General features: G+C 37.4%; 2 protein-coding genes and 3 pseudogenes across 2 annotated transcripts; 3 read left to right on the top strand and 2 right to left on the bottom strand.

The window, feature by feature from the left end:
- Positions 25,469–86,932, bottom strand: Vmn2r-ps126 (vomeronasal 2, receptor, pseudogene 126; annotated as a pseudogene).
- On the top strand, positions 44,295–45,163 carry Vmn1r-ps139 (vomeronasal 1 receptor, pseudogene 139; annotated as a pseudogene).
- On the top strand, positions 52,654–53,670 carry Fpr-rs7 (formyl peptide receptor, related sequence 7). The gene has a single exon (XM_030250194.1). The coding sequence runs from the start codon at positions 52,654–52,656 to the stop codon at positions 53,668–53,670; it is 1,017 nt and encodes a 338-aa protein (XP_030106054.1).
- Gm3547 lies at positions 108,529–117,852 on the bottom strand (annotated as a pseudogene).
- Positions 117,853–118,674: 822 nt separating this feature from the next.
- Vmn2r104 (vomeronasal 2, receptor 104) lies at positions 118,675–137,455 on the top strand. Its single transcript, NM_001104566.1, has 6 exons — positions 118,675–118,901; positions 123,910–124,204; positions 124,536–125,327; positions 126,035–126,250; positions 128,530–128,653; positions 136,527–137,455. The coding sequence occupies exons 1-6, from the start codon at positions 118,675–118,677 to the stop codon at positions 137,453–137,455; spliced, it is 2,583 nt and encodes an 860-aa protein (NP_001098036.1).
- The last annotated feature ends 6,724 nt before the right edge of the window (positions 137,456–144,179 follow it).

Here is a 144,179-nt window from a genome sequence, read left to right as displayed (position 1 = left end):
CTCTGATATATTTAAATACTTTATTGATCCTGTAGGAATGCAAAGGTGTATGTGTTATCATAAACTATCATAAGCTTAAAAAATAAATATTGATCAGAGTACATAAATATCAATTTCTTGTTTCCTACAAAGTGTGAGGCTTCTTTTTTTCTATTTTTTATTAGATATTTTCTTCAATTACATGTCAAATGCTATCCAGAAAGTCCCCTATACCCTCCCCCCATGCCCTGCTTCCCTAACCACCCAATCCCACTTCTTGGCCCTGGCATTCCCATGTACTGCGACATATAAAGTTTGCAAGACCAAGGGGCCTCTCTTCCCAATAATGGCCAATTAAGCCATCGTCTGCTATATATGCAGCTAGAGACACGAGCTCTGGGGGTACTGGTTAGTTCATATTTTTGTTCATCCTATAGGGTTGCAGACCCCTTCAGCTCCTTGGTTACTTTCTCTTCCTCCTCCATTGGGGGCCCTGTGTTCCATCCTACAGATGACTGTGAGCATCCATTTCTGTATTTGCCAGGCACTGGCATAGACTCACATGAGACAGCTATATCAGGGTCCTTTCAGCAAAATCTTGTGCAATAGTGTCTGTGTTTAGAAGTTTGAGGCTTTAGTTCAAGCAATATTTTGCTATAAAATTAGTTCCCAGGACCTATGACTATGATATATATATATTTATATATATGTATGTATTTGGATAGGAGAAAAGACATACATACCTACAAATATGAATAGATACATATATTGATACAGACACACAATGATACTCATGTACAAAGAAAGCAAGAAAAGAGACAGATATACAGAGTAAGAGAAACAGAGTCAATGGATAGAATAGGATCACTTAAATTTATTATTATTATTAATTCCAATTCAAACAATCCTTTCTCCCTACCATTCTCCTCTAAATGGGTGGGGCCCCTCCTGGGTATTTACCCACCCTGGAATATAAAGTCTCTGTGAAGCTAGTTGCATCCTCTCCCTCTGAAACTATACAAGACATTCCAGCTAGTAGAACTTATTACAATGACAGTTAATAGCTTTTGGGATAGCACCCACTTTAGTTGTTCAGGACACACTGGAAGCCTAAGATATACATCTTTGGTTGGTGATTCAGTTTCTGATATCTACAAGGGTCTAGGCTTATTGACTCTGTTTATCTTCCTTTTCATTTCCTTTCCCATTAGATGTTTCAATCCTTCTTCCTTTTCTTCCATAGTTCCATCTATGGCTTGGCTGTGGGTTTCTGCATGTGGCTAAGTCAGCTGCTGATTTGAGCCCCAGAGAGGACAGCTTGCTAGTCTGAAATAATAATTGAATCTAATTAGTTGTGTGATAGATTGGTATGTGCCCATGCAATGGGTCTCAAGTTGGGCTGGTTATTGTTTGGCCATTCTTCTTAGATCTGTTCCATTCACTGTCCTTGCATTTCTTGTAGACAGGAAATATTTTGAGTTGAAAATTATGTGAGTGTGTGGGTATCCCTATCATGCAATTGGGTTTCCTGTCAGGCTTTAGGAAATGGTACTTTCAGGACTCAATGCTGTGAATCACATTTAAGAACACCCCCATTGGTTCTAGGTTTCCTCTTGTATCCCAGGATTCTGTCTCTTCCTGAAGAGTCACTGTACATCTTCATCCTCATCAGTTGTAGATTCCCATTCATATTGTCAACTTCTTTTGAAAACAATACAACAGAAACAACAACAACAGATAGAAAAAAAATCTTGAAAACCAAAATAGCTTTGTGAGGAATGAACATTCCTTATGTGAATAAAGACTACAAAGTAAGTGATAAAAAGTACAGGATACTGGTATAGAAAAGAGACCCATTGGCCAACAAATTTGTATCAATGGCCCAGAAATAAAAAAAAAAACACACCTGTGGACACTTGATTTTGATACAAAACAAAACAAAACATACACAGGCAACAAAGAGTATCATCAACAAATGGTACTGGTCTCACTGGATGTCTACATGTAGAAGATTGAAATAGGTTCTTATTTATCACCCTCCACCATTAAAAACCAATGGCTCAGCCTCTAAGATAACAAATTGAAAAGCCTCTGTAAGGCAAAGGACACTGTGTAAATGGCAAAACATAAGATTACAGATTGTGAAAGGACACTCACCAACCCTACACCTGACAGAAAGCTAATATCCAAAAATTATAAAGATCTTAAAAAATTAAACACCAACAACCCAAATTAAAAATAGTAACACAGAAAGCTAAACAGAATTCTCCACAGAGGAATCTCATGGGCCAAGAAGCACTTAAAGAAATATTCTAAGTCCTTAGACATAAGAGAAAGGCAAATCAAAATAAAATATTAAAACAAGAAAATAGAAGCCACTAAATCCAAGTCAACAGACCCAACTTCTGAAATGCTCAGTCTGTCAACAGTGTTCCATGAGTAACCAAGCCAAATTGAAAGTACATATATATTCTAAATATTCAAAAGAAAAATTAAGTAACAGACTTAAATGTCAGGTCTATATGTGGTTTAATAAACAATAATCTTTACCACTGATTATTTTCTTTCAAATTTTAGCAGAATGTGTTTCTTCAAGGGAGATCAAATATCCTAACATGGCTTTTTATTGCTTTCTGAGCATTACTCAGTTGTCTGTAGTTCTTTACGCATAGTGTCATGTTGTTCACATTGAAAGTAGCATATGTATGTGTGTGTGTGTTAGTGTGTGTGTGTGTGTGTGTGTGTGTGTGTGTATGTGTGTGTGTGTGTGTGTGTGTGTGTGTGTGTTAGTGTGTGTGTGTGTGTGTGTGTGTGTGTGTGTGTGTGTGTGTGTGTGTGTGTGTGTGTTGCAGTTCTGGTTCAGGTCATACTTTAACAGTCATGTTGATGATATTTTATATATTTTTAAAGGTAGTTGCTTACTGTCCAGAGATACAAACTCTTACCAAATGTCCTGGTTTCCTGTCTCTTAAAAGCTTATGTCCCCCTCTTGTGTGTGTGTGTATATATGTGTGTGTGTGTGTGTGTGTGTTTATTATATTTTCTTAGATATTTTCTTTATTTACATTTCAAATTTTATCCCTTTTCCTAGTTTTCCTCCAAAAATCCCCATTCCACCTCCCCTCCTCCTGCTCACCAACCCACCCACTCCCACTTCCTGGTCTTGGCATTGCCCTAAATTGGAGTTTTTAGCCTTCATAGGATCATGGGCCTCTTCTCTTATTGATGTCTGAAAAGATCATCTTCTGCTATGTGTGCAGCTGGAGCCATGTGTAATCCTTTTGTTGGTGGTTTATTCCCTGGGAGCTCTGTGGGCTGCTTCAAATTGTTGTTCCTCCTGTGGGGCTGCAAATCCCTTCAGCTCTTTGGGTCCAATTAACCTTGAGCCTTTGTTTGTTAGCGTGTTACAAGTATATTTGTTTTGATTGATCTTCACAATTCTACGTTTTGATTGGTTGTGGTTTTCTTTAATGATCTGGACCTGTTGCAGAGAGACATTCTTTCAATGAGTAAAGGAAACAAGATTTATGTGTGAATATGAAGTTCACTCTTTAGAATGTTCCCTAAGAGTCCCATTCTCCATCCACTCTTTGGCTCTAGGTGACTCTATCTGTGTGAGTCATCTGCTGGGGGTAAACCTTCTGGGGACAACAAAGAGGGAATATGAGGGGGAAAGAGGAGTTCAGTGTCAGGTATGGGAAAGGACAAGTGAGATGGCTAGATGGCCATGAAAATGAACGGAAATATTTAACTGATGGGGTTGAGAAGGTGGCAGGGGCATCTCAAGGAAGCAACAAAAACCTATGATAAGGAAAGCACCCAAGAATAAATGGAACTAATCTTACATGTGACTCACTCTATTAGGAATATGGAACCTGAAGAGACTACCTGCTGTTCCCAGGCAGGAACCCAAGTACTTACAACTCAAACTATATCCATTCTAAAAGAAATGCAGGCATGAAGGTTGGAGTGAATGACCAACCAATAACCAGCCCATGGGTAAGCACCAAGCCCTGACAGTACAAATTATAATTCTGTTATACTTGCAGACAGGAGTATGTTGTGCTCTGAGAAGTTCCATCCAGCAGCTGATTCATTATTTTTTTTAAAAAAATGGATTGTATCAGTAACACATGTGTGCTAACTTTATCTTGGTCATAAGTATATAAGTATAGTCATCATTTATAAACCATGGCTGAACACAGTTATCATTTACAATCATTTCTGGAGTCTTAAGTATAGTCATCATTGATAAGTCATGATAGAACAGAATTATCTTTTACAATTATTTCCTCTCGACAAACACATATTTCAATATTTAAGAATATGGAGTCATATTTTGAAAAAGCATGACAGCCCATTCCTGACAGTGTCAAAATTCTTGTACAGAGTGAAGAAAGGTTGACCAGAAATGGACATAACTTAGAATCCATTCCATGTACAGACAATGAACCCTGACACTATTACTGATACAACTTTGTGCTTGAAGAGAGGAATACACACTGCTTGGTCTGAGGCTGCAGATACATGTGTAGCAGAGGACTGCCTTATCTGGTCTCCGTTAGAAAGAAGGGCCCTAAATTTGCAGAGACTTTATGCCCCAGGAAATGGGGATGACTAGGGAAGGGGGGGTGCACTATCTCAGAGGTAAAGAAGAGGGAGAATGGGGTGAAGAACCCTGGGAAGGGAGAACAACACGGGGGGCATCTTTTGGGATTAATAAATAATTTTTAAAAGACTCTAGAGACATGTTTTCCCATTAAATGAAAACCCATTATCAGACTGGCTGTTTTTGAGGTTTCAAGGACAGTAGACCTATTTAAACTCTCTAAGCTAGGATGGGAAGCTTCCATTTTCAAACTGGTATATAATCAATGTTTAATGGCCAGAGTACCAACTGTCATTTTAGCCCAAGAAAAACCTTCAGGCCAATGCTGCTTTCATTATTTTTCAATTTTTGGAGTAATACAATCTATATTTTTAAAATATCTTTCTAAAACTTCTTGTGTATAATATTGGTCTTACATTGTTCCTTGTTCATTAGATATCACTGGGGCCTTTTTTAAGTTAACTTCTCCAAGAAAAAGAGGTCCTTATATATTGGTGTTTTTTATTTATTTTTTAATCATTCTCCCAGACAACTCCTTTTCTGTCAGTGTAAGCCCTATAGAAGGAAATATTAATGTCAGCTATTTTAACTTTGTTGGTATTTCTGACTGAAGAGGCATACCGTAGGTCAAACTCACAATCACATATGCCATGTAATTGCCTGAGTGCATTATAAGAAGAGGCTTTTAATTTGAGCTTGGTCCACCTTCTCTAGCCTTCTAAATATTGTTGAGATTTCAAAGTTTACTTTGTTCTGAATATTTTCTTCCATTGTTAGTCCAAAAGCAGATCTTACAAACATATCTTGAAACCATTTTATCATAGGAAGATCTAGGACATATTTATGAATGTCATAACATCCACAATGCAAGGTAATCTTCAAGGTGGTCCAGATAAGAATATCTTCCTAACAGCAGATTAGGTAGTATACTTAGGAAAGTCCTGGGGAAGCTTAGGAAAGTGCTCATTTAAAGTGAATTAACTGTTCTTATGAAATTTCCCATCAGAGCCGGGCAGTAATGGCACATGCCTTTACTCCCAGTACTAAGGAGTCAGAGGTAGGAAGATTTCTGAGTTCAAGGCCAACCTGGTCTACAAAGTGAGTTCCAGGACAGCTAGAGCTATACAAAGAAACCCTGTCTTGAAAAAAAAAATGAGAGAAATTTCCCATCAACATAATATACACAAGTTTTATAAATAATAAAAGCAAGTTCTCTGACCCCGGGTCTCAGGTGTGATAGCCATTTTCTATCCAGGGTCTCTTTGAGGCTGGTCTAAGCAGGAGACGCACAGGCCTCAGAAGCAAAAGAGATTCTTGGACAGGGTCCCTTTGGGCCTTCATCCTCATCCAAGAGGCAGAGCTGATCTTCAGACATCTGTGCACCTCACCTGACAGAGGAGAGCTTGCCTCCAGGGAATGCTCTGACCCCTGGGACTCAGGAGAGAGCTGGTCTCCCAGGAGTGCTGACAGAGAAGATCAGACTCACAGGAGGAAAAAGTTCGAGCCAGAGAAACCTAGAATTTATAACACCAGAGATTACCACATGGCGAAAGGCAAATGTAAGAATATTACTAACAGAAAACAAGACCACCCAGCATCATCAGAACCCAGTCCTCCCACCACAGCAAGTCCTGGATACCAAAACACAAGGGAAAAGCAAGACTTGGATTTAAAATCATATCTCATGATGCTGGTAGACGATTTTAAGAAGGCCAATAATAACTCCCTTAAAGAAATACAGGACAACACAGCTAAAAGTTAGAACTCCTTAAAAAGGAAACACAAAAGTCCCTTAAAGAATTACAGGAAAACACAACCAAACAGGTGAAATAATTGAACAAAACAATCCAAGATCTAAAAATGGAAGTAGAAACTATGAAAAAAAAAACCAAAGGGAGACAACTATGTAGATAGAAATTCTAGGAAAGAAATCAGGAATCATAAATGTGAGCATCACAAACAGAAAACAAGAGATGGAAGAGAGTCTCAGGTGCAGAAGATTCCATAGAAAATATGGACACAATAAAAAAGAAAATGCAAAATCCAAAAGGATCCTAACTCAAAACATCCAGGAAATCCAGGACACAATGAGAAGATCAAACATAAGGATAATAGGTGTAGATGAGAATGAAGATTTTCACCTTAAAAGGCCAGTAAATATCTTCAAAAAAATCATAGAAGAAAACTTTCCTAACCTAAAGAAAGAGATGCCCATGAACATACAAAAAGCTTACAGAACTTCAAAATAGACTGGACCAGAAAAGAAATTCTTCCCAACACATAATAATCAGAACAACAAATGCACTAAATAAGATAGAATATTAAAAGCAGTAAGGGGGAAAAGGTTACGTAACATATAAAGGCAGGCCTATTACAATTACTCCAGACTTCTCACCAGAGACTATAAAAGCCAGAAGATCCTGGACAGATGTTATACAGACCCTAAGAGAACAAAAATGCCAGCCCAGCCTACCACAGCAGCAAAACTCTCAATTACCATAGATGGAGAAACCAAAGTATTCCATGACAAAACCAAATTCACAGAATATCTTTCCATAAATCCAGCCTGTCAAACGATAATAAAGGGAAAACTTGAACACATGGAGGGAAATTATGCCCTAGAAAATGTAAGAAAGTAATCCTTCAACAAACCTAAAAGAAGATAGCTGCAAGAACAGAATCCCAATTCTAACAACAAAAATAATAGGAAGCAACAATTACATTTTCTTAATATCTTTTCATATCAATGAACTCAATTCCCCAGTAAAAAGAGATAGACTAACAGCCTGGTTACATAAATAGGACCCAACGTTTTGCTGCATATAGGAAACCTACCTCAGTGAGAAAGACAGACACTACCTCAGAGTAAAAGGCTGGAAAACAATTTTCTAAGCAAATGGTCCAAAGAAAAAAGCTGGAGTGGCCATTCTAATATCAAATAAAATCGACTTTTAAACCAAAGATATAAAAAAAGACAAGGAGGGGTACTTCATATTCATCAAAGTTAAAATCTACCAAGATAAACTCACAATTCTGAGCATCTATGCTCCAAATGCAAAAACATCCACATTCATTAAAAACACTTTATAAATCTCAAAGCACACATTGCACCACACAAAATAATAGTGGGAGACTTCAACACCCCACTCTCATCAATGGATAGATCCTGAAAACAGAAACTAAACAGGGACAGAGTAAAAGTAACAGATGTTATGAAACAAATGGATTTAACAGATATCTATAGAACAATTTACCCTAAAATAACAAGATATAGCTTCTTCTCAGCACTTCAGGGTACCATCTCAATGGGTCACAAAACAGGTCTCATCAGATAAAAAATATTGAAATAATCCCACGCATCTTATCAGATCACTACGGACTAAGGCTGGTTTTCAATAACAACATAAATAATATAAAGCCCACATAAACATCCAAGCTGAACAATACTCTACTCAATAATAACTTGGTAAATGAAGAAATTAAGAAAGAAATAAGCCAGGTGTGGTGGCACACGCCTTTAACCCCAGCACTTGGGAGGCAGAGGCAGGCAGATTTCTGAGTTGGAGGCCACCCTGGTCTACAAAGTGAGTTCCAGGACAGCCAGGACTATACAGAGAAACCTTGTCTCGAAAAACCAAAAAAAAAAAAAAAAAAAAAATCAACAAAACAAACAAACAAAAACAAAAAACAAAAAAAAAACAAAGAAAGAAAGAAAGAAAGAAAGAAAGAAAGAAAGAAAGAAAGAAAGAAAAGACTTTTTAGAGTATAATGAAAATAAAGCCACAACATACCCAAAATTATGGGACAAAATGAAATCAGTCCTAAGAGGAAAACTCATAGCTCTGAATGCCTGCAAGAAGAAACTTGAGAGAGCATACAGGAGCAGTTTGACAGCACACCTGAAAGCTGTAGGACAAAAAGAAGCAAATTCACCCAAGAGGAGTAGATTGCAGGAAATAATCAAACTTAGGGCTGAAATTAAGCAAGTGGAAACAAAAAGAACTATTAACAGAAACAAACAAACCAGGAGACTGTTATTTGAGCAAATCAACAAGAGAGATAAACCCTGAGCCCGACTAACTAGAGGGCACAAGGACAGTATCCTAATTAACAAAAAAACAGAAATGAAAAGGGAGACATAACAACAGAATCTGAGGTAATCAAAAACAATATCAGATCCTATTACCAAAGCTGATACCCAACAAAACTGGAAAACCTGGATGAAATAGACAATTTTTCTAAACAGATACCAGGTACCAAAGTTAAATCAGGATCAGATTAAAGATCTAAACAGTCCCATATCCTCTAAAGAAATAGAAGCTCTTATTAATAGTCTCCCAACCAAATAAATCCCAATATCAGAAGGGTAAGTGCAGAGTTCTATCAGACCTTCAAAGATTACCTAATTTCAAATCTCTTCAAACTATTCCACAAAATAGAAACAGAAGGAAATTTACCAAATTCATTCTATATGAATCCACAATTACTCTGATGCCTAAACTACATAAACACCCAACAAAGAAAGAACACTTCAGATCAATTTCCCTTATGAATAATATCAATGTAAAAATACTCAATAAAATTCTTACAAACTGAATCCAAGAACACATAAAAATGATCATCCATCATGAACAAATAGGCTTCATCCAAGGGATGCAAGAATGGTCTACTATATGGAAATCCATCAATATAATCCACTATATAAACAAACTCAAAGACAAAAACTGCATGATTATCAAGTTAGATGCTGAGAAAGCATTTGATAAATCCATAACGCATTCATCACAAAAGTCTTGGGAACATCAGGAATTCAAGTCCCATACATAAACATAATAAAAACAATATACAACAAACCAGTAGCCAACATCAAAATAAATGGAGAGAAACTCAAAGTAATCCCACTAAAATCAGGGACTAGACAAGGCTGCCCACTTTCTCCCTACTTATTCCATATAGTACTTGAAGTCCTAGCCAGAGCAATTAGACAACAAAAGAAGATAAAGGGGATAAAAATTGGAAAGGAAGAAGTCAAAATATTACTATTTGCAGATGATATGATAGTACATATAAATGACCCTAAAAATTCCACCAGAGAATGCCTGAGCCTTATAAATAATTACAGTGAAGTACCTGGATATAAAATTAACTGAAACAAATCAGTGGCCTTTCTTTATACAAAGAATAAACAGGGTGAGAAAGAAATTAGGGAAACAACACCATTCACAATAGTAACAAATAATATAAAATACCTTGGTGTGACTCTAACTAAGGAAGTGAAAGATCTATATGATTAAGAACTTCAAGTCTCTGAAGAAAGAAATTGAAGATCTCAGAAGTTGAAAATGTCTACCATGCTCATGGATTGACAGGATCAATATAGTAAAAATGGCTATCTTGCTGAAAGCAATCAACAGATTCAGTAAAATCCTCATCAAAATTCCAACTCAGTTCTTCACTCAGTTAGAAAGGACATTTTGCATATTCTTCTGGAATAACAAAAAACACAGGATAGCACAAACTATTCTATTCTATTCTATAACCTCTGGCAGAATAACCATGCTTGACCTCAAGCTGTACTACAGAGCAATTATGATAAAAAGTACATGGTACTAGTACAGCGACTGACACACAGATCAATGGAACAGACCTGAACAGCCAGAATTGAACCCACACACTTATGGTCACTTGAATTTTGACAAAGAGCTAAAACCATCCAATTGGAAAAAGACAGCATTTGCAACAAATAGTGCTGGATCACCTGGAAGGTATCATGTAAAAGAATACGAATTGATCCATTCTTATCTCCTTGTACAAAATTCAGATCTAAGTGGGTCAACGAGCTCCACATAAAAACAGAGACATTGAAACTTATAGAGGAGAAAGTGGGGAAGAGCCTCAAAGAAAGGCATACAGGGGAAATATTCCTGAAGAGAGTAGCAATGGCTTGTGCTGTAAGATCAAGAATTGACCTCTGGGGCCTCATAAACTTGTAAAGCTTCTGCAAGGTATAAGATACTGTCAATAAGACAAAAAGGCCACCAAAAAATTGGGACAAAATCTTTACCAATCCAAAATCCCATAGGGGACTAATATTCAATATATGTAAATAACTCAAGAAATTGGATTCCAGAAAACCTAATAATCCTACTAAAAAATAGGGAACAGAGTAAACAAAAAATTCTCAACTGAGGAATACCAAATGACTGAGAAGCACCTGAAAAATTGTTCAACATCCTTAATCATCAGTGGAATTCAAATTAAAACAACCCTGAAATTCCACCTCACACCAGTCAGAATGACTAAGAACAAAAATTCAGGTGACAGCAGATGCTGTCAAGGTTGTTCAGAAAGAGGAACACTTCTCCATTGCTGGTGGGATTGTAAGGTCATACAACCACTCTGGAAATCAGGTTGGTGGTTCCTTAGAAAATTGGACATAGTACTACCAGCAATCCAACAATACCACTTCTGGGCATATACCCAGAAGATTTTCTAACTTGTAATAAGGACACATGCTCTACTATATTCATAGCAGCCTTATTTATAATAGCTAGAATCTGGAAAAAATCCAGATGTCCTTCTACAGAGGAATGGATACAGGAAATGTGGTACATTTACAAAATGGACTACTACACAGCTATGAAAAACAATGAATTTATGAAATTCTTAAGGAAATGAATGTATCTGGAGGATATCATCCTGTGTGAGGTAACCCAGTCACAAAAGAACACACATGATATGCACTCACTGATAAGTGAATATTAGCCCAGAAATGTAGAATACCTAAGATACAATTTGCAAAACACATGAAACTCAAGAAGAAAGAAGACCAAAGTGTGGATACTTCATTCCTTCTTAGAAGGGGTAACAAAATACCCATGGAAGGAGTTGCTGAGACAAAGTTTGGAGCAGAGCCTGAATGAAGTACCATCCTGAGACTGCCCTACCCGGGAATCCATCCCATAAACAGCCACCAAACCGAGACCCTATTGCTTATACCAACAAGATTTTGCTGACAGGACCCTGATATATCTGTCTTCTGTGAGGCTATGGCAGTTCCTGGCAAATACAGAAGTGGGTACACACAGTCATCTATTTGATCGAACACAGGGTCCCCAATGAAAGAGCTAATGAAAATACTCATTGAACTAAAGGGGTCTGCAACCCATATAGGAGGAACAACAATATGAACTAACCGGTACCCCCAGATCTCATGTCTCTAGCTGCAAATATAGCAGAGGTTGGCCTAGTTTGCCATAAGTGGGAGGAGAGGCCTTTGGTCTTTTGAAGATTCTAGGCCCCAATTAGGGGAATGCCAAGGCCAGTAAGTGGGGAGTGGTGGGTTTGGGAGCAGGGTCAGTGGGAAGGGTATAGGGGATTTTCATAGAGGAAACTAGGAAAGGAGAAAACATTTGCAATGTAAATGAAGAAAACATCTAATAAATAATAAAAGCCTCCTTTAAGCCTGCAACAAGTGGAGATTCAGAACAAAATTGAAAAGCATTTGATCATGATCTTAACATGTAGGTCTGTTTTATTAGAACTTTATGAAATATCCTGTCCCGAGGGATTTAGCTATTCATGGGTGCGAGGGGGTCCACAAACCTGGAAGGAGATGGAAGGAAGAAAAAGAGGAATAGGAGACCAGGAAGGATACATATCATGGTCACGTTTATTATGCTGAGGTGCCTTCTTTTTAAAGCATACATTGCGGGAAATATGGGAGGAGTCAAGGGAGAATTATACAAAGAACAAAGAAGTAGGCATCTGTTGACATGGGGGCCGAAGTCAGGCACCAGGGAGCGGGCACTCTGGATCTTATCTCTGGAACATCAATCCTTCTTGACATCCTTGGGTGTCAGGCTGGGCTCAGGCGTAACTCATGTCCTTGGATGGCATGGGAAGTCAGGAAGAGATAGGGAATAGGGGACTATAATTCAGCTTTTATAGCCTCAGGTGCCAGGAAGGGAATAGGGAGGAAAGGGGTGATAACCAGCTCTTAGTACAAGGCCATTTGGCCTGTTAGGGAGATTGTGAAGGGCTCACTTTCTCATGGGATGGTCTCTGAATCTCCCCCTTCTGAATTAAATTTAATAAGGCCACACTTAACTGAGGTGATCAAATAATCTTCTCATCTTTGGGTGAGCGGGCATTACCATGGCTGGGGGGACATTGACCCGATTCCTTCCGTGGGTGCTGTCACAGACCCACACTTGTGGCTCTTGGTATCTTTTGGGGAGGGGAGGCAGAGCCTTAGAAAAATTCTTTACTTGTAATTGAAACTAGATACCAACCTCCATCTAAACTGGGTTTGTCTCTCAGGGAACTCAGAAATGGTCTATTTGGACCTTCCCCTGAAATATTTAGTTTGCACCCATGTTGGACTCATAGCAGATTCGTATTTATCACAAACCAGCATGCACAGTTCTGAGTTCTGTGAAGCTCCCGTAGGAGAATTGTCAACCTCAGACTCAGTAAGGCCTCTACAAGAATTATTCCAAATGTAACACCACAATTTGTGGCTCCCAAGCTATAGTAGGAGCTGGAGGTCACCCTTCTTTGCCCCTATTGTCTCCAAAGCCTGAGGAACCAAGAGGACTCTGCATTAGCAGCAAGGGTGGAAAATTGGAGACATGTCGTTGTTTCTGCCTCGGTGGGAGGAGGATCTTCTTCGTCTGAGTCTTGGATATCCAGCTGATGGTAGTGAACTGCAACTGGCTTACTTAAAGCAGCTTCAGTCTGCGACTTAACAAAACTGGTTAATTTTCTAAAGGCCCAGGGGCCAAAAGACAAAAGCAGCAAAATACCCAAGAAAGGTCCCAAAAGTGTGGGAAGCAAGGTGGTGACCCAAGGAGAAGTAGAAAACCATTTTTTATACAAATATTTTTGTTTTTCTCTGTTGTGTTTTCTCTCTTCTAAAGTAGTTCTAACTTTGTCTATGCTATCTTGAACTAAGCCAGTCTTATCAGAGTAAAAACAACACTCTTCTAGTATCTGAAATTTCTGTATTTGTAGCCTTCATATTTGTTATATCCTGTCTTATTGTTGAGACCACTACTTCTAAGACATTAACCTTTGCCTCCAATTTTTATCTACAATAACTTGCTAATATTCTTATGCATATCATTAACAAAATGAGCAGTATGCAGCTGTTGATCTAAAGCTGTGGTAGATACTGAACTTAAAATTGCAATTAAAGCTGTAAATCCTAAAATTGCTCATTGGACCTTTTTCAAGTTTGCATTCCCAGATTTTTAAACCAAGGATCATTTCCTAATTCTAACAGGCAGCAAAACATATGCAAGTCTCTTTAACAAAAACATAACAGCAGATTCCTTATCTAAATTAGGATCTACACGGTTAGTTAATTGACAACAATTACAATGAATATGAAAAGACTTGTCAAGATTGGTGATCTTAACTCTTAAAATTATCTAACAATATAGCCTATATGTAAGGTACAAAAGCTTTTACAGCTATAGGGGAGTTGGCCTGAATGGCCCAAAACAGTGTCTCTGGTGAAATCTTGTTAAATACACTGTAGCAGTCTCTCTGCCTCACGAGTCCTCATTTATAGTTGTCATCAAATTGACACCAGGTTGGCTCTTTTTGCTGTAGCCCATGGCGAAGATAGGAAGTTTCTTCATCTTGTTTGCAAGTGGCTGCTCTCCCTGATTCCTCTTCCTCTGTGCAATCAACACAGCTTTCTTGTCATCACTGCCAGGGCACGCATGAACTCACAGGTCAGTCTGTCACAGAAATCATTCTGGAAGCTAGCATGCTTCTGCAGCATTCTGTGGATAAAACAGAAACACCGCCCCCTTTTCCCCATAATAATCTTCTGTTTAGGCTTATGCCATGCATCAATAAGTGGATCCTTTTCATCTCACCTAGACATGATTATGTCTAGTTTTAAGATACTATGAGGAATTTATTAAGTTCTTAGACATCTAAATTTTAAAGCTCTTAACAATAAAAGTATGATTTAAATAATGTACAAGGGGTATAATTCCCCCCCCTTTTTGTTTTTAAGAAGATAGAGTTTAAAATTTTTATAATGCCTTGTCTTTGAGAATTATAAAATTGTTGACAAAACCACTTAAATATTGAACTGTTATAGTCGGTTTTAATATAACATGGACAGTGACTAATTACACTTTCAATTGTTTCTCTTGAAGAGAGATTGTAACTAGAATGTTTGAAAAGTTATTATAGTCACATGTGTATAATTTATTTATTTACTTATTTATTAATCAGAAATAAGAGAAAGTCCTTAAGCTGTCTCTATGAATGACTATCTTCTAGGGAAAAACAGCTTGATCAGTAAGTCTAAAGCCCAAATAATTATAAGGATCCTGAGCTTGTATCTTTTTAGGAGCTATCTATAATCTTTATCAGTTAAAGCTTTATGTAAACCTCTATAACACAAAAGCAAATCCTGGAGGTCTTTTTCAGGCAATCCAGGGCAATTTTTTAACTGCCCAAAAACAATCTTCTTAAAAGAACAGTATTTTTTCTTATAAGTTGCTTACGCAATTGCAAGCTCTGAAATATAATATTGACTATTAATATACAACTTAAAGTTTGATTGTTCAACATTTTAAAACACCATCTACAGAAGAACACAATTAAATTATCTGTGCTGAAGCAGGAGGAAACTCAAAAGAATAAGCATGTGATTCAATTCACATATACTTTTCTCTCATATAAAGGCTATTTTTTAAACACAGTAAATGGGATGCATGTATGCATGAATTTATAGAAGATATAGGAGGATGAATAAAAACAATTTTTAACTTTCTATGGGATAATGGTTATCAATTTTACTTTATATGATGGTATGCAATAGATCAAACATCAATATTCTGCAATAACCAAATTAATTTGGTTATTTGGTTGTTTGGAAGAAGGAAAAGACATTTATACACATAAGCAAACTCTGTACACTATAACTTTATATAACTAGGCAAGTCAAATGTCAATGTCTTGATAAATTTCACAGCTTGATTGACCTTTTATAAACTTTGAATTTAAATTTTATTTAGAACAACATCTGGCTAGGTCTCTATCAAGGCTCTAAGAAGTGCCACACAAGCCGCGCTGAGGCTGCTTCCCTCCGAGTTCAGCCTCAAACCAAATGCAAACTTTTCTCAATCTGAACACTCTGCCAGAATCCTAGACCAAAGATTATCTCTATTTTGAAGTATCCTTAAAGACCTGTTTTCTTGTGTTTGTTCATGTTGTTTAGAATGACTCTAACCCTAAGTTCCCAATTTTAAGCTAACTTTCTGTTACAAGCAAAAGGCTGCCTGCCCCTTTAAGAGCTCCTTTGCAATCAGTTTTCAGCAGGGCGTTTTCAGCTGTACTTGACTCCCAACCACAGTGCAGCTAACTTATCAGTTTGTGCTGTGCAAATTGAGACTGCTTTTAAACAAGTTAAACTAAATCAAAGGATGGACAGCCAGCAGATAAAGTTTTAACCATTTCTATTTTTCTTTTTTTTTTCTTCTCATATACTATTTTATTAAAATATTTTAAAGAAATTGCTGTTGACATGCCAAAAACCTGTATTTTCTAATGGACATGGGTAAGATTATTGATTCTCACACTTTTACAAAAATGGATAACATTTATTGTACATTTCTTTTGTGACATATATAGTTCTTAATATGCTACTGCCAATATTGCCTTCTGAGGCATGATCTATTCTTTTTTTTTAAAATTTTTATTAGGTATTTAGCTCATTTACATTTCCAATGCTATACCAAAAGTCCCCCATACCCACCCACCCCCACTCCACTACCCACCCACTCCCCCTTTTTGGCCCTGGCGTTCCCCTGTACTGGGGCATATAAAATTTGCGTGTCCAATGGGCCTCTCTTTCCAGTGATGGCCGACTAGGCCATCTTTTGATACATATGCAGCTAGAATCAAGAGCTCCGGGGTACTGGTTAGTTCATAATGTTGTTCCACCTATAGGGTTGCAGATCCCTTTAGCTCCTTGGCTATTTTCTCTAGATTCTCCATTGGGAGCCCTGTGATCCATCCATTAGATGACTGTGAGCATCCACTTCTGTGTTTGCTAGGCCCCGGCATAGTCTCACAAGAGACAGCTACATCTGGGTCCTTTCGATAAAATCTTGCTAGTGTATGCAATGGTGTCAGCATTTGGATGCTGATTACGGGATGGATCCATGGATATGGCAGTCTCTACATGGTCCATTCTTTCATCTCAGCTCCAAACTTTGTCTCTGTAACTCCTTCCAAGGGTGTTTTGTTCCCACTTCTAAGGAGGGGCATAGTGTCCACACTTTAGTCTGCATTTTTCTTGAGTTTCATGTGTTTAGGAAATTGCATCTTATATCTTGGGTATACTAGGTTTTGGGCTAATATCCACTTATCAGTGAGAACATATTGTGTGAGTTCCTTTGTGAATGTGTTACCTCACTCAGGATGATGCCCTCCAGGTCCATCCATTTGGCTAGGAATTTCATAAATTCATTCTTTTTAATAGTTGAGTAGTACTCCATTGTGTAGATATACCACATTTTCTGTATCCATTCCTCTGTTGAGGGGCATCTGGGTTCTTTCCAGCTTCTGGCTATTATAAATAAGGCTGCTATGAACATAGTGGAGCATGTGTCCTTCTTACCAGTTGGGGCATCTTCTGGCTATATGCCCAGGAGAGGTATTGCTGGATCCTCCAGTAGTACTATGTCCAATTTTCTGAGGAACTGCCAGACTGATTTCCAGAGTGGTTGTACAAGCCTGCAATCCCACGAACAATGGAGGAGTGTTCCTCTTTTTCCACATCCACGCCACCATCTGCTGTCACCTGAATTTTTGATCTTAGCCATTCTGACTGGTGTGAGGTGGAATCTCAGGGTTGTTTTGATTTGCATTTCCCTGATGATTAAGGATGTTGAACATTTTTTCAGGTGCTTCTCTGCCATTCGGTATTCCTCAGGTGAGAATTCTTTGTTCAGTTCTGAGCCCCATTTTTTAATGGGGTTATTTGATTTTCTGAAGTCCACCTTCTTGAGTTCTTTATATATGTTGGATATTAGTCCCCTATCTGATTTAGGATAGGTAAAGATCCTTTCCCAATCTGTTGGTGGTCTTTTTGTCTTATTGACGGTGTCTTTTGCCTTGCAGAAACTTTGGAGTTTCATTAGGTCCCATTTGTCAATTCTCGATCTTACAGCACAAGCCATTGCTGTTCTTTTCAGGAATTTTTCCCCTGTGCCCATATCTTCAAGGCTTTTCCCCACTTTCTCCTCTATAAGTTTCAGTGTCTCTGGTTTTAAGTGAAGTTCCTTGATCCACTTAGATTTGACCTTAGTACAAGGAGATAAGTAGGGATCGATTCGCATTCTTCTACATGATAACAACCAGTTGTGCCAGCACCAATTGTTGAAGATGCTGTCTTTCTTCCACTGGATGGTTTTAACTCCCTTGTCGAAGATCAAGTGACCATAGGTGTGTGGGTTTATTTCTGGGTCTTCAATTCTATTCCATTGGTCTACTTGTCTGTCAGTATAGCAGTACCATGCAGTTTTTATCACAATTGCTCTGTAGTAAAGCTTTAGGTCAGGCATGGTGATTTCACCAGAGGTTCTTTTATCCTTGGGAAGAGTTTTTGCTATCCTAGGTTTTTTGTTATTCCAGATGAATTTGCAAATTGCTCCTTCTAATTCGTTGAAGAATTGAGTTGGAATTTTGATGGGGATTGCATTGAATCTGTAAATTGCTTTTGGCAAGATAGCCATTTTTACAATGTTGATCCTGCCAATCCATGAGCATGGGAGATCCTTCCATCTTCTGAAATCCTCTTTAATTTCTTTCTTCAGAGACTTGAAGTTTTTAATCATACAGATCTTTCACTTCCTTAGTTAAAGTCACACCAAGATATTTTATATTATTTGTGACTATTGAGAAGGGTGTTGTTTCCCTAATTTCTTTCTCAGCCTGTTTATTCTTTGTATAGAGAAAGGCCATTGACTTGTTTGAGTTTATTTTATATCCAGCTACTTCACCGAAGCTGTTTATCAGGTTTAGGAGTTCTCTGGTGGAATTTTTGGGGTCACTTATATATACTATCATATCATCTGCAAAAAGTGATATTTTGACTTCCACTTTTCCAATTTGTATCCACTTGATCTCCTTTTGTTGTCGAATTGCTCTGGCTAATACTTCAAGTACTATGTTGAAAAGGTCGGGAGAAAGTGGGCAGCTTTGTCTAGTCCCTGATTTTAGTGGGATTGCTTCCAGCTTCTCTCCATTTACTTTGATGTTGGCTACTGGTTTGCTGTAGATTGCTTTTATCATGTTTAGGTATGGGCCTTGAATTCCTGATCTTTCCAGAGCTTTTATCATGAATGGGTGTTGGATCTTGTCAAATGCTTTTTCTGCATCTAAGGAGATGATCATGTGGTTTTTGTCTTTGAGTTTGTTTATATAATGGATTACATTGATAGATTTTCGTATATTAAACCATCCCTGCATCCCTGGAATAAAACCTACTTGGTCAGGATGGATGATTGCTTTAATGTGTTCTTGGATGCGGTTAGCGAGAATTTTATTGAGGATTTTTGCATCGATATTCATAAGAGAAATTGGTCTGAAGTTCTCTATCTTTGTTGGATCTTTCTGTGGTTTAGGTATCAGAGTAATAGTGACTTCATAAAATGAGTTGGGTAGAGTACCTTCTACTTCTATCTTGTGAAAAAGTTTGTGCAGAACTGGAATTAGATCTTCTTTGAAGGTCTGATAGAACTCTGCACTAAACCCATCTGGTCCTGGGCTTTTTTTGGCTGGGAGACTATTTATAACTGCTTCTATTTCTTTAGGGGATATGGGACTGTTTAGAAGGTCAACTTGATCCTGATTCAACTTTGGTACCTGGTATCTGTCCAGAAATTTGTCCATTTCGTCCAGGTTTTCCAGTTTTGTTGAGTATAGCCTTTTGTAGAAGGATCTGATGGTGTTTTGGATTTCCTCAGGATCTGTTGTTATGTCTCCCTTTTCATTTCTGATTTTGTTAATTAGGATGTTTTCCATGTGCCCTCTAGTGAGTCTAGCTAAGGGTTTTTCTATCTTGTTGATTTTCTCAAAGAACCAACTCCTCATTTGGTTAATTCTTTGAATAGTTCTTCTTGTTTCCACTTGGTTGATCCCTGAGTTTGATTATTTCCTGCCTTCTACTCCTCTTGGGTGAATTTGCTTCCTTTTTTTCTAGAGCTTTTAGATGTGTTGTCAAGCTGATAGTATGTGCTCTCTCCTGTTTCTTCTTGGAGGCACTCAGAACTATGAGTTTCCCTCTTAGAAATGCTTTCATTGTGTCCCAAAGGTTTGGGTACGTTGTGGCTTCATTTTCATTAAACTCTAAAAAGTCTTTAATTTCTTTCTTTATTCCTTTCTTGACCAAGGTATCATTGAGAAGAGTGTTGTTCAGTTTCCACGTGAGTGTTGGCTTTCTATTATTTTTTTTGTTATTGAAGATCAGCCTTAGTGCATGGTGATCTGACAGGATACATGGGACAATTTCAATATTTTTGAATCTGTTGAGGCCTGTTTTGTGACCTATTATGTGGTCAATTTTGGAGAAGGTACCATGAGGTGCTGAGAAGAAGGTATATCCTTTTGTTTTAGGATAAAATGTTCTGTAGATATCTGTCAGATCCATTTGTTTTATCACTTCTGTTAGTTTCAGTGTGTCCTGTTTAGTTTCTGTTTCCATGATCTGTCCATTGGTGAAAGTGGTGTGTTGAAGTCTCCCACTATTATTGTGTGAGGTGCAATGTGTGCTTTGAGCTTTACTAAAGTTTCTTTAATGAATGTGGCTGCCCTTGTATTTGGAGCATAGATATTCAGTATTGAGAGTTCCTCTTGGAGGATTTTACCTTTGATGAGAACGAAGTGCCCCTCCTTGTCTTTTTTGATGACTTTGGGTTGGAAATCAATCTTATCAGATATTAGGATGGCTACTCCAGCTTGTTTCTTCATACCATTTTCTTGGAAAATTGTTTTCCAGCCCTTCATTCTGAGGTAGTGTCTATCTTTTTCTCTGAGATGAGTTTCCTGTAAGCAGCAAAATGTTGGGTCTTGTTTGTGTAGCCAGTATGTTAGTCTATGTCTTTTTATTGGGGAGTTGAGACCATTGATGTTAAGAGATATTAAGGAAAAGTAATTATTGCTTCCTGTTATTTTTGTTGTTAAAGTTGGCATTCTGTTCTTGTGGCTGTCTTCTTTTAGGTTTGTTGAGGGATTACCTTCCTGTTTTTTCTAGGGTGTTGTTCCCGTTCTTGTATTGGTTTTTTTCTGTTATTATCCTTTGAAGGGCTGGATTCTTGGAGAGATAATGTGTGAATTTGGTTTTGTCGTGGAATACTTTGGTTTCTCCATCTATGGTAATTGAGAGTTTGGCTGGGTATAGTAGTCTGGGCTAGAATTTGTGTTCTCTTAGTGTCTGTATAACATCTGTCCAGGCTCTTCTGGCTTTCATAGTCTCTGGTGAAAAATCTGGTGTAATTCTGATAGGCTTGCCTTTATATGTTACTTGACCTTTTCCCCTTACTGCTTTTAGTATTCTATCTTTATTTAGTGCATTTGTTGTTCTGATTATTATGTGTCGGGAGGAATTTCTTTTCTGGTCCAGTCTATTTGGAGTTCTGTAGGCTTCTTGTATGTTCATAGGCATCTCTTTCTTTAGATTTGGGAAGTTTTCTTCAATAATTTTGTTGAAGATGTTTGCTGGTCCTTTGAGTTGAAAATCTTCATTCTCATCCACTCCTATTATCCGTAGGTTTGGTCTTCTCATTGTGTCCTGGATTTCCTGGATATTTTGAGTTAGGATCTTTTTGCATTTTCCATTTTCTTTGATTGTTGTGCCGATGTTCTCTATGGAATCTTCTGCACCTGAGATTCTCTCTTCCATCTCTTGTATTCTGTTGCTGATGCTCAAATCTATGGTTCCAGATTTCTTTCCTAGGGTTTCTATCTCCAGTGTTGCCTCACTTTGAGTTTTCTTTATTGTATCTAATTCCCTTTTTAGGTCTAGTATGGTTTTGTTCATTTCCATCACCTGTTTGTATGTTTTTTCCTCTTTTTCTGTAAGGACTTCTACCTGTTTGATTGTGTTTTCCTGTTTTTCTTTAAGGACTTGTAACTCTTTAGCAGTGTTCTCCTGTATTTCTTTAAGTGATTTATTAAAGTCCTTCTTGATGTCCTCTACCATCATCATGAGATATGCTTTTAAATCTAGGTCTAGGTTTTCGGGTGTGTTGGGGTGTCCTGGACTGGACGAAGTGGGAGTGCTGGGTTCTGATGATGGTGAGTGGTCTTGGTTCCTGTTAGAAAGATTCCTACTTTTACCTTTTGCCATCTGGTAATCTCTGGAGTTAGTAGTTATAGTTGACTCTGTTTAGAGATTGTTCTTGTGGTGATTCTGTTACCGTCTATCAGCAGACCTGGGAGACAGATTCTCTCCTCTGAGTTTCAGTGCTCAGGGCACTCTCTGCTGGCAAGCTCTCTTACAGGGAAGGTGTGCAGATATCTTGTTTTTGGACCTCCTCCTGGCCGAAAAAGAAGGCCCAAAACAGGGCCTTTCTCAGAAGCTGTGTTGCTTTGGCAGTTCCCAGAAGCTGTCAGCTTCTGTGGTGCAGACTCTCACCTGTGCAGACTAAATTCCTAAGTTCCAGGGAGTCCCGGAACCAAGATGGCGACCGCTGCTCCTGAGGCTGAGGCCGCCTCCCAGGCCAGGCGGACACCTGTCCTCTGGTAAGGACGGTGGCCAGCTGTCTGCAGCCTGCAAAGGGTACTGCCTCAGCGGCTCTGTGCTTCCGCCTGTCCCAGAAGCTGTCCAGTTCTCTGGCGCACCCTCTCACCTGTTCAGACTAATTTCCTAAGTTCTGCTGAGTCCCGGAACCAAGATGGCAACCGCTGCTGCTGAGGCTGAGGCTGCCTCCCAAGCCAGGCGGACACCTGTCCTCTGGTCCGGACGGTGGCCGGCTGTCTGCGGCCCACCAAGGGTGCCGCCTCCTATATTTTTCAACATGAAACACAGAACAACAATCATTCAAATAACAAAACAATAACAAACATGAATTGATAGATATATGGACAATTTGGTGCACCAAAAACAGACAATAGACAGACAGAGAATAGAACTTGATGTCTCAAAGGGACACAGATATCCTAACCAGAGCTAAGAATATTTCCATAGGAGCCAGAGGGGAAGCAGGACGTCTCCCGTTTTCCTTCTGTTCCCAGGAGAGCTCTGAAATAGCTTATTTTCATTTTTTCTCTTTTTTTGCTAAAAGGTCCCAAACAGGGGATAACTGCTTTTTTAAAACTTATTTTCTCCCTCTCATGTTCAGAGTCTACTTCCTTATCTCCTTCTTCTGGGAATACTTCCAGAGAAGGGAGAGGAGGCACAGTGGCTGCTTCTGATAAATACTGCTCAATAAGAAAAGACAGTTGCGGGGAACGCATCAGGACCCTCACTAGCTAGTTTATCATTTGAATCTCTACCTACCTTTCACCATTTTTTTTTTACAATGTATCTCTGCTTCATCTATAATAAACCATGGACATCCCTGGTCTATGAAAATAAAAAGTCTATCTAATCTTTGTTTTTAACTCGTACTCTTCTTTCCCTGAGAGCTATCTTTACACCTTTGATGAAGGCTGCCTCTTTAGATAGCTTATTTCCCATAACCTGAAGTGGCAATGACTCAACTCACCAAGGACTTCTTGCTCTTCCGTGAGCAGCAGAAGGTGTCCTTTACTACTACTAAATTCTTGGGGTCGAGATGAACTTCTCTGGAACCTTCACCGATTAGGAATTACGATCCGGACCTCGCCCTCATGTTGGGTTCCACTTATCCCGACACGCAGGATTCAGTTATTCATCGGTGCGAGGGGGACCACAAACCTGGAAGTAGATGGAAGGAAGAAAAAGAGGAATAGGAGACCAGGAAGGATACCTATCACGGTCTCGTTTATTATGCTGAGGTGCCTTCTTTTTAAAGCATACATAGCGGAAAATATGGGAGGGGTCGAGGGAGAATTATACAAAGAACAAAGAAGTGGGCATCTGCTGGCATGGGGGCTGAAGTCAGGTGCCAGGCAGCAGGCACTCTGGATCTTATCTCTGGAACATTGATCCTCCTTTACAGCCTTGGGTGTCAGGCTGGGCTCAGGCGTAACTCATGTCCTTGGATGGCATTGGAACTCAGGAAGAGACAGGGAAGAGGGGCCTATAATTCAGCTTTTACAGCCTCAGGTGCCACGAAGGGAATAGGGAGGAAAGGGGTGATAACCAGCTCTTAGTACAAGGCCATTTGGCCTGTTAGGGAGATTGCGAAGGGCTCACTTTCTCACGGGATGGTCTCTGACAGTGAAACAGCTGTTCTGTCTTTTTTTGACTTTCATTGTTCCCATTAAATATGGGTTCACCAATGCTATTTTAGTAATATGGGGGTATATGTTTCCTTCTAAGGTTCACAGTGTTTTTGCCATGGGGTAGACGCTAATAGATTTCCAATAAAGACCTAGTTCTTCTCTAGTTGAGCTTGTCATCAGCCAACAGCAAACAAGAAAATCTTGCAAGGGTATAGCCATTCATATATATATATATATATATATATATATATATATATATATATATATATATATATATATATTGATAAGAAAACAGATAGACCATGACTAAGAGAAAAGTCATATGATATTTTTCTAACAATTTTATATGTTTTCTTTCTTTATTTTAAGTATAATGTTTATTATTTTTACCAAATAATAATGAATCATGATGGAATGGGTAGTAATAAAATAGAAGGATATAAATGATTTTTTTTATTTTGGTTGGTATTTTATACAAGTTTGCAGAAATTTAAGGGAGAGCAATTTAAGCGAATATAAGTCAAATGAACAATTTTCATTAACGAACAATACAAAAATTCAACATCAACAAGTTGAGACATCAGTAATTCTCAGATGAGTTGATGCACCAGAAAGGTAAATAATATATAATAGATACATAAATATCTAAATTTAAATGAATGTGACAGTAGTCAGCTAACATTCCAACAGCTGGATATGTCATAAATTTTGTCAAACTATGAACATGGGCTCAAAGTGGATTGTTATGGTTGACTCACATTTCACTTTGGGTAATAAAATGCATTTTTAAATGAACCTTCATACTAAATTACTATGCAAAACATAGTGCCATGAACTAGAATGCTATTACATTATGAAAGATTTCATTTAAATTATTACAAGTGGTGGTTTTCAGTATAAGCACATAAATTTAAACAGAACATTATAAATTAATTAAATATCTTGAAATCTTTACATCTACCATGTTGTTTATTTTCAAATGTGGCATACTGAAATTTCAATATATAATAAATTTGCACACTACTTATAGGGTAATTAAATTTTTAGTATTATTAATTAGTGGACATTAAAAATTAAGTTCAAATGGTCTTTTCAATCTAAATGTCTTTGCTCTTTCAGGAAAAATGAAGAATACACATGCATTGTTCAATAAAAGAAAACAATAAATTTAAAGGAAGAGTTTATATTAAGAAAGGATAGAAACATTTTACATAATCCAGGAACAGAGTCATCATTTCTTAGACTCTGAGAAGTTGAGTCACCAGAGCAAATGTGATTTTCAGACATGGAAAATAAATGGCTTTCCTACAATAACACTATAATATAGTTGGATAAAGAATAGATCCTAATATAATTACATTCATATTGTAATTGTTTAACATATTTTAGAATGATAAATGAATGGTCCCTTTTATGAAGTTGTTAACATTAAAGCTAAATATACTTTTCAACTGTATTTTAGGATAATTCTTCCTTCTAGAATGTGTTTTCTTTCTGAATTGATGAAATGAATTCTTGTCTGATCACAAGATAATGTAATACTTGGGATCAAATATGAAGACATGGAGTGCTGTGCTGGAATCCAAGAGAGAGAATTCTTCCATAGCTGCCATAACCTTCCCTTTAGTGCTGTGGTAGGAAGGAAGATGAGCCAGAAAGAGAAGACACCAGCATACTGAATGGCAGAAATTTGGATTCTTTGAATGTAACAGACACATTTTCTAGACAAGAAGGCCATGGTATAACTCCCAAGGCCAAGAAACAGAGGTATCCCAAAACAGATTGGAAGGCAACAGCTAAGCACATATACTAGGTTTTGATCCAACCCTTCTTTAATTGCTCCTAATACACTACTTCCTTTTAATCAGTTTTTAGTCACAACCATCCATGGACTGGTAGACTTGGGTTCTATAAAAGAGCAAGCTGAGCAAGCCAGGGGAGCCAACCCAGTAAGTAACATTCCTTCATGGTCTCTGCATCACCTCCTGAATCCTGACCTGCTTCAGTTCCAGGCCTGACTTCCTTTATTGATCAAGAACAATGTGAATGTGTAAGCTGAAGAAACCGTTTCCTCCCCAACTTGCTTCTTGATCATGATGTTTTATACATGAATAGAAACCCTGACTAAGACAGTCTTCATATGGGTCTCAAAGAACTGAACCAGGAACAATGAAAATGGCTGTTGCCTGTCTGTAGGATATGTTCTTCTATCTGGGCTGCCTTTTTTATCTCAGTTGGAGATGATGCCTCTAGCCATACAGAGACTTGATATGCCTGGGTGAGGAAATACCAAACGTTTTCTCCATACTCTCAGTCGAGAAGGAGTCAGGGCATAAAAGGAAGGATTGTGGGCATGGGTGAGAAGGAAGGTGGAAATGATCTGAATTTAAAGTGAGTATATATATAATATATAAAACCCATTGCACAAAAACTATTGATATATGTGATCTGTTTCTTTTTATGTATCTTCATTCTATTTTCTCAGCCAGGTAATTAAAAACAATATACATGAATGAGATATTTAATATAAATGAAGCATATGATAAAGAATACAATATAGCAATTATTAATATGTTCATGGATCAAAATAAGGATAAAATTAATTCTCCTTAGGAAAATTAAAGAAACAAAGATCAATTAATGTAACAATGAAAACAATTTGTGATAAATAGATAGGAATAAATTTACTAAAGCAAACACAAATAAGTAAAATTAAACATCTAAAATTTTAAGATATCAAAATATCTTGGATGCTTATTTATGAGGTCCTGTAGCCTCCCATAAGCTTGAAGCAGGCCAAGCCAGAACCTGACCTTGCTGCCACTAAGGAGATTATCTAGGGTGGAGCCTTCCTCCCTAGATCTTTCTATTGTTCTGCCACTGCCTCTGCTCCTCTTCAAGATACTGCTACTTGCTGAGAGGCCCCAGAGCTATCCTGGAGATTATGCCCTATTCTGCACATCATCACCTGCAGCTGGTTCCAGGCTCCAAGGACGAATTGGTGGGAATGGACTCCCCCCCCTCTTTTATAAAGTGTGTCTGCCATTAAAAATTTGAACATTGATCAGAACCCTGTCTTGGTTCCATCTTTCTCTCGTCGCCTAGTTTCCCTCTCTTCCACATTGCAAGATGCCTTCCAGGCTCGAACCCGGACCTGTGAGTCGCTGGAGGGCCCCAACAAGGTCACATTTGTCAATTCTCGATCTTACAGCACAAGCCATTGCTATTCTATTCAGGAATGTTCCCCCTGTGCCCATATCTTTGAGGCTTTTCCCCACTTTCTCCTCTATAAGTTTCAGTGTCTCTGGTTTTATGTGGAGTTCCTTGATCCACTTAGACTTACTTAGTAAATGGAGATAAGAATGGATTAATTTACATTCTTCTACATGATGACCTCCAGTTGTGCCAGCACCATTTGTTGAAAATGCTGTCTTTTTTCCACTGGATGGTTTTAGCTCCCTTGTCAAAGATCAAGTGACCATACGTGTGTGGGTTCATTTCTGGGTCTTCAATTCTATTCCATTGGTCTACCTGTCTGTCTCTATACCAGTACCATGCAGTTTTTATCACAATTTCTCTGTAGTACAGCTTTAGGTCAGGCATGGTTATTGCACCAGATATTCTTTTATCCTTGAGAAGAGTTTTTTCTATCTTAGGTTTTTTGTTATTCCAGTTGAATTTGCAAATTGCCCTTTCTAATTCATTGAAGAATTGAGTTGGAATTTTGATGGGAATTGCATTGAATCTGAGAAGCACATGAAAAAAAATGCTCAACATCCTTAATCATCAGGGAAATGTGAATCAAAACAACTCTAAGATTCCACCTCACACCAGTCAGAATGGCTACGATCAAAAATTCACGTGACAGCAGATGCTGGCAAGGATGTTCAGACAGAGGAACACTCCTCCATTGTTGGTGGGATTGCAATCTTGTACAGCCACTCTGAAAGTCAGTCTGGAAGATCCTCAGAAAATTGGTCATAGTACTATTGGAAGATCCAGCAATACTTCTCCTGGGCATATATCCAGAAGATGTTCCAACTGGTAATAAAAACACATGCTCCACTTTGTTCATAGCAGCCTTACGTATTATAGCCAGAAGCTGCAAAGAACCCAGATGTCCCTCAACAGAGGAACGGATACAGAAAATGTGGTACATTTACACAATGGACTACTACATAGCTATTAAAAACAATTCATTTAAGAAATTCTTAAGCACATGGATGTATCTGGAGAATATCATCCTGTGTGAGGTAACTCAATCACAAAAGAACACACATGGTATGCACTCACTGATCAATGAATATTAGTCCAGAAACTTAGAATACCCATTGCAAAACACATGAAACTCAAGAAGAACAAAGACTAAAGTGTGCATACTTTGCCCCTTCTTAGAACTGGGAACAAAACACCCATGGAAGGAGGTACAGAGAAAAGTTTGGAGCTGAGAAGAAAGTTTGGACCATCTAGAGACTGCCACACCTGGGGATCCATCCCATAATCAGCCACCAAATGCAGACACTATTGCATACACCACCAAGATTTTGCTGAAAGGACCCTGATATAGCTGTCTCCGGTAAGGCTAGGACAGTACCTGGCAAATACAGAAGTGGATGCTCACAGTCAGCTATTGATGGAACACAGGGCCCCCAATGGAGGAGTTAGAGAAAGTACCCAAGGAGCTGAAGGGGTCTGCAACCCTATAGGTGGAACAACAATATGAACTAACCAGAACCCCCAGAGCTCATGTCTCTAGCTGCATATGTAGCAGAAGATGGCCTATTCAGCTATCATTGGAAAGAGAGGCCCCTTCATCTTGCAAATTTTATATGCCCCAGTTCAGGGGAACACAAAGGCCATTTGGGAGTGGGTGGGTAGGGGAGTGGGGTGGGGCAGAGGGTATAGGGGACTTTCGGGATAGATTTTAAAATGTAAATGAAGAAAATACCTAATAAAAATTACAAAAAGAAAAAAATAAAAAGTAAATAATAAATAAATAAATAAATAAATAAATAAATAAATAAATAAATCTGAATTGTTTTTATGACCTGAAAAAAAAATCTAGGCTGTATCAAAACAAAAGACTATGAGACATGCAAGAAAGTATCTTAGGTAATAAAAACAATGTAGTGGAAATTCATACATCAGCCGAAGAATATGTTAACCTGCTCCACCAAAAAGTAACCAAATTTTCACAAAATCTGTGACAAAAGAAATAACCTATTCTATAAGTGCTAGATGTAGAAGAAAGAGAAGAATCACAGGTCATTGCCATTACCATAAAGAATATAAAAATAAAAACATAATAAATGTTCGCCATCATAGAGACATTAGTGGTTCTCAAGGTAAAATACCAATAGACAGGACCAGATAAGACAATCCAAATAATACATATTAATCAAAATACACACAGAACAACAAAAATAAGAACAGAGAAATAAACACACAGAAAAACAGGAAAAAAAAAAGAGGCTACTAATCCCTGTAAAGAAAAATTACTGAGAAATTTATAATGATCAGACCAAAATAATACCTTATTTGTCATTGGATATTTTAAAATATCCTTTATCTGATGGTTTACAAACTCCGAGAGATTTCAGATGCTGACTCAGATTAAAATACTCAACAGAACTATCAATAACAATAGATATAGAAGATATTCCAGGTAAAATATAATTTAATCTATACCCATTCAACAGTACTGCTCTACAAAAGCTACTATAAGGAAATCATCATTCTGAAGAGATTAATCATGGACAGAAATACACAAGAAATATATATTACCAGAAGAGTAAATAAAAACAAAAAAGGAAATTTGAAACCGTAACAACAAATAATAGTAATTAAATAATAAACTCTTCTCAATGATAATTGTCAAAATCGTTTTTTATAAAAACTCAGTAAGTACATAGACTAAATATCTTATTAGAAATGAGATCCATTTTTCTACTACATCCAAGTATCACATATCACCGACAGGAATAAGTACAACTTAAGTATAAATGTTATTCCAAACAAATGAGTCAAGAATAAAGAAATTGTGCTCCTTATAATATCTGATAAAACAGACATCTAACTCAGTTGAAATGAAATGAAATAGGATATTACATATTCATCCAAGGAGAAATCTCCCAAGAGGACATTATAATTCTTAATATTTATGTACGACACAACTAGGGCATCTAGTTTCATAAAAACATTACCACAGGTAAAATCACATGATGACATTCACAAAGCAATAGTGGGGTGATTTCAACTTCCCACTTACTCCAATGTACAGGTCATTTAGAAAAAAATTGAGAAAAACACTGAAGTTAAACAATTTCACAAGGGCTGGAGTGATTAAGAACACTGACTGCTCCCCCAAAGATCCTTAGTTCAAATCTCAGCAACCACATGATGAACTCACAACCATCAATAATAAGATGCTGCGCCCTCTTGTGGAGTGTCTGAAGACAGCCACAGTGTACTTACATATAATAAATAAATAAATCTTTAAAAAATAATATCACAAATCAAATGCACATAGGAAATAACTACAGAACATTTTTTCTCAAAAAAACCCAATATATTTCTTCGTATAAACTGAGGGAAGTTTATCCAAAATTGGATAAATATTTAGACACAAATAAATCTCAACTATATAAGAGGTTTAATATATGTCCTGCATCCAACTTGACCACCATGAATTAAAGCTGGATATTAACAAGGCAAAAAAACAAATGAAGATATTAATATTAATACAAGCTAAATAAGTCATTACTTTCATAAAACATTTATCAAGACAGATACCAAGAACGAAATTGAAAAGTGTTTAGAATTAGCTAAAAAGGCGAATATAATACTCAAGCCTCTGAGGAAACAGGAAGGCAATTCCAATAAGAAATTTCTTCATTGCACTGAGTACCCAAATGAAGAATGTCAAAGATGTCATATTCATAGCTTACAGAAAGAACTGCAAACTTTAGACCAATGTGAATAAATAACACCTAAAATGAAAAGATGGAAAAATGATCAAATTAACAGCTAAAGTAAATGAAGTAAAAACAAAAAAGAAAGCATTAAAGGAATGAAGAACTGGATATTTGAAAAAAAAAAAACAATATTTTCCCATCCAATGAAAGTCACCATAAAGTTAAATCACTCCAGAATTTCACTATAACTTCAAACATTAAATAATGCTCATATTTACAATATTATTCTGAAAGATGAAAAGTAATAAAAATTCCTCATTCTTTTCACAAGGCCACACTTATATTTGCTGATAATTAAAGCAAAACATCCACTAAAAAACCAACAACCTACTGAAGTATAGACAAAGATAAAAAAAATTTCAAAAGATACTTGCAAACTACATTGAAATGCATATTAAAATATGTAATTTCATCAAGTTCCTTGTATACCAGATATTAAGACATAATAAAATACTTTAAATGACAGACACAGTCCATCATTTAGAGCATACTTTAAAAAGAAAAAAACCATGGTATTCCTATTTTATCCAAACTCTTTTAATAAAGTTCAACATTCCCTCATGATAAATGATCCTAATGAGACTAGAAATACAGGGAGATACCTCAATGCAAGAAAGGTAATCTGGAATAGTCATAAGTAATCATATAGCCATCATGAACCTAAATTGAAAAGAAGTCAAAACATTGTAGTGAAAAATGAGAAAACGATAGGGATACCTATTCTCCATATCTACTTAATATAGTACTCAACCCCTGCAACAATTAGAGGACTGTAGACAAAAAGTATATGTGAATTGGAAAGAGAGACAGTTAAGTAATTTTTACTTTCAGATGATATTATTTTTTAAATTAGTTTATTTTTTTACACTTCATATTTTATACACTCCCCCTGATCAACTCTCTGACTTTTTCACATCCCATGCCTCCTCCCCACCCACCTGTCTCCATGTGGATGTTCCCACTCCCCACCCCACCTGATCTCTAAAATCCCTGGGACCTCCAGTCTCTAGATGGTTAGGTGCATCATCTTTGAATGAACACATTCGTAGAAGTCCTCTACTTTATGTGTGTTGGGGGACTCATATCAGTTCGTGTATGCTGCCTGTTTGCTGGTGCAGTGTTTGAGAGTTCTCGGTGGTCCAGATTAAATGTGACTGCTGGTCCTTCTACAGAATCGCCCTTCTCAGCCTCTTTCTACCTTCCGTAATTCAATAACAGGGGTCAGCTGCTTCTGTCCATTAGTTGGGTGCAAATATTTGCACCTGACCCTTTCAGCTGCTTGTTGGGTCTTCCGGGGTGCAGTCATAATAGTTCCCTTTTTGTGAGTGCTCCATAGCCTCAGTAATAGTGTCTGGCTTTTGGACATCCCCTTGAGCTGGATCCCACTTTGGGCCAGTCGATGAACCTTCTTTTGCTCAGGCTCCTCTCCATTTCCATCCTTGTACTTCTTTCAGACAGGAAAAATTATGGGTCAGAGATGTGACTGAGGGATAGCAACTCTCAGTTGATATCCTGTCTTTCTGCTGGAGGTATTCTCTATAAGTTCCCTCTCCCTACTGTCAGGCATTTCATCTAAACGTATGAAACCTACATCAGACAAATTCTAGTGCTGATGAAAACTTTTGGGAGCCAGATTTAAAAAAAAAAGCAATAATGCTTAAAAGTTAGTAATTTTTCATAAAAAATGACAAAGTAACTAAAATAAAAATTAAGAAAACTCTATTATTCAGAGTAGCCCCAAAATGTATCTTGGGGTAACTCTTTCTGTGAAAATTAGAAATAAAAATAAAATAGAATGACTGGTGAAACAGAATGAAATCTCTAACATGCTTAGTCCTTAGGAAACTGCAAAACAAAGCAACTTTGTAGCTCACTCTCTACCCAGTAAGAGTGGCTTTGAACAGGAGAATGTACATAGACAAGGACACAAAAAAAGTGAATATTTACCCATATCTGTTGAGAGTTTAAACCATTGTGCACTTTCATAGCCAGTACTGATATCAACTATTTCTTAAATTTCAGTAGATCAGTTTGGAATTGTTGGATCTTGTCTTTTTGTTTACCCAATTTGTTAATGTGGAAGCAATATTTGTCTGCAAGGAACAGACAATCTGTTCCTTTAAGAAACAGGTTTCTCTGTTGTTAGTAAACATAATCATCACTGATGTTTTAATACTGCTATGGTCAGTGAGTCTATTTGACCTTGTAAGGCAAGGGTGGTCAGAGCCACCATTTAGAGATCCTGGATGAACTGAGAGGAACTTCACAGAAAAGAGTTAGAGAAGTAGTCACTCATGTTTAAATGGTAATGCCAGCACTTATGACCCAAGACTGCTAGAAAAATGATGACCAGAATTGTTCATGTATCATACCATATCATTCTAAATCTGGTGATGGTAATAAGCACAGCTTTGGTTTTTTGGTTTTTTTGGGTTTTTTTGTTTGTTTTTATTTTTTGTTTTGTTTGTTTGTTTTGTTTTGTTTTGTTTTTGTTTTTTGTTTTGTTTTTTGCAGGTATCACCCCTAAGTTGGAAAATTATACACCAGGACACAAATCCCAGGCATCCTTAGGATAGACAACTGTTTATTTATGTGTAGCAGATTATTGAAGCATTGTGAATATTTGGAGAGAGAGAGAGTTGGCATGGTAGTATTAAGGATTTAGGAAATATTTCAGTCTGTGGAATCTAGTGTGAACACAAAGCATGCTCCTAGGTAATTAAAGCAGACTATGATAATAAAGAGATAGATGTGGGAGCGATAAGGGGTGCTAATAATATTTTGCTTAGAGAAATTGAGTGCTGAGGTAATAGAGTCTAATAAGACAATGGATGAGACCACAACTGGGGTTATGAGTTTGACTCAGGAAAGACACAGAAGGAATATTCACCAAAGCAGTCAGATAAAGCCTTATTCACTGTGAGGTTAAGGACTTAGCCTCACAAATCCAGAGGAGAAACTTCTGGCCTAATACCAGGAATTTCCAGAACACAGGAGGCAAGGACAAAATCTGAGCAGGGTCTCATTCACAGGGAAGCTTTAGGGAATAAAGTTTAAAACAAACAAACAAACAAACAAACATAGGGATCTAGAGGATCTGTGGAATTTACAGGAAGATCTAAAGTGAGTGTATTATAAGAGGGAAGGAATGGTATAATAGCCAAGTTGGGCCTAGGGAAATTTCAGTGATTTAGCTCCTAGGGTAGTGGGATCAGTTCAGATATAGTTTCAGTCTTAGTCTTAAAGATGATGGCTGTGGTTACATTTTACTCCAAACATAGCAGAGGGGTTCTAGACAATCATGATCCACTTATGCTGACTCACTGAAGCTTAGGGAAAATTATCTAATTGTCTTGAATGATGGTCTGGTGAGTCATCAATGAACAAGGCAATGAGTCTGTTGCATATGAACTAGAGGTTATAGATATGTTCCAAATGAAGTTCAGACTAACAGAAGAGAGCACACAGATCTCACATAAGAGATTTATTAGAAGGTAAATTTCCAGGAGAGTGGCTGCTTCTGCTCAGGCAAGAATCATCAGTGAATGAAGCAGAAGACAAAACTTAGTTTGGATTTCTTGGAGAGCAGATATTTGCAGGTACAGAATTGGGGGAAATTCAAATAGTGAGCTTGCATTTTCCTATTCAGGGATTTTTCTGCTTTTGTGCTCAGGAACTCCTGGGTTTTCTTGACTCTTTTATCCTTAATATCTAGAAAACTTGATTGGTAACTACACTGAAATTTTTACACAACATTTTATTTTTTATAATTATTTCTTGAAATTTTCAATATTACATACATGAAGGTTTAAACATAATGCAGACTTAAATATTAAAAGATCAAATAAAGTTTGCTTGTTATTAACTCCTGTTAACTCTTTATTATCTCACTTATTAACTCGTTTTTTATTTGAGGGGTAGTCCATTGTAACGGACTCTGGGACATTTTTAATCAATGCTAATTAACTCGGCTCTTAATAATCCCAGGGCCTGGTTACTTGTCCTGGAAATGATGAGATGGTGTTATAAGAATAGTTTAATCAATGAAGGGAAATTGCATTAACAGAGTTAATTTGGTAAATAACTTATATGAAATGGAAATAGTGTTAAGTCTATCTAAAACCATGATTATTGAGGCTGAGGCAGGAGGATTAGAGTTACCTTAGGCTGAGTTACACAGCCAAGCATTACCCTCAAAATAAAACAAAACATAAATTGAACAAACCTACCAAACAGAACAAGCACTCTGATGTAGCATTAAGAGCACATTTTTATATGAGTGGGGAAGGTGGTTGAAAAAATAATTCCTCATTTAAACATGGACACTTGTCAAATCTTTTATAGAGGGCTTTAAACTCACCACTGGGGCAGGTGAGGGAGGTGGATCACTCTGAATTTATGTCCTGTCAGGTATATTTAGTGACATCAAAGTCAGACAAAGTTAAAAGAAAACAAAAACACAAACAAAAATCACTTAAAATAGTAAAAACAAAGAAAATAGAATAAAGAGTACGTTTTATGGAAAAGAAAGAGGAAGAGGGGTAGGAAGAGAAATATGAAAATTATGGTCCAAGTTGGTAAAGAATAAGGAGGTCTTATTCAAAATGGCCAATCTTACTCTTCCATTCTTTACTTTTCTATCTAGCCTTTCCCCAATCTCACCCTTGTGTGTGTGTGTGTGTGTGTGTGTGTGTGTGTGTGTGTGTGTGTGTGTGTGTGTTGTGTATGTGTGTGTAGACCTGTATGTGAATGTACTAAGTGCATTCCACCATTTATCTGGCAATCAAAAAACTCTTTAGATGTGGGTCTTTTATATGCAACCTTGTTTATGTCCTGCCGTGTACTGCAAGCTAACTGACAGTCAAACTTTCAAGGATTCTTTCTTTAGTCATAGCTTCCAATTTCATCTTCAGAACATTGAAAGGTATAGCCATTTGCCATAGTGTCAGGCTTTTAAATGGGGTTTTACTGTTTAAACCCAGGTCCTCATGCTTGCAATGCAAATGCATTTATCCACTGAGTAATTTGGACAACAATGCATTCCAAATTATCATGGTCTTGAATTTATAATTACTCATATAAGAGCCTCAATATGAAGACTGAAATGGATGCAAATGTTGAATATGAGGACCCCTGTTCTGTTGCCCCTGTGACCTTAGTTCTATGATATAACAAAAATAAAAAAATCGAGTAGTTCACTAGTATAGGCTTTCCCAAGGTTTCTAAAAATGTGAGGTGAGCATATGTTTAAGAGTTGCTATCAGTAGTCTCCTTATCCTCATTTTGAAACATTAGCACCAGTTCTGTAATGAATATGACACATATACTGCTGTGATGCTAAGGAAATAAGACCAATGGTATATCTGACCCACTTACTAACTCTTTCTTTTATTTCAGAGGTAGCTCATTGCAACAGACTCAGGGAACTTTACATCAATGCTAATTAACTCAGATTTTCATAATTCCCAAGACTTGTAACTTGTCCTGGCACTGAATTAACAGTTTGTTCATGGCTGAATAATTGTCCCTTTGCACAGGTTGTCAGTGTTCAGCAGGTGACAAGGTGATTGCAGCTCAGGTGTAGAAGTGAACTCACAGATCCTGAGAATCTATAACTGCACTGGCTGCAAATGCTCTGTGTTTAATGAGGGCCTCAGACCTGACCCTGTTACAGTAGCCGAGTTCAGCCCTGGTGAGTGATTTCTTTTGGTTCATGGGTGTGACTATAAGGGAATGACACTAGAGCAGTTGGATAGGACAAACCTTTTCTCATTGGTCTCAGGACAGTTTCACCTGTGTAATTCACTGCTTCTGTGTTGAGCAAAAGATGAAAGAATATGAAATTCAGCAGGCAAGGAGATCCAGGTTCATCAGGAAATTGTGGTTGAGGCAGTAGCCTGAGTCTGGTAATTCCAATATTCTATCTGTACTTTCCTTTTCATACAAGAGCTATGCAGTTTCCTACAGCATAGAGAATTGATGGACAAGTTATAGTTCAGGGTGCATATTCAGACTGTAGAACTTTACTATCTGGACTGTGTATTCATGCACAGATGCAAGGAAAAACACACTAACATACACAAATACATCAAATCATAAACATATCTCTGTGTTTACATGCACTTAGCAGTTGTTAGTGAAAATTAAGGTATTCAATCGACATCGTCTCATTTCATTACTGAAATATACAATTTATACTCAACTCTAAATAAAACCCCAGATTATGGATGAAAGAAACTTTCTTTTTCTAGTTGTTGACTTTGTTCCTAAGAAATGAGGGGCTGAGAGGCTCTTAATAGTGTGTCTGTCATGTACTATAAACCTATGAGACAAAAGCTACAAGATCATCTAACTCTATCAGATAAACAGTAACATTGCCAGCATACAACTTTTCTCTTACAAATTGCCATGTAAGCCTCTTTTGCTGAACTCCAGAATTTTTAATTAGCAGCAAACAAAAAATGGAGTCCACTACAGGTTTCATTCAACTGTGTAACTCTCCTGATGTTTTTCTCCTGTTTGTTGTTATTTTGGAGTTTCTGTCTTAGAGTACTACATATTCCCCACTGTGAGAGAATGGCAGAATCTAGGAGAGATGATGCTTAAACTATAGAAATATATACAGAAAAATGAGGGATAGCTTACTCCAGAAAGTGTAAGCACAGTAAAACATCAGATGAAATGTCATATCACATCATGTTTTGTCTGATAGTTGCTGTTGCTATGTGTCCCTCAGATTTTAAGAACATGCTACTCCAAATCTGTTTTGCATGATTTCTTAATGATATAGCCATATGTAAATAAAGAAAGATAACAGAATAAAGATAACCCAATAACAGAAAAAAAAGAAAGAATTGAGCAGAAATGTATCTACATTTAATTTTCATTTATTTGTTATCTTGGAAATATTCACACACACAAACAAACACACACAAACATGCACACACACTCACACTCCAGCTATCATAACAAAATTCTAAACATATGAACAGATCTTGTCAGTTTTCTTACTATAAATTAATACATCGAGGTGCTCTGCCGCACCTAACCACATGGAAGATAGTAAGCTCTTTATATTATATTATATTATATTATATTATATTATATTATATTATATTATATCATATCATATCATATCATATCATATCATATCATATTATATTATATTTCTATCTATCTATCTATCTATCATCCATCTATCTATCTACATATATTATACAAGGCGTGGTTGATTTGTCTGATACTGCTGCTTATATCCTATATGCAAGACTGGTTTCTCAAGAGATGGTTGCCCTTGACAAGCAGGTGCACAAATACTCAAGTATTGACATATGAATCTTCTCCCAAATTTAATTGGTAAAGAAATGGCTAGATCCTATGTTTGGGTATAGTGAGAAAGAGAGATAATGGTATAGAGGAGAAAGCTGGAATATACTAAAACTGCATAACCAGGAAAGAACAAACAAAAAGGAACTTTACAGCTGAGAAATAAGTTAAAATACCCCTATATCTACCCAATCTAGGCATTTGAGTTATGAATAAAATATCTCTATTATATGTTTTATATGGGCTTGTTAGAACCATGACTAAAACTACAAGAAGGTGTCTGATACCATGGATCTGAAGTTGTTGGCAATTTTGGTTTGTCTGATTTGAGAGCTGAAAATTGAACTCATGTCCTCTGAAGAGAATGAACTCTTAAACACTAAGCCATTTTCACCATAACTGTGGCACATTTTTGACATGGGATAAATATAATAAAAGTGGATGAAGTGATGGCTCAGCAGTTAACAGTTCTTCCTAATCTTGTAGAATATCCATATGTTCAGAGGCCCCTATGTGTAGCAGTTCACAACTGCCAGTAACATGAGATGCAGAAACCTTTATGTAACCATCTGGCTATTAATAAGACCTCTACCACCATAAACACACACACACACACACACACACACACACACACACACACACACACACACAACACATGCACTATGAAAATAAATTTTAAAAATTGAAAACCTGATGTTAATCTGACCAGAACATTGAGTGTAAAAAAGCATGGAAATGAAAATAAGCCATTTTATTGGGATAATTGGTCAGAAATATTTCCAGTTCAGAGGTGTTGTCTGTTTGTCTTACTTTTATGGTGGCATTTCATAGCCTAGGCCAACTTCAGTCTTACTATGTATTCTAGGATGATCCTGAACTTCTGGATCATCTTAACATCTGTCTTCTAAATGACGGGGTTACAGAAGTTTCGTCACACCCAATTCAGGTGGTGATGAAAATTCAACCAAGCTATTCACATACACCATTTAAAATTTTCTAAGAATTCTACCATATGAACCATATCCCAAGACAAAAAAAAATACATTCTAGGTGGAATATCTTCACAAGCCTTACTTTTAAATCTGAATTTCTAGTTTGTCTTTCATAGACTTTTTTTTTTCTTGTTCTCTGTTTAACTAACTTCTCACTGCATCATTCTCAGGTCTCAGAATTCTCTGCCTGAATGTTTTTTTTTTTTTCCAGTTTAACATTTTGTTACTCAGGTTGTTTGTTTTCCATAAAGAACATTATGGAATACTAGCTGAGAGAGATCAAAATGATTTGACAGAATGAGGGTGTGAGGATCCTGGCTTCTACATAAAATAAGATGAAATATTTCTATTAAGACCTGGAATGCTAAGTTTAATTGCACTGTAAATTACATATTGCCTTATTTTACAGATTCAATTTATGTATCCATGTGATATTGTTATCAGTATTCATATAAGAAAGAGATTTGGAATCTTTAGCACATTCAATTATCTGAGAGATGATGAGTTCTTGTATTTACAACTTTTGAGGATCACCCAGCACATAAGCAATGCTATGTAAAATATCTGCATGTTTCATCACGTTTTATTTGTTTGGGAACTCAGTAATGTTGTCTTGAGGAATGCATCATCGGTAGAATAAATATTTGAAAATGGACCTCAGAATTCTGGATCATTCTAGAATCTGCCATGACGTGAAGCAATGTGTAGCAGGGAAAAACAACCCTTAAAACATCTCAGAAGATGATCCTATAACACTCAAAATCCTCCGCATTACTCAAGATTCTTTTAGTCTTAGAAAACAACTTCTAGAACTGGGAGAATTTTTGTTCTTTGTGAGCTAGTTACTGTAGTATGTAGCTGAGGTGACCAAACATCATCAAGGCACACTCTGAAAAGTAAATATCATATTCTATGCCAGAAGACCCTGAACTCATACATTAGATATGTCACTCTTCCATGTTTCAATCAAATCCTCAGGTGAAAGCCAGAAATTTGGCTTTTATTGTTTATTGGCTATTTTAAATTATTGATTGATTCACTCATGCATTACTTAGTTATTCATTTATTTATGTCTATTTTTGTGTGAGAGACAGATGTACAGAGAGAGGGTAGATGAGGGAGTGGGGGAGAGGGAGAGAAAACAGAAAGGGGGGAAAACAAAGACAGAGAAAGACAAAACTGGGGTGGATAAAGCATACCACAGTGCATAGAAGGGGGTCTAAGGACAATTTTTTGGAGACAATTCTCTCTTTCCACCTTTATGTGTCTTTTACCTTCTGTCATAGGGATATGAAATATCTATTGATGATAAGAAGAAATAAGTATAGCAAGCCAAACAAGGATAGCATACAGTGTATGAAAGCCAAGAATTCTTTGTGTTGGAACATTTTACACGTGTGTGAATTGTTCTACACTCTGCTATATTAACGAATGTTTGCATTAGAGATGGTTAATGGAAACAAAGTGGTACTCGTTAATTAAATACTTTTGGTAATTATGGTGTTAATTATATATTAATGTCTTTGATTTTGAAATTATTTTTAGGGAGGGCTGATTTCCTTTTTTTATTAGATATTTTCTTTATTTACATTTCAAATGCTATCCTGAAAGTTCCCTATACCCTCCCCCTGCCCTGCTCCCCTACCCACCCACTCCCACTTCTTGGCCCTGGCATTCCCCTGTACTGGGGCATATAAAGTTTGCAAGACCAAGGGACCTCTCTTCCCAATGATGGCCGACTAGGACATCTTCTGTTACATGTGCAGCTAGAGACATGAGCTCTGGGGATACTGGTTAGTTCATATTGTTGTGATTTTTGAAATTATAATACAAACATCTTTTAAAATTTCACTTTCATAACTGCAAACCTTCTGACATTACCCAAGTGTTGTCTTTCCATGTCATATCTCTATTTCCATTGATATCACATTCTTGTGTATGTATGTGATATATATATGTATATATATATGTGTGTATATATGTATATGTATATTAATGTACATATAAATTCCCAGATGTAACCTGCTCAATTTATATATTGGGACTTGAATGAGTATTTTCTGGACAGTCCTATTTGGTATTGGGTAACAATTTTCTTTGAAATTGTAATAAATACATAATTAATTTTAGGAGGTACAAACGACTTGGAAGGGGGCACAACCTGTCACATGAATTTTATTATATAAAATATTTTTTAACTCTAAGTGTTAATTTTAAGTGTAACAACATTGGACGTATTTCACAGTATTTCTAAATATGTATCTTCAGTTTTGTTGTCCTTTCCTTCTAGTAACTGAAATAAGACTCAGCTCTTTAGATAATTTAGCATTTAGTGAGACTACCCTTCCTGGGAAAGAATAATTTTCACAGCTCTCACTATTTCTTAGCTGCCTATAATTCCCTTATTGGCTTTCCTCATTAGCTCCAGCATATCTACTTGTGCCATTCTGATTCAACTCATTTTTATTAAATATGTTGTATTTTGGTAATTATAGTTAAACTCAAACATTTCTTATTACACAAGTTATAAGGCCACCAGTTTATTTGTTTTTGAATGCAAGAGGAAAGAATTGTAGAGGAGATATGAGATTAGAGAAAATAGAGACAGTGCATTTTAAATATGAAAGTGATGTCCAAAATAGGAGTGGTGGTGCTAGTAACAGAGACAGTTCACTCAAAATGCACACTGCTGGGATGTGTTATTGTGCTTCCTTATGGATCAAACTCTTCCATGTCATGGTATCATGATCTTTATTTGGATATCCTTCACTTGTTGTATAAAACCCCATGTAGGGCAGACATTCCAGTATTATTATGCCAAATAATCTCTTTGATGTATTAATCTTGATGTCATAAGCAATGGACAGAATTTGATTACTTAATTACAATTCCTTGTTTTCTCTGACTGGTTTCTTATACAACCCTGCCCTGAGGTTATATCACCACAGTTTTTTGGGAATTTTCATATTAAGCATTCATAGAGAGAATGTATCAGTCTTACCCACAAGTTAATCTGATGACAATATATGCTCAATTAAGATTCTTTCCAGAATCTTAATTCTGGTTTTACCTTGTCTCAAATTGACAAGAAGCTAACCAGCACAGAGTTTAAAGCCTGGATACCAGGCTAAAAGAATATAAGAAATTATGCATCCCCCCCATTCTCTCTCTCGTTTTGTGTGTGTGTGTGTGTGTGTATGTGTGTGTGTGTGTGTGTGTGTGTGTGTGTGTGTGTGAATACACACAGATGTCTTCTTACCTCCCTTATGATCTCTGCTCTTCAAATATTTCTTATTTAAAACAATAAATATTGCTTACTCTTCTGAATCTTCCAATTTCTTAATCCTATGTAAGCAGATTCTCATCTGCCAAAATATGAATCAAGATTTTTATTAGAATGTACAATTAGATATAGGGAAATTAACTTCTGTTTTTAAAATAGTGATGGAAACTATTGAATTTCTTATCATTGGTCTTGCTTAACATTGGCTCTATAAGACTCACATGATCACCATGAATGCTTTCCTTTCCTCTTACATGTATTTATTATTTTTTTCATGTTTACTTTTTACATATCTTGTAAGTTAACTTTTATCATAGGAGGGCAGATTCCTGCCAAGTCCAGAGAGTATCAGATACCCATAAAAATCATGTGTGGGATATGGGAGCTAAGAACAAATCTAAGTTCCTCTATGAGAGCAACAAACTCTAACACACTGAGTCTTGCAGCTTATGCTTGTTTACTTAACCTTCTCACATCCCTCTGTGTCCAATCATTCCTGTCTTTATCTTTCTTTGTTTTATAGATAGGGTCTAACTGTGTGAACTTGGCTGTCCTGGAACTCTCCATTTCCACCAGCCTCACCTTGAACTCCCAGAGAATCACCTGGCTCTTACACCCAAATGTTTGGATTAAAGGTCTTCTACCATGCTCAGAACTTTTTTATGTTCTTAACTTATGTTCGCAGCATAGTATCTTGGCCAATTGCAATAACCCACAACTTGAACTAGTACCAAAAGTTTTATTTTAACTTTCAAAAATTAAATATCTGAGACTAATTTTAAGGCAAACATTCCATTTTTTTATTTTACAATGTGTGTCTTATGAGAATATGTCTAAAACTTTAAATATTAAATAACTGAAATAGAGGGTTGTTTCAGAGAAAAGAGATAAAAGTAATCAGAAGACAGCATAACAAATTAACTCCTTTCACTGTCTGTAGAATATTTACTACTTATGGTATTTACAGATTATTTTAAAAATTTGAAAAGTAACTTCAATTTAAGTACAAATAATTTGTTCATCCTATGGAATCAATATAAATTCTGTGACACACATTCCTATAATATTATTTATTTCTTTAACTTAAGGCATGTCTTAAGCTTTATGTATGTAATTATTTTTATATGTTTGTTTTGAGACTGAGTGTCACTATGTAATGCTGTTTGGGCAGGAATTAACTCTATAGACACAATAGCATCATGCTCAAAGAGATCCAACAGTGACTCCTTTTAGAGTCGCTATAGTGCTGGGATGAAGTACTTGAACTACCAGGCTAAGTCAAATGTAAATTTGTGGTTGTCATAGTTTGTAAAACTGTCTCACACAAGGCTCTAAATCCTTAGGAAGTGACCCAGGTATATTAATATAAGGAGTGGCAGCCTGTACTGTCATAGAGTGATATTTATGAGATATTCTTAATGTGAGCCATGCTTTACTTTATAAATATTATCCTGAACATGCAATGAAGAATCTACAAAATAAAATTTAGACTTCTGGCTAGATTCAATGAGCAATATCTGAATATATTTTGTTGGTCTGTATATATGGCAATTTTGAATTCACTGATGCAGAAAAATTTTAAATTTACTCACTGCCTTCAGAAAGAAAAGTTCATGAGGAAAGATGTTTTATCATAAACAAGAAAAAAATTAAAGTCTTAACTTCTACGTAAATCTCTGGTTTCCCAGCCATTTTTTAAAATAAGTGTTTTCTCTGATCCTGGAACAATGAGATTTGATTTTCTTCTGAAATTACTTTTCCTGGTACAGAATGTAGTTGGAGTACTAGGGAATGTCATTGTTCTGGCAGTTTATGCCTCTATGTCCTATACTAGTCGAGAATCAAGGCCCACTTGTCTCATACTCACCAACATGGCTTTAGGAAATTTCTGTATTCTTTTCAGGAGTACTGCACACAGTGTATACATATGGGGAATAACACACATTCTGAGAATCCATTGGCTTAAAGTTGTTATATATATGTACAGAGTAGGTCAGGGCTTGTCACTTTGTAACACTTGTCTCTTGAGTAATTTTCAGGCAATGCCTATCAGTCCAAAAGTGGGTGGATGGGTGGGTATCAAAAGCCAAGCTTGGAAGATCAGTATCTCTTGCTTTCTGTGTTGGATATCTAGCCTTCTGATAAATATCTTTAGTCCTCTACATATTGAATGCTTTCAGAATAAACAGAATTTAACAAACATGTGGGATTATAGGTTTTGCTCTTGTCAAGTATCAAGTACATCTGAAGGCAGATGCAGAGTACATATGACTCTCTCAGATTTTATATTGGTAGGACAAATGGTTTGTGCCAGTATCTATATGGTTCATCTTCTCTACAGACACCAGAGGAGGGTGAGGCTTTTTGACTCATTCAGTGTCTCCCAAAGTCTAAAGCTACACAAAGCATACTACTTCCAACAAGCATCTTAATTTTGTTTTATTTCACCAAATCCATCCTGATTCTTGACAATGATGCTATTTTTACATCACTGTCCTGGAAGCAACATGCCACTGCATTTCTGGCAGCATTCTATCCCACCTTCAGTCCTTTGGTACTGATACTGCAAGATCATAAACTGCCAACTTTTGGTTAATGATTGGAAAGTAAGATTTCAGATATCACTACTGCAACATTTCACAGTGGTCATCTTCTAATTTTCCAAGAGTGTTTGTATGTCTTTAACATGAAAGATGAATTCAAGCATAATAATTACAGAATTGTTTAAGTGATATTTATTGAGTGATATGAAGGATTTCAATCTCACTTAGGAAGCAAATGTGCAAACTGTGAAAATTGTCTTCTTTATTAGCATGAATCATCTATTTTGTGGTGTAATGTTTCCCTAAAGCCATGTATAGAAACCTAGAGCCTAATCTATGTACAAATAAACTTAGGAAATCATGCATTACTATTTAACTGTATCAGCATATGAACCCAGGCTGCCCTCAAACTCTCAGAAATCCTTCCTTACCTTTCCAAGAGCACATATTATATGGTCTCACATGGCATTACATGGCTTAAACAGTCATGTAGAGTTCTGAGCTTACAAACCTGTACAAATGCTGGTAACTCTATATAATAGGTTATTTGTGTGAGTACATGTGCACTTCTATATATTTAGGGACAATTGCTATGTCTATTTCAGAGAAGAAAGTACAGAAGCACAGGTTAGCTCAGGGTTCAGTCAGCATTGACAACCTCTGTAGAAGCTCAACGAAGACAAAATACAAGCATGACATAGGAAATGTTGGAAACAAGACACATCTGTCTAAATATGTCTTTGCATTTGCTTACTGTTGTGAAAAAAAATGATTTGGTTTTATTCAATAATGTACTATTTGGTATATTGACCACATTTCAGGGTCATGTAAATGCACACGTGGATTTAGTCAAAACAAAAATAACAAAGAATAGGATAGATACAGAGAAAGAGACAGAGACAGATAAATTGACACAATAATATATATATATATATAGAGAGAGACAGACAAAGAGAGAGAGGGGAGAGGGATACAGACAGCATGAAATTTTTGATGAGTTTCTAGAAAAAGACAAGAAGCTGAATATGCTTAAAATCATTGCATACAATTTTTAAATTAATACAATTTGCTTTTAAATATAATGGAAAAACTTGAAGGTAAAAAAAGTAATCCTGTGAGTCCACAAATGATAGTGAACTGTAGTGAACTGAGGCAAGAGATCAGAGAGTATGAAAACATTCAATATAATACCTATTTGTATCTGCCACATCCTTTAATTCCTGATCTGGAGCCTTCCTTTTAAGCATTCTCTATCCAATAGATATGTAACATTTTTGAATAATGATAACAAATTCATATTTTTTACTGTGAAATGGGGAAGCTGACATTAAACAATCAAATTAACTGCTAGACTTTTTTACCTAAACTGAAATGTCAGCAATACATTGTTTCTTAACCTGCTTGGTAATTCTGTTAATGTATGTGGGCCTTGTCACCTAAGCAGTAGTCTAAGGTAAATGAGGGAAAGAATTCAAATATTTATCAGATTACAAATAATACTGTGAAAAATTAATATGTATTATTTCATTAGTAATCTTGAATATACTACATGATGAAATGAAACTTGGCTACATATGGTTAGATAAACATTTTTTTAAAAAAATATTATAATCATTTCAGATTTTATAATAGGATCTTACTGTTTAATATTGCCCTGTTGTATAGAGGTTTCTATGTACATGAGACATTTATAAAAGACCTTAAATATATGCTTCCCAAATGCTAAGATTACATGTGTACACCAACTTGCTCTATTTCTTTTTCTACTCCCTACCCATCCTCCTTGCCTCCTCTTCTCCATACTCTTTTGTTTATTTGTGTGCTTGTTTGTTCTGCCTCTTTAGTAGGAGTCATAAGATCAACCATATAGCTATCAGTGAGGAAAAGAACTGGTTTTCCAAAAAACTTTCTCCACATGTGCAAGGATGGAATAATCAAGTATTTAAATAGTAATGAAAACTAATTTGGATCCTAAGGCAGAGTTTCTAATGAAATATAATCTAGCTTAAACAGTGAATTGTTGAGATGGAAATTAGAGCCATAGGAACAAGAGACACAGAGTTACCAAATGTGAAGAGTTAGCTCAGACATAAGGGGTAAAACACTAACCACTCTGACACTTATGACCTAAATCAATTCCTTGATTCTCCGAACTTCTTCCAATTCAATTTTTTGTTGATTTCTAAAAGTTATATTTTAAAACTTCCAATGTGGATGAAGAGTCGTGCAAATTTATGTATATCAAACATATAATTATGTGTAATAATAAAAATGAATGGCAGGCAGCACGATTTTGCATAGAGAATTGCCCAGGTGGCAAGAAAACTCAAATGTCAAGAGAATCCATAGAGCATAATTAATGATCAGATTTGTGAAGTACTTTGAAGTCTGGTTGTTCTTTCTCTTAATGTCAGATAAGAATGTATGTGGGTCCACTACAGCCCAACATACTTCTTCCTAAGGTAGAGGCAGGCTTTGTTATTTTGTGCAAAATAGTCTATTATTATAATATGGGGTCCTGTGGAAATGCTCAGGGGAGTGCATGAGTAAGTCATAATTTATATAATGAAGTAAAGAAATAAAGACTTCAAGTAGGCTTCTGTTCTAGGTGGTCTATTGAAAAATTTAGGAAACACAAAGGGAAATGGCATAGAACTGTGTTGAGTGAGTAAATCCTAATGTTAAAGGTAACAATTCAGTGGTGTTAACTAAGCTGTTAGTAAACCAAAATAGTTGCAGAGGCCTTGCAAACAATGAAATCTCTCAGTGGGTATGTAGACTAGGTTTTCCAATAGTTCAGTAATATTGGGAAAGTCATATTAAATAGAATACGTACTTTCTCTAAAGATGAAATCATAAATATTTCATATCAGAATGTGGTAAATTCCCCCTCAATTTAATAATACGTGTACAAGGATATATAGCTAAGGATCTTGTGCTGTACCAAGACATCTTCATTTAAGAACATAGCATGTGATTTATACATCCATGAATAAATCACAACTTTTTTGTTCAGACTTATTCAGCCAGTAAAATAAATAATAAAAATAATTTTTGATGCACAGCTTCTATGCAGTATGTGGATGAATTGATGATTACAGATTACCGACAGTTCACTTCTTACTTCAGTCATATTTGTTACAATTTTTGTTTGTTTGAAAATAAAATACAGGAAAATTGATATAAAACCTGCAAAAGGATTTCATTACAATAAATAACACCTACATATTAGAGATAGAGCCCTTTCATTTTCATAAATATATATGTATATATATGAAAATATATATTAATAAAATATATATGTAAAATTTGTATATACAAGTGTTTTTTCTGTACATATGTTGTAGTGGTTCGACTATATGTGGCTCAGAACATGGTATTATGAAGCACTGTGGCCCATTGGAATAAATATGGCCTTGATAGAGGAAATGTGTCACTGGGCAGTTGGTTTGAGATCATACTATCAAGGTCTAACCAGTACAGAAGAAAGTTTCCTCCTGGCTGCCTTCAGATCAAGATTTAAAACTTCCAGCTCCTTCTCCAGCACCAGGTCTGCCTGAATACTTCCATGGACTCTGCCATGATGATAGTTGACTGGACCTCTAAAACTGTAATCCAGCCCCAATTAAATATTGTCCCTTATAAGAGTTCCCTTGGTCATAGTATCTCTTCACACAATTGAAACCCTAATTAAGACATAAGACAATGTGCCAGATGTATGCCTATTTCCCAAAGCAAGCCAGAGGAGATGGCAGATCCCATGGAGTTTGTATTACAGATAGCTTTAGGCACTATTTTGCTATGAGTATTGAACCTGGACCTGCACAACAGTAGTAAGAATACTTAACCTCTGACCCATGTTTCTAACCAATAAAAATATTCTTGTCTCATTTCTGAGTATCTTCTTTTGTATATAATTTCATAGGTTACATTTCCGTCAACCTCTCTAATCTCTTTTTCCATCTCAACTTCTTTTAGATCTCCAGGAAAATCCTTTGCTCAAATGTTTCATCAGTACCATCTTCAGCGCTATTGCTCACTGCTTTTTCATACCGACTATCCTATGTTATGGCTTAAGTTGAAGTTTTCTTCCTATCAATATTGTATCCCTAATTAGAGTACCTCAACATATAACAATTCAGAAACAAAAAAAAATTAAGGTAATAATTAAAGCAAAATAGGACCCTAAAGATAAGGCCACATTGAGGTATAAGTTATGTACTTTAACTCACAGGGAAGATGAGGTGTGGAGAGGAGGATGAGATAACTACCTATACATGGCAGTTAAAATATTATAGGAGAAGATATTACCTTCATCTTGGGCATCCAGTATCCATAACTGCAAGAGGATAATTTACTATGATATAAGATGTCAGTTTATTTTTAATTTCTAATATAAACTCTTTAAAAATAATCTACTTGGTTTTTCTCCAGAGATTCCTACCTCCATTAGGACCATACATCAAGTGACTTGATAGAGTGTTGAAAAGAATGACCATGTATTGAGTATGTAGTTGATAGAGAATTGTGTGAGACTTTAAAGGGTATGGGTAATACAAATATTTACTTAGTCACAAACAATGATTAAAGGAAGACAAAAATAATGAATATCTAAAAATCTAAATTATTGAACCAATGAATTGTTTAGGGTTATATTCAAAAGAATTCATAATAGGTAATCCTTAGGAATAGAGAAGAATTAAATATATTTCCTCTGGAAAAATATTGGTTTGATTAATACAGAATACCAGTTACACAGGAGTAAAAATTCAGTTTAAGTTCAGTAGAGGAACAACTCAGAGTCCAAAAGAAGTATAATTAGAACAGATTCTCTATCACTCTTCAAGTAACTTTCTCTAGGATTGACAATTACTCAAAACAGGAGTTTATTCTTAAAATAAAAGTAATATTGAAATCTTGTAGACTGACTTACATATAAACATAAATATCTGTATAGATTGCATAGTGCATGCATATTAGGGAGAGGCACCAGACCTCTACCAAAACTCATTAGGTTACATTGTACTCTACATAACATTAAATATACAGTCATGCTAGTCTTAGTATCAAAAGCAATGAAAACGCCATCTCATTAAGGAAAAGGGAAAGATACTCTTTTGAGGGTAGAGATGGTATCCACCCCTCATTGAATTCCTGCCTTCAGGGACCCATATGGAGTCACACATTATCAAACAGAGGTTATAACTTTCCAACTTTCTCTCCAATGCTAGATGCAAACAAGTGTCTTGGATTATCAGATAACCAATAAGGTTCCTCGGTTGACCTCTCCACTGGGGAGTGGCAAATGTGCCGGGCAGACTAAACAATAGGTGCTAGGGTGCATTTTAACCTACACTGTTGGGTGTCAGGCTAATGGGAAGCTCAGGAGTGAGAGAACACAGCTTAAGATGGGAGCCCCAGCTCTGCTGAGAAATGAGACAGGCTGAGGCTGAGGATGCAGTGGTTACAATACTCCTGGATGTCAAGTCTGTTGGAGTCATGGATCAGCCTGGGGCTGGAGGAGGGGGAACTCCAACTTAGTCCATAATTGAATGTCAGGAGTGCAGAGGAGCCTTCTGTGGAAGACTTAAGCAGCTGTATACGTTGAAGGCTTTCCTCCATGGTGATTCATGAGAAGAGACACAGGCCTTGGTTCCAAACAGTTGATTGTTCATTGTGAAGAATAGGAGCATAGAACTTACTCAGGATGGATATTAAATAACTTTTGCAGGAATGAATGACCAGGAAAGGATTCTTTTTGGATAAAACCTCACTGATATGGAGATCTCTGTGCTATATTACTAGTGGCTACATTCTTCCCATTAGTGGGCATTGCCATATAATCCAGGACAGAAAGGAAAGGAACCTGGTAGGGAGTAGATGAAACACGAAACATCCTCTTGTCTGAGGGTATAGGGATTTCTAAACCCACTTATCTTCTCATTTTTGTCTAGAGATACCATTCCACTTGCCCAAGAATATAATCTAAAATACATGCAGAGACTATATTTTACAGAGAAGGTTAATATATTTTCAGCATATTTGCATGGTTTCATGGATAGAATTAACTTTAAACCTAAGATGAGCTTAAGAAGCAACTAGAAGTTAGATTATTTGATCTTCTTTGATACTTTTCCCTTGAAATTCCTTTTTTCATGAGGGATTCTTTTGGTTTTTTGAGACAGGGTTTCTCTGTATAGCCCTGGCTGTCCTGGAACTCATTCTGTAGACCAGGCTAGCCTTGAACTCAGAAATCCGCCTGCCTCTGCCTCCCGAGTGCTGGGATTAAAGGCATGCGCCACCACGCCCGGCCATTTCATGAGGGATTCTTGAAGATACATTTGAACCCTTCCATGTCAATATTTAAAATGTTACAAACTTTTATTGTTGCCGCACTCAAGATTACTGTAAGGTTTGAGTCCTGGATATAATATAAAATTATTTTTTTCCTACCAAGAAATATTATATGATACATCCTAAATTAGATCTATAGCTCTGGAGATAGATCACTTGGTAATGTCCTAGCTTTGAAAAAATGAAGACCTGAAAAAAATGGAGATGGCTTTTGATTATCTTATTGGAGAAGATTTAGTGTAGATACCTGCTGCAAATTGGCTGGTTATCTAGCCTTCTCAGTAAGTTCCAGATAGTGACAGGAGTATCTCCTGTAATTTGAATTGTTTGGTACATGGAGAATTCTAGGTGGGTTTATAATTATCTGCATAAACATATGTACACAAACATGAATGTGCATTCATACAATCACAGAGACACATGCATAAGTATGAACAAAGGATGGATGCTGTGTTATGATTTGGGTGACATAAGTCATTCCATAGTAAATGTTTTATATACCTCATAATCATAAAAAGCTCTTTGAAAATCACAATGTGGAAAGTGACAGAAGAATTGGATTGAACAAAATTAGATAGATAGTATGGTCTTCACTGAGCAGTGTCCTCTTGAGACAAGGTGTGCCTAGAAGGATAATTGCCTTAACTTGGGAACCATCAGATAAAGAAAACTGCTAGAATATTGGTAACAATATTACTGCTAGAATTAAAAAGACATCATCTACAATCTTTTTTAACATAATCCACTATTTCCTCTAACTAGTTCTTATGCTTTGCTGGAAAATGAATCTCGCTCTAATCATTTTGTATCACTTAGCTGAATTCTATCATATGAGAGCTAAAGACTGATGAAAAGCAAGGAACAATGGTCAATATATACACACCAATTCTCTCTTCTTCATAGTAAACACTTCAGTCCCCCTGCCTATGCTCAGTTCAATATCAGTGCAAGGTCATGGGAGATTATGACTCATTTCATAATTATTCTGAGTATCAATAATGCTCTTTGATAATATATAGAACTAAGATTTACATAACAGACATTCAATAGAGAATCATTTTTCATAGATTACCCTCAGAATAGATACTTTGTTATAAAAGGTGATGTGTGGGGATTTGAATAAATATGCTAAAAGATGGAGCTAGATCTGAGAAACAGTCATTGTTGAAATGTTGCAGGTGCTGACAAAATGGAAGCCAACTTCTCCATACCTCAGAATGGATCAGAAGTGGTGTTTTATGATTCTACCACATCCAGAGTTATATGTATCTTCTTAGTTGTGGTCCTCTCTATAACCTTTCTCCTTGGTGTGATAGGTAATGGGCTTGTGATTTATGTGGCTGGGTTCCGGATGACACATACTGTGACAACAATCTGTTATCTGAACCTGGCATTGTCTGACTTCTCTTACATGACAAGTCTACCATTTCAGATCACCTCAATTGTCATGAATGGAGAATGGCTTTTTGGTTGGTTCCTTTGCAAATTTGTTCACATGATTATAAATGTAAACCTTTTTCTAAGTATCTTCTTGATTACTTTCATTGCCATGGATCGCTGTATTTGTGTTCTGCATCCAGTATGGGCTCAGAATCATCGAACTGTGAATCTGGCAAGGAAAGTGATTTTGGGATCTTGGATACTTGTTCTGATGCTTATATTTCCACATTTTTTCTTCTTGACTACAGTGAAAGATGAAAGTGGTAAAGTACACTGTATATGCAATTTTGAATCCTGGGCTGCAACCCCTGAGGAGCAGGTAAACATGTCTATGACTGTGAGTTTAATTTCAGTAACCCTCAGTTTCATTGTTGGCTTCAGCATACCAATGATCTTCATTGTCATCTGCTATGGACTCATGGCTGCCAAGATAGGCAGAAGAGGCTTGGTGAATTCCAGTCGTCCTTTACGTGTCCTCACTGCTGTAGCATTTTCTTTCTTTGTCTGTTGGTTCCCTTTTCAATTGATTTTTCTTTTAGGCAATATTGGGAACAAGGAGACACAGAATAATATTGACGCGTGGGTGAACCCAGCAAGCACTCTGGCCTCCTTCAATAGTTGCCTCAACCCAATACTCTATGTTTTCCTAGGTCAGCAATTCAGAGAGAGACTGATCTACTCCCTATCAGCTAGTCTGGAGAGGGCCCTGAGGGAGGATTCAGCCCTGAACAGTGACAAAATCAGAAACTTGTCTTCACAAACTTAAGACTCTGAGACATAGGACCTGAGAGGTGTGGTGTCATGGAAATGTTTCCTGTGCCACCCTATTCTCACTTCCCATCTCATCCTACTTTGCATAAGATTTTTGACTTTTAATCTAGAATTCTAGAAGAAATATTTCAGTATCCTCTGATTTGGAGGAAAAATAAAAATTGAAAAAAAAAATTCTTTCTTTGGGATTTTTTAACTGAGTCTGGAACATGAGCTATCACTAAGGTGGCACAACAGTACAAGACACAAAACAAATCTATATTTTTTACAGCAGTTGAAGTGGGAAAATGTCCTTATTGTGTGTGGGGCCAATCCTTAGGCAGAGGATTTCAAAATGGTATCTGGCTCTGATAACATTGTTTACAATGATTTCTGTTTTTGAGTGTGGAGATAATGTGATAAACTTATTTCAAGTTCCTGTTGCCCTGACTTCTTTACATTATAGACTATAAGACATAATTACTATTCAAAAATCCTTTTATCTTTTAAGTTACATTTGTAAGGGTATTTTATATTTTAATAGCAGGAAAGCAATCTCAAATAAACCGATATCAAGACCATGTCTTTGCTGTGACATATCTGTTGAATGTACTTTTCGTCCATGTATAATAGATTCTGGAGGAAAGATAATCCCTTTAGAATCATGTGATGGGACAAAATTGAAAATCAATGAATGTCTTCAAAGAAGAGGATAGTAGAAAATAGATCAAATGGGGGGTAATATCAGGAGTATAAGCACATATATGGTGGGTAGATTTAAACATAATTAAGGCTACATGAAAAATCCATGTACTCATATGTCATATAATAAATTTTAAATATTTTCAATGTATAATTTGTATTTTCTGTTCCTATAATCATAAGTTCCTAAGCAAATGTTACTTATAGCAGAGTGAGATATTAATTGTTAATTTGTTGCTTATATGTGTTCCTGAAAACAGCCCAAGCTATTAGATTTGCTCTTATTTGTGGAGTATGATAACTTCTAATGGCCAAAGGCAACATAAATCTTTGTTGCAAGATACAGAAAAAACAATTTGGACATGAACTGAAAATGGCTTAAGTCCTAGCTAGCTTTTGTAGTTCTAGAGAATTCCATGGAAATTTTAGGGTAAAAGAAGCATCAACCACTCTATTCTGAAGTTAGAACTAAGGACACCCATGATCAAAATATAGGCAATATATGCCAATGTGTGCTGTAGTGCCATGCACACTTTATAAGTTATAATATACTCTCTAGTTAATTATGAAGACAATTTGATGGGAAGGAATCCATGTATAATACTATAAGCTCACTTAGTGTATGAGGTGGTGATTAAACAGGTACACCCATGGAACTTACTACTTTTGTTTACGTAAAACAAGTAGCTGATGGAAACCCACTGATAAGCAATTGTGATTAGGGCATGATAGGATAGTGAAAGCTCTCTGAGAATGAAATATTGGAACCATGCCTTGTATCTCTAGGCTTTTATATTTTCTGTCAATTTCACACAAACCTAGTCAGAGCTGGAGAAAAATCACTACTAAGTAATTATCTCATTCAGATTGACTTATTCAAATTTTAGGGGCAATTTTCTTGCTATTTGTTTAATGATTACCCAAACCACACTAGATTATAATATTTCTTGACGTTGAACCTAGGCTGTATTAAAAAAAAAAAAAGTATCAAGACAGAGGATCCAAACAATTAAAGAACAATCTTCTGTGCTCATGATCACTGCTTCCAGATCCTGTCTTCAGCTCTTACCTTGATTTCCTTAAATGTTGGAATATATCCTGTGTGGTAGTATGAATGAGAGTATTTCCTGTGGGGCAATGGGCTATATACATACAGCTTGGTCTTCAGTCGAGTTGAGGTTTTTGAACCCTAAGGAGACCCCTGGGTGGTAATTCACCTACACGAGACAGAAGGCATTCCCTCATGTTTCCTGAACCCCTGGCTCCTGTAGAAGTTACTGCCCACACAGCCCCCATAGGAAAAATAGTGTATGTGTAGTAGTCACACACACAATGTCCTAAGCTGACCTCCAGAGTCTGTTCATCAAGACCTGCTGTGCTTGGACAATGATATTGGCTTTCTTCTAACGAGATGCTTCTAACCTCCTGTCAGAAGGCTTTCCTGTGCTCCAGCCATGGACCAGACTAAAGACTCTTGCCTCATGAGAACCTGTCTTCCTCTGCTCTCTTCCCGTATCCTCGGGGCCCTTGTTCTGTTCTCAGCTTCTCCGCTGTATCCAGCATGGGATACCAGAGACTGTGAACCTGGTATGGGGGCTGCCCCTTGTTCACGCCCCGCCTTGTGGGGTCAGTGGCTTCACACAGCCCGATTCCCACCCGGGGCCTAGTGGAAAGCGTCCGGCACTCCTCCCGTGTCTGCCTGCACAGAGCCCTGGAACTCTGGCCAGATGCAGGCTCTCTCCCTCCCCACTCTTCCGTTATACCTGCCAGCCCCAGAATCCCCCACAGTATCTTATGTCTCGGTGTTTATTTGCCAGAGGTGAAATTGTTTAGAAAGATTAAAACTATTAGAATGCAAGGTCTTGAAGTGTAGGTATGGACTTCTAGAAAGTGTGTCTTTTACAGTGGGCGTTGATATTAAATGCTCTTGTTCTACCCAGTTGTTCTCAATCTGAATGAGGATCGCAAACTCAGTTTTGAGCTACTGCTATAGCACCAGCATGAGTCGTAACAATTCCTAGCTGCTATGATCAGGGACAGAGCCTCTAAACCTTTAAGTAATCCAATAATTAAATGATCATTTTTCAGTTGTTTTTATGTGTTTTCTTGGAATTCAGTGACATGGCAATAAATCATTCTTTTGAAATCTTTAGTCAATATATGTCACTTAGTTCAACATTTTTTATAGTCAGTTGTTAGAGAATTATGAAGATATGGAAGAATCAATTTGTCTTTTCCTATGTCTTGTCAGCTGGAGAAATGTGTGTGTGTGTGTGTGTGTGTGTGTGTGTGTGTGTGTGTGTGTGTGTGCCTGCTGCCCATCAATTATCAATGAGAAATGGTTAGCACAAGATAAGATGGAATCAACTTCCTGGATTAGAGTTTACTCCAGACAAATTAGGTCTATATAATTGTAGGGCTTGGCTGTGTAGTAAACCTGGGCTGGGACAAAATTGGTGCATAGAATGAAGAAAAGGTCAACCTGGTACTGGCACAAATTCAAGTTCATTTCATGGTCAGGCATCAAACACTGACACTATTACTGATACAATTTTGTGATTGAAGACAGGAACCTGTGCAGCCTGGTCTGAGACCTCAGGCACATATGTAGCATGGGCCTGCCCTTTCTGGCCTCAGTGAGAGAGGAGGAGCCTAAACTTGTAGACACTTGATGCCACATTGAAGTGAGATACCTAGGGAAGAGGGAGCACCATCTCAGAGATGAAGGGGTGAGGGAATGAGGTGAAGAACTCTGTGAAGGGAGAACAACAGGGGACACCTTTTGGGATGTAAATTATTAAAATAATACCAAAATAAAAATAAAAAGAATTTAGAGGCATGTTTTCCCAAGGCATGGCTGACCATTAAAACGCTGGCAGCTATTGAGGTTTTAAGGAGAGTAGACATTCATAAAATCTCCAAGCTAGAGTGGGAAGCTTGCCTTGTACCTCGTGGTGTATTATTAACTTTCAATGGCCAAATTGCCAGTTGACATTGGACCCAAGAAAACCTTTCATGCCAATGCTGCTATCATTATTTTTCAATTTCTATCATAAAAGAATGTTTATTTTCTACAACTTTGTACAATTTCTTTATTGGTCAAATATTGGACTTATGTTGTTCCTTGATCCTTAGACACCAAGGTAGCCCTTTTCAAGCTAACTTCACAAAAAAACAGGTCCTGATATCTTGTAATTTTTTGTTTGTTTTTATTATACATCTAGATCATTTTCCCTTTTTTAATTGTTTATTTTATTTATTTACATTTCAAATGTAATCCCCCTTTCCAGTTTCCCCTCAGTAACCTCCTATCCCAGCCCCCCTCCCTCTTGCCCTGCTTCTATGATGGTGGTCCCCAAACTACCCACCCATTCCTACCTTACCACTCTGGCATTCCCCTACACTGGGGCATTGAGCCTTCAGAGGATCAAGGCCCTCCCCTCCCACTGATGCCAGACAGGGCCATCCTCTGTTACATATGTAGTAGCTATAGCAATGTGTCCCTACATATGTATGTGGTTTAGTCCCTGGGAGTTCCGGAGCGGTCTGATTGGTTGATAGTGTTATTCTTTCTATGGGGTTGCAAACCCCTACAGTTCTTTCAGTCCTTTCCCTAACTCCTTCAATAAGGATCCCACATTCAGTCCAATAGTTAATGCTGAGCATCCTCATTTGTATTTGTCAGGCTCTGGCAGGACCTCTCAGGAAACAGCTATATCAGACTTCTTACAGAAAGCATTTCTTGTCATCAGCAATAGTGTCTGGGTTAATTAGCCCTCTATCAGATATAGGGATGATAAAGATTTTTGCCCAATCTGTTAGTTGCCAATTTACAGTATCCTTTGTCTTAAAGAAGCTTTGTAATTTTATGAGGTCCCATTTGTCAAATTTTATCATAGAGTATAAGCTTTTGTTGTTCTGTTCAGAAAAATTTCCGCTGTGCCTATGTGTTTGAGTTACTTCCCCAGTTTCTTTTCTATTTGATTCAGTGCATCTGGTTTTATGTGGAGGCCCTTGATCCACTTGGACTTTGTACAAGGACATAAGTATGGATCAATTTGCAAATCTTCTATATGCTAACTGCCAGTTGAACAAGCACCATTTTGTGAAAATGTTGTCATTTTTCCACTGGATGGTTTTAGCTCCGTTGTCAAAGGTCAAGCGACCATAGGTTTGTGGGTCCATTTCTGTGTCTTCAATTTTGTTCCATTGATATACCTACCACTTGCTGTACCAATAACATGCATGCAGTTTTTAATCACTATTGCTCTGGTGTACAGCTTGAGATCAGAGATGGTTATTCCCCCGAAGTTATTTTTTTGTTGAGAATAGTTTTCACTATCCTGAGTTGTTTGTTACTCCAGATCAACTTACAGATTGCTCTTTCATCTGTCATGATCAAGTAGGCTTCATCCCAGGGAAGCAGGGATGATTTAATATATGGAAATCCATCAACATAATCCACGATATCAAGAGACTCAAATAACAAACAAATAAACAAACAAACAAAAACAAAAAAACCACATGATCATTTCATTAGATGCTGAAAAAGAATTTGACAAAATCCAACACCCCTTCATGATAAACGTCTTTGAAACATCGGTAATTCAAAACCCATACCTAAACACAGCAAAATCAATATACAGCAAAACAGTAGCCATTGTCAAACGAAATAGAGAGAAACTTGAAGCAATTCCACTAAAATCAAGGACTAGACAAGGCTGACACTCCCTACCTATTCAACATAGTGCTTGAAGTCTGAGCCAGAGCAATTAGACAACAAAAGGTGATCAAAGTGATACAAAGTGGAAAGGAAGAAGTCAAAATATCACTATTTGCAGATGATATGATAGTATACTGAAGTGTCCCCAAAAATTCCACCAAAGAAAGCCTAAACCTGAGAAACAACTTCAGCAAAGTAGCTGGGTATAAAATTAGCTCAAACAAATCAGTAGCCTTCCTCTACACAAAGGTTAAACAGGCTAAGAAAGAAATTAGGGAAACAACACCTTTCACAATAGTCACAAATCATATAAAATATATTGGTGTGACTCTAACTACGCAAGTGAAAGGTCTGTATGAAAAGAACTTCAAGTCTCTGAAGAAAGACATCACAGAAGATTTCAGAAGATGGAAAGATTTCCCATGCTCATGGACTGGAAGGATTTATATAGTAAAATAGCCATCTTGCCAAAAGCAATCTGCAGATTCAATGCAATCTCCATCAAAATTCCAACTCAACTCTCGATAAAGTTAAAAAGAACATTTCTTTAGGCTTTTCTTGGCCATTCAAGATTCCTCAGTGGAGAACTCTTTGTTAAGCTCCATACCCCATTTTAAATAAGGTTATTTGGTTCTTTGGAGTATTACTTCTTGAGTTCTTTCTATACATTTGACACACCTTTTCTAGGATATAGGAGTGGTAAAGATATTTTTCCCAATCTATTGGTTGCCATTTTGTTCTATTACAATGACCTTTGCCTTACAGAAACTTTTCAATTTTATGAGGTCATATTTGTTGATTTTTGATCTTAGAACATAAACCATTGGTGTTCTTTTCAGGAAAATATCCCCTATAACCATGAGTTCAAGGTACCTCTTCACTTCTCCCCTATTAAACTCAGTATATCAGGTTTTATTTGTTGGTCCTCAATCCACTTGGACTTGATTTATGCAAATGAAAATAAGAATGGATCAAGATGGATTCTTTTTTGTTCATTTACATCTATCTATCTATCTATCTATCTATCTATCTATCTATCTATCATCTATCTATCTATCTATCTATCATCTATCTATCTATCTATCTATCTATCTATCTATCTATCTATCTATCTATCACTCCATATTTTATTTACCATTCCTGTCCACCCTCTTACTGCTCCATATCCCATACCTCCTCCCCACCCCTATGTCTCCACTAGGGTGTCCCCACCCACCCTGCCACCTGAATGCTAAATTCCTTGGGGCCTCCAGTCTCTTGAGGGTTAGGTTCATCATCTCTGATTGAACACAGACTGGGAAATCCTCTACTGTATATGTGTTTGGGGCCTCATATCAGCTTGTATATGCTGGCTGTTTGTTGGTCCAGTGTTTGAAAGATCTTGGGGGTCCAGAGTAATTGTGACTGCTGGTCCTCCTACAGGATCGCCCTTCTCCTCAGCTTCTTTCAACCTTCCCTAATTCAACAACAGGAGTCAGCTGCTTCTGTCCATTGGTTGGATGCAAATATATGCATCTGACTCTTTCAGCTGCTTATTGGGTCTTTCACAGGGCGATCATGCTAGATTCCTTTTTATGAGTGCTCCATAGCCTCAGTAATAGTGTCAGGCCTTGGGACCTCCCCTTGAGTTGGATTCCTCTTTTGGCCTGTCAAAGGACTTTCTTCTCTTTAGGCTCCTCTTCATTTCCATCTTTGTACTTCTTTCATATAGGAACAATTATGGGTCAGGTTTGTGACTATCAGATGCCTTCCTCCCTATGTTGATGACCTGTATTCCTACTGGAGGTGGTATCTATGATTTACCTTTGCCTATTATTAGTCATCTCATAGAATGTCACTCCCTTTGAGTTCTAAGGGTCTTTCACCTCCCAAACCTTCCTGTGTTTTGCAGGCAAATGAATGAAAGTAGAAAATATCATCCTGAATAAGGTAACTCAGACCCAAAAGCACATGCATGGTATGTACTCACTAATAAAGGGATATTACCGACTCCTCTCCCCGCAAGTAAAGAATAGTCAAGATAAACTCCACAGAACTCAAAAAGTTCAACAAGCTGAAGTGCCCAAGTAAGGATGTCTCAGTCCCATTTGGGAGAGAGAGGAAAGCAGTCACAAGTGGGGAAGGAGGGAGGGACCTGGGAGGGAAAGTGGACAGCTGGGGGAAGTTGCTGGGAGAGGGAAACCTGATCTGGTATTGCATGAGGGAGAAAGACTGAAGCCCTGCCAGCCACCAGAAAGAATGAAAACAGGAAACCTCGGGAGGTAGGAGGTTGAGGGGGGGGAACCTCAATTTAGATTCTTGTACATGCAGACCACCAGTGGAACCAGAAACATTTGTTGTAAATGCTCTCTTTTTTTCCACTGTGTGGTCTTAGCTCCTTTGTCAAAGGTCAAGAGACCATAGGTGTGTGGATTCATTTCTGGATATTCAATTCTATTCCACTGATCTACCTGCCTGTCACTGTGCTAATACCATGCAGCTTTCATCATGATTGCTTTGTAGTGCAGCTTTAGGTCAGGGATGGTGATTCCCCCAGAAGTTCTTTTATTGTTGAGAATAGTTTTTACTATCCTAGGCTTTTTTGTTTTTCCAGTTGAGTTTGTAAATTGCCCTTTCTAACTCTGTGAAGAATTGATTTGGAATTTTGATGAGGATTGCATTGAATCTGTAGAATGCTATAGGCAAGGTGGACATTTTTAGTATATTAATCCTGCTAATCTGTGAGCATGGGGGTTCTTCCATCTGCTGATATATTCTTTGATTTCTTTTTCAGACTTGTGATGTTCATGTCGTACAGATATTTAACTTGCTTGGTTAGAGTCAAACCAAAGGATTGTATATTATTTGTGATTATTGGGAACAGTATTGTTTCTCTAATTTCTTTTTCAGCCCAAATATCCTTTAAGTAGAGGAAGGCTACTGATTTGAGTTAACTTTTCATCCAGCCAATTTGATGAAGTTCTTTATCAGATGTAGGAATTCTCTGCTGGAACTTTTAGTCACTTAAATGTACTATCATATTATCTGCAAATAGTAATATTTTGGATTCTTCCTTTTCAATTTGTATCAACTTGACCTCCTTTTGTTGTCTAATTCTTCTGGCTAGGACTTAGAGTAGTATATTGAATAGATAGGGTGAGAGTGGGGAGACTTGTCTAGTTCCTGATTTTAGTTTAATTGCTTCATTTTCTCTCCATTTAGTTTGATGTTGCCTATTGTTTGCTGCATATCTTTTACTATTTTTATATATGGGCCTTTAAATCCTGATCTTTCAAAGCCTTTTAACATGAAGCGGTTTTGAATTTTGCCAAATGCTTTCTCAACATCTAATGAGGTGATTGTGTGGGTTTTATTTATCTTTCTTGAGTTTTTTCATATAGTACATTATGTTGATGAATTTCCTTTTATTGAACCATCCCTGCATCTCTGAGGTGAACCATATTTAATCAGGTTGAATAACCATTTTGATGTGTTCTTCAATTTGGTTTTTGAGAATTTTATTGTGTATTTTTGTATCAATAGTCATCTGGGAAATTGGTCTGAAGTTCTCTTTCTTTGTTGGGTCTTTGTGTGACTTAGGTATATGCATAATGGTAGCTTCATAGAGCAACTTGGTTAGTGTTCCTTCTGTTTCTATTTTGTGACCAGTTTGAAGAGTATTAGGTCCTCTTTGACTGTCTGATAGATTTCTGCACTGAAACACTCTGGTCTTGTTTTTTGTTTTGTTTTGTTTTTGTTTTTGTTTTTTTTCCCTTTTTTTCCTTTTTGGCTGGGAGACTTTTAATGACTGCATTTATTTCTTTTGGGGTGATGGGACTGCTTAGTTGGTTTATATGATCCTGATTTAAATTTGAAACCTGTTATCTGTCTAGAAAAATTTCCATTTTATCCAGATTTTCCAATTTTGTTGAGTATGGTTTTTGTACTAGGATTTGAGATTTTTTGAATTTCCTCAGTTTCTGTTATTATGTCTAACTTTCCATTTCTGATTTTACTAATTTGGATATAGTCTCTGTGCTCTCAGGTTAGTCTGCCCAAGGGTTTCTATATCTTGTTGATTTTCTCAAAGAACCATATCATGGTTTTGTTGATTCTTTATATAGTTCTCTTTGTTTCTACTTTGTTGATTTCACCCACTTGTTTGATTGTTTCCTGCCATCTACTCCTCGTGGGTGTATTTGCTTCTTCTTGTAGAGCTTTCAGATGTGGTACTAAGCTGCTAATATATGCCCTATCCAATTTCTATTTGGAGGCACCCAGAGCTATGCGTTTTCCTCTTAGCTTCTCTTCCATTTTGTGCCATAATTTTGTGTATGCTGTGCCTTCATTTTCATTAAATTCTAAAAATGTCTTTATTTTCTTTATTTCTTGCTTGGGCAAGTTATTTTTGAGTACGGTGGTTTTCAGCTTCCTCATGTACGTGACCTTTCTGTTGTTTTTGTTGTTATTGAACATCAGCCTTAATGCATGTTGATCTGATAGGATGCATGGGATTATTTCAATTTTCTTGCATCTGTTGAGGCCTGATCTGTGACCAACTCTATGGTCAATTTTGGACAAGGTTCCATGAGGTGCTGAAAAAAAGGTGTAAAATCCTTTGTTTTATGATAAGTTCTATAGATATCTGTTGATTCCATTTCATTCCTAATTTCTGTTATATTCCTGTGTCTCTGTTTAGTGTCTGTTTTCATTATCTATCCATTAATGAGACTGAGGTGTTGATATCTCCTACTATTATTGTGTGAGGTGTAACATGTGCTTTGAACTTTAGGGAAGTTTCTTTTATGAATGTGGATGACTTGCATTTGGAGCACAGAGGTGCTTAGAATTAAGAGTTCATCTTGGTGGATTTTTTCTTTGATGTATATGAAGTATCCTTCCTCATCTTTTTTGATAAATTTTGGTTGAAAGATGATATTAGTATGGGTACTTCAGCTTGTTTCTTGGGAATATTTGCTTGGGAAGTTTTTTCCAGCCCTTATTCTGAGGTAGTGTCTCTTTGTCACTGATGTGCATTTTTGTGTTTAGCAAAATGCTTGGTCCTGTGTGTTAGTCTATGCCTTTTTATTGGGGAATTGAGTCTATTGATGTTGAGATATTAAGGTACAATGATTGTTGGTCCCTCTAATTTTTGTTGTTAGAGGTTGACTTATGTTTGTGTGGCTGTCTTCTTTTGCTTTTGTTGAAAGAAGATTATATTCTTGCTTTTCCTATGGGGTACTTTCCCTCCTTGTTTTGGACTTTTCCATCTATAATCCTTTTTAGGGCTGGATTGGTGGAAATATATTGTGGAAATTTGGTTTTATCATGGAATATCTTGGTTTTCCCATCTACAGTAATTGAAAGTTTTGCTGAGTACAGTAGCCTGGGCTAGTGTTTGTGTTCTCTTAATATTTGTATGATATCTACCCAGAGTCTTCTTGCTTTTAGTTTGTCTGGTGAGAAGTCTGGTGTAATTCTAATAGGTCTGCCTTCATATGTTACTTGACTATTTTCCCTTAGAGAATTAAATATTCTTTCTTTGTTTTGTGCACTTGATGTTTGATTATTATGTGAGGGGAGATTTTTTTTTTCTGGAGTCTTCATCATCTAACATTCTCTCTTCTATCTTTTGTATTCTGCTGGTGATGCTGGAGATGACTCCTGATCTCTTTCCTAGGTTTTCTATCCCCAGGGTTGTCTCCCTTTGTATTTCTTTATAGTTTCTATTTCCATTTTTAGAGCTTGAATGATTTTGTTCAATTCTTTCACCTGTTTGTTTTGTTTTTCTGTATTTCTTTAAGGGACTTATTTGTTTCTTCTTCTATGTTTTTTCTTTTATGTTTCCTACACACATTCCTTTACATGTGCAGGAAATAGGATTTATGTGTGAATATGAGTGTCACTATTTAGATTGTTTAAAGACAATGTTGTGCTTGGGGCAAGAATCAGTAGCTGACAGTAGTTAGCAGAGAAGAGGTAATAAGGATGAAAGAAAGAAGTGAGTTAGACATCATATTTATGAGAATCTTGAAACCTTGACTACCTGACAGTCAGAGTTTATTTTTAATTCAGTTATATGTAACTCTGTAGGTGGAGATTGGTTCCTTTTTGTTTTGTTCTGTTTTGCTTTGTTTTAGCATTCTTTTTATTTATCTTGTTTTAATTTTTAATTATTTACTTTAGATACTACCCATTGCCCCGCCCCCCCCCGGTTACCTTCTCCCACAATCACTCTCACACTCACCCTCCAATTCTCCTCTGCAAAGGTTTGGGCACTCTGGTCATACTCCCATCATAACACTTCCAGTCTCTGCCAGGCCAGAGAAGGCAACCCAAATTGAAGAACATATCACACATATAGGCAACAGCTTTTGTACCAGTTGTTCCACACACATGAATACCAAGCTGCACATCTGCTACACATGTGTGGGGAGGCCTAGGTTAAGACTCTGTATATTCTTTGCTTGGTGGTTCATTCTCTGAGAGCCTCATGGGTTCAGGTTAGGTGGCACTTTTGGTCTTCCTGTGGAGTTCATATCCCCTTGGGGACAGCAATCCTTCCTCATATTCTTCCATAAGAGTCCACAATCTACACCACTACATGGCTGTAGGTGACAGAATCTGGGTGAGTCATCTGCTGGAGGTAAACATTCAGAAAACAACAGAGAGGGTATAGGGAGGGGAAAGAAGGTTTCAGTATCAGGATTGTGAAAGGATAGGTGAAATGGCTAGTTGGCAATGAAAATGACTTGAAATCTACAACTAATATAATTGGTGAGTTGAGGGTGCAATAACCAGGGAGCAACAGAGACTTAGGGAAGCAAAAGCACTCAAGAATAAATGGAGTTATCTTATATGTGACTCCTATTGGGGATTTAGATACTTATTCTAAAGAGCCACCTCCTGTTTTCACGCAGGAACCCAAATACTTTTAACCTTAACTGTATCCTTTCTACAAGAAATTCAAGCATGGAGAATGGAGCAGAGATTAAGGGAATGACCATCCAATAACTAGGCTGGCCAAATAGAGAGCTGTCCTATGGGTAAGCACCAGTTCCTGAAGCTACTAATGATACTCTGTTATACTTGCAGACATGAGCATATTGTGTTCTGAGAACCTCCACACAGAAAGTGGCACATTTTTTCCCTCAAACATAGATTGTATCATTTTTGTACTAACACATGTGTTCTGACTTTATCTTGGCCAAAAGTATATAAGTATATTCATCATTTATAAACTGTGATTATACATAGTTATCACAGTTGTCTAGAGTCATAAGTTTAGTCATCACAGATAAGTCATGATAGAGCACAATTATATTTTACAATTGTTTCCCCTTAATACAACGTATCTTAACATTTAAGTTTATGGATTTTTTCCCAAGGAATGACATCCCATTCCTAGGCAGGGAAAAATTTTGTGCACAGAGTGAAGAAAGGTTGAACAAGGAAGGCACAACTTGGAATCCATTCCTTAAGCAGGCACCAAATCCCTGACACTATTACTGATACTAATTGTGCTTGAAGATAGGAGACTACAGTGCCTGGTCTGAGGCCTAAGACACAAACATAGCAGAAGACTGCCTTGTATGGTCTCAATGAGAGAGGATAAGCCTAAAATTGTAGAGAATTTATACCCAAGGAAAGGGAAATCTCTGGGGCAGGATGAGCACTATCTCAGAGGTAAAGTGGAGGGGGAATGAGATGAAGAACTCTGGGAAAGGAGAAAAAATGGGGTCATATTTTTGGTTGTTAATTAATAAATACTTTTAAAAATAGAATCTAGAAGTATGTTTTCTCAGAGCATAAAAACCCTTTCTTAGGTGGGCAGCTTTTGAGGTTTCATGGGTAGTAGATCTAAGTAAAACTTCCAAGCTAGGATGGGAAGCTTTCATATCCCAACTGGTTTATTATCAACTTTTTTTTTTTTTTAAATCATCTTGCCTTTTTTCAACATCACCCATTTTTTTTTTTGTTTTATTTATTTATTTATTATATGTAAGTACACTGTAGCTGTCTTCAGACACTCCAGAAGAGGGCATCAGATCTCGTTACGGATGGTTGTGAGCCACCATGTGGTTGCTGGGATTTGAACTTCAGACCTTCGGAAGAGCAGTCGGGTGCTCTTACCCACTGAGCCATCTCACCAGCCCTTATTATCAACTTTTAATGAACAAAGTACCAATTGTCATTTGGTACTAGGAAAGTGTTCAGGCCAGTGTTGCTGTCATTATTTTTCAATTACTGGCATAATAAAATCGTTATTTTTTATTAGATATTTTCTTTATTTACATTTCAAATGTTATCCACTTTCTTGGTTTTCCCTCCTGAAATCCCCTATTCCCCCTCACTGCTTCCCAACCCTCCCACTCCCTTATTTATAATAGCCAGAAGCTGGAAAGAACCAAGATGTCCCTCAACAGAGGAATAGATAGAGAAAATGTGATACATTTACACAATAGAGTACTATGCAGCTATTAAAAACAATGAATTTATGAAATTCTTAGACAAATGAATGAATCTAGAGAACATTATCCTAAGTATAGCTACCCAGTCACAAAAGGACACACATGATATGCACTCACTGGTAAGTGGATATTAGCCCAGAAGCTCATAATCTTTATTTTTCATACACTGGTAAAACTTCATTTGAAGCCAGGGGTGAGGGTGTACGCCTTTAATCCCAGCACTCAGGAGGCAGAGGCAGGTGGATTTCTGAGCTTGAGGCCAGCCTGGTCTACAAAGTGACTTCCATGACAGCCAAGGCTATACAGAGAAACCCTGTCTGGAAAAACAAAAACAAAAACAAAAACAAAAACAAAAAAACAAAACAAACAAACAAACAAACAAACAAAATTCATTTGTCTAATATTAGTCTTATGTTGCTCCTTGGTCATTAGACACCACAGTGGCCCTTTATAAGCTAATTCTCAAAGAAAAAGATGTCCTGATATCTTGGAGTTTTTGATTGTTTTTATCATTCTTTCAGAAGCTTGCCTTTCTATCAGCCCTGTGCAAGTGAATATTAATGTTAGCCATTTTAACTTCGTTGGTGTGTGTTTTGATGGAGAGGCATACCATAGGTGAAAAGCCCTATATTATATGGCATGCAGTTGCCTGAGTGCATTGTAAGAAGGGGCTTCTAATTTGATCTTTGTCCACCTTTTCTTGCACTCTCAAGCTTGTTGGCTTTTTCAAACTTTACTTTATTTTGATTATTTTCTTCCTTTGTTAGTTCAAAAGCAAAACTTCCAAGCATATCTTGAAACCATTTGAGCATGGGGAGATGTACCATATTTATATGTATCATAACCTCTACAGTGCAAGGGGATCTTCAAATAGACCCAGATAAGGATACCTTCTCAAAAGCAGGTAGGTATTATACTTAGAAAATTCCTTGGGAAGATTAATTAAATACACATGGAATGTGGCATTAGTGATTCTTAAGAAAATTTCCTTCAATCTAATATCTGCAAGTTTTGTAAATAATAAAAGCCTGAAACATGTGGAGATCTTGAATAAAAATTAAAAAATAGTTGATGATTATCTTAATGTGAAGATCTGCTTTATTAAATCTTTGTCAAAGAGCTGTGTTGACTTTTTGAATTACAATGTTCCCATTAGATAGGTTTGTGCCAATGTTATTTTAGTAATATGCAAGGTGTATGATTCCCTCATGTCAATTCTTCCACTGGATAGACATAAATATGTTTCAAGTGAAGATGTAGTGTCTCTCTAGTTGAGCTGGTCATCAGCCAAATAGGAAATTTACACAGGCAAACTTAAGAAGGTTATATACAAAGATAAAGTGATAAGTGAAAGCATAGACCATGACTATGAGAAAATCATATCCCGTTGTTCTACCAATTTTATATTTATTTTCTTTCATGTTACACTGGGGAGAGAAAAAATATTATTTAAAGGATGATGTCTATTATTTTTAGAAAATAATAATGAATCATGGAGGAATGGTTAGTAATAAAATAGAAAGCTATAATTATCCCGAACTTATCCCCGTCCCGCGGGAAATAAACACAGGACACACCAGATTCTTCCACGGTTAACTTTTACTTCTATATCATATTGAGGTAGACAAAGAAGGCTCAGAAAGTGTGTGGCTTAAATACTTTAGGTGATGTGTCTAAACTAGGACTGGTAGCAACACCATTGATCCTCATGCACCCTGGGGATAGGTTAAAGCCCCCAGGGGTTGGGCAAAAGCCCCGGAGATGGACTGGTGACTTTGGCTGGCTGTGCTCTCGCAGCTGCGCACAAAGAGGTTTAGTACCATCTAGTGGCGGCACATATATTGCAGCCCTTTACATCTCCCCCTCTATAATTTATTAAAATGAGGCTGGTCTAGGCCCTGTAGTTATGTCCATCTGCTGTGGCCCCTGTTTTAGGTCGTTCCTCCAATGTCACAGCCTTACCCGTTATCGGGTAACCCTATCACCACCGGGCCCCATTGTCTTAGGTTGGTCTGTGCATGAGGAAAGTTGCCCGTCTTTGGATACCACAGTGCTGTGTGACTATAACTGCTAAATGGCCTAGGGTGAACTCTACAAAAGAGGCCAGCCAAAAATGAATTAGTGGGGAAATCATGATCACCTTATCACATGCAATGAGGAAACCTCAGCAATGTGCACGGGTTGATCAATGATCGTTGAGTTTCTCTCATCTCAATGCAATGTATCCACAATTTTGTGGGATGCAAAGACAGAGAACTCAAATGCCAACTAATTCTTGAGAATAGATAGCCAAATTTCAGGGGAGGTGCCTTGCTCTATGGCAGCAAGTGCTTGAGCAATTACCACCTTGTCACGTTTCTGTTGAGATCTGAGTTTGCATACCAGCCATAGAAGAAACACTAGTCCACAACACAGGGTTGCGCCAAACAGGCCCACTCCCACCCACTCTTTAAAATGTGAGAATGCAGAGGACATCCAGGAAGAAAGTCCTTTGATTCCATCGATCAATGATGGGTCCACGCGCGTAGAATTAATCGTCATCACTGCTGTACGTAGCGCCTCAAGCTTTTCGTCAAATCATTCAGACCAGTTTCCTGTAAGAAACAAAGACAATTCTTTAGATAGATTAGCTGCATGTGTCCAATTTTCATATTGGACACTAGTAATACATAAGGCTCCTGATTTTTTATCACAGCCAAGCTGAGCCAATTGGAGCAGGATTTCTAGCCTTTCCTCTACCAGGTCAATGCGCTGGTTCACTATCATTAGCCCACCTTTTAATTGGGCACTGAGCACTGAATGTTGATCGATCGCCTCCGCCACAGAGGAGGACAACTGCTCGACAGTTGTGCTTGACTGGACTGATGTTGCCATAGCAATTCCAGCAGCTGTAGCTGCCACCGCACTGGCAGCCATTGCCACCACAACAGCTGCAGAGATACCAAAGTCTTGCTTTTGCCTGTGTAAGGTTATGGTGGAAGGGATCTCCACGGGGACAGGAACCCATCGTGGAATCTTGGCAAGCATTGCACGGCTGGCCCACTTAAGGCTCCAGCATTGTGACATCCAGCAGGTTTCATTAGTACAGGATTCAAAGGAACCATCAGAAAGAATAAACAAGAAAGGGGTATACACACAAACTGGAGTAGGTAAATAATTAGTCTGCTTTATCAGTGTCTTATTAAATCCAGTGATTTCAGTAGTAGAATTTTGATAAATGGTTCTATCAGGTAACAGAACTTGATGAAACTGAGCAAATTTTGAAATACCACTAAAAATCGTTTTTCCAGCAGCTCCTCCTTGGAGGAAAACCAAGGGATTAAGATCTGTACAGCTACCATTAATCCCACAAAGTACCCATTTATGAAAAGGATGCATTCTAAAGTCCTGTATGAAAAGTCCCTTTTTCATAACATATTTCTGCTCTGGGTCATCTATCATGTTGGGAGAAAAGGAAAAAGTTTTACTCTGATCTGTCCAACGAGTGACAGAGGATTGACAATCAGACCAAGGCAGGATCAGCCCTTCATCTTCCAAGCTACAATAAGGAGCCATTTTTGGTTGATTGGGACGTTCTTTGTCTGAAAAGTTAGGTGGTAGAAATGTACCATTAACCCAAGTTGCCTCATGCCAGAAGGTCCGATTTGTAAGGGTTATATCTCTATTGGAAGTGTCTTGGGTTATTTTCACCACGCCTCCTCGATACTTAAAAAACATTCCCAAAGCTCGGCTGGTGAGTCTGATACAATCTCCTAATTCATAAATTTGGAAACAGAGAGAACCTCGTTCCCTTAAAGAGCGTTTTTCTCCCAATGGTGCCCAGATAGGGTCAAATGATAGGTATGGCAGGCCTAAAGTTTTATTGGTCGTAAAAAACTTGGGAAAAACAGCTGTATTATGACGAACAGGCATGGGCTTGGGGAAAGCAGACAGAATTGCCCATCTATACTCTCCAAATATACTAGGAACCCAAATCCACAGAGGTAGCACAAGGACTAGAGGTAGTTTCCAAGGGATCCATCTGGGAGTCATCTTCAGGTGTCAGAATTCTCCGTGTCAGTCGTTCTGGCAGCCAGAATGGGTTGTCTTCTTCCTGTGGGAAAACACAAACAGCTCCCCTGGATCTTATTAATATAGGATCCGGGCCTTTCCAGAGACCAGTCAAAACATCTTTCCATTTTACCATCTCTTTTGGCCTGTCAGGCTCTGAACAGTGGCGTTCAGCCGCAGTATGGCCTTGAGCATCAAGGTTTAAAAAATTAAGAGTGAAGAGTGCCATAGAAACAGCTACTCTTGGCACTGTGGGTAGAACTTCCTGGACTCCCCCCTTTTGTTTAATAAGGTAGAACTTGAGGGTGCGATGGGCACGTTCTACAATGCCCTGCCCTTGAGGATTATATGGAAGACCAGTCAGATGAGTTACTTCCATCTGGCGACAGAACTGTTGAAATTTTTGAGAGGTGTAAGCTGGTCCATTGTCTGTCTTAAGGAGTTTGGGTTTTCCCCAAGCACTCCATGCCTCGAGACAATGTTGTATAACATGAGAGGCTTTTTCACCTGTTAAAGGTGTGGCAAACATTACACCAGAGAAGGTGTCAATAGAAACATGTAAATATTGATTTCTCCCAAAGGAAGAAAAATGCGTGACATCCATTTGCCAGACCTGTAATGGCCTGACGCCACGAGGGTTTATCCCCACATGAGGGACAGGTAAAAATTCACAACAATTGTGACATTGAGTAACAATCTCTCTAGCTTCTTTTCTAGTTAATGTAAAGCGGCGACGTAAAGTCTCAGCTGTCACATGAAAGCGCTTATGAAATTCTTTTGCTTGCTTTTACCTGGGAAGACAGAGCAACAGCTATAACCTTAGTGGCTTTGTCTGCTAAATCATTTCCCAGAGACATAGGACCAGGGAGGCCTGAGTGTGCCCTAACATGAGTAATATAAACAGGGAATTTTCTATTTAATAAAACAATCTGTATTTGTTGAAAAATATTGGCAACTCTGCTGGAGGGTTTTATTACCCCAGCTGTTTCAAGAATGTTAACTGCATTTACTACATAGGAGGAATCTGATACGATGTTAAGCGGTCCTGGGAATGCCTTAAGAACCTCTATTACCACTAAACATTCCACAACTTGAGGTGAAGTCTCATTATATTGCTTAGTTACTATCTCATTATTAACCACATAAGCACCTATACCAGTTTTTGATCCATCAGTGTACACCACAATCCCATCTGTAAGTGGGTCCTTAGCTGTTACTTGTGGAAACACTATAGCCTGATTCAGGGCAAACTGTAAAATTGGATGTTTAGGATAATGGTTGTCAATCCGTCCTGAAAAGGAGGTGACTAAAACTGCCCAATCATCAGATGTAGCTGCCAAGGTTTGAACCTGTGCAGCAGTATAAGGTACAATTAGGATTTTAGGATCTTGTCCAAAATAAGTAATAGCTGCTTTTATTCAAAGTGCAAGTTGTGCAACTGCATTAGGATACCAATCTATTATTTTAGCAGGAGATGTATTTGGATGAATCCATAATAAAGGTCCATTTTGCCACAAGACTGCGGTTGGCAACTGGGCTGTCTTAAAGACACACAAATCAAAAGGTTGTGACTCATCAATGCATTGTAATTGAGCCTTTTGCAAAGCTTTTTCTACTGTCTGCAAGGCCTGATTTGCAGCAGGAGTAAGGACTCTAGGGGAGGAGATATGAGACTCTCCTTCCAAAATGTCAAATAAAGGTTTTAACTCAGCAGAGGAAATCTTTAAAAATGGTCTCAGCCAATTTATATCTCCTAATAATCTTTGAAAATCATTTAAGGTGTGTAAATGATCTCTGCGAATCTCTAATCTTTGAGGAACAATTTTGTCAGGATAAATGAGTGACCCTAAGAAGGCTCCTATTTGAGCAACTTGCACCTTTTCAGTGGCTACCTGCAGTCCCCATTTCCCTAATGTTTTTATTAATATAGGATATGCTTCTTGTAATAACTGTAAATCTCTGTGACATATCAGTATGTCATCCATATAATTTATCAGAAGAATCGATGGAAAATGATTTTTAACTGACTTAAGTGCCAATTGCACATACAGCTGACACATAGTTGGGCTATTTGCCATCCCCTGAGGCAAGACCTTCCATTGGTACCTATGATCAGGCTCTAAGTGATTAATGGCTGGGATGGTAAATGCAAATCTTTGCCTATCTTGAGGACATAAAGGTATAGAGAAAAAACAATCCTTAATATCTATAATTATAATTTCCCAATTTTTAGGTAGGGCGGAGAGCAATGGGAGCCCTCGCTGAACTGATCCAAACAGGCGCATCTGTGCATTAATTGCTCTAAGATCATGTAATAAACGCCATTTGCCAGATTTTTTCTTAATTACAAAAATAGGTGTATTCCAGGGTGAGGTAGAGGGCTCTAAATGACCTAAGCGTAGCTGTTCAGAGACCAGTTTTGTGGCTGCTTCTAATTTTTCAGAGGCCATTGAGGAACCCATACCTTCTCCTCTGTAATCCATGGTATGGGCATGGAACCCTCAACAGCTGATTTTAGAAAAAATTTAAGCCTTGTCTTCCTTTATTACCCTCTTGAGGAATAGGTTCAAGTCTACCCTGCTCTCTTTTCCCTAATCCCTTTCCCTCTTTATAGCCCATTTTCTTCATCATTTGAACAGCTTGTGGTGAGTACTCATTAGTCAAGGTTATTCCTAGTGCCTGTAAAATGTCTCTCCCCCAAAGATTAACTGGGAGTGGTAAGACATAGGGAGTAAACCTTCCCGTTTGACCTTCAGGTGCTTGCCAGCTCAGAGTGCGAGAGCTGATAGTGGGGCAGGACTGATAGCCTAACCCTTGCAAAGAATGTGATGACTGAGTAATGGGCTAAGATTTTGGCCACCAGTGGGAAGAGATGATACTTTTATCTGCTCCTGTATCTAGAATCCCTTTGAAGTGTTTCCCTTCTATAACTAACTCTAAAGCTGGCCTGGAATCAAGAGGCATTATTAAGTAAGCAGAATCATTTTCAACAGAGCCAATTTCTCTAGCAGTTTGAAGGACACCAGGGGAGGGGGAGTAGCCATGTAGGCTTGGCAAGACTATTAGCTGAGCTATTTTATCTCCTTGTGCTATAGAAAAAACACCTTGAGGACAGGAACAAAGAACTTGAAGTTCCCCCTCATAGTCTTGATCTACGACTCCAGGGTGGATAATGAGACCTTGTAAAGCCAAGGAGGCCTGGCCCAGTATTAGGCCAACACTTCTGGATGGCAGAGGCCCTTTGAAGTCAGTGGGAATGGGCTGCATCCCCATTGAGGGTGTCAGCATGAATCGAGTGATGGCACAGAGATCCACTCTTGCTGGGACTTCTGCAGCTCTGTGGACTGTAGTGTCCGCCTGTTGTGAGCTGGGATCCCATATGTTTTGGGGCCCTGGGACCTGGGGCCCAGAAACTCGTTTTTTGAATTGTCTTCACTTCTTTCTGCCTGAGGTCCAGACTGAATAAATCTGCCTCTGACGTCTTTAATTGAACGACACTCACTGGCTTGATGATAGCTTTTTCCACACCTTATTGTGTCCCTTATAGTACTCATAATTAACAGATCCTCTTTAACTTAAAAATGGGAAATCTAGATTAAAGAAAATAATTTTTGCAATTTTTTTCAGATAATGCTTTCTTATGTGTGAATCCTAAAACTTTTTTACTTACAATACCTTGTGTTTTGAAATTCTGTTTATTTTCTGCTGGACTTTATGAAATAGACCCTATTACATTTGATAGTACTCAAAGTCACCCAATAATATGTTTTCACAACATTTGAAGTAAGCATATATAGATAGAATATTCTTAGAAAATGTGAGGGATTTTTGAAAGAAATACTCTGCTCTGGACCTTTTTAATATTTTCATAAATACTATGATGAACATAAAATAGATTCAGCAAAATTTATAAAATATATTATGTTGGTGTGGTAGTTTGATTATGCTTGTCCCAATGAGTGGCACTATTGTAAACTGTGACCTTGTTGAAAGAATTATATCACTGTGGAAGTGGGCTTTAAAATCATGATGAGTATCTTAAACTCATCCTAGATACCTGGAAGTCATTCTTTTCTTGAAAAGTTTTATCTGACTATATAGAACTGTTAGCTCTTCCTGTGCCATGCCTGCCTGGATGCTCTCATTCTCTGGACTTGAGAATGATTTACTGAACCTCTGAACCTGTAAGTCTGTCCCAATGAAATGTTGTACTTATAAAAGTTGAGTGTGTCAAAGTGATGTTTATAGCAGTAAAACCCTACATAAGACATAAATTAGTACCTGCAGTATGGTATTTATGTGATGGACCTGGCCATTTTTTTTTTTTTTGGTTGGAACAATGTGGATTTTGAGATTATGCATTTGTAAATCAGTAGAATACTTTAAGTTGGGCTTAATGCACCATACTTGTAGGAATATGAAAACCTTTGTTGCTTAGGGTGATTTTCACTGTGGAAGCCTGGTTCTAGAGGTTTCAGAGGAGAAGAATTTTTATGTGGGGCTATTCTAGTGATATTTTGGTGAGCTATGTGAATGCCTTTTGCCCTTATCTAAAGAGCTTACCTGAGGCTAAGAAAAAAGGGGTTTATATTAACTGAATTAACAAAAGAAGTCTCAAAAAGCTGAATAGAGCCTTTCATCTCTGGTAAAGTCACATGAAGAACATTTTCATACAAGCTTAGCAAGCTTAGAAAGGAAAAATAGAAACATATGTTTCAAGTAAAATAAAGGGGCACCAGGAAATATAATGAAGCTGAATGCTAGTTTCAAAGAGAAAATAGAGTTAATAGAGTGATGACCTGTGAGCAAGATCAAACCCAACCAAACTATTATTTGTATTTGCAGTTGAGATGGGAATACATTGGAGTTTTAATATGGAGTGAACTACAATCCAGAAATAGAGGGAAAATATGTGATTCAGACCTTGAGGCTGGAAGACACAGGCTTTTGACCGGGACCATGGAAAATAGTGGCCAAGAGAAGATTTGGCCTAGACATGATGGTACACTGCTTTAATCCCAGCAGACAAATACAGGCAGATGTTTGAGTTTGAGGCCAGCTTGTAACACATCGAGTTCCAAGTAGAGATAAGCATAAATCCAGGTGTGATAATATATGCATTACATCTCAGCATTCTGCAGTCAAAGCCATACAGATCTTTGAGTTCAAGGTCAATTTACAGAGCATGTCCAAGTCCAAGGTCAGTGAAGCTTATGCAGTTATAGAGTTGTTAAACAAAAGCTGGAAATTGAAGAAGGCATAGCAGTATTCTACCTCCAGTAAGCTGACTAATTTGGAAGCATGAGGCTCTGGCATATGAGTCAAGAAGAGAATGAGACTACCAGAAAAAAAAATTGACTCTGGTTAGCTGGAGCTATAAATTAACAATAATTAAGAATAGATCAGCATCGATGAGGTGAAAAATCATCTGGGAAGTGTTTTCTGAGAGTAAAAAGGCTGTGTTCCAGAGATACCAAATGTTGTACCTCAATTAGCAGCTTGACTTGGGGTTGGAGGCACCCAGATGTTACCTGGATTTTGTGTGTGTGTGTTTAAAGATTTTTATTAGATAATTTCTTAATTTACATTTCAAATGTTATCACCTTTCCTAGTTTCCCCTCCAAAAATCCCCAATCTCCTACCCCCAACCCCTGATCCGCAACCCACCCACTCCCATTCCTGGTCGTGGCATTCCCCTATACTGGGGCATAGAGACTTCACAGGACCAAGGGCCTCTCCTCCCATTGATGACCAATTAGGATATGCTCTGCTACATATATATCTAGAGCCATAACTTCCACCATGTGTTTTCTTTTGTTGGTGGTATAGTTCCAAGGAGTTCTGGGAGTACTGGTTAGTTCATGCTACATCCACTCCAGTAGTAACTCACTTGGCAGGCCTAAAAGCCTGGAAGCAGTAATGAGGCAAAAAGTTTCATGGAAACTTAGCCTCCCAGAACCTTGGTATTCCCATAGCTAGAATGCCCCAGAATTGTCCTTGCAATATTGTGGAGGGTCTTGCATGCTTTCTTACAGTATTTTACTTGATAAGAGTTAGAAATCTCAGGGCAAGCTTAGCAAAGTATACTTAGAATCTTCATTACAGCCAGGTATAGAAGACCACATTGCATATTAGAAGAACATTGGTGAATTCTTCTGACAAATGGAGATTCCCTAAAGATACTTAAAAGAACAGCCAAATTACTTTCATATGCAAGTATTTACCACAGCCTAGGAAAAAGGGGGGGGGGAGTTGTGGTAGTGCATTATTCCTGATAAAGTCTGCTAAGGCAAAAGCCCCTGGTGCTAGCATTCACAAGGCTCAAAGGAGTAGCACAAATTGTGACTAGGGTATGAAATCCTTACAGGGTATTAGGTGACTCTAGGCAGGACTGTTTTATCTTTACTGTAAACATTGCCTGGTTCTTGTCAGTCCTTTGAAGGCATTCCTTTGTTTTGTTTCAGATACTTCAGTGTACCTTTCCTGTTGTGACACCCTACTCCCGTGTTTTCTGTATTATATAAGATTGGTGCTCAATTTGAAAAAAAATACATGCAGATAAAGCACTCCGTTGTGTCCTGTCTGTCTGTCACCTTTTTCATCACCAACTCCATGCCTGCATGCTGGAACCTCTAATATCCCACAGATTGGGTGGAGGGGGCACTGAGCCCTGTCTGTGGCAAGTTCATGTTTATGTTTGTTCCTCCTATGGGACTTCAGTCCCCTTCAGCTCCCCGAGTATTTCTCTGGCTCCTTCATTGGGGACCTTGTGCTCTGTCCAAAGGATAACTGTGAGCATCCACTTCTGTATTTGCCAGCCTCTGCCAGAGCCTCGAAAGAGCCAGCTGCATCAGGCTCCTGTCAGCAGACTCTTGCTGTCATCTGCCTATTGATTGGGTTTGGTTGTTGTTTATGGAGTGGATCCCCAAGTGGGGCAGTCTCTGGATAGCCATTCCTTCAGGATCTGCTCTGAATATTGTCTCTGTACCTCCATTCATGGATAATTTGTTCCCCATTCTAAGAAGGAATGAAGTATCCACACTTTGGTCTTCCTTCTTGAGTTTCATGTGTTTTGCAAGTTGTATCTTGGGTATTCTAAGTTTATGGGCTAGTATCCACTTATGAGTGAGTGCAAATAATGTGTGTTCTTTTGTGATTAGATTACCTCACTCAGGATTATATCCTCCAGATCCATCTATTTGCCTAAGACTTTCATAAATTCATTGTTTTTAATAGCTGAGTAGTACTCGATTGTGTTACCTAAATTAGAGATTATGAAGGGGTCATGGAGAGTAACTGATGCCTGGTACTGGGAGAATCTAGGAAACAGCATTGGTGAAGGGAAAACCTCAGTTGAAGGTGATGGCACAGGACTAGAGGGATCATGCAAAGCAGGTGAGGCTTAGCACTTGGAAGAGAGCATATGCAAGGCTACTGGTGAAGCCTAGTTGTAGTACAAGACCCCTCTGTACTGCAGATGCAAGTAGCATTGGTTGATTACCAAAACCACCAGCAAAAGTAGAGTGGAGTCAATCAGTATTATCTTACTGTCCAACTTTCTATCAAAAATATATTCAAATACACAGTGTTTAGAATTTCTTTAAGCTACATACTCTTCAACAATATAATTTATTAACAGACACTGCCCAGATTTGTTCTTACTGTGTAAATGACTCTTTTTATGCATACACAGGATACATTCAAATATTCATTAATATGTGTGTGTGTGTGTGTGTGTGTGTGTGTGTGTGTGTGTGTGTGTGTGGTGTAAGGATTTCATTTGTGTGAAAATTTGAGAGTAAATTTTATTATTATTGAAAGAAGAGAGTGTGGACACTTCATAAGAATCAGAAGTCTCCATATGAAATTGATAATTGTTTCAAAATTTGTGAAGAATTATGTTGGAACTTTGATGGAGACTGCATTGAATTTTAACATTTATTTTGTTTAGGTGGACATTTGCACTAGGTTAATTCCATTTACCTACACACATAGGTGATGCTTTTGTCTTTTGATATCTTCCTCAATTTCTCTCTTCAAAGACTTGGGGTTTGTGTCATGCAGATTTTTCACTTACTTGGATAGAAGTACATGAAGTTGATATTATTTGTTTTTACTGTGAACAGTACTATTTCTCTAATTTCCTTCTCATACCTTTTATTGTTCCATGTAGGATGGTACTGATTTCTCTGAGTTAGTTTTGGATCCAGTCACATTATTGAGTAGTTATATCAGCTGAAGGGATTCTCTTGTAGACTTTGGCGATGTGGAGATGATTCAATATACAAAAATCCATTCATGTAATCCACTAAGTAAATAAATTCAATGAAAAATCCTGTGATTATATCATTGGAAGCTGAAAAAGCATTTGAAAATATACAACACACCTTCATGTTACAAGTATTAGGTAGAACAGGAATGCATGTCCCTTATCTAAACATAATACAATCAATATACAGCAAATGTCAACCAAACTCAAATTAAATGGAGAGAAAGTTGAAGCAATCCTACTAAATTAAGGGACAAGACAAGGATGACCACTCTCTCAGTATCTATTCAGTATAGTACTCACAATTCTAGAGAGAGAACAATGAGACAAAAATAGCAAATAAAGGGAAACAAATTTGAAAAGAAATAGTCAAGGTATCACTATTTGAGGATGGTATATTAGTTTACATTTGCAACCTCAAAAAATCAACCAGAGTTCTTCTACAGATAATAAAACACATAAGCAAAATAGCTTGATATTAATTTAACTCAAACAAATTAGTAGATCTCGTCTACCCAAAGTATAATCAGGATGAGAAAGTAAAATTAAAAAACAATATCCTTTACAATAGGCAGAAACAATATGAAATATCTTAGTGTAACTTTTTTATTAGATACATTCTTCATTTACATTTCAAATGCTATCCCGAAATTACCCTATATCATATCCCCACCCTACACCCCAACCCACCTACTCCTGCTTCCTGGTCCTGGCATTCCTCTGTACTGGGGCATATGATCTTTGTAAGACCAAGGGCCTCTCCTCCCATTGATGGCTGACTAGGCCATCTTCTGCTACATATGCAACTAGAGACACAGCTCTCAGGGATACTGGTTATTTCATATTGTTGTTCCTCCTATAGGGTTGCAGACCCCTTTAGCTCCTTGGGTACTTTCTGCAGCTCCTTCATTAGGTGCTCTGTATTCCATCCAATAGATGACTGTGAGCATCCACTTCTGTATTTGCCAGGCACTGACAGAGCCTCACAAGAGATATCTATATCAGGGTCCTGTCAGCAAAATCTTTCTGGCATATGCAATAGTGTCTGGGTTTGGTAATTTTATATGGGATGGATCCCCAGGTGGGGCAGTCTCTGGATGGTCCTTCCTTCCATCTCAGCTCCAAACTGTGTCTCTGTAACTCCTTCCATGTGTATTTTGTTCCCCATTCTAATAAGAAACAAACTATCCACACTTTGGTCTTCTTTCTTCTTGATTTTCCTGTATTTTGCAAATTTTGTCTTGGTTATTCTAATGATCTGGGCTAATATATGCTTATAAGTAAGTGCAAATAATGTGTGTTCTTTTGTGATTGTGTTACCTCAGTCAGGATGAGATCTTCCAGATCCATTCATTTGCCTAAGAATTTCATAAATTCATTGTTTTTAATTGCTGATGGATAGTGAATGGCTGAGAAGCATTTGAAAAAAATATTCAACATCCTTAATCATCAGGGAAATGCAAATCAAAACAACCCTGAGATTCCACCTCACACCAGTCGGAATGGCTAAGATCAAAAATTCAGGTGACAACAGATGCTGGCAAGGATGTGGAGAATGAGGCACACTCTTCCCTTGTTTGTGGGATTTTAAGCTGGTACAATAACTCTGTAAATCAGTTTGGTGGTTCCTCAGAAAATTGGACATAATACTACCGGAAGATCCAGCAACACCTGTCCTGGGCATATAACCAGAAAATGTTCCAACTTGTAATAAGGAAACATGTTCCACTATGTTCATAGCAGCCTTGTATATAATAGCCAGAAGCTGGAAAGAACCCAGATTGTCCCTCAGCATAGGAATGGATAAAGAAAATGTGGTACATTTATACAATTGGTGTAACTCTTAACAAGTAAGTGAAAGATGTATATGACAATAACTTCAAACTTTCATGAAAGTCATTGGAGATCTCCAGTGCTCATAGATAGGTAGGATTGACATAGTACATATGGCTATCTTACCATAAGTAATCAACAGACTCAATGCAATCCCCATCAAGATTCTAACACAGTTCCTCACAAACATTGAACGAGCAATTCTCAATTTCACATGGAAAAGCATAAAAATCCCAGCATTGCAAAACAATTCTTAGCATGAAAAGAATTTCTGGAGGAATTATCATCCCTGACCTTGTGCTGTACTACAGAGCAATAGTGATTAAAAAACCACATTGTATTGCTACATATATAGAAAAGTCATACTATGGAATAGAAGTAAAGACCAGAAATAAGCTCATATATATATATATATATATATATATATATATATATATATATATATATATATATATATAGACACTTTATATTTGACAAAGAAGCCAAAAACATACAATAAAGAGAAAGAAAGAAAGAAAGAAAGAAAGAAACAAACAAACAAACAAAGCATATTCAATGAATGGTGCTGGTCTATCCCTGAATCTAAGCCCACAACTCTCACTGCACACACATTGTGGGAACTGAGAAGAATGAATGATGTTATTTAATGCTTAGGGTCCTATGAAAAATGAAAAAACAAATTTTTGAAGGTCATACACAGAAGCGCAAAATATTTTATTAATAATTAGAATAGTTTAAAAGATTATTTGTAGTAATAATGAATGTGGAACTGGGGTAGTCAACAGAAAGTCACAGATGCCAAGAAAGCAAGAGACTCCCAGCATCCATTCGGGATTACATTAGTTGATATACTCCACAAAGAAGAGAGAGAACCTGTAGAGGACATATACATAGGTTAGGCAAGGCCCCTGGTTGAAGGATGGGGACACCAAGACATCTCAAAAATATTAACCCAAAATTGTTCCTATCTAATGAAAATATAGGAACAAAGAGTGGAACAGAGAATGAAAGAAAAGTCATGCAGAGACAGTCCTATCTGTTGATCAATCCCAAATATCATTGCCAAAGAAGACACTGTTGCTTATGCCAAGAAGTGCTTTCTGATAGTGGCCAACTATAGCTGTCTCCTGAGAGGCTCTTACCAATACAGAGGAGAATGCTTGCAGTCAACCACCTTAACTGAGGACAAGGACCCTAATGGAGTAGTTAAGGACTGAAGGAGTTGAATGGGTTTGCAACCTCATAGGAAGAACAAAAATATCAGTGAACTAGAAACCCCAGAGCTCTCAGGGAGAAAACCACCAAACAATGAATATACATAGAGGGGACAATGTCTCCAGCAGCATATGTAGAAGAGTATGACCATATCTGGCATCAATGGGAGAAGAGGACCTTGGTCCTCTGAAGGTATGGTGCCCCACTAGGGAGATGAGGTAGAACTGTTAGGGTAGGAGGACTGCCCTTATAGAAGCTGGGGATAGGAGATGGGATAGTGGGGGTTGCAGATGAGAAACTGTGAAGGGGGACAACATTTGAAATATAAATAAATAAAATAACCAATAAAAATTTTAAAAAGGAATTTTAAAAAGAGAAATAAAAGATTATGCACTTGAGAAGGCAAATGTGTTTAAATTTTGGTCTGAGAATTTTCACCATGTTAAAAAATTTGGAATCTAAATGAGTTAAGGACAAACATGTGAAAAATTAGTGATTAGGAACATGGTATAGGAGTCCATGAGGTCCATCTAGCCTAACACTATCTTTGTAATTTCTGACACCTGTGTTGAGCATCTCAACTTCCACCATTATTTTGAATCTTGACATTTGAGAGGATTTCAAATTATTAAGGAAGCAAATAAGCATATATTTTTAGGAAGAAATATATAGATAAATTTAGCTAAGGTGAAAAGTTTCAGTTAAAATTTAATTGTCACTATTATTGTACAAATATCACAATTGCCTAGAAGATAGAAGAGAGCTTCAGTATTCATTGCTTCCTGCAATTTAGAGGATGATATATCATCAGTACGCTCTCACATTTGAAAATCATGCATTTTCAAATATAATTTCTTGTACTCTGAAATTGATCTGTAAGTTCTTTCAAGTTATTATTAAACATTGGATGAAATAGGACATATTGAGAATTGAAGGACGATTAAGGATTGCTAATGAAGATATTACATGATATTTTTTAAAGAAAAATATTCCATATAGGCTAAATCATCTTGTCACTTATTTGCTTTTTGTTGACATTATATGGGAAGTTATTGAATCTTTAGTGGATTTAGACTTGATGAAATCAGGACACAGTGTTTGGGAATTGAAAAATGAAAATGCTTACTTAATTCCAGGATTCTAATTTTATTTACTATAATAATTGTGGATATAAACATTTTCTTTTCATTTCCTATGTCTCTCTCCAGTATGATTACTTGTCAGGATTCTATCCTTGGTACACTATGATACTTCTAGAACCATAAAACAAAATGTAGTATGTCTTATAAATGCCATTTTTAATCATGGTATTTGAACACACAATAAAAAATACATTTGATATTGTTTCATGAAATTAATATGAAATAATAGATTTTCCTCCAGTACATTAACACATGAAACATTTGGAAATGAAAATTTCCTCTTACCCTCCTCCCATCCCTAATTTGTGGCAAATGGAGGAAACCTAATCCCCATATGAATTAGCAATGGGGGACTTATTGAATACTATATATTTCCATAGATCTGAATCAAGGAAAATTAAAAGCCAGTATAATAGAACTACTTCCCAGTATCTTATGGTGAAATTCCAAGTGTAATGAAACTTGATTCAATCATCATTATATCAGAGAACATAATTGTTTTAGTAATATAAGCACAAAGCACTTAGATAATATGCAGCCCACCTTTGAAAATATTTTTGGCCATTGTATCATCTGTTCAGATAAAGGCAACTATTGACCCTGGGGAACATTTGTAGAAAAGGATCCTATTTTCACTTTTAATCCAAGACCCTTTGGTAAATTCCAAAGGTTAAGAATGCCATATTCTGCATATATTATCTGTTTCCAATCGAAACGCTTTTGTCTCTTACTTCAATGTACTTCAGAAAATTGTTAAGCTTATAGAGAAACATAATTTAATATTACATTGTGCCCAAGGGGCAGCACAAAATGTGGGTTTTGGAATGTGTCTTCTTATTCTTCATTTCTGCTGTAAACATCAACATCAATGAAGATTCTGTTAATGATGAGAAATTGAAAACCTGAGTGTTCAGTATGCCATTCTGCTTCTAATTATTACTGATCTTCAACTGAAAACTATGAAACAAGCTCAAATAAGCAATCAATGACAATTGATCTATAAAAAGATCAATTTTTTAAAAACCTAGCCAGACCCATTTGCTTTCAGAACATCTTCAGTGCTCCAGTATGTAAAATCAGGGTGATAGCTAGAAATTAATTGAAAGGCTTCATTTATATATAATCCAACCATCATTGTTTCACTGGAGTTTCTCTGTTTTAATTTCTCTTGTAACACATAAAGCAATGAGATTTTTATTGCAAGTATTACCTTGAGAGTATTGTACAGCTAAATATTGATGACATGAACTTGATTTTGACTAAGCATATTTGCTCCTGGTATCTTGCACATCATTTTATAATACCATACACTTTAAACTACCTTGACTTTTAGGTAAGATTAGAGGCACAACAAATTCTATGATTGTAGACAAGATAAATGAATTTTACAATACATAATTTAGTATTGTTGCAAATTTCATATGTCAGAGTTCTGACAGTAAAATACAGTAGGAAGTTATTTCCTGCCATGGAAAGAACACTGTCCCTTTGCCATTTTCATATGGTTTCATTTGAAGTTGTTGAAGTCTCATCTCATGAAGGTGGTAAGCCAGAGCATACACACCATTATAAATAAGAGTGCTCTCTTCATTCATGGCCACATCAAACATGTGTCTATATCCAAAATAGCATTGTTTTGACAGTTGTTCAAAACATGACAATTAATGTTAGAAAATGAGCACTTGAACAGGAAATACTACAACTTAGTAAGATAAACATCTTCTGGGTTTTTATTAGGAATAACTGTTTGAATAAATTTGGTAAGCAAAAAATTCTCTCTATAATTGTGCCTAAAAATTAGGCTTCCATGGAATAAGTCTAACATGAAATAATCAGGTCTGTCAATATCATGATTTTCAATGTTCATCACCCAGACAATCCATGTCAATAACATTTGCTCAATATTTCTCATCACACCTTCTAGAGAATCAGTGTCACCACAAATAATTATTATGTTTGTCTCATCCATATTTTCCCAGAGTTTGGCAAAATATAAATTCCATGTGGCTGGGATCATTTTTTCGATAGTTAGGGAGATTCCATTTCTCTCCATCTCCTCCCTAAAATCTGATAGAATTTTATTTCCTTTGTGGTCATCAGAGAGGATGAGACCAACTCACGATGACCTTAAATGAGCCATCAAAAAATAATTACAAGGGAAAGAGAGGCGTCTTTGGGGGACATCTGGCAGAGAGAAAAATACTGACCATGGTCATTCAAGAGAGGATCATAAGTTCCAAAAGTAATCTGAAGTAAACTGGAAAGAAGAGGAAGAATTTTAAAATCAGAGAAAATTTTATTCCTGAAGCAATTGTTGATAACAGGAGAACATTTTAAAGGGACATTCCATTTACATTCTACAGGAATTTTCTTAGGTCTTTAAATTTGAAGGATTTACCCAGTATCAGATATTAAACAAACTTTTCTCTTACAAACAAGAAAAATCTGGATTGATTAACATGAGACCTGGTCTTGCTTTAATATTTGGATAATTGATCAATCATTCTTTCAGCTTAAAGACACCAATAACATGAACAAAGAGAACTGACTTTCAGTTATCACAATCCACATTTTCTCACCTGTGGAAATTTAAAGAGTTATAGCAATGACCCAAGTTGGACAGATGTTATCCATGATGTACCTGTGAGTGCAGCAGTGAAAATTCTCTGCTTACATTTGTAATTAGTTAAAATATTTCTCTGTACATGAGCTGTGAGGCAAAAAACAGCACTTGTAAGTGTTTCCTTCACAATGAATCTGACATGCTGAGAAATTAAATCCAAGAAATATGTTGGGTAAAAGATTGGGGTTCCCATTGTTCTCCTCAATGTCAAATAATAGAGAAAGAATATACTGGTAGTTCTTAAAGTTATACCTGGGTAAGTCACATAAAGTCACATAGATAATGATCAAATATATCACACACATCTACATTTCAGTACAGTAATTCTTATAGTTTAACTTTGAACCTATAAAACATGCAATATAATTTCTTCACCATGAACTAGATTAGGCAAATATTTTAGATTTACCTCTTTTACTATTACTACTTATTATCTATAGGTCCCCAAATCATATATTATTTATATTTCATAGGTTGATTTTGGGGGGTGGTCATGACAGGATTTCTCTATATAACTGTGGCTGTCCTGGAACTCACTTTGTAGACCAGGCTGGCCTCAAACTAAGAAATCTTCCTGCCTCTGCCTCCTGAGTTCTGGGATTAAAGGCGTGTGTCACCACACCTGGCTATGTTGATTCTTTACATATTCTGTTTACAAATCAGGAATCATTTTTTTCTCTAAAAAAATACAGCAGTTGGAATGCAGATCTTTGGTCCTCTGGACTCTTCACATATGAAAACTCACTATTTTATTATTAAAGCAACCACATTTAAAATTAACATCTTAAATGAATTATATTCTGAAGTTTATTTCATAATGAATATAGTTCCATGCCCTCTATATTTTTATCATTATGTCTATTTATGGTGTTTTGATGTGTGCCTGGGTATATGCATGTCTCTTAGAATGTACAGTTTTGACGTTCAGAAAGAATAAATTCACGTCAAGACAAGCAAAGGTTGATTCCTAACTATTCACCTTACTTATACTATATTTTATTTATCTGTTTACATATATATTTATTAATGCACTTATGCATTTATTCATTTAATTAATTTAATAATATTCAGCTGCTTTATAGGTTTACTCAATAAAACAGTATCTATGAGTTGAATGTAAGTAGTTGTGCATAGTAAGCTGATCTTGAACTCAGAAATAACCACCTGTCTCTTTTTCTAGATTACTGGGAATATAATCTTGCACTAGTATATCTACTTGCTGAATTTCTTTATTTTCTTTTCACATATGTCTAGATATCTTCATAGCAAATCTGTGGAGATCCTGGCTGAGGATGAAGGCCAGAAAGAACCCTGTCCAAGAAACTCTGTTGCTTCTGTTGCCCAAGTGCTCTCCAGTGATCACGAGGTCCTGGGTGTGCTAGGTGTTCTGTGGAGTGAAGAGTCCTCTGGGGTCCTAGGCACCCTAAGACGGGTTCATGCAGAAGATGGCAGATCTGGCCCCTACTGGAACATATCCCAGCCTCTGGTTGGGTGGAGTTCCTTTGTCTCTGTTCCTGCTGGTACAAGAACCTCTGTGATTCTTTGGAGCTGATGTTGCATTCCACTCACCCCTGATCCCCTGGTGATCCTGAGGTCTTGGGGCATGGAGAGTCCTCTGGGGTTCTTGGCAGGCTCTGCCAGGTTCAGGTGGAAGATCAGGTGTGGCCTTTCTAGAGTTAAGGTATCCCTATAAAATGCTAATTTAGAACTCTAAGAAGCTCAATTTTGCCCATGGTCTTCACGTCTGATGCTTTTGATAAAAATGTATAACTCTCAGCTCCTTCTCCAAGACCACTTCTGCCAGCACACTGCAATGCTTCTCACCAGGATCAAATGGACATGATCTCTGAAATTGTAAGTTTTTCTTCAGAAGACATGTTAAGGACATTGTGGGTCTTCACATCCACCCAAAGCAAAGAAGAGAGAAGTTGATATTAGAGAAAGGTGTAATGCTTTGAAGGGCAATGTTTTGTTTTGTATTGTATTGTTTTGTTTTATTTTGCAGTGAATTACTTTACATGCTACTTAATGAGCCTACGAAGGATGTATGTGGAAAAAATGTGTTGCTGATTGAAATTGACATATGCATTCCTGACTCAAGTGTACACTTAGGAGATAAATATTAGTGTTTCCTAGAGATTACTCTTTAGGTATCTTGGAAAACAATGATGGTGCATTTTGACCTAATTAAAAAAGTGACCCTGAAGCCAAAGTGTAGGGTTATAGGTTTATTCCATTGGCAAAGAAAATCTCAACACAGCCTCTTATTGACACTGGCATGTGGTCATTAGTATCTGGAACCATAGATGCCAGCATCAGCAACAGAATACAAGAGATGGAGAGAGAATGTCAGGTGAAGAAGATTCCATAGGGAACATGGACACAACAATCAAAGAAAATGCAAAATGAAAATAGATCATAACTCAAAACATCCAGGAAATCCAGGACACAATGAGAAGGCCAAACCTACGGATAATAGGAGTAGATGAGAAGGAGGATTTTCAACTTAAAGGGCCAGCAAATATCTTCAACAAAGTTATAGAAGAAAACTTACCTTACTTAAAGAAAGAGATGCCCATGAACATACAAGAAGCCTACAGAACTCCAAATAGACTGAACCAGAAAAGAAATTCCTCCCCACACATAATAATCAGAACAACAAATGCACTAAATAAAGACAGAATATTAAAAGCAGTAAGGGAAAAAGGTCAAGTACCATATAAAGGCAGGCCTATTACAATTACTCCAGACTTCACACCAGAGACTATAAAAGCCATAAGATCATGGGCAGATGTTATACAGACCCTAAGAGAACACAAATGCTATCCCAGGTTATTATATCCAGCAAAACTTTCAATTACCATACATGGAGATATCAAAGTATTCCATGACAAAACCAAATTCACACAATATCTTTACACGAATCCAGCACTTCAAAGGATAATAAAGGGAAAACACCAATACAAAGATGGAAACTACACCCTAGAAAAAGCAAGAAAGTAATCCTTCAACAAACCTAAAGAATACAGCCACAAGAACAGAATCCTTATTTAAAAACAAAAATTACAGGAGGCAACAATTACTATTCTTTAATTTCTCTTAGCATCAATGAACTCAATTCCCAAATAAAAAGACATAGACTAATAGACTGGTTACACAAACAGGATCCAATGTTTTGCTGCTTGCAGGAAACTCACCTCAGGGACAAAGAAAGACACTACCTTAGAGTAAAAGGCTAGAAAACAATTTTCAAAGAAAATGGTCCTAAGAAACAAGCTAGAGTAGCCATTCTAATATTGAATAAAATTGACTTCCAAACAAAAGTTATCTAAAGAGAAAAGGAGTGGCATTTCATAGTCCTAAAAGGAAAAATCTACCAAGACGAACTCTCAATTTTAAAAATCTATGCTCCAAATGCAAGTGCAGCCACACTCATTAAAGAAACTTTAGTAAAGATTAAAGCACACATTGCACATCACACAATAATAGTGGGGGATTTCAACACCCCACTCTCACCAGAGAATAGATCCTGGAAACAGAAACTAAACAGAGACACATGGACACTAACGGAAGTTATGAATCAAATGAATTTAACAGATATCTACAGAACATTTCAATCTAAAACAAAAGGATATACCTTTTTCTCAGCACCTCAAGGTGCCTCCCTCAAAATTGACCATATAATCGGTCACAAGACAGGCCTCAACGGATAAAAATAAATATTGAAATTATCCCATGCATCCTATTAGGTCACCATGGACTAAGGCTGATCATCAATAACAGCATAAATAATAGAAAGCGAACATTCACATGGAAACTGAAAAAAACACTCTACTCAATGATACCTTGGTTAAGGAAGAAATAAAGAAAGAAATTAAAGACTTTTTAGAGTTTAATGAAAATGAAGCCACAACATCCCCAATCTTAGCGGACACAATGAAAGTAGCCCTAAGAGGAAAACTCAAAGCCCTGAGTGCCTCCAAAAAGAAACTAGGGAGAACATACATTAGCAGCCTGACAGCACACCTAGAAGCTCTAGAACTAAAGGAAGCAAATTTACCCAAGAGGAGTAGATGTCAGGAAATAATCAAACTTAGGTCTGAAATCAACCAAGTGGAAATAAAAAGAACTATTCAAAGAATCAACCAAACCAGGAGCTGCTACTTTGAGAAAATCAAGAACAGAGATAAACCCTTAGCCAGACTAACTAGAGGGCACAAGGACTGTATCTTAATTAACAATATCAGAAATGAAAAAGGAGACATAACAACAGAACTTGAGGAAATCCAAAACATCATCAGATCCTACTACAAAAGGCTATACTCAACAAAACTGGAAAACCTGGATGAAATGGACAACTTCCTAGACAGATACCAGGTACCAAGGTCAAATCAGGATCAGATTAAAGATCTAAGCAGTCCCACTTCCCCTAAACAAATAGAAGCAGTCATTAATAGTCTCCCAATCAAAAAAAAAGAAAAAAGCCCAGGACCAGTTGCGTTTAGTGCAGAAATCTATCAGACCTTCAATGAAGACCTAATTCTAACTCTCCTAAAACTATTCCACAAACCAAACACAGAAGGGACTTTACCCAGTTCATCCTATGAAGCCACAATTACTCTGATACCTATACCACACAAAGATCCAACAAAGAAAGTGTACTTCAGATCAATTTCCCTCATGAATATCGATTCAAAATACTCAAGAAAATCCTTGCAAACCAAATCCAAGAACACATCAAAACAATCATCCATCATGAACAAGTAGGCTTCATCCCAGGGATGCAGAAATGGTTTTATATATGGAAACCCTTCAATGTAATACATTATATAAACAAACTCAAATACAAAAACCACACGATCATCTCATTAGATAAAGAAAGTATTGGACAAAATCTAACACCCCTTCATGATAAAAATCTTTGAAAGATCAGGAATTAAAGGACCATACCTAAATATAATAAAAACAATATACAGCAAACCAGAAGCCAACATCAATATAAATGAAGAGAAACTTGAAGCAATCCCACTAAATTCATGGATTAGACAAGGCTGCCCACTTTCTCTCTACGTATTCAATATAGTACTTGAAGTTCTAGCCAGAGATATTCGACAACTAAAAGAGATCAAGGGGATACAAATTGGAAAGGAAGAAGTCAAAATATCACTATTTGCAAATGATATGATAGTATATATAAGTGACCCTAAAAATTCCACCAGAGAACACCTAAACCTGATAAACAGCTTCACTGCTGTAGTAGGATATAAAAATAACTCAAACAAATCAGTGGCCTTTCTACACACAAAGGATAAACAGGATAAGAAAGAAATTAGGGAACTAACACCCTTCACAATAGTCACAAAAAATATAAAATACATTTGTGTGACTCTAACTAAGGAACTAAATGATCTATGGCAAGAAGTTCAAGTCTCTGAAGAAAGAAATTGAAAAAGATCTCAGAGGATAGAAAACTCTCCCATGCTCATGGATTGGCAGGATTAATATAGTAAAAATGACCATAGTGCTGAAAGCAATCTACAGATTCAATGAAGTCCTCATCAAAATTCCAAATAAATTCTTCACTGAGTTAGAAAGGGCCATTTGCAAATTCCTCAAGAATAACAAAAAACCTAGGATGTCACTACCATTTCTAACCAGCAGAAAAGAAGCGATGAAACCGACGTCCTTCTCAAGGCAGTTTATTCAGGCACTTCACAAATGTGTAGGAAAAAGAATGCCCAGACCTCTCTAGGCCTTCCCCCTTTATCCCCTCCCATCCACTCCCCATCACCCCAGTCCACGTAGGCACACTTCATTGGTTCAGGACTACATTCATCACATCATCCAATTTTACGTCATGGTGCATCTGTGCAATAGAGCTCAAGGTACGTGGCTATCTAGGGATATGAGGAAGTCAGGTGCCAGTCATAACACTTGGCAGCAGTCCTGGGCACCATCTTCGGGCCTCAGCCACACCCGCTCCTCACAGTAGGATAGCAAAAACTATTCTCAGCAATAAAAGAACCTCTGGTGGAATGACCATGCCTGACCTCAAGCTGTACCACAGAGCAATTTCGATAACAACTGCATGGTACTGGTACAATGACAGACAGGTAGATCAATGGAATAGAATTCAAGACTCAGAAATGAACCCACACACCTATGGTTACTTGATCTTTGAGAAGGGAGCTAAAACCATCCAGTGGTTAAAACACAGCATTTTCAATAAATGTGCTGACACAGCAGGCAGTTATCATGTAGAAACATGCAAATTGATCCATTCCTATCTCCTTGTACAAAGGTCAAGTCTAAGTGGACCAAAGACCTCCACATAAAACCAGAGACACTGAAATTAATGGAGGAGACAGTGGGGAAAAGCCTCATAGATATGGTCACAGGGGAAACATTCCTGAACAGAACAGCAATGGCTTGTCCTGTAAGATCAAGAATCAACAAATGGGACCTCATAACATTACAAAGCTTCTGTAAGGCAAAAGATACTGTCAATAAGACAAAAAGGCCACCAACAGATTGGGAAAGGAATTTTACCAATCCTAAATCTGATAGAAGACTAATATCCAGTATATACAAAGAGCTAAAGATTTTGGACTCCAGAAATTCAAATAACCCCATTAAAATTGGGGTACAGAGCTAAACAAAGAATTCTCAACTGAGGAATACCAAGGGGATGAAAAGCACTTGGAAACATGTTCAACATCTTCAATCATCAGGAATCACAAATCAAAACAACCCTGAGTTTCCACCTTACACCAGTCAGAATGGCTAAGATCAAAAATTCAGGTGACAGCAGATGCTGGCGAGGATGTGGAGAAAGAGGAACAATCCTACATTGCTGGTGGGATTGCAAGCTTGTACAACCTCTCTGGAAATCAGCCTGGTGGTTCCTCAGAAAATTGGACATAGTATTACTGGAAGGTCTAGCAATACCTTTCCTGGCCTTATACCTAGAAGATGTTCCTACTGGTAATAAGAAAACACGCTCCACTGTATTAATAGCAGCCTTATTTGTAATAGCCATTAGCTGGACAGAATCCAGATATTCCTCAACAGAAGAATAGATACAGAAAATGTGGTATATTTAGTTAATGGAATACTATTCAGCTATTAAAACCAATGCATTTATGAAATTCTTGGGAAAATGGATGTATTTGGAGGGTATCATCCTGAATGAGGTAACTCAATCACAAAAGAAATCACTTGATAGGCACTCAGTGATAAGTGGATATTATCCCAGAAACTTAGAATACCCAAGATACAATTTGCAAAACACAAGAAAATCAAGAAGGAAGACCAACCTGTGGATACTTCATTCCTCGTTAGAATAGGGGATAAAAATACCCATGGAAAGAGTTACAGAGACAAAGTTTGGAGCTAAGATGAAAGGATGGACCATCCAGAGACTGCCCGACCCTGGGATCCATCCCATAACCAGCCACCAATTGCAGAAACTATTGCATATGCCAGCAATATTTTGCTGAAAGAACCCTGATATAGCTGTCTCATGTGAGGCTAGGCCAGTGTCTGGCAAATACAGAAATGTTTGCTCACAGTCACCTATTGGACTGAACACAGAGCCCCCAATGGAGGAGCTCAAGAAAGTTCCCTGGGAGCTGAAGGGGTCTGCCACCCTATCAGTGGAACAATAATATGAATTAACCAGTACCCCCAGAGCCGTGTCTCTAGCTGCACATATAGCAGAATATGGCCTAGTCTGCCATCATTGGGAAGAGAGGCCCCTTATGTTGCAAACTTTATATGCCCCAGTACAGGGGACGCCAGGGCCAGAAATTGGGAGTGGGTGTGTAGGGGAGCCTGGCGGAGGGGAAAGTATAGGAGACTTTCGGAATAGCATTTGAAATGTAAATGAAGAAAATATCTAATGAAAAATAAAAAAATCAGATCCTCCAGGGAAATAAAATGTAAGAACTTGGTTGAAAGACTTGAGCTGGAGAGTGAGAGTGGGGCTTCTTATACTCTTGCTCATAGTCCTGTCACCTGAGACAATTTTATGCAGCCCAGGTTATCTAGGGATATAAAACAGATATACTAATGAAATGTACCCTGAGGTGAAATGAATTTACTTTAAAACCATAACCAAAACCAAACCAACCAACCAACCAACCAACCAACCAAACAAACAAACAAAAAAGAACTCTTTGTCAGTAGAATCACCTGTCACACCTCCACAGGTCCATTGTAAGTTAAAAAACATATCTAAATTATACCTGAAGCTTTGTACAGATAAATTCAGTCAATATTTTATCTTCTATCCTAGCACCTATAATAAACCATAGTTCTCTTTTTATAACTTTTGCTTAATTGTTTTACAACCTCTTGGAATGTGCTCTGATCAAAAGCAAGCCTGGTTACTATGGGGAAGCAATTAACTGGTGGCACATGGGAGACTGCCAGAGTTCTCATTGCATTTATAACTATCAGAAAAGGACTGAATAGGGGTCCAAATATTTTTAAAAAATCTTAATTTTAAGAAATTTAATAAGACGATCGTTAAGAATTAAGACATCATCCATTTGTCTATATAGCATCACAACAAGACAGTGCATCTTCTTGTATCTGCAGAGTTCTGCTCATAGAAGTAGACAAATATCTACTGATTGTTATGTATGTTTACTAATAACAAGAAAAGCATATTTACAGCAGGAATCTTTCCTAAAATGATTTAGTCGTAAGCCATGCCTATTGGAGCTTTGCCATAGATATAATCTAATGCAAAGTCATTTCAGGGAGACCAACTGCTAGTTATTAGCTTGTCCTATGATAGCTCCTGACAAAACTTAAAATTGGGAATGAGAGATATGGGCAAAGAGGGTGGGTATTGGACTAATTGGGGGCTTTGTAGAGTATGATGTATGCACTGAATTCCTAATATGTGTAAATATATAATCATTTTTAAGATTTTCAAGAAAAAAATTATGGTGAGGAGGAGGTCTTGCTCAACAACTAATGATGTCATTTTTCTAGAGAATCCATGTTTGTTTCCAAGAAATAATATTAGGCTGCTCACAAACATCTAAATCTTGAATATACAACACAAGTAATGGACTCAATAGATACAAAAATGAAAGAGTCAGATATTCCCACATGAACAAAGACACAAACAGACACAAAAGCAAAGAGAAAATGTAGTCACAATAATTACAATATAATGGCAAGTAATAGAGGTATAGAAACAGAAAAAGCAAGATCAACAACCTGGCATGCTGGGTATAGGAAAATTACTTATACTACCTACTTGAGTATATCTATGAAATTAATTGTAATGCTATTTTATGTAATTCTTTTTATTAATGCATGCATGTGTTTTGAAATTAACTTCATTTTATTTGAATGATTAATAAAGTTATTTTATATCACAAACTAAAATGATAAATATCAACAATTATTTGTTTAATGGAAAGCAGGCAGATAAAATGTAAATGAAAAATATAGACCAAAGGGGAAAAATGATAATTAGGATGTTTAATTTTAAAAATAAAATCAATTACATTTTTCATGTATAAATATTAAATACTCAAATAAATACATATAAAAATTTAAAGATACATATGACTTTTGCGAATTTTGTACATATGTGGAATTAAATAACAATCAATACTAATTTAGCAAAGGAACTCAAAATCTACAGTCACAAAACAGTGAACACAGGCAACTTCAATAAAACAGACTTTATCACTCTTTTTTGCATGCCTACATTTTAAAGCACATTATATATTATAAATGTATTTTGAAAATGAAAACATGATTGTATTATTCCCCCTTTCATTCTCTCTAGGCAAATTCTTATGGAATTCCTTTTTCATTTTAATTTCATGGAATCATCTTTCATTAATTGCCCAGGAGGACTTGAACTTACAAGTCATGCATACATACACATGCATATATGCATATACACACAGGTATATCCACAGAAACTCACACACCCACAAACACATATGTACCGTCAAACACACACACAAACTCAAGCATGCCTATGCGTGCACACATGCACACACACACACACACACACACACACACACACACACACACACACACACACAAAGTACTTAACTAATGAATGCTGTGAAATAGTTTACCAAATGTTTAACATTTTCCACAAGAAACGTTATAATTTTCCCCATGAGAGATTTTTACATAAAATTATTCTACCCCTGTCTTATTAGTTTCAGAATGAGAATGTTGTAGTTGGATGCACACATCCATATCTAGAAGAGTAATGGTAAAATAAACCTTACAGTGCTAACAAGAAAGGGCCATGAGTCTTTACCACAATGAGAACTTGGCAAATGAACTTATGCCACAAGGCCTGAAATATATGCTATAAGCTGCTTTTGTTTGTATTTTTAAATTTGATTGAATATGTCTGCAGATTATATCTTCATTACAATACACACAGAGAAAAAGGGAGCTCTCAAAAAAGACATTATTGCCAATTAAAAGTGCAAATGGGATGAATGAAGGCCCGTGGCTACAACAGGGTAGACATCAAGGAAAAACTTTTGCAGTTAATTCAAAATAATAATAATAATAAGGCCATGAAAAATTGTGTTTGCATTCAAAATCAGTCAATGTTTTTGTACTTAAAACTTCATTTCTGAAATTCAAAGAAAGAGTCAGATCAAATATAAAGCCAATTCAGAATCAAAATATAGTTAGTAATGGGGCCATATTTACTGCACAGAAACATGAGAGAAGACAGGGTAGACAGAATCCAGAATGACATTATCTATGTGAGAAATGTTTTAAAAAAGCGGCTTGCCTTTTACTGTGTAAAATTGCTCATGATGGTGCATAGCTCCAGTAAAATTTAAAAAAAAAATTTAAAAAATTGCCTGGAATTGAATTCTTATGATACATTAATTTTATCAAACTAGAAAGAGTAATATGAATACATATTTGATGAAATTAATTTTGATATATATGTTCAAACCCATATTTTACTTGATGTGAAGGAAAATTATTCACTCTCATAAACCCATAAAGAAAATTCTAAGTTTGACTTGGACAGATTCAGGATACGTCAACACATATTTTTGAGGTAGACCACATTTGCAGGTGAAAGCAAAATTGTTTAAACCAATGTTGCTATCCTGCAATGTGTGTGCTAAGATCATGATCAGGGCCCCAGGTTCAGCAGTGGCATCCTGAAATGTATAAGTCATAGTATGGGCCAATATATTTAATCATTTGTTTGACATATCCTGAATCTGTCTGCCATCACTGGAAAGAGAGGCCCATTGGACACCCAAACTTTATATGTCCCAGTACAGGGGAATGCCAGGGCCAAAAAATGGGAATGGGTGGGTAGGGAAGTGTGGGGGGTGGGTATGGGGATAGCATTCTAAATGTAATTGAGGAAAATACGTAATAATAAAAAAAATTCATTTAAAGTTTATACTTAGAAGACAACCTAAGGAAATGTTAGTTTTTAGGTTTGTAACTATGATAAAACTGTCAGAACTTCTCTGATTAATGTTAAGCTCTGGATTTAGGAATCTCTATCTACATTTCAAACCCATCAAAACTTGTGAGGGAAAAATTTCACCTGACTAAGCAGGATGTGTAGATATAGTAGCTTCTGTTTTAAATAAAAGACAGAGACATAATGTGTCCTGGGACAATCACCCAAAATTTATCTGCAAACAAAAGAGAGTTTGACTAACAGTATCAGCTATTTGTGCTTGATCATGGGATGGGGATCAATTTGGGAAAGTTATTGATTCACTATTCCCTAAGTCTCTGTACCAGCTTAGTCTTCTTGTGGATCCTAAATAGTTAGAGAGAGGGATATTCCAGAAGCTTTTGCCTTCTGTCAGATATGTTCTTCAACTAGGCTTACTTGGCTGGCCTCTGAGGGATAAGATGTATATAGCCTTCCACACTGATATGCAAGGGTTGTTGGAAACCAAGGGGAGACAACTCATGCTCAGAATAGAAGAAGATAGCATGGGGAGATGGATTATGGAAGGACATTGCCTGGAGGGGACACTGAGTAGGATGTAAATTGAATAAGTTAAACAAACAGACAAACAAACAAACAAATATGTAAAACTAAAAGAAAAAGGCAAGAATAACTTTTCCAATTATATTGGTTGCATTTTTGAACTTTTGACATTGTCTCTTGCCTTATAAAAGTTTTTGATTTTATGAGGTCCTATTTATTAACTGTTGAGCTTACTGACTGAAGTTTTCATGTTCTGTTTGGCAATTGTCTCCTATGCTAATATATTCATGGTTCTTCTCCAATTTCACTGCAATCAAATTTATTTTATCATGTTTTATGTTGATGTATTTGATCCAGTCAGACTTGAGATTTCTGCAGAACGATAAATATGGTTTTGTATTCATTCTTCAACATGCACAGATTCAATTATACCAGCATCATTTGTTGAAGATGCTTTATTTTCTTCCTTGTATATTTATAGCTTCTTTGTCAAGAAATTCAACTGTCCCTAGGTATAAGGGATTATATCTGAATCTTCACATCGATTTTATTTATCAATGTATCTTTGTCTATACCAATACAATGTAATTTTTAAAATTATTGCTCTGTATTACAGCTTGATATCTGGATGGTGATAGCACTAAAAGGTCTTTTATTGTCCAGTAATGTTGTAGCTGTCCCGAGTTATTTGTTCTACAATATGACACTGAAATTTTTTCTTTCAAGCTATATAATAATTTGTGCTGGAATTTTGATGAGAATTGAATTGAATCTATAGATTGCTTTCGGTAGTATGACAATTATTTCTGTTAATCCTTCCAAACCATGACGAGGGATCTTTACATATTCTGATATCATTACTTTCTTCAATGACTTGAAGATCTTGTCACACTGGACATAAACTTCCTTGGTTAGAGTTACAACAAGATACTTTTACATTATTTGTAGCAATTGTGAAAGGTGTTGTTTCACTGATACCTTTTACAACCCATTAATCATTAATATAAAGAAGGGCTACTAATAATTTTGACATAACTTTGTATTAGTATACTGCACTGAAAAGGTTTTTCATATGTGGTACTTCCCTAGTGGAATTTTGCTTTTGCTCATTTATATTATTATATCATCAGGAACTTGCTGTATTTTGACTCATTTTTAAAAATATTTTTATTCCCCTTGTCCTATTGCTCTAGCTAAAACATAAAGTATTGTATCAAATATACATTGAGTGAAAAGTCTTTTTTTAATCCCTAATTCTGATGGAGTTCCTTTAAATTTCTCTCCCTTTAATTGATATTGCCTATTGGCTTATTATATATTGTTTTTACATAGACTATGTATGTACATTTTATCCCTAATATCTCCACGAAGTTTCTGATCAAGTATATTTGATTTTTCAAAACTTTTTTCAGCATCTAATATAGTTGTCATTTTCTCCAGGATATTTATATGATAGATTACATTGACACATTTTTTTTTCAACCTGCATTTCTGGTATGAAGAACTATATCAATTACGGTAGATAATCTTTTCTATATGTTCCCAGTTTCAGTTTTATTGAGCATTTTTACATCAATATTCATGTGGACAATTGATCTGAAATCTCACATTTCTTCACTTAGTCTTTCTTTTGTTTAGATATCAGTGTAACTATGCTCTCATAAAATTAATTTGAAAAAAATTTGTTTCTATTTTATGGAATCATTTGTGGGTTATATTATTAGGGTTTCTTTGAAATATAGAAGAATAGTGAGATAAAAAACATGACCTTGGATTTTCTTGGATATATGACTTTCAAGGGCTGTTTCCATTTTTTATGAGTTATAGGTCTATGTAGATTGTTTATTTAGTATTGATTTAAATTTGGTAAATGGTATTGTCTAAGTTTGGGTTTTTCTGCTTTGAACAGACACTAAGAACAAGGCCAAGGCAACATTTATAAAAATATTTAATAGGTGCTGAATAATAAGTTCAGAGTTTCAGACCATTATCATCAAGGCAGGAATATGACAGCATCTAGGCAGGCAGAGTTGAGGGTTCTACATATTCATCTGAAGTTTGCTATCAAAATACTGGCTTCCAGGAAGTTTGTACAAGGATAACAATGGACAAATGGAACTTTATAAAATTGCAAAATTTCTGAAAAGCAAGAAACACGGTCAATAGGACAAAATATCAACCAACAGATTATGAGAAAGTCTCTCAATCTTACATCAGAGAGAGGAGTAATATCCAACATATACAAGGAATTCAAAGAGATATAATCCTGTGAATCATATAACACTATTAAAAGATAGGGTACAGAGCTAAAGGAAGAATTTTCCACTGAGGAATAGTGAATGGTCAAGACGCACCTAAAGTAGTGTACAACATCCATAGTCATTAGGAAATGCAAATCAAAACAACCCTGATATTCCACATCACACCTTTCAGTATGTCTAAAACCAAAAACTCAGATGACAGCAGATGCTGGTGAGGATGCAGAGAAAGAGGATCACTCCTCCATTGCTGGTGAGATTGCAAGCTGGAACAACCACTCTGGAAATCAGTTTAGCAGTTCCTCAAAAAATTGGACATAGTACTCCATGAGGACCCAACTATACCACTCCTGGGCATATATCTCACAGATGCTACAGCTTGTAATAAGGACATATGTTCCACCATGTTCATAGCAGCCTTCTTTATAATAGAAAGAAACTGGAAAGAGTCCAGATATCCTTCAAAAGCAGAATGGATACAGAATATACAGCATTTTTACACAATGGAGTGCTAATCAGATATTAAGAATTATGATTTCATGAAATTCACAGGCAAATGGATGGAACTAGAAAATATCACTCTGAGTGAGGTAACTCAATCACAAAAGAAGACACATGGTTTGCACTTACTGATAAGTTGATATTAGCCCAAAAGCTCCAAATACCCAAGATACACATTAAAGACCATATGAAGCTCAAGATGAAGGAAGACCAAAGTGTAGGTCCTTTGATCCTTCTTAGTAGGAGAACATAATATACATAGGAACAAATATGAAGATAAACTGTAGAGCAGTGACTGAAGGAAAAGGCATTCAGAGACTGTCCCACCTGAGGATTCATCCCATATACAGTTACCAAACCCAGACACTATTGTGGATACCAAGAAGTGCATGCTGATAGGAGCCTGAAATGGCTGTCTCCTTAGAGGTCCTACAAGAGCCTTACAAATAGAGAGGTGGCTGCTTGAAGCCAAGGATTGGGAAAGGCGCTGGTTCCCTAATATAGGAGTTAGAAAAAGAAGTGGAGGAGTTGAAGGGGTTTGCAACCCCATAGGAAGAACAACAATATTAATAAACCAGATGCCCCCTCCAAAGCTCCCAGGGAATAATCGATCAACCAAGGAGTACACATGGCTCCAGCTGAATACACCCTCATAGAAGCAGGTAGAAGGACGATGGAATAGATGGTTTCCAGGAGGGAGGGAAACCAGGAATGGGGATAAAATGGGATAACATTTGAAACGTAAATAAATAAAATATCCAGTAAAAATTAAAGCCCAAAACTTCAGTGGCACACCTAGTCTAACAAGTCTACACCTCCTAATAATGCCACTCTCTGGGACAAAGATATTCAAAGCATCCCATTCCACTCACTTGTTCAAATACGAGTCTATGGGAGCCATACCTAAGCATAGCTGAATGCATTATTCATTTAGCCTATTTTAAAAGTCACCAGAGTCTATAGCAGTCTCAACAATGTTAAAAGTCCAAAGTTCAAAGTCTTTTCTAAGACTTATCCAATCACTGTGATACCCAACTAGATACAGCAAACTGGCTGGACAAACTCAAACTCTGCATCTCTATGTCTGGTGTTAAAAGTAGTCGTTAGGTCTCCAACTCCTTTTTCATCTTTATTGAGTGCAACAAACTTCATTCTTCTAGGGTAGTTCCACACCCCGTTAGCAGCTTTCTTTTGCAGATAGTCCATTTTTCTGGGATCTCTAACATCTTGGGGTCTCCAATGCAACTACAAAGTTCCAGGTTCTTGTCTCAAGGTCAGGGATCCACATATGAACTTCTGAGCTTCACTAAACAGCTAGCATCTTTACTCCAACTCTGTCTTCTGTAGTGCTCTAAGCTTATGTTGATCCACTTATCGTTTCCTGCGTTTTTGGTGATCATCACATGGTACTGGCATCTAAAATACACTGAAGCCTTCTGCTGCAACTATGCTTAACCAATAGCCTCTCATAGGCTCCCTTCATAGTAACAAAGTTCAAATTCTTTGCATTATCCCTTCATTCCTGGAACATCAACTCTAACGGAGGCTGCACCTTCAAAAATGGCCTTCCATGGTCTCTCAAAGTGCAGATCTTCAGTTCTTCTTCATGGCTCCTTCATGCCTTCAAAGCATGTACCACTGAGATGACACTTACACAGTCCATGTATAGCTGCAACATAAGGTACAACTTTGGCATTTTCTGGGACACAGCTTCTTTATGCAATCAGAAATTTCCTCCCAGAAGACTTCACCACAGTATTGCTGGTCTCTTCTAAAATCAGAACTAATTTCTTTTTTTTTATTGGATATTTTCTTTATATATATTTCAAATGCTATCCTGAAAGTTTGCTATACCCTCCCCCTGCCCTGGCCCCTTACCCACCCACTCCCAATTCTTGACACTGGCATTCCCCTCTAGGGTGGCATATAAAGTTTGCAATACCAAGGGACCTCTCTTTCCCTTGATGGCCAACTAGGCCATGTTCTGCTACATATGCAGCTATAGACACAAGCTCTGGGGGTACTGGTTAGTTCATATTGTTGTTCCACCTGTAGGGTTGCAGAATCCGTCAGCTCTTGGGTGCTTTCTCTAGATTCTCCATTGGGGGCCCCGTGTTCCATCTTATAGATGACCATCCACTTCTGTATTTGCCAGGCACTGGCATTGCCTCATATGAGACAGCTATAACAGGGTCCTTTCAGCAAAATCTTTCTGGCATATGCAATAGTGTCTGGGTTTGGTGGATGATGATGGGAGGATTCCCGGGTGGGGTACTCTCTGGATAGTCCATCATTTCATCTTACCTCCAAACTTTGTCTCTGTAACTACTTTCATGGGTATTTTGTTCCCTATTCTAAGGAGGAATGAAGTATCCGCCCATTGGTCTTCCCTCTTCTTAAATTTCAAGTGTATTGGAAATTGTATCTTGGGTGTTCTATGCTTCTGGGCTGATATCCACTTATCAGTGAGTGCATATCTAATGACTTCTTTTGTGATTGGGTTACCTCACTAAGGATGATATCCTCCAGATACATCCAGTTGTCCAAGATTTTCATAAATTTTTAATAACTGATTTGTACTCCATTGTGTAAATGTACCACATTTTCTGTATCCATTTTTCTGTTGATAGACATGTGGGTCCTTTCCAGCTTCTGGCTATTATAAATAAGACTGCTATAAAAATAGTGGAGCATGTATTCTTATTACGAGTTGGAACTTCTTCTGGGTATATGCCCAGGAGAGGGATTGCTAGATCTTCTGGGAGTATTATGTCCAATTTTCTGAGGAACCTGCAGACTGACATCCGGAGTGGTTGCACAAGCTTGCAATCCCACCAGCAGTGGAGGACTGTTTCTCTTTCTAGACATCCTCTTCAGCATCTGCTGTCATGTGAATTTTTTATCTTAGCCATTCTGACTGGTGTGAGGTGTAATCTCAGGGTTGTTTTGAATTGCATTTCCCTGATGATTAAGAATGGTGAACATTTTTTCAGGTGCTTCTCAGCCATTCGTTATTCCTCAGTTGAGAGTTCTTTGTTTAGATATGAACGCCATTTTTAATGGAGTTATTTGAATTTCTGGAGTCCAGCTTCTTGAGTTCTTTTTATATATTGGATATCAGTCTCCTATCAGATTTAGGATTGGTAAAAATCCTTTCCCAATCTGTTGTTGGCCTTTTTGTCTTATTGACAGTTTCTTTTGCCTTAGAGAAGCTTTACAATTTTATAACATCCCATTTGTCAATTCTTGATCTTGCAGTGCAAGCCATTGTTGTTCTGTTTAGGAAAATTTCTCCTGTGCCCATATCTTTGAGGCTTTTCCCTACTCCCTCCTCTATTAATTTCAGTGTCTCTAATGTTATGTGGAGGTCTTTGATCCACTTAGACTTGAGCTTTGTACAAGGAGATAAGAATGGATCAATTCACATTCTTCTACCTGATAACTGCCAGTTGTGCCATCATCAATTGTTGAAAATGCTGTATTTTTTCCACTGGATGGTTTTAGTTCCTTTGTGAAAGATCAAGTGACCATAGGTGTGTGGATTCATTTCTGGGTCTTCAATTCTATTCCCTTGATCTCCCTGTCTGTCATTGTACCAGTATCATGCAGTTTTTATCACAATTGCTCTGTAGTACAGCTTAATGTCAGGTATGGTGATTTCACCAGAGTTTCTTTTATTGTTGAGAAGAGTTTTTGCTATCCTAGTTTTTTTTTTTTTTATTTTTCCAGATGAATTTGCAAATTGCCCTTTCTATCTCAGAGAAGAATTGAGTGGCAAATTTGATGGGGATTGCATTGAATCTGTAGATTGCTTTTGGCAGGATAGCCATTTTTACTATATTAATCCTGCCAATCCATGAGCATGGGAGATCTTTCCATCTTCTGAGATCTTCTTTAATTTCTTTCTTCAGAGACTTGAAGTTTTTATCATACAGATCTTTCACTTCCTTAGTTAGAGTCACGCCGAGATATTTTATATTATTTGTGACTATTGAAAAGGGTGTTGTTTCCCTAATTTCTTTCTCAGCCTGTTTTTCCTTCGTGTACAGAAATGCCATTGACTTGTTTGAGTTAATTTTATATCCAGCTATTTCATTGAAGCTGTTTATCAGGTTTAGGAGATCTCTGGTGTAATTTTTAGGGTCACTTATATATACTATCATATCATCTGCAAAAAGTGATATTTTGAGTTTCTCTTTTCCAATTTGTATCCCCTTGATCTCCTTTTGTTGTCTAATTGCTCTGGCTAATACTTCAAGTACTATGTTGAAAAGGTAGGGAGAAAGTGGGCAGCCTTGTCTAGTCCCTGATTTTAGTGGTATTGCTTCCAGCTTCTCTCCATTTACTTTGATGTTGGCTACTGGTTTGCTGTAGATTGCTTTTATCATGTTTAGGTATGGGCCTTGAATTCCTGATCTTTCCAGAACTTTTATCATGAATGGGTGTTGAATCTTGTCAAATGCTTTTTCTGCATCTAACTAGATGATCATGTGGTTTTTTTCTTTGAGTTTGTTTATATAGGGGATTACATTGATGAATTTTCGTATATTAAACCATCCCTGCATCCCTGGAATAAAACCTACTTGGTCAGGATGGATGATTGCTTTAATGTGTTCTTGGATTCGGTTAGCGAGAATTTTATTAAGGATTTTTGCATCGATATTCATAAGAGAAATTGGTCTGAAGTTCTCTATCTTTGTTGGATCTTTCTGTGGTTTAGGTATCAGAGTAATTGTGGCTTCATAAAATGAGTTGGGTAGAGTACCTTCTACTTCTATCTTGTGAAATAGTTTGTGCAGAACTGGAATTAGATCTACTTTGAAGGTCTGATAGAACTCTGCACTAAACCTATCTGGTCCTGGGCCAGGGCTAAGATGTGGGAATGGGTGGGTAGGGCAGCAGGGCAGGGGGAGGGTATAGGGAAATTTCAGGATAGCATTTGAAATGTAAATAAAGATAATACTTAATAAAAACAATAAAATAAGAAGGAATACTTAGCTTGGATATTTCATTATATGTTATATATGTGAAACACTCTATGATATAGATGCTGAAAGTTTTTTCTCTCATTCCATAGGTGGCTTAGTCTTTATGAAACAGTTTCCTTTGCTGTTTATAACTAATTTCATGTAGTTTCATTTGTTTATACTTTGAAGTTCATTCACTACTTGCTAAAATCTTTTTTCAGAGAGTTTGTATCTAAAACTTCATGAATATTTATTGTTATTTCTCATAGATATTTCAGTGTTTCAGATATTATGTGAATACCTCTACTCTTATTTGAATTTATCTATGTACTGGTTGAAAGAAAGATTCATTCATCAGGCAGAGGAATAGTTTTGTCACTGATTCTTGAACAAAGAGTGCTGTCGCTAAGGTATGTTTTATATTTCTTCCAAATAATGGAAACTGTAAATGTTCACGTGAATTTTGGGACAGGGTCTCTCATTATAACTTGGACCAATTAGATCTTCCCTGTTGTCTACAAGGCACAAGTTTGAGAAATGTGAAACTTTGGCTTTGGAGAGGAGAAACAGACTCCTGGAAGTCTAAAAATCTGTATCTCATAAGAATACATCTTGGTGAGTTCTAAACTGCATGTAATATTTTTCCTCTTTGGATAGCAAGTGGAAGGAAGCATTCAAGGAAGAGGCTTAAATCTCTATTTGGGACTCTGAGCCACATGAACACTTAAAAAGGTATATTCGTGGAAACAGTTATAGCATTGCAGACATATTTAGGAGAAGAGTGACAACATCATTCAGAAGGACGATTATTTTCAGAATCCATATTATTCTTAAAATAAACAAAGGTTGAGAAGACAGCTTCAAAGATGCTAGATATTCCAGCCTCAATGACAGCACCAGGTAGACCTGTAGCTTTCTGGTCACAGATGATCCTAAAAGGCTTACACACTGAATGAAAGAACCAACTCTCCCAAGACTTGGACTATGTTTCTCTTTATTTTGTATTTCCAAACACGTTGTTGACTCCACCCAACAGGAAGCATTCTGTAGAAAACAAATCTCTCATTCCTGTGAGACGTGCGGTGGGTGGTTGCTGTTGCCACTTTTTGCTCATATAGGAAGATTGGTTGAAATTTGTTGATGGTCAAGGATGAAAAAAATGTATTCAGAGATCTCTTTTTCTCTCTACACTCTCCTTTGTCTTCTGTGTAGTATTAGGGAATGAAACTATGAGTAATTATTTGGTGAAAATGAAAAGAAGGTAGATTATTGTATCTCCTTTTAGAATACAAAAGTGACAAAAGTCTGGAATATCTTATTGTGATGAGGATTTTTGGAAGATGATTGAAAAAATTCCTTATTTTAAATTTCTACACTTATGAAGCTACTCTTATAAAATATTTGTAATGACTAAGAAATTCACATTGGAAGTCAGTCACCTTACAGATGATCAAATCCTTTAGTGCATTCAGAAATTTCACTGTAGCCATGCTCAGAATTGATACTCTTAATAATTAGAATAAGCCCAATATTATCTGTTGTATATTTTTGCAACTTAAGATTAGGATGACTAACAAGAAACAAGCAATTATTTTAGATAGACTTTAGACATATAGGTTGTTCTTACACACTTCAGAGACCTTGAGAATGTGGCATTTAAAATATTTTAATTTAAAAAAGGATTTTGTGATAGAGAAACACATCAAGTAAGGTAACACTCTGAATCTCCTCAAAAGAAGATGATGGGCAAAAATAAATCATCATCTGGAGTATACTACAAATGTGTGGAAACTGGTTAGTAGGCTATAAAGTGCCCTTTACCCTGACTGATGACAGAGCTTCTGGGAATGGCTGCCAAAATGAATGTATCCACTGATGCAGATACATTTTTGGATAACTGTCACAGGATTCAGTATATTTTTATTTAAAACAGAGGCTACTTGGTCTGCACATCAGGTAAAAATATTCCATCTCAGATATTTTATGGGTTTCAAAAGTTGATTAATGGTGGGCATTCCTAAGTCCAATACTGAACATTAATCAGCAAAGTTCTGATAATATTACCTTAGTCATAAACCCGAAAGCTAACATTTCCTTAGTTTGCCTTTTTTTTTAAGAGTTAAAGATAGATCTTTATTTCCAACTCTGATCTACCACACTAGCGTTTCCCACCAACTCTGGAGGCAGAGTCTGTAGGGCCCCAAATATGGGGACCCCCACTCTAGTCCAGGGACAGGATGCACCCACAAACACAAGAATCCTTTCTTGATGCAAGACGCACGAGGCTTTATTGGCAAAGCTCTGGGCTGACACTTACCTCACACAGAAGGCAGGGGAGTCGACCCTGGGGCTCAGAAGCTAGGGGTTTTAAAGAAGCAAAGGGTTAGGGGAATTTTGACAAAGGTACGGGATTAGCTTATTTGAACATTAACAGAAAGATTACAGGTCAGCAAAAAAGGGGCATCAGGACATTGTTCCAGTGGGCTTGGGGCTTATCTTTGTTCACATAACAACCAGTTGATGTATGACTTTACCCAGCACCAAGGGGTAATAGACAAAGGGGAGGTTCTGGCCAGATGGTGTTGACTCAGACAAGATAGCCCTGCTTGTCCTCGAATTGAAGGGAGGTTCCGGCCAGATGGTGTTGACTCAGATAATATAGCCCTATTTGTCCTTGCATACCTTTCCACCTTTACAGTCAAGATGTTTTTAGGAATGCCTTATTGACAGCCCTGCCCTGGCATGCCTGCGCCTGCTCTGCTTTGTTCTCAGCCCCAGGCCGGGGCGGCTCCTAAACAACTCACAAGTTACAATATTTCATCTTCCTTCATTCCCCTCTTCTTCTACTGACCATGGCAAACATAGAATTCTGCGGCTCTAAGATTACCTCGGTAGAACTGCCCCGAACATCAATCCTAGAATTTAAAAAACCCGTGTCTCCTAATTCTTCTTCTATCTGAATTATGGGTTGATATTGTCATTGTATAACCAGGAGTTTGACTGTGTCTATCCTACTCTGGATAAAAGCCATTCCCCTATTAATTATGCAAGGACCAAAGATCAGAATTAGACATATGAAAATAACTGGTCCAGCTAGGGCAGAAAATAAAGATGTTGTCCACGGTGACCAAGAATACCACGACTCTAACCATCCCTGTTGGGCCTCTCATTCTTGCTTTCTTCGTTTGAGTTTTTCTCTCAGCTTTTGCATTGAATCCCTAACTAACCCAGTGTGATCTGCATAAAAACAGCATTCTTCTTTTAGGGCTGCACACAGTCCTTCTTCCTTTAGGAAGAGCAGATCAAGACCTCTCCTATTCTGTAACACTACTTCTGATAGTGAGGATAAAGATTTTTTCAAAGCATCAATTGACTTTTCTAACATCTCTAGATCTTTGTTAACAGCATCTCTTAAGGATTGGATCCCTTGTCTTCCTTCAATTAAGGTCGATACTCCCATTCCCACTCCTACTGCCATCCCAATGCCCAAAAAAGGTGGCTAAGGTTAAAGTAACAGGTTCTCTTTTAAATCTTGTACCAGCGTATATTTCTTCTAGAATAGATGCAGAATGATAATACACTTGAGGTAACAGTTGGATCATAACACAGAAATCATGGGAAGATTCAAAAACCTTAGTTGATACACAGGGGTAAGTCCTGAGTTACAGGCCCAAAAGCCAATCGAAGATGGCACAAAATAATTAGTTTCTGTTCTGGATACAGACTGAATTCAGCTACACAAATGTTTGTGGGTAGGAGGGGGGAGTACCTATAAGAGACCTGGTTTCCTTGTCGATACCTCGGTCAGAGTCAATTTCTGCCCTGTCCCCCATGAGCAGGAGGTATGGCTGCTAGTTTTATTGAAATCTCCATTAACGGCAATTCCTTCATAATAAGGGGGGCCGGAGGACAAGCATAGTCAACAGTCCTCAATAGCATCTGGATTTGTTCTATTGAGGGCATAGAAGGCTCCTCTCACTAAGTTAAACATTCTCTGTCCCGTCAAGGGTTTGTTGGGGCCACAGTCAGAGGGTTTTGTAAGGCGGCAGTTGGAGTGAGAGTGGCAGTATAAGAGGGGCCCGTAGGCAAGGTGGGCATTTGAGTCGGGGGTTTGGATTTGGCTGGGGGTCCCTGTTCCAGAAGAACCTTGTTGGGCCCTATGGGTGCCACTGCCGGGTCTCCCACTGTCAGTCTGATCTTAAAAATATACTCAGGGTCTCTTGATGGAGCGTATACTTGCCAACCCCACCTATTTCCCTTAAGCCAACTCTGAAGATCTTGTCTCCCTTTCTCGGTGAATTTTATAAGTAGGGGGTTGTAGTATTTACCTTTGCATGGTCCTGGGGGGCTGTTTTTAAGAGCACACCCGTTCTCTGGATACTTAGAGGGGTCCCTTTCTCCTTGATTTGACCCATCATGGTCAATACCCCGTTTTACCGTGATTAGGTCCCAGGCAGAGGAAGGATTCCAGTAGGCATCTCCTGTTGTTTCGCATCCCCATTTACTGCAAAAGAAACCTTGATGCCCCTCCATACTCCTGTCGAAGCCTTCTGCTCTGACCCTGACCAGGGCAAACATAGAATTCTGCGGCTCTAAGATTAGCTCGGTAGAACTGCCCCGAACATCCATACATGCTTCCTATCCCGTTCGGGACACACTGCTCTTCAGGGGTTGGGTCACTAAGATCGGTATGATCGGGGAGGTCCCAAGTAAGAGATCCTGCCGCTAACTTACAGATGTCAGGTGTGAGATCAGGCCACCAAGTTTAAGGCGGGTGCACTGTGGTGGCCGCCCATACAATGTTTCCCTCTTCATTACGCACCTCCCAAGACTGCTGAATTGGAGTGTAAGGGTTAAAATCTGGTGGGCTTGCCCCTGCTCAGCAGGCACAGCTTAAGAGGATTAGTAGTCCTTTCCAGGGTCCACTCATCTGGATCAGCCTCTTGGGGAGCCTTCTTGACGTGGGACACATGAACCCAGGCAGGGATTCCTTCTAATTTGACGGCAGTGGGTGTTGTCAGCAGCACCAGGTAGGGTTCTTTCCACCGTGGCTCAAGGTTCCCTGCTCGATGTCTCCTCACCAGGACAGTGTCTCCCACTTCAAACTGGTTCAGCACCTGAATATCACCAGCAACATAGGTTTCTTTTAATTGTTCCCAGACTTCTTTCCTCACCGTTTCAAGAGCCTTGAGACGGGCTAAAAGGCGAGTAGAAGGAACAAAGGAAATGTCTGGGCAAGTCTTACTTTCTACAGTCATATAGATGTGCGGGGGAACCCCATAAAATAATTCAAAAGGTGTTAGACTTAGGGCTCTGGGGGTGTTCCGGACCCAGAGTAAAGCACAAGGGAGAAGGGCTGTCCAATCGTTCCCGCCGGACTCTAATGCTTATTTGGTTAAGGTCTCCTTTAGGGTTCTATTCATCCTTTCTACCTGTTCTGAACTTTGGGGTCTGTAAGCACAATGTAATTTCCAATTTGTCCCCAGCTGTCTGGCCAATCCCTGGCTTCCCTGAGAGACAAAGGCAGGCCCATTGTCTGACCCGATTACTTTGGGTACTCCGAAGCGAGGAAGAATTTCTTCAAGTATCTTCTTGGCTACTACTGTAGCTGTTTCTTTCTTGGTGGGGAACGCTTCAACCCACCCTGAAAAGGTATCTACGAAGACTAACAGATATTTATTTCCATATCGGGCTGGCTTTACCTCTGTAAAGTCGACTTCCCAGTAGGTCCCCGGTCTAACTCCCTTTAGGCGTTTCCCAACATAGAGCCTACTGGATCTGGCATTGGTAATCGTGCAGGCTCAACAGTTTCTCACTAAGCCCTCTGCAGCCTGTTGTAGTCCAGGGATGTGATAAGGGGACCTACTGACCAGCTTTATCATCTTTTTAGCTCCTAAGTGAGTCAGGCGGTGAATGTCAGCTAAATATTTTAGCCCTTCTTCTTCTGTGAGAACTCTTTTCTCAGTCCTCCCTTCAACTGTCTGGGGTGCGTTTTTGATCACCAAAGTCATTGGCCCCTGGACCGCCTCCTTAGCCACTTGGTCTGCCATATGGTTTCCTCTCTCTATTGGTCCAGTTCCTTCTTGATGTCCTGGGCAGTGGATGATTGCCACCCTAAAAGGCAGGTGGACAAGCTCTAGCAGGCTGAAAATCTCTTCTCTGTTTTTGATATCTCTCCCTGCAGAGGTTAACAGGCCACACTGTCTGTAGATTGCCCCATGGACATGAGCCGTGGCAAAAGCATATCAGCTATCCATGTAGATGTTGATAGCCTTGCCCTCTGCCAGTCTCAAAGCTTGTGTTAAAGCGATAAGACCAGCTTTTTGGGCTGATGTTCCTTAAGGGTAAACTGCTGGACCATATAACAGATTTTCCATCCACTACTGCTGCCCCTGCCCTGTGCCTACCTTCCACCATGAAGCTACTTCCATCAGTGAACCAGGTTGCTGATCTGTGAGGTCTGGTCGAGTTCCAGTTTCTTCTGCCAATATTTCTTCACAGTTGTGCATTGGAGTCTCGTCAATTTCAGGTAGCAAGGTGGCAGGGTTGAGAGTGGTGGTGGGGGGGCAAAAGTCACTCGCTCACTGAGGAGCAAGCTCTGATAGTGAGTCATTCGAGCGTTGGTCATCCATAAGTCCAGCGGCTGCCTGATAATGCTCTCGAGGAAGTGTGGAGCCACCACACCATTGCATGCAGGCAAGAAGGCCATCCGCTAGCCACAGGGTCCAGTTTTTTTGATAGATAAGCAACGGGATGCTTCCAGGGTCCCAGAGTCTGAGTGAGGACCCCTCGAGCTATTCTGTTCCTTTCATCGATGTATAGGGTAAATGGCTTATTTAAATTTGGCAGTGCTAGGGTCAGGGCCTGAAGCAAACCCTTTTTCAGAGTTTCAAAAGCCGACTGATCATCTTGGGTCCAAGTAAACTCCTCTTTTTCTTTTGTTAGGGGGTACAAAGGGGCTGCTAGGGTGGCAAATTCCGGCACCCACAGCCTACAGAACCCTGCTGTTCCCAGGAACTCTCTTACCTGACAGGGAGTGGTTGGAGTCGACATCCGCATCACTGTTTTCTGGCATCAGTCAGCCATCATTGCCCATCTTTCAGGATGTATCCCAGATAGGTCACCTGGGTCCTGTATAGCTGTGCCTTCTTAGCTGAGGCTCGATATTCCAACTCACCTAACTCGACCAGGAGATTCTGAGTTCCCAGTTCGCACTCCTTACGTGTCCCTGCTGCTAGCAAAAAGTCATCAGCATATTGCACCAGAGTAACTTGCGGATTATTGACTCGAAAAGAGGCCAAGTCCCAGTGTAAGGCTTCATCAAACATGGTGGGCAAATTTTTGAACCCTTGGGGCAGCCTTGTCCAGGTGAGCTGTCCAGTCCTTCTGCTCTCTTGATCTCGCCACTCAAAGGCAAACAGTGGCTGGCTATTGAAATGCAATCTTAGACAGAAGAAAGCATCTTTAAGATCTAAAACAGTGTACCAAGTTCACTCAGGTGGCAATGTGCTAAGCAGGCTATAAGGGTTGGACACTGTAGGGTGGATGTCTTGTACTCTTTTGTTTACTTCTCTAAGGTCTTGGACTGGGCAGTAGTCGTTTGTTCCTGGCTTCTTTAGAGCAGTGGGATATTCCAAGGGGATTTGCAGGGACCTAGGATTCCCTGCTGAAGTAATCTGGTGATATGAAGACGTATACCCTCTCCTGCTTCTTTGCTCATAGGGTAATGCTGAACACCAATGGGAGTGGCTCCTGACTTGAGTTTGATCACTACCCGAGGAACTTGTCTTGCCAATCCCATTCCTCCCGTCTCAGCCCATGACTGGGGAAATTGATCAAGCCAGTCCTGTAGCCCTTCAGGGGGTTTTGACTTGATTTGATAAATCTGGTATTCTTCTCCCAATTGCAGAGATAGTGCTAAAGTCTGAGGCTGTTCTATTCCCCACGATACTATCGGCCCAGGAGGGGAAAAGGTTATTTGTGTCTTCAATTTAGTTAATAAGTCTCTTCCTAGCAGGGGCATAGGGCATTCTGGAATGACCAGAAATGAGTGAGTCACTTGATTCTGTCCTAGGTCTACTGTCCTAGTAGTAGTCCATAGGTATAACTTTTGTCCTGTGGCCCCGATTACTAAGGTTCTCTCATTTTTTCTTAATTTTCCTAACGGAGACTGAAACACTGAAAATTCTGTGCCTGTATCAACCAGAAAATTTATAGGGGTCCCCTCCACTTCTAGGGTTACCCTAGGCTTGGGGAGGGCGCCCAAGCCCCATCTCCCCTAGTCTTCACCTTCTCCGAGAGACAATACTTGTGTCCCTTGCTTCTTTTTAGGACACTGGCTGGCCCAGTGGTCTTTCTCCTTGCAGTATGCGCACTGGTCTTTTTATAGGCATGGTCGGTCTCTTCTGGGTCTCCTTGGCCCCTGCCATTTTTCATCTCTCAGATCCCCTGTCTGTCTAGTCCTACCCCTTTCTCTACCACTGTGGCCAGAATTCGAGTCAGAGCCCTCTCCTTCCTCCTATCTCTCTTATCTTCATCTTCTCTTCTCTCTCTTTTTCTCTTTCTAACTTTTCCTCCTCTGTTTCTCTCTTGTGATACACTTTCTCAGCCTCTCTAACCACATCCCTTATCATATAATCTTGCAATCCTTCAATCCGCTGCAGCTTCCTTCTAATATCAGGATCTGACTGCCCTATGTAGGCCATAATCACTGAAGCCTGCTGTCCCTCTGACATAGGATCAAATGGGGCATACCTCCTATAAGCCTCCATGAGTCCATGAGTCTCTCTAAAAAAAAAAAAAAAAAAAAAAAAAAACTGAGGGGGGCTCAGCTGGCCCCTGCATAACTTCTTTCACCTTAGCCAAATTTGTGGGCTTACGAGCAGCCCCTCTGAGACCCGCAACTAGTGCCCATCGGTAATTGGACAGCTGTTCCCTACCTTGTGCTGTGTTATAATCCCGCTGGCGATGAGTTAAAGGAAATCCTTCCTTCGTCTATCTCGACTGAGGTTTGGACTGGCCGGCCGGCTCCATCTCGGACGTTCTTCCTTGCCTCAAGGAGAATTCTTTCTCTTCGGTGGTGAACAGGGTTTGTCGGAGCTGTTGGCAATCTTACCAGGTGGGCTGGTGTGAGTACATCAGAGATTCTATCAACCCTGTAAGCCCTGTAGGATTTTCTGAGAAAGAGGGGTGGTTTACTTTCCAGTTATAGAGATCAGAGGACCAAAAAGGCCATTATTGCAGAAGCTGTAGATCATTCTGGCTGGCAGGAGGGGCTCCAACAGCTCTAAGTGGAAGCCCACTGTAGAATCGGCTGGCCCCTCGCTGGGGGCTCCCCGCCAGCTTCTTGTTCCTGCTGAGGTACCTCCCTCCCCGATCCCTAGAACCAAAGGTGGAGCCACAGGAGCTGAGGGTTGGGGTACAGGTTGGAGAACCAGGGGATAAGGTGGTGGTAGAGAGTTGGGCCATTCTGGAGGCTCCTCTATCTCCGGGTAGATTTTAGAGACTGCCGCTGGCTGCAGCAGAGTAAATTTCTCACTGGCTCCTTCAGGTAGTAATTTTAATTTTTCCTTCTCAGCATTCTCTCATATCGTCAAGACCTTGGTACCTGGACGTAGGGTTGGGAGAACTGGGTGAACCCACGCAGACAGGAATTGCGCTAAATCTTCCCACACTGTGATATACGGTTGCTGGTCCGGAGGAGACCCAGGTCCTTCCTGAAAAACAATGGCCTTTACAGCCCTAATGGTGGGGAGATAAAAAGTTCCTTCGGGAGGCCACCCTACCCCAAAAGTGGGCCATTCTGAGGTACAGTAAGACTGCCAGGGTTTCTTTTTAACTATTACTGATAAATTTTGTCCTCTTGCCCTAACGTCAGTCCAATGGTCCTCAGTCAAAGATAACGGGGTTGAGACAGTCTGTCCCATGACAGAAACCAGAAACAGAGACAAAACGAAGACAAAGACAAGGGACACCAGTACGTCCAAGCACACTTGTCCCTGCCTGGACTTATACAACCAGCCAAACACTACCTCTGACAGGGTGGGATTCCATGTCCACTCCCACTCAGGCAGAAAGAGCTCCTTATCTCCCTCACTCTGCCAGAGGACAGCCGGGTCTTCCCAACTGTCTCTGACCCTGGGCATTTCCTCCAGGGTCACCCTCAAAACGTCTTCCCAGGGCTACAGCTTTGCGAGCTCAGGACGTCTCCCTCCACACCCACTGGATCCACATGGACCTCAGCAGCAGCTGCCAGAATACTAAAATTGGAAAACCCAGACACAGATTTAGCGGCACTGCACTCAGACACACCAAACTCACACAGACGTACCTCCAAGGGATATTCTTGGGGTTCTGGGTGACCCCAAAATCCAAGACAAGCCCCCAAGATGTAGGGCTCCAAATATGGGGACCCCCTACTCTAGTCCAGGGACAGGATGCACCCATGAACACAAGAATCCTTTCTTGATGCAAGATGCACGAGGCTTTATTGGCAGAGCTCTGGACTCACACGTACCTCACACAGGAGGCAGGGGAGTTGATCGTGGGGCTCAGAAGCTAGGGGTTTTTAAAGAAGCAAAGGGTTAGGGGTACGAGGAATTTTGACAAAGGTACGGGATTGGCTCATTTGAACATTAACAGAAAGATTACAGGTCAGCAAAAAAGGGGCATCAGAACTTTGTTCCAGTGGGCTTGGGGCATAACAACCAGTTGATGTATGACTTTACCCAGCACCAAGGGGTAATAGACAGAGGGGAGGTTCTGGCCAGATGGTGTTGACTCAGACAGGATAGCCCTGCTTGTCCTTGGATTGAGAGGAGGTTCCGGCCAGATGGTGTTGACTCAGATAATATAGCTCTGTTTGTCCTTGCATACCTTTCTACCTTTACAGTCAAGATGTTTTTAGGAATGCCTTAATAACAGCCCTGCCCTGGCATGCCTGGGCCTGCTCTGCTTTGTTCTCATCCCCAGGCCGGGGCAGGCTCCTAAACAACTCACAAGTTACAGTATTTGATCTTCCTTCAAGACCTTCACAGGCTTCACAATCTTTTGTTTAGGTTCTGCCTTTGTGGGTGCCTTGGCAGCAGCCATTGCTGTCTTCTTTGATGCCCGCTTAGCCTTTTTTGCTTCCTAGGCAGCCCTGATAGCCTGCTCTCACTGGGTTTTCCTAACCTCTGGTTTCTGATTGGCCTTTATATCAGCAAGAGATGCACCAGTGATGGCTCCTTGGAATTTGACTGCATGGCCGGTGGGTTCTTTTCTTTTGAATTTCTTCTGACTGCCCTTTCTTGTGTTTTCTTCTGTAGAGGACAGTCCAGTTTATCTGCTGAGGATTCCTTTTGGAAAGGAATGTGGACTCACTTTTTTCATTAAGAAACTGGAAAACCTTCCTGTCGGTCCTGGCATAGTGCCGCCCATGACCAGGGTAGATATTGTACCTGCTGAAACTGCACAGCTCTACCTTCATGGTGATAGATGTCGGCCTGCCGGGGGAAAGATGGTGAAGAGCGCCTTCTAAGTATAAACTTTAAACACACTTTTCATTGTAGTAATTTGAAAAAAAAAAACCCTTACAGAACTTTGGAATAAATAAGATAGAAGGAATTTGTTGAAAATTGTTAAATACAAATGAATTGAACGTTGCAATAGTAATTCTTACTGTGATATTTCTCATAAGCTTTCATATTGTATAAAGTTTACAGATATTAAAAATAAAGTCCATTATTGGACTAAATATAGAAGATGTTGAGATCACCTACATCAATGCATATTGTAAAAACTGACTTGTAAGATTTTTTTCCATAACTCACACTTGTCAGCTTTCACTAAAAGCTCTACAATACCTTAATTTTGAGTTGTTATACCTGAAATGCTTTCTTTTTAGCCTTATTCTTTTCACTTAGTTGATCAGCTGTAATGTAAACAGTGGGGATCTGTCTAAATTATTTTTCATATTGAAAGTTTCTTGCATCATATTCTCAGCCAATTCATCCCAAGAGAAGTTCAACCCAGAGTTCTTGCTGTTTGTAGACTTTGATGAAGTCATAGTGCCTTTGGCTAGTGACGAATATGAACAATCATATTTCTCAATGTGTTTTTCACATGAATAGAGAGCCTCAGCAGCAGTCTGAAGGAAAGAATAGTTTTAAAATTCCCAATGACATTTTTAATCCCTTAGAGTGATTTGTGTGACAGACTGAGTCATGAACAAATTCAAAACATACATGGTCACAAAAACATGAACAGAGCATATATGTACTGAACATTGTGTGATTTGCATCAAGCTGACCCATGTATTAATAGGATGTTCTCCTGGATTTTTTTCGCATGGCTCTTGCAGAATCACAAAGTTTCCTCTGATACTGTTCATGTCACCAAAAATTTTAGTGCATGTTACTACTTAATTAGTGAAGAATTTCACCATGAAGAAGATGTGATGATTGGTGCATTTTTCCCTCTTCATACTTTGTACACTGAAAAGAAAAAGCCACATTCAACTAAGCCATATGTATACTTGGACTATTATATACAGTAAGTACAATTATTTATTTTTGAGTTCAGAATTCTTTTGATTTATAGGGTGTTGTCACTAAAATTTGTGTGTGTATGTTTTTACTTTGACAAATTCACTCTTAGAGTTTCTAAAATCTTTTCATCATTTTATTTCCTTTTAGATTATTTTCCTCACTTGGGGAAAGAAAGTGAAAATGTTGACTATTTTCACTTCGATTGCCTGGTTGGATTGTTAACAGTAATCTTTTATTTGACATTTTTTTTTTTTTTTACTTTTTATTAGGTATTTATTTCATTTATATTCCCAATGCTATCCCAAAAGTCCCCCACACCCTCCCCCACCCACTCCTTCCCCCACTCAATTCCACTTCTTGGCCCTGGCGTTCCCCTGTACTGAGGCATATAAAGTTTGTACGACCAATGGGCCTCTCTTTCCAGTTATGCCACAATGTGTGAATAGTTTTTACTGTTATGATTTCAAGGAGGAATGATTTATCCTAAGCCTGACCTTGTTGTTCTTAGCATTTTGGAACTCCTGTTTGTGCCTGTGATATTAGATGGTGTCACTCTTTTGTGCTCCTTAAATATTTCATCTATTTCATGTTTTATTATAAATGTTTCTTTGATAATTTAATTTTTATTCTCAGACAGCTTTCCTGTGTTTATCTGTTTACTCTATTGGTTTACAGTATTTATTATTTTAGTATATGTGTCTACCAAAATGTAGTGACTATGATAGTTTCACCTTGGTGCTGTTTATTACCTTGAGTTAAACAATCCAGGTTAATGGACAGTGTCAGACAGGTATTGCTGATTTGGACAGAAATATTCATGTATGTTTCTTAATAAAGTAAATAAGATGTTTTTATCCAAACCAGATCTTCCTTTTGCAAGAATACCTTCAAATATCTGTATGGATATAGACAGTAATTCATGGAAATAAAAGAATAACACTTATAATTTCCTGTGAATACATGAAGAAATGTGTTAGATATCAACAAGCAGAAAATGATCAAAAGATATAGATGAAAGATTTTAGATTCCCTACAAATAATTTTGTCAAAATAATAATTACAAAAAAACAAATCAAAGAAGGTGTTAAGGTGAATTTTGCTCACTGAGATAATATTCTGTGCTTGGTTAAATCTTAGGAGGTAGTAGAGCACTAAATCAAAGATAGTAGAGGCGAAAAAGTTTTAGATATAAATTAAAAGTTAATGGATTATTTTTCAACAAATTTATATTGAATTTTTAAACCATATCAAACATGACCAAATAAAATTTATTTGGATAGAATATTTCATTTTTTCGTACATTTTTAAAAGGGAATCATGTGTTGACACAAAGAAAATCTTAATATTTTCTCATAGGCATAGTAGATGGGGCAACTTTGGTTGTTGGGTGGGGCCTCTTGTATTTCATTATTTCCTTTCAGCTGTTCAGGTACTAATGTGTATGGGTGTGTGTTTCGCTTTATTTTGTGTAGCAGCAAACCATTCACTGCAAAGACTCTACTTCCAGAGATATGTGAGCAAATAATGTCTGGTTTAATCATTATAAATAAGAGGATTGATTTCTATGAAAAACATTGAATTTGCATAATATCATGAAAACATAAGCTAAATTAATGGCAAAATTCAGTGATTTTATTATAATATATTAAGAGCGTTTGTTGTATAGAGTTTATCTTATGAGTATGGAAAAATTTGAATAGAAAAGTGGCTTGCTTTATAGTCACATTCATGGAATAGTCATTACAAAGTTATTATCACATTCATTATTTGCAAATGTGTACATACTTTTGATGTAGAATACATTTGCAGGTGAAGGTAAAACTGTTCGAAAAAAAATTCTCATCCTACATTGTGTGTGTTAAGATCAAGATCAGGGATCCAGGTCCAGCACTAGGATCCTGCAATGCACAAGTCATATTATTACCCAATATGTTCAATCTTTTGGTTGGCATATCTTGAATCTTTCAAAGTCTAACTGAGACTTTTCTCTAGGGGTTTATGAGAGTGAAACATTTTTCTTCACATCAAGTAAAACATGTGTATCAAAATTAATTTGATAAAATATATATTCCTTTTGACTATTCATGGCGTAATAAAATTGATGTATCACAAAAATTTAATTCTAGACAATTTTGTTTTGAATAAATTTTATTTTACTGGAGTTATGCACCATTCTGCAAAATTTTATATATTAAAAGACATGCCAATATTCTAGAACATTTCTCATGTGGATAATGTCATTCTGGATTCTTTCTACCATGTTTTCCCTCATATATATTAGTAGTGAATATGGCTCCATTCCTAACAATATTGTGATTCTGAGTTGGCGTTATAATTGATCTCACTCTTTATTTGAATTTCAGCAATGCATTTTTTCAGTACAAAACTTAACTGGATTTTGCATGCAAACACAGTTCCTTCGCCCCCCCCCCTTTTATTCTTTTTTTTCCATTGTCAGATACTTTCTTTATTTACATTTCCAATGTTATCCCCTTTCCTTGTTTCTCTTCTGAAACCTCCCTGTCCAGTCCACCTTTCCTGTGTTCAACAACCCCACACTCCTGCTTCCTGGCCCTGGCATTCCCCTACACTGGGGATTAGAGCCAATGGTTGGCTGTGAGCATCCACTTCTTATTTGAATTAACTACAAAAGTCCTTCATTGGTGCCTACCCTGTTGTAACTATTGACCTTCATCCATCCCATTTGCACTTTTCATCGACAGTAATGTCTTTTCAATGAGCTCTCTTTTTCTGTGTTTATTCTAAGGTATAACATAATCTGCTGAGTTATATTTGATCAAATTTAAAAATACAAACAATAGGAGTCCATAGCATATACTGTAGGCTATGTGGCAGAAGTTTGTTTGACAAGTTCACACTGTAGTATCAACTGATGGCCCTTTATGTCAGCAACTTAAGGACTATTTTACCATTCATCTTCTAGAGGTGGATGTGTTTGTCCAACTAAAACATGCACATTCTGCTACTAACGAGACAGGTATCAACTGATTTTGTTTGTAAAATTTTCCTGAGGAAAATTATAACCTTTCCTAAGGAAGAATATTATACCTGGGTAAACTATTTAATAGAATTCCTTAGTTACCTGCAATTTTGTGTGTTTGTGTGTGTGTTGTATAAGTTTAAGTCCTCCTGGGCAATTAATCAAAGTTGAGTCCATGAAATTAAAATGAGAAGGGAAATGCATAAGGATTTGTTTAGAGAGGATGCAAGAGGGAAATGATACAATCATTGCATAGTCTCAAGAAAAAAAGTGTTGGAAATAATTTTCATTTTCAAAATATACTTATAATAAATCATGTGCTTAAAATTAGGTGTATAAAAGAGAGTGTTCAAATCTGTTTTATTGAAGTTGCCCATGATCATTGTTCTGTGACTGTAGACTTTGAGTTCTTTTGCTTTATTAGTAGTGATTATTACCTAATTCCTCACAGGCATGGTACTCTTAAAATAATAATATCTTTTAATTGTATATGTATTTTCTTGAATATATAATATTTATACATGGGAAAATGCCATGGATCTTATTCCTCAAATTAAAAATAGTACTTATCAATATTTTTCTTTGAATTATATTACTTCATTTATACTACTTCCTGTCTGCTTTTCTTTAAAATTAATATTTGATATGAGATCATAAATATAACTTCTCTATTGTCTTGAGAATTCATTGTTTCCCCAAGGTTATTATTAACATCTAGTTGTTAGTTTCTTTCCCACTGCTTTTGACCTAAATAGTTAAGCAGTGGTGGAGAAGAAAAATATATACAGTGAAACCTTAATGAAGTCTTTTTGTTTTCTGTGTTCAACTCACTTTGACTGAGAAATTCAGTACAAGTCTTTTGTCGGTGTGGATTTGGTGCCTTACCAATATATATATATATATATTCTACAAAAGTTTTTATTAAACTGATGAGGAGATGTTTCATAGAGTAAAACACGCCAAGTGTGAGAAACTGAGTTCATACTTCCCAAAAGAATATGAGTACATGCCTGTAATCCATATGGAGGCTAGGAGAGAGAAATAAGGGAATTTCTATAAGTTTGCTGTGCAGAGATCCAGGCATATGTGATAAGAAAATAAAGAAATCCAGCAGACAGATATATTGGTGATTTTATTCCCAGGAGTCTAGAAAAGAGACAGATGGATAATTCTGAGTTCAAGATCTCCCTGATATACAGAACAACTCACAGTCAAGTCATAGACACTGTTATTGAGTAAAGCAAGGAAGCAACTAAGCACTAAATGAATGAAAAACATAAATGCATAATTACATAAAATATAAATAAGATGAATATCTAAGAATCAACTTTGGGTTTTCTTGATTTGAATTCATTCTTTCTGAACTCCATACAACTACACATACTAAGAGTCATGGATGCATACAGACATAACATAAAATCACCATAAATAGACATAATGATAAAAATTCAAAGGGCATGGAGCTGCCTTAATTTAATCTCACCTATCAGATATAGAATCATGATTTCTATGATTGTTCTATGACACGAGCAATTCCATGCTGCCATATTCAAAAAATTATATCAGAAAAATAGCTAAAATGGCTGCATGCAATGAAATAAACTTCTGAATGTCATTTAATTAAGATACTGTATTTAAAATATCATTGGTTTGACAGTAAAATAGTGGGTTTTCATAGGTGGAGATCCCAGGAGGCCAAATATATATATTCCAACAGATATATATTTGTGGTAAAATTATTCCTGACTTGTAAACAGAATGTGTAAAGAATCAACCTATGAAATATAGATAATATATGCTTGAAGTTCCATAAATAATGGGCAGTAATACCAAATGATCTTGCCTAAACCTAACATATTTACCTAATTGAGTTCATCTGTTCATGGTGAAGAAATTAAATTACATGTTTTATATAATTAAGTTTGAAGTATAAAATTTATTGTACTAAATATGTAGATGTTTTTTGCTGTATATGATCATCTGCATACGTGTTTCTATGCGATTTACACAGGTATAACTTTAAGAACTACCAATATATTTTGGCTCTGCTATTTGCCATTGAGGAGATCAACAGGAATCCAAATATATTACCCAACATATCTCTTGGATTTGATTTCTACAATAATGAATACACTGAAAGGAACATTCTTAGGTTTACTTGTCGTTGGCTTACAGCCCATGTAAAGAGAGCAATGATACCTAATTACACTTGTAAAAGGAGAAATGTCATTGCTGCACTCACAGGATCATCATGGATAACATCTGCCCAAATTGGGACATTGCTTCAACTCTTTAAATTTCCACAGGTGAGAAAATTTGGATTGTGGTTACTGACAGTCAGTTCTCTTTGTTCATATTATAGGTGAATTTAAACTGAAAGTGTGATTGATCAATTATTCAAACATCAAAATAATACACAGACACATGGAGATCAATTCAGAAATCTCTTGCTTGTAAGAGAAAGGTTGATGTAGTAAATAAAACGAAGTAAGTCCTTAAAACTTACAGGAATAACAGAAATTTTTGTAAAAGGTTGTAAAGAGAATGTTCCTTTAAAATTTTCTTCTGTTATCATCTATTGCTTCAGAAATGAAATTTTGTTTGATGTTAATTCTTCGTCTTTCCAATTTGCTTCAGATTACTTTTGGACCTTATGAGCCAACCTTGAGTGACGATGGTCAGTATTCTTCTCTCTACCAGATGGCCCCCAAGGACACTTCTCTTTCCCTTGCCATTGTTTCTTTCATGGTTCATTTTAGTTGGTCTTGGATTGGCCTCATCATCCCCGATAACCACAAAGGAAATAAAATTCTATCAGAATTTAGGGAGGAGATGGAGAGAAACAAAATCTGCATAGCCTTTTTAAAAATGATCCCAGCCACATGGACCTCATATTTTACTAGATTCTGGGAAAATATGGATGAGACAAATGTAATAATTATTTATGGTGACATTGATTCTTTAGAAATTCTTATGCAAATTATTGGGCAAAGGTTATTGACATGGAACATCTGGATCATGAACAATGAACCCCATATTATTGAACTTAGTGATTATTTCATGTTAGACTCATTCCATGGAAGTTTCATTTTTAGACACAATTATAGAGACAACATTGAGTTTACCAAATTTATTCAAAGAGTTAATCCATATAAATACCCTGAAGACATTTATCTTCCTAAGTTGTGGAATTTCTTCTTCAAGTGTTCATTTTCTGACATTAATTGTCATGTTTTAGACAACTGTAAAACCAATGCTTCTTTGGATCTATTACCCAGTTTCATATTTGATGTTGTCATGAGTGAAGAGAGCACAAACATTTACAATGGTGTATATGCTCTGGCTCACAGCCTCCATCAGATGAGACTTCAGCTACTTCAAATGCAAGCATTTGAAAATGGAGAAGAGATGGTGTTCTTTCCATGGCAGGTAATAATCTTTCTACTGTATTTTATTGTCAGCACTCTTACATATGAACTTTGCAACAACATCAATTAAAAACTGTAAAATTCAGTTTGTCTTGTCCACAATCAAAGAATTGTTTGTGTTTCTAAGCTTACATAGAAGACAAGATAGTTTCAAGTGTATGATGTTGTGAGGTACAAGATACCAGGAGTAAATATGCCTAGTCAAAATAAAGTTCATGTCTTCAATATCTAGCTGTACGACCTTTTTTTGGCAATAGTTACAATTAAAAATTCATTGATTTATATATTTATTATAAGAGATATTTAAAAAGAAACACTTAAGTGAATCAATGATGGTTAGTTTATGGAGAATTGAATACTTTTAATTAACTTCTAGACATCAGGACACTCATTTTATACCCTGGAGTTCTGAATAGATTCTAAAATCCACTGGGTCTTACTAGTTTTAAAAATGTTGATCTTTTCATAAAACAGTAGTGATTGATTGCTTACTTGAGCTTGTTTCAAAGATTTCACTTGAGGATCAATAATAATTCAGAAGCAGAATGGTAGTTTGAATACTCCGGTTTTCACTTAGTCATCAATAATGGAATCTTCATTATTTTGATGTTCACATAAAAAATTAAGAACAGTAAGATACATTCCAAAACCTCCATTTTTTTCTGCACATTGGGCACAAGGTAATATAAAATTATGTTTCTCTTTCAGCTAAACACATTCCTGAAGGACATTGAAGTGAAAGACAAAAGGAATTTAGATTGGAAACAGACAATAGATACAGAATATGACATTCTTAACCTGTGGAATTTACCAAAGGGTCTTGGATTAAAAGTGAAAATAGGATCCTTTTCTGCAAATGCTCCTCAGGGTCAACAGTTGTCTTTATCTGAACAGATAATTCAATGGCCAGAAATATTTTCAGAAGTTAGTTATGTATTATCTATATGTTTTGTGCTTATATTACTAACATAATTATGTTTTCTGATATAATGAAGATTGACTCAAGTTATATTACAATTAAAGTATCAGTATAAAATTCCATAAGGCAACATTAGTATACTCGCTTTTGATATTCCTTGATTCAGGTCAGTAGAATTATACAGTGTTGAATAAGTCTCCCATTGTTAACTTCTATGTGGATTAGGTTTCCTTCATTTGTCACAAATTATGAATGGGGCATGTTGTAAGAGGAAATTTTTTCTTCAAATTACCCATGTTAATGTACTGAAGAAACATCTCTCATTTGTATTTATATCATAAAGATCAAATTTAATTTTTATTGTATGTTCAAAAACCATGACCAAGAAATGACTTTTATAAGAAAGACTTTATTTTTTTTTTATGGTTCTAGATGTATCATAGTTTCCCAATGATAAAAGCATGACAACATATATTTATACTGGAGACAGGCAAAGGAAGCAGAAAGAAAATATCCACACGTATTAACAGTAAATAAAATTAGAAACCTGGAATTGAGTTAGAATTTTAATTTTTCAATTCACAATCACTTTGCTATAATTTTATCAGCAAGTCTGAGTCCCCTATAGTTTCAATAACTTCTCATATAATGTCATCAGAAAGGACATAAGCACTCAAATGCTTTAGCCTTTATGGAAACTTTTTCTTTCAAAGTATTATAATTCCATTAATATAATTTCATTGTCCTTTGATTCCAATGTTTACAATGTTCAATAACAACTTGAAAGAACTTACTGAACTATTTGTGGGTGTGGTGGATTATATTTGAAAATGCATGATTTTCACATGTAAGAGGTTCTGATGATATAATATGCTCTGGATGCAGGGAGGAATGAATACTTCTGCCCTCTTCTATCTTGTCTGCAGTTGTGACTTTTGTACAATAAGTAATGGCATTTAAATTTTAACTGAACCTTTTCAACTTAGCTAACTTTTTTAGTATATTTCTTCCTACAAATATATGTTTATTTGCTTCCATGATAATTATAAATCCTCTCAAGTTGACATTCACAAGTCACAATAATGGTGGAAGTTGAGATGCTCATCACAGGTATCAGAAAGTAAAAAGATATTGTTAGACTAAATGGACTGCAAGGACTTCTATATCATGTTCCTAATCACTAATGATTCACAAACTTGTACTTAATTCATTACGATTCCAAATTTTTAACACTATGATAATTCTTAGAGTAAAATTTTAAGCACATTTGCCTTCTCAAGGACATGATGGTTTATTTTCTTTTTTTCAAATTTCTTTTTAAAATTTTTATTGAATATTGTATTTATTTACATTTCAAATGTTATCCCCTCCCTGTTTACAATCTGCAAACTCCCTATTCCATCCCCCACCTTGGCTTCTATGCTCCTCTCAATCCTTACCCACTCCTGCTTCATTGCCCTAGCTAGCATTCCCTTATGCTGGGCATCAAATCATCAGAGGACCAAGGTCTTCCCCTCCTATTGATGCCATACATCGCCATCCTCTGCTACTTATGCTGCTGGAGCCATGGATCCCAATATGTGCATTCCTTGGTTGGTGGTTTAGTCCCTGGGAGTTCTGGGGTTTCTGGTTGCTTGATATTGTTGTTCTTACTATGGGGTTGCTAACCCCTTCAGCCCTTTCAATCCTTAGACTAACTCCTCCATTGTGGTCCCTATGCTTAGTGAGATGTTTGGCTGTAAACATCCTCATCTGCATTGGTAAGGCACTGACAGATTCTCTCAGGAGACATTTATATCTGGCTCATGTCAGCAAGCCTTTCTTAGAATCTACAATAGTGTCTGTGTTTAGAAACTTTATATGGGATGGGTCCCCAGGTAGGGAAGTCTTTGGATAATTGTCCTTCAGTCTCTACTTCATTCTTTTTCCTTTCCTTTTCTTTAGATGGGATCAATTCTGGGTTAATACTGTTAAAAAGGGTGGGTGGCCACATCCCTCAAGCAGGGGCCTTGCCTAACCTATGAATATGGTCTCTATAACTTTTCTTTCCCATTTTTGGTTATCCCCAATGGATCCTGAGAGTCTCTTGCTTTTCTGACATCTGTGACTTTCTGGTCACTACCCCTAGTTCCCCATGCCCCATTACAAAAAATAATCTTTTAAATAACTCTTGGTGTTAAAAAGAACACTTCACCTGTCATTGTTAAGACCTTAAAAAACTCTGTTTGTACGGTTTTTTCATAAAACCCTAAGCATTTGATAACATTCATTTCATTTTTTTCAGGTCCCTCAGTCTGTGTGCAGTGAGAGTTGTAGGCCTGGATTCAGGAAAGTATCCCTGGATGATAAGGCCATCTGCTGCTACAAGTGCACTCCTTGTGCCGACAATGAGATATCTAATGAGACAGGTAAATGCAGTTCTATGGAAAACTTCCTATTTCTCCACTGGATTCCACAATGTGGTAGCAAATGACAAAGATTTGAGTAGAAGTCATATATGAACATTTTATTTCGTTTTAAAGGAATTTTAAATGTCATAGCTCATCACTATTCCCTTGAAATAGCTCAACAGAGTCATTACAGATCATCCCTGATTTATATTTTTAATCCAGTGCAAATATTACTATTGGAAGATAAAATATATTCCCCTGTACTTTTCAATGTTTTCATTTCACAGTGCCTTTAACAACATGTATTAATACAGTATCAAAGATAGCTTTTCAAAATATATTTCATTGACTTTTAAGAAGCATCTAAGACTCATATCTGTTGCACCTTCCTAGGGATTATCAACAGCTCATTTCTCATTTTTAGTTGTTTGATAATTTCATAAAATGTGTTTTCACCACATTCATCAATCTCACTCCTCCCAGATTTAATTTCCTTTTTCCTCACTCCCAACATTTTAAATTAAACTATCTAATACAGTTCATGATACTCGTGTATAAGTGTATACTTACTTGTGTGCTTGTCACTTAAAGATTGCTTACCAACCAGGTGTTGCACACGGAAAAATAACACTGATTCACCTTCCAGTATGTATGAATACCTATTACCTTATTTTTTTTTCTGGGAAAGGGAATGTCTTCATGACTACCTTCAATATCTATGCTGAAATTTGTCTGAATTAAGTTTTCCTGCATCTAACACATTTTGTCGTGTGTTATGAATTATGGGAACAATTTTTCTGCTTTCAGAAAATAGTATTATTTTGTAGTCTTCTGTACACTGAAGATCTTGCTAACTTTCTGGCTTCTCTTGGATTAGAGTTTTACAGAACACTTATTTTATTTACTAAACCTATTAGGAAAGATTAGAGGTTTTGGCTTTTTAGGGGGAGATATAGTGCTAGAGGCTAGCTTTAGGTTTAAAAAAGTCCCTGAGACATCTCTATTTTTTTCTGTTTCTGCCTTCAAATCAGGATTTAAGCATTTAACTTGTGTTCCAGTGTGATCTATCCCTGACTCTTTTTATGCTTCCTACTATTATGGAAATAAACAAATACTCTAAATATATAAGCACACACCACATTTAATGAATTCATTTATTTATTTACAATAAAGTCGTGGAGTACACTTTGTGTCTACCATCCCACAGTTCCTTATCCCATTCCTTCACCAGCCCCTGTCTTGGCCCTTATGCTTCTTAAAGTTCTTAAACTCTGTGGGTAGTGTCCTAGGTACTCTGTGATTTTTGGCTAATATCAGCTTATTAGTGGCTACATATGATGTATGGGTTTTGGGGTCTATATTAGATCACTCAGGATGATATTTTATAGTTTCATTCATTTTCCTTCAATACCCATGATGCCCTTGAACTTAATAACCTAGTAATATTCCATTTTGTTAATATGCCACATATTCTGTATTCATTCTTCTGATGTAGGATATTTAGGTTGCTTCCAGCTTTTGCTATTACAAATGAAGCCACTATGAGCATATTCTAGCATGTTTCCCTGTGATATGATGTGGCATTTTGTAGGTATATGCCTAAAAGTGGTATTGCTGGGTCTTCAAGTAGGTTTATTTCCAATGTTATGATGAACTGCCAGAATGATTTCAAGAGTGGTTGTACCAGTTTGCAATCCCAAAAGGAATAGAGGATTGTTCCACTTTCTCCACATCCTTGACAGCATGTGCTCTCACCTGAGGTTTGACTTCAGCCATTCTAATTGGCGTAAGGTGGAATCTTTAGGTCATTTTGATTTCGATTTCACTGATCACTAAGGACTTTAGATTTTAAATGCTTTTTAGCCATTAGAGATTCCTCTGTTGTGAATTATTTGGTTCATGGTAAGATCCTTGATCCTCTTGGACTTGAGTTTTCTGAAAGGTGCTACATATGGACCTATGTTTATATTTCTAAATACAAACTGTTAATTAGACCAGCACCATTCATTGAATATGCTTTCTCTTTTGATTGTATGCTTTATGCTCTTTGTCAAATAGTGTCCATGTATACGTGGGCTTATTTCTGGGGCTTCAGTTCTATTCCATTGATTGAGCTGTCTATATATGTAACAACACAATGTGGATTTTAACACTATTGCTCTGTAGTACAGCCCAAGGTTAGGGATGGTAATTACTCCAGAAGTTATTTTCATTTTAAGTATTGTTATTGCTATGCTGGGATTTTTGTTTTTCTATATGAAATTAATAATTGCTCTTTCATTGCATGTAAAGAATTGTGTTGGAATCTTGATAAGGATTACATTGAACATCCTCTGCTACAGATGCAGCTGGAGTCAGGTGTACTCCTTTGTTGATGGCTTAGTCCTTAGGAGTTCTGGGGTGTCTGGTTGGTTGATATTGTTCTTCCTATGTGGTTGCAAGCCCCTTCCACTCCTTCAAGCCTTTATCTAACTCCTCTATTGGGGACCACACACTAGATGCAATGGTTGGCTACGAACACCTACCTTTTTATTTGTAAGGCTCTGGCAGGGCCTCTCAGGAAACAGCCCTATCAGGCTCCTTTCAGAATGCACTTTTTGGCATCCACAATAATACCTGTGTTTGGTAACTGTATATGGGTGAATTCCCAGGTGGGACAGTTTCTGCATGGCCATTCCTTGAGTCTCTGCTCCACAGTTTGTCTTTGTAATTCCTTCCATTGGTAATTTCTTTCCTCTTCAAAGAGCCAAAATGTCCATACTTTGGTCTTTCTTCTTCTTGAGATTCATGTGGTTTGTGAAAAAAAATACTGTTCACAATGAACACAAATAACATCAACTTCATGTAGCTTTAACCAAGTAAGTGAAAAATCTGTATGACACAAATATCATGTTTCTAAAGACAGAATTTGAGGAGGATATAAGAAAGTGGAAACATCTTCCTCGGTTGTAGATCAGTGGAATTAAAATAGTGCAAAAGGCTATCTAACCAAAAGCAATGTTCATTTTCAATGTAATCCCCATCAAAATTCCAACACAATTCTTCACAAATTTTCAAACAACAATATGGAGGCTTCTGACTGTTAAAAAGTGTCCACACTCTCTTCTTTTAATACAAACTTTCAATAATAATAAATTTTACTATCAATATTTCACCCACGTGAAATCATTATAAACACACACACACACACACAACCAAAACAAAACATATGAATATCTAAAATGAATTTTTCAATATATCCTGTGTATGTATAAAAAGATCCATTCAAACACTAAGGGCAAATCTGGCCAGTGTTTGTTAATTATATTGTACAACAGTATGCAACTCAAAGAAATGCTAAACAGTGTAATTTTGAAATTATTGCTGAAAGAAAGTTGAACAGTAAGTTTATAGTTTCTTTTATATGTTAAAATATCAGTTCAATATTATTAATGTAATAAAATTGACACTTTGGTTATCAACTATATTTTGGGAAATATAGAAATATTGTGTAATCCACTGTCTTAGTTAGTTTTTTTACTGCTGTGAGCAAACACCATAACAAAGACTACTATATGACAACATTTAATTGGGCCTGGCTTACCAGTTCAGATGTCCAGTCAATTATCTTCAAGGTAGGAGCATAGAATCATCCTGTAAGGCATGAAGTAGAGGAGCTGAGAATTCTACATCTTCATCTGAAGGCTGCTAGTAAAAGACTGGTTACTTAGCACATAAGACAAGGTTTTTAAAGCCCATGCCCATAATGATACATTTCCTTCAAGAAGGCCTCAACTACAAATAGTGTTTCTCCATGTATCAAGCATATTGAAACAAGGACTTTCTTCTCCCTGGGTCCCATAGGGTTGTTTAATGATTTGACACTATGGAGGCAATACCTAATAATAGCATTATAAAAGAGTATATTTTGTCTAAATTACAACATCCACATATTTTATAACAGTTTCAACAATGTTAAAAATACAAGTTCTAAGTCTGTTCTTATATTAATTCAAATTCTTCAATGTAATTGCCAAAGCAAGACATGAACCAGTTGGGCAAATTCCAAACTATGGAACTCCATGTCTGATGTCAAGGAGGTCTTCAGCTCTCCACTACTTTTTCATCTTCATTGACAGCAAAAAAAACTTCTTTCTCCTGGGCTGCTTCCAATTCCTGATATTAGCTTTCCTCAGCAGATTTCTTATGACTCTGGAATCTTGAACATTTTGGGGTTTCCAATAAACTTTAGCTTTATTTTTTCCCCTTCTAATGTCTGGAATTTATACAAGATCTTCTAGGTTCCTCCAAAGGTCTTGCATTATTTTTCCTGCTCTTCCCTGTATAGCGCTCTAGGCTCTGGTTGACTCCACTCTAATTTTTCTGGGGGATTTAGTGATCATCCCATGCCAGTGGTGTCTCCAGTATACTGGGGTCTGCACTTCAGCAACACTTCCCCAATAGCATCTCGTAGGCTCTTCTCATGGTGCTAAGCCTCAACTTCTTTGCCTGATCCCTCTACTTCTGGATCATCAACTGTAACTGAGGCTTTACTTTCAAAAATGCCATTTCCTAGCTTCTCACAGTGTCTAGCCTCAGCTACATTCGAGGAAATCTTAATACTTTCAAATCCACTACCACCTGTGTGACTCTAACACCAAGTTAATCTGCAGCTCCATGTAAATCCTTGGCTATTTCTGGAACAGAACATCTTGTTCACTCAGAAAACACTTCCCAGATGATTTCACCTCAGTGATGCTGATCTATTCTTACTCATTGCTAATAATTTAGCTCCAGCTAACCAGTTTCAATTGCTCTGATATTCTCCTTCTCTTACTTATTAATATGCAAGAGCCACATGGCCAATGATGCCAAGTTTAGCTGCTTACTCTGGCTGTAATGTTTCCCTCTTATTCTAGTACCAGCCTTTGCTTCACAACTCTGTGACTGCTTAATTTTTGCTCTTCTTGAACTTGCTTCTTAAATTGACCTTGAAATGAAAAATCTGCATGACTTTGTCTGCAGAAGGCTGAGATGTAATGCAAGTACACTTGGATTTAAGCTTTTCTCTACTTGGACCTTGTGCTGTCACAGGCTTGCCTTACACTCAGGGATATGCTTGTCTTCGTCTCCTGGGATTAACAGAGTGTACCAACATGCCTTGGCCTAAGCTTCTCATGGCTACTGCTTTCCATGATCAGGATCAAATGCCTGTGTCTTCCAGCCCGAAGATCTGGATTACAAGTTTTCCCACTATTTCTGGATTCTTGATCATTTCATATTAAATCTCCTATGTATTCCCTTTTCAACTCCAAATACAAAATATAGTTTGATTGGATAAAATCTCACACAGAGATCAACTACTCCCTTAACTCTTTTTCTCCTTGAAACTAGCATTTGGCTTCATTTCATTTCATAAGTGCCCCTTTATTTTTACTTGAAATATATTTTTCCTTTCTAAGCTTGCTGTGCATGTATGAAAATTCTCTTCATGCACTTCATGAAACTTAACAAGAGAGCAAAGTCTCTGTTCATCTTTTTGAGACTTCCTAATAAATTCAGTTAATACAAACCTCTTTATCTTAGCCTCAGGTAGGATCTTTAGACAAGGGCAAAAGGGAACCACATACTTTACCAAAATAACACAAGAGCATTCCCATATAAAAATTCTCCTCAGAAACTTCTAGAACCAGGATTCCCCAGTTCAAATCATTCTCAGCAACAAAGGTTATCGTATTAGTACAAGGATGGCCCATTAAGCCCCATTTAAAACATTCTACTGCTTTTCAAATCCAAAAAGTGAAATTCCACATTCTTCCAACCAAAAACATGGTCAGGTCTATTACAGAAATATCAGACTACAGGTACTAACTTATGTCTTAGGTTTTTATTGCTGTAAACAATCACTTTGACAAAGTCACCTGTTATAAGGACAACATTTATTTGGGACTGACTTACAGGTTCAGAGGTTTAGTATATTATCCTCAAGATGAGATAATGACAGCATACAGGCTGTCGTGGCACGAGGTTCTTAGAGTTATGCTTTTTCAGGTGAAATCCTCTAGGAAGTGAATGAATTTCAAGTATCTATGATTAGATTCTTAAAGTTCAATTCCATAGTGGCATACTTCTAGGATCCTGCTCAAAGGGAGGTCCTGATGCCTGAAACTATTATTAAGGCTATGGAACACTCACAAACGGGGACCTATCATGACTGCCCCTCCCAAAAGACCCAACAAGCAGCTGACATAATCAGATGCAGATATTTGCACCCCAAAAATAAACATAATCATTTGACTCCTGTTTTTGAATTAGGGAAAAAGCTGAGTAGAAGCACAGTCCTGTAGTAGGACCAGCAGTTTCAATTAACTAGGAACCCCAAGATCTCTCAAACATTGGACCAACAAACAGGCAGCATACAGCAGCTGATATGAGGTCCCCAACACACATATAGTAGAGGACTGAGGGCTCTGTATTCATTCAGAGATGATGCACCTAACCCTCAAGAGACTTAGTCCTGAGGGAGTATAGAGATCAGATGGGGTAGGGGGTGGAGACATCCACATGGCAATAGGTGGGTGGGGAGGAGATATGGGATGTCAAAAATTCAGAAGGTAGATGGGAGGATAAAATATGGAATGAAAAATATAAATAAAATAATAAAAATATGAGGGATTACAAACAATTATAATACTCTGCTCTGGAAATTTTAAAATTTTTTATAAATGTTATTATTAACATAAAGTAGATGCTCCAAAACTTTTAAATTACAATATGTTAGTACAGAAGTGTGAATGTGCTTGGCCCAGAAAGTGACACTATTTTGAAATGTTGCTTTGTTGACCTTATTTTTCTCTGTCCCTTCTTTACTTCCATCCCTGTAATTATTTCAGAAAGGAACAATTATGGGTCAGAAATGTGACTGCAGAATGATAATCTATCCCTCATTTGATGTCCTATGTTCTTGCTGAAGGTGTGCACTATAAGATTACCCTCACTATTGTCGGGCTTTTTCTAAGAATATTCTATTTCCATGAAACTATATGCTTGCTTTAAATTCTAGGAAAACATATTATTGGGTGAATTTTGAGCATTATCTTATGTAATAGGGTCTATTTCATAACCTCCAGAAGAGAATAAATAGAATTTGAAAGCACAAGGAATTTTAGGGGGAAAAGAAAATTTAGGATTCACATATAAGAAAGCATTATCTGAAAAAAAAAGCAAAAACAATTTCCAGTAATCTAGATTTTCCATATTTAAGTAAAAATGTATCTATGTATTATGAGTACTATAAGAGCCACAGTAAGTTTTTGCAATGTAATTTAGTAACCTAGTTATTTTAAAAGAGGCACAGCATTTTCAGTAAGGCAGACAAATATTGTATGAAAAGAGAACATAGGCATTCAAGTAGTTCAACTTAAATTGCAAATATGAAGATTGTAAAGGAATTTACTGGAAGTTGGTAGGTACATGGAAAGATACAATACTATTCTTTAAAAAGGTAGGTCTTGAAAGTCTACATATTTTCCCACTAAAGACATTCCTAATTCTACATACACTGGCTTTCCTGAATTTAATTAGTGACTATTAAAATGTAAAAGATAGAGAGAGCACAAGGAGTTGTGAGTAAAAACTTAGGGAAGGGAAAGAGTGTGATGGTAGTAATTTAAAAAGTATTGCATTAAAATCTTTTATATTTGAACATAAATTTGGAAAGAAATATGTTAGGAACAAGGTGCTGTTTATAAATGTAGAATCATGCATGCCAGTGTACTAATGACATTTTTCCTGAGAAAAAAAATTTACAGTGACGTTTGTGATAGTCCCTACAGTTAGAAATGTCTCATAATAAAAAGGAATCGCCATAGACTGGACACCTGATCTCATTTAAGCCTATATTTCTGACCAGATGTAGACCAGTGTGTGAAGTGTCCAGAGAGTCATTATGCAAATACAGAGAAGAGCAACTGCTTCCCAAAATCTGTGAGCTTTCTGGCCTATGAAGACCCCTTGGGGATGGCTCTAGCCAGCATAGCTTTGTGCTTATCTGCACTCACTGTCTTTGTTATTGGCATCTTTGTGAAAAACAGAGACACTCCTATTGTCAAGGCCAATAATCGGACTCTAAGTTACATTTTGCTCATCACACTCACCTTTTGTTTCTTATGTTCTTTGAACTTCATTGGTCAGCCCAACACAGCTGCCTGCATCCTTCAGCAGACCACCTTTGCAGTTGCTTTCACTATGGCTCTTGCCACTGTGTTGGCCAAAGCTATTACTGTAGTCCTTGCCTTTAAGATCAGTTTTCCAGGGAGAATGTTAAGGTGGCTAATGATATCAAGGGGTCCAAGATACATCATTCCTATCTGCACACTGATCCAGCTTCTTCTTTGTGGAATATGGATGGCAACTTCTCCACCATTCATTGACCAAGATGTTAATACTGAAGATGGATACATCATCCTTTTGTGCAACAAGGGCTCAGCTGTTGCCTTCCATTCAGTCCTGGGATACCTCTGTTTCTTGGCCCTTGGGAGTTATACCATGGCCTTCTTGTCTAGAAATTTGCCTGATACATTCAATGAATCCAAATTTCTGTCATTCAGTATGCTGGTGTTCTTCTGTGTCTGGGTCACCTTTCTTCCTGTCTACCACAGCACTAAAGGGAAGGTTATGGTAGCCATGGAAGTATTCTCAATCTTGGCCTCCAGCACAGCACTCCTTGCCTTCATATTTGGTCCCAAATGTTACATTATCTTGTTAAGACCAGAAAAGAATTCATTTAATCATATCAGGAAGAAAACACAATCTAGAAGGAAGAAATCTCCTAAAATGTAGTTGATAAAAATAAATGTAGCCTTAAGTTAACAACATCATAAAGGGGATTATTCATATATCATTCTAAAATATGTTGTTCAATTATAGTATGAATACAATTTTATCAGTGGTTATTCCTTTATTCAACTATATTATAGTGTGATAGTGTGAAAGCCATTTATTTCCATGTTTGAAAACCACAATTTTTCTGGTGATTCAATATCTCTGAGTTGAAGACCTGATGCTTCTATTCCTGGATCATTTCAAATGTTTGTATCTTCACTTGATAGAAATTCTTCCATTCATTTATTGTTTTGATTACATTTAACTTCATAAGTATTTTTCCTTCTGCCTGAATTATTAAACATTTAGTGTGGAAAGTCTATTGGAATGTAATTTCTTAAGGTTTATTAATCATACAAAATCTTACCTGCCATATAACTAGTGTTTAAAATGTTTATCTATTTAATTTTCAACATATCAGTTTTGAACAAGAACATGGTATATGTATAGCTGTCAAGGCATTTAATTACTTTATAATGGTCCGTTTGAATTAATTTTGTTTATATTTAAAACCACAGCCTGTCATAATTTAAATGAAAGCTTTAATAATGTAATAGTATTCTAGTTCCTGGCATTATGTTTGCATATTATCTTAGTTTGAAAGTTCATTTAGAAATGTATTTTATTACCCAAAGTGAAATATGAATCAAAGAGAAAAATCCACTTAAAGCCCATATTCATAATTTGACAGAATTTATTACTTGTTCAGCTGTTTGAAAGTCAGATGACTACCCTCACATGTTTTAAATTTAGACATTTACACATATATTATGTAGCATTTACTTTTCTGGTGCATCAAATCATCTGAGAATTGCTGGTGTCACAGCTTGTTCATGTTCAATTTTGTATTGTTCTTAAAACAAACTGTTTATTTGATTTTTTATTCATTTAATTTTCTCACACCTCATTTTCTTTTTTTTTAATTAGGTATTTAGCTCATTTACATTTCCAATGCTATACCAAAAGTCCCCCATACCCACCCACCCCCCACTCCTCTACCCACCCACTCCCCCTTTTTGGCCCTGGCGTTCCCCTGTACTGGGGCATATAAAGTTTGCGTGTCCAATGGGCCTCTCTTTCCAGTGATGGCCGACTAGGCCATCTTTTGATACATATGCAGCTAGAGTCAAGAGCTCCGGGGTACTGGTTAGTTCATAATGTTGTTCCACCTATAGGGTTGCAGATCCCTTTAGCTCTTTGGGTACTTTCGCTAGCTCCTCCATTGGGAGCCCTGTGATCCATCCATTAGATGACTGTGAGCATCCATTTCTGTGTTTGCTAGGCCCCGGCATAGTCTCACAAGAGACAGCTACATCTGGGTCCTTTCGATAAAATCTTGCTAGTGTATGCAATGGTGTCAGCGTTTGGATGCTGATTATGGGGTGGATCCCTGGATATGGCAGTCTCTACATGGTCCATCCTTTCATCTCAGCTCCAAACTTTGTCTCTGTAACTCCTTCCATGGGTGTTTTGTTCCCACTTCTAAGGAGGGGCATAGTGTCCACACTTCAGTCTTCATTTTTCTTGAGTTTCATGTGTTTAGGAAATTGTATCTTATATCTTGGGTATCCTAGGTTTTGGGCTAATATCCACTTATCAGTGAGTACATATTGTGTGAGTTCCTTTGTGAATGTGTTACCTCACTCAGGATGATGCCCTCCAGGTCCATCCATTTGGCTAGGAATTTCATAAATTCATTCTTTTTAATAGCAGAGTAGTACTCCATTGTGTAGATGTACGACATTTTCTGTATCCATTCCTCTGTTGAGGGGCATCTAGGTTCTTTCCAGCTTCTGGCTATTATAAATAAGGCTGCTATGAACATAGTGGAGCATGTGTCCTGCTTACCAGTTGGGGCATCTTCTGGATATATGCCCAGGAGAGGTATTGCTGAATCCTCCGGTAGTACTATGTCCAATTTTCTGAGAAACCACCAGACTGATTTCCAGAGTGGTTGTACAAGCCTGCAATCCCACCAACAATGGAGGAGTGTTCCTCTTTCTCCACATCCACACCAGCATCAGCTGTCACCTGAATTTTTGTTCTTAGCCATTCTGACTGGTGTGAGGTGGAATCTCAGGGTTGTTTTGATTTGCATTTCCCTGATGATTATGGATGTTGAAGATTTTTTCAGGTGCTTCTCTGCCATTCAGTATTCCTCAGTGGAGAATTCTTTGTTCAGTTCTGAGCCCCATATTTTAATGGGGTTATTCGATTTTCTGAAGTCCACCTTCTTGAGTTCTTTATATATGTTGGATATTAGTCCCCTATCTGATTTAGGATAGGTAAAGATCCTTTCCCAATCTGTTGGTGGTCTTTTTGTCTTATTGACGGTGTCTTTTGCCTTGCAGAAACTTTGGAGTTTCATTAGGTCCCATTTGTCAATTCTCGATCTTACAGCACAAGCCATTGCTGTTCTGTTCAGGAATTTTTCCCCTGTGCCCATATCTTCAAGGCTTTTCCCCACTTTCTCCTCTATAAGTTTCAGTGTCTCTGGTTTTATGTGGAGTTCCTTGATCCACTTAGATTTGACCTTAGTACAAGGAGAGAGGAATGGGTCGATTCTGATTCTTCTACATGATAACAACCAGTTGTGCCAGCACCATTTGTTGAAAATGCTGTCTTTTTTCCACTGGATGATTTTAGCTCCCTTGTCGAAGATCAAGTGACCATAGGTGTGTGGGTTCATTTCTGGGTCTTCAATTCTATTCCATTGGTCTACTTGTCTGTCTCTATACCAGTACCATGCAGTTTTTATCACAATTGCTCTGTAGTAAAGCTTTAGGTCAGGCATGGTGATTCCACCACAGGTTCTTTTATCCTTGAGAAGAGTTTTTGTTATCCTAGGTTTTTTGTTATTCCAGATGAATTTGCAAATTGCTCCTTCTAATTCGTTGAACAATTCAGTTGGAATTTTGATGGGGATTGCATTGAATCTGTAGATTGCTTTTGGCAAGATAGCCATTTTTACAATGTTGATTCTGCCAATCCATGAGCATGGGAGATCTTTCCATCTTCTGAGATATTCTTTAATTTCTTTCTTCAGAGACTTGAAGTTTTTATCATACAGATCTTTCACTTCCTTAGTTAGAGTCACGCCGAGATATTTTATATTATTTGTGACTATTGAGAAGGGTGTTGTTTCCCTAATTTCTTTCTCAGCCTGTTTATTCTTTGTGTAGAGAAAGGCGATTGACTTATTTGAGTTAATTTTATATCCAGCTACTTCACCGAAGCTGTTTATCAGGTTTCGGAGTTCTCTCGTGGAATTTTTAGGGTCACTTATATATACTATCATATCATCTGCAAAAAGTGATATTTTGACTTCCTCTTTTCCAATTTGTATCCCCTTGATCACCTTTTGTTGTCGAATTGCTCTGGCTAATACTTCAAGTACTATGTTGAAAAGTTAGGGAAAAAGTGGGCAGCCTTGTCTATTCCCTGATTTTAATGGGCTTGCTTCAAGTTTCTCTCCATTTACTTTGATGTTGGCTACTGGTTTGCTGTAGATTGCTTTTATCATGTTTAGGTATGGGCCTTGAATTCCTGATCTTTCTAAGACTTTTATCATGAATGGGTGTTGGATCTTGTCAAATGCTTTTTCTGCATCTAACGAGATGATCATGTGGTTTTTGTCTTTGAGTTTGTTTATATAATGGATTACATTGATGGATTTTCGTATATTAAACCATCCCTGCATCCCTGGAATAAAACCTACTTGGTCAGGATGGATGATTGCTTTAACGTGTTCTTGGATTCGGTTAGCGAGAATTTTATTGAGGATTTTTGCATCGATATTCATAAGAGAAATTGGTCTGAAGTTCTCTATCTTTGTTGGATCTTTCTGTGGTTTAGGTATCAGAGTAATAGTGGCTTCATAAAATGAGTTGGGTAGAGTACCTTCTACTTCTATCTTGTGAAATAGTTTGTGCAGAACTGGAATTAGATCTTCTTTGAAGGTCTGATAGAACTCTGCACTAAACCAGTCTGGTCCTGGGCTTTTTTTGGCTGGGAGACTATTAATAACTGCTTCTATTTCTTTAGGGGATATGGGACTGTTTAGATGGTCAACGTGATCCTGATTCAAATTTGGTACCTGGTATCTGTCCAGAAATTTGTCCATTTCGTCCAGGTTTTCCAGTTTTGTTGAGTATAGCCTTTTGTAGAAGGATCTGATGGTGTTTTGGATTTCTTCAGGATCTGTTGTTATGTCTCCCTTTTGATTTCTGATTTTGTTAATTAGGATTTTGTCCCTGTGCCCTCTAGTGAGTCTAGCTAAGGGTTTATCTATCTTGTTGATTTTCTCAAAGAACCAACTCCTCGTTTGAACAAAGAACAATTCTTTGAATAGTTCTTCTTGTTTCCTCTTGGTTGATTTCACCCCTGAGTTTGATTACTTCCTGTCTTCTACTCCTCTTGGGTGAATTTGCTTCCTTTTTTTCTAGAGCTTTTAGATGTGTTGTCAAGCTGCTAGTATGTGCTCTCTCCCGTTTCTTCTTGGAGGCACTCAGAGCTATGAGTTTCCCTCTTAGAAATGCTTTCATTGTGTCCCAAAGGTTTGGGTACGTTGTGGCTTTATTTTCATTAAACTCTAAAAAGTTTTTAATTTCTTTCTTTATTCCTTCCTTGACCAAGGTATCATTGAGAAGAGTGTTGTTCAGTTTCCACGTGAATGTTGGCTTTCCATTATTTATGTTGTTATTGAAGATCAGTCTTAGGCCATGGTGGTCTGATAGGATACATGGGACAATTTCAATATTTTTGTATCTGTTGAGGCCTGTTTTGTGACCAATTATATGGTCAATTTTGGAGAAGGTCCTGTGAGGTGCTGAGAAGAAGGTATATCCTTTTGTTGTAGGATAAAATGTTCTGTAGATATCTGTCAGGTCCATTTGTTTCATAACTTCTGTTAATTTCACTGTGTCCCTGTTTAGTTTCTGTTTCCATGATCTGTCCATTGATGAAAGTGGTGTGTTGAAGTCTCCCACTATTATTGTGTGAGGTACAATGTGTGCTTTGAGCTTTACTAAAGTGTCTTTAATGAATGTGGCTGCCCTTGCATTTGGAGTGTAGATATTCAGAATTGAGAGTTCCTCTTGGAGGATTTTACCTTTGATAAGTATGAAGTGTCCCTCCTTGTTTTTTGTTTTTTTTTTTTTTTTTTTTTTTTTTTTTATAACTTTGGGTTGGAAGTCGATTTTATCCGATATTAGAATGGCTACTCCAGCTTGTTTCTTCTGACCATTTGCTTGGAAAATTGTTTCCCAGCCTTTCACTCTGAGGTAGTGTCTGTCTTTTTCCCTGAGATGGGTTTCCTGTAAGCAGCAGAATGTTGGGTCCTGTTTGTGTAGCCAGTCTGTTAGTCTATGTCTTTTTATTGGGGAATTGAGTCCATTGATATTAAGAGATATTAAGGAAAAGTAATTGTTGCTTCTTTTTATTTTTGTTGTTAGGTTTGGCATTCTGTTCTTGTGGCTGTCTTATTTTTGGTTTGTTGAGGGATTACTTTCTTGCTTGTTCTAGGGCATGATTTCTGTCCTTGTATTGCTTCTTTTCTGTTATTATCCTTTGAAGGGCTGGATTCGTGGAAAGATATTGTGTGAATTTGGTTTTGTCGTGGAATACTTTGGTTTCTCCATCTATGGTAATTGAGAGTTTGGCCGGGTATACTAGCCTGGGCTGTCATTTGTGTTCTCTTAGTATCTGTATAACATCTGTCCAGGCTCTTCTGGCTTTCATAGTCTCTGGTGAAAAGTCTGGTGTAATTCTGATAGGCCTTCCTTTATATGTTACTTGACCTTTCTCCCTTACTGCTTTTAATATTCTATCTTTATTTAGTGCATTTGTTGTTCTGATTATTATGTGTCGGGAGGAATTTCTTTTCTGGTCCAGTCTATTTGGAGTTCTGTAGGCTTCTTGTATGATCATGGGCAGTTCTTTCTTTATGTTTGGGAAGTTTTCTTCTATTATTTTGTTGAAGATATTAGCTGGGCCTTTAAGTTGAAAATCTTCATTCTCATCAGTTCCTATTATCCGTAGGTTTGGTCTTCTCATTGTGTCCTGGATTTCCTGGATGTTTTGAGTTAGGATCCTTTTGTATTTTGTATTTTCTTTGACTGTTGTGTCGATGTTCTCTATGGAATCTTCTGCACCTGAGATTCTCTCTTCCATTTCTTGTATTCTGTTGCTGATGCTCGCATCTATGGTTCCAGATCTCTTTCCTAGGGTTTCTATCTCCTGCGTTGCCTCGCTTTGGGTTTTCTTTATTGTGTCTACTTCCCCTTTTAGTTCTAGTATGGTTTTGTTCATTTCCATCACCTGTTTGGATGTGTTTTCCTGTTTTTCTTTAAGGGCCTGTAACTCTTTAGCAGTGCTCTCCTGTATTTCTTTAAGTGACTTATGAAAGTCCTTCTTGATGTCCTCTATCATCATCATGAGAAATGTTTTTAAATCTGGTTCTAGATTTTCATTTGTGTTGGGGTGCCCAGTACTAGGTGGGGTGGGAGTGCTGTGTTCTGAGGATGATGAGTGGTCTTGATTTCTGTTAGTAGGATTCTTACGTTTGCCTTTCGCCATCTGGTAATCTCTGAAGCTAGCTGTTATAGTTGTCACTGTTAAGAGCTTGCTCTTCAGGTGACTCTGTTAGCCTCTATAAGCAGACCTGGGAGGGTAGCTCTCTCCT

This window comes from Mus musculus, chromosome 17, assembly GCF_000001635.26.
Source record: "Mus musculus strain C57BL/6J chromosome 17, GRCm38.p6 C57BL/6J".
Classification (NCBI taxonomy): Eukaryota; Metazoa; Chordata; class Mammalia; order Rodentia; family Muridae; genus Mus; species Mus musculus.
This window is presented reverse-complemented; position numbering and strand designations above follow the sequence as displayed.

Coding starts and splice junctions, on each gene's coding strand:
- Vmn2r104 (NM_001104566.1), top strand. CDS start 118,675: ATGTTCTCCTGGATTTTTTTCGCATGGCTCTTGCAGAATCACAAAGTT. Junction 118,902..123,909: donor TACTTGGACTATTATATACA/GTAAGTACAATT, acceptor CGATTTACACAG/GTATAACTTTAAGAACTACC. Junction 125,328..126,034: donor TGGTGTTCTTTCCATGGCAG/GTAATAATCTTT, acceptor TTTCTCTTTCAG/CTAAACACATTCCTGAAGGA.
- Fpr-rs7 (XM_030250194.1), top strand. CDS start 52,654: ATGGAAGCCAACTTCTCCATACCTCAGAATGGATCAGAAGTGGTGTTT.